General features: G+C 32.9%; 2 long non-coding RNA genes across 2 annotated transcripts; one reads left to right on the top strand and one right to left on the bottom strand.

Moving 5' to 3' along the window:
* Window positions 1-14,049: 14,049 nt before the first annotated feature.
* LOC133194636 (uncharacterized) lies at window positions 14,050-17,475 on the bottom strand. The gene is made up of 3 exons (XR_009722145.1): window positions 17,345-17,475; window positions 14,414-14,500; window positions 14,050-14,089 (listed from the first exon to the last, which is right to left on the bottom strand). It is a non-coding gene; the product is annotated as an uncharacterized LOC133194636 (long non-coding RNA).
* A 26,677-nt stretch (window positions 17,476-44,152) lies between these two features.
* LOC133194635 (uncharacterized) lies at window positions 44,153-46,780 on the top strand. Its single transcript, XR_009722144.1, has 3 exons — window positions 44,153-44,724; window positions 45,937-46,016; window positions 46,755-46,780. It is a non-coding gene; the product is annotated as an uncharacterized LOC133194635 (long non-coding RNA).
* Window positions 46,781-124,074: the final 77,294 nt, after the last annotated feature.

Genomic DNA, 124,074 nt, shown 5'->3' with positions numbered 1-124,074 from the left:
TGTTGCAAAATTAAGGGAAAAGCCAGAGGTCTACGGAAAAGTTCGGGAAAATTTTGATATAGACTGGCTTGCCTGTCTGATATGCGCGATATACTTTCGAACGATAGAGACAGGCAATACCAGTCTATTTTTGATAAAGAAGTCGAAATCGATTCCAGATGAGTTAGGGTAGTCGTCAATATTCTTTTTAAAGGATTTTATCACTCAAACCAAATAGCGTTTTAAAAACGCTTTCTAACTGCACTTAACCAGTTTGTACAATTTTCCTGTTGTTCTTCATACTCACATAACAATTGTTTATAACATGTCCGCAGAATGCATTTATTTGTATTGAGCAAATTACACCAATATTTCCGAATTCGAAGTTTTCTTTGAACATACATTGGGCATCTACCAAATTCGAAATAAACCATTAAGTTATTTGTAGATTTTCGAAGCGACAAAATTTTCGCAGGACTGTTAAGGCGTACTACGAAGAAATCAACGGAATATAAACGTGCAAAAATACTTACCTTTTTTAAACTGAATTTATTTTTGTAAAGCTACTATATTATCATATGACTTTAATTTTAATTGAAATAACATGTTATACCCCTCTCTGTACGGATTTGGTTTGGTCACGTTATTTGACAGTCACGTGATAAATATATGTAATGTGTAATGTATGTAGGTCATAAACAAATTTCAATATCGCAAGGGCATACCCTAGTTAGAATTAAAAATTTCAGTAATAAATCGTATCTATATAACTTGTTGTTTATGAAAAGTGCTGCTGCTTTATATAGAATTCGCATTTTATGAGTTTAAATTTCAAGTTATTTGGCTCTAGTCGAAAAATGTATGACCTTAACAAGTATTTTATTTATTTATTAAGTAATGCTCTCGATGTCAGGAAAGCAGCAGCACTTTTCAAGTTAAGGAATGTTTCCCTTGTACATATTCAAAAAAATGGTCAAGATCTAATAAGTGTATACCCTTGCGAAAACGCGATTTAATGAGGCACCTCGGAATGAAACATGCACGTCACGCACACAAAAAACACGGTAGAATTAATTCAATACATTCTTTCGATAGTTTTCAAATAATGGCACTAAACAAAGGTTTCAGATATGGATTACTGGTCTACCTTACATTTGCAAATAATATTCTGTTTAATGATAAAATGCGTTTTTCACTGTGGAAAAATTACTTGATCCGCCTCTCACTGCACATAAAATGCGTCAGATTTTACCATGATGACGTCATGTCGACAAGTGCATTGTGATCAGTGACTTGTTTGTATCTTGCTGTGTGGGTTTTAACTAGCGACAAAAATGAATGCAGTGGTAAGTTTTGATGTAGTTCATCACTCTTATGCAGTTTTAAACCGCAAATTATTTCATTTTCTTTTACTGTGAGGAATTGTTATATTTGTGTGATGTCACAATAGACATTTCCTGTATATAATTAGGCCCCGCCCTCTTTGTGCAGCCTTAACAGAGCTGCGTTCTTCAAAAAGTTAATATGTATTTGCTCAACATGTGGGGCTTTATGAAATCCCCACATCTCACATCCATAATGAAGAACAGAACCTACATATGTATCAAATAAAGAGAGTGTAGTCTCCGCATTTAGATTATTCTCTTTCACTCTTTTCCACAAAGAAAACGTACATTTTTCCTTAACATTTCACCTGTGGAATGCTGATCATTTTCTCCGTATTCCATCCCTTACTGCTCAAAGACCGTAAGTACCATGTACATCATAAAATGTATAAATATTCAACTATTCACCATTTATATCCTATTAAAAATTTTAATTCCATCTATTTTGTTAACATTAAATTGCTGGAAATATATTCAAAAATTCCGGAATGAAAATAATAAATGTTAAAAGTGAAATTTATTAATTATCGGAAGTGCAATGCGAAATTCCGGAAATCAAATGTTCCGAAAATGGTACCCCCCCCCCCCCCCCCCCAAGAAACTATTAGTACACACTTCGACGCTCAATTGACCACTTCAATGAACAAATTAAATCGTTACATTTTTTTAAGTTTTAGAAATAAAATAAAAGACCTTAAAAAGTTTATAAAGTAGGAAAGCTTAGTCACAGATATTAATCGTTGCAGACCTTGTTTTTCATTCGACGATTCGCGAATAACAAATGTCGCGTATGATTATTGGTTTACATTAAAATAGGTTGTGCATTTCTCTCGGAATTCAACACCAGCCCTCACCTATATGTACACGCACCTGAACAAACCAACCGACTGACATTTTCGGCTCTAAATCTTTAAAGGGGGGGGGGGGGGTGTACGTATCGTGATGAGAGGAAATTTGATCACCTGTCAGTCCATTAAACATGAAAGATTATTTTGGACTATTTGTATACAACTGCTTGGCTTTCTTAGAACCAAATTAGTATTTGTTAGAAAAATTAAATAATTATTTAAATGTTTAAGATTTGTGACATATTTGTAAGAACCACTTTATTTACCAAACAAAGTTTCACCCTTATATGGACGCCGTGATATATTTGATAGGCTGTTTAATCACTATTCGGATATATTGCCATTCAAAGGACCAACACATTTTTTTTTAATTTGGATAAAAAGTCCGACAATTTTCAATCACGTTTGCTATAATTTTACCGAATCGGATCTTTTTTTCCGTATAGTCGAAATGCATGGACGAAGGATACAAAACCGTATGCTGATTAATCAAAACATCATTGCGATTGTGTATTTAATTTATGGAGACATGTTTTTTTCTGTTTTTCCTTATCTGTGAATTACCCGTTTGCTTTGTACACAAGCATGTGTATTCTGAAAGTTCAGGATGTATTTAGTTTGGGCGCTCTTCCATGTAAAACTGCATGTACTTACAAGCATGTAACCGTAAAATCGTGTATTGGGATATTCTGTTTATTCGACGAAATAAAAGAAATGCATAAGTATATCATTCTGCACAATACAATTATAAGTTTGGTAGCAAATAATGCAAACTCAGAAGTGATTAATTTAATTTTCGATTTTCCCGAGAATTGAAAACGTCACCTCCACTTACAATTATTATGCATGTTTACATGCAGTTTAAAACATGAGACAGAAAAATAAATTGTTGCAAACCTAGTGGTTAAGTCGGCAATTAAAATGCATAAAACTTAAAACGAATAAATACACAGGCGGATAAGATAATGATGAAAATAAGCGTGAGATAGAGTGAAATAAAATAATATTTAAGATTTGAAATGATTTCAAACACAATTTTCCATTAATCGCTATGAGTACACATTGCATTTTAACACCGATATGACCGCGGCTCGCTAATCTCTGCGTGAACGACGAGTGGGTTACAAATTTTGAAGTTAAACACAGAGACAGAGCGGAATGTAAACTGTCTGCTGTAAGAAGGCATGAATTATTGTATGTTTTAAAAGTATTGTTTTATGTATATAGTTTATTTAATATTAAATGAAAAATTAAATGAAGAAACAAGAGACTGATAGTAAAAATTACACTTTACACAAGTATTAATACTTAATATTTCCATCACTAATTGCAATTCTTTGCCGTAGCACCTTTTCAATTACAATTGAAATAGAATACAATAACACGGGATAGAGAAATATTTTTTTTTTAAATCGTATTGTTGTGTCGACAGTGACCAGGTCGCAAACTTAATGGTTAAGTCGGCAATTAAAATGCATAAAACTTGAAAATAAATGCACGGGCGGTTAGGATTTATATAAATAAGCTTGAGATAGAGTGAAATAAAATAATATGTAAGATTCGAAATGATTTCAATGTATTGTTGTGTCGACAGTGAACAGGCCGGTGAAAGCGATTAAAATTCGTAATGATTTTATGCACTAGTGTTTGGAATTAAGATTAAATCAAAGATGAGGTTAAGTTATCTTAAAGTTTCGATATAAATAAAAAAAAAAACATAATGTTTCATTAATCGTTGTTTCTACACAATGGATTTGTCTTCTCAGATGTATGTTTTGTTTACATGGCTTATGACCGCAGGTGGCTGGTACACTGGTGACCTCGGCAACGTGGGATCGCGGGTTGTGTTACATAACAAAAAACATCGAGGTGAACATGGAGAACAGTTTGCGTACAGTTAATGATCATTAATTATTCGATGCTTAAAGTTTAATACTACTTATATAGTTATATAGATACATTTAATTCCTTCCTTTTTTTGAAGACGTGTTCCCTTTAAATCTAAATTAAAAAAAAGAAAAGAAAGTTGTAAAAAATAATTTATGAGTGTCCACAGAACACATTTAAAACCTTATTTAGAAGAAAATTAGCATTTAATACAGTAGGGTATATAATTTATTGCAAGTTTGTTAAAGTTATACACATGAAGAGTTTTGATTTACTTGCCGAATGAAAACGCTTACCTGCTTACGGGACCTGCTTTTTACCTACATATTACGACATATTACGCAATACTCGAACAAAACAACATTTGTATGAGATCAATAAGGTGTTAAAGAACAACTTTAATTCGAAAGCCATATCGAAATATATACCGTTTTTGAGTTATAAAGCGAAAACTTTCAAGGGCTCTAGATCCCTTATTTTAGGGGCCAGCCCCTTTTAAATGATATCAAAATGAAAGTTCCTGCTATTATGCACAACTTTTATTCTACATGTTTTAACAAAATATTTTTAGTTTTAAAGATATAAAGGAAAATATGTCAAAATTTTTGCTCTTTTCCGCGATTTAACTTTTGACCACTCTCTAGCGCCATTTTAATGCAAAAATCAAAAAACAAAAACCGATGTGCACAACTTCAATGCCTCTTCTTTTCAATTTCAAAGGGTTTTGTGCTCCAATTATTACAGTCTCAGAGCCTTTGTCTGGAAACCAGAGGCATAAAAATTTCAATCAAAGGGGAATAACTCGTGAACAGAAGGTAATTTCCGAATTGTATTACGGTATTCTGAAAGTGTTTTGTAAAGTCTAAAAGCATCTTGATGTTGTGTATTTCAAAATCTTGTCTGTCGCGATAGAAACATTAAGTTCCTTCTAGTAATATAAATTAATTTGTTCAAAATTTTATTTTATCCGGAATGCTTTCTATTCCGGTCAATTTCCATACAACCAGTTGTGCCCGGATAAGACTGTGCTACGAATTGATATTGTAAAATCTTCTTACCAAGACCAACATTGCCATGATCAGTGATATAAATTTGCATTCATTTTAAGGTACTCAAAGGGTTTGGAGTTAAGAAACAGTGAAAATTGTATGGGTGATCTAAATATCTTCTTTTCAAGAACCACTTATACATGTGTAGTCCGCGTGGCGCAAGATAAGATCAGTTTTACTATACATATTCCCATCTTAAACATTGATTGTCAGAAAGCCTCCACACAAGGTATATTTATTTTGTGACAGTGGTTCTGGAGAAGATTTTATATTATCCTGTGCAATTTTTCACTTTGCTATATTAATCTCGTCCCCTCTATCTGAAAATAATTGCATATACATATCATTAATAATAACTTCGAGAAGATCTTAAAACTTTTTTATTGTGTGTGTATTCTAAAAAAAATGATTCACTATTATTGCCCCAGTCTAAACACGGAAGACATGATTTGAACAAAATTGAATCTGCCTTACAAGAGGATGTCACTAGTCGTAGTCCTGTAATTCTTGAAAAGATAAAAAAAAAGATTATTAGAATATATTTCATATATTTTAGCTTGCTATAAACTAACCAATTATTTGTTGCCGAACGTTCACTCTTCACCCGGCGGCCCTGATTTAAACACGCCTACAATGACATAACCTAGGGTTGATTGCAATTTGATGTCAGTGAACACAGGCCTGCTGTTCTTGAGAAGAATAAATATTTCCTTGTAAAACTTTGACCCATTATTCTTGACGCAAGTTTTCGCTGTGGGCATAGGTTGAACAATTCAATCTGCGCTACCTTATGACGATTGCATCTGCATATTACTAATCATTACATTCCTGTTCTTGAGAAGATTTCAAAACAACTTCCCTATGTATTTCAATCTAAAACTTTGTTCTCGAGTGTTATCCCACCTTACGCCAAAGGCAATACTTCTTGTCGGAGAGTTTTAGCAAAAATCCATCTTTCTGGTCCAGTGGTTCTTGAGAAAGAGATATTTGAATGACACCATGTAATTTTCACTATTTCCAAATGCTCTTCTTTGGGAAAAAAATTTAAATTGCATGAACCAAATCCCGATATGCAGCAATTTTGGATGAAATTGACACTGTTAATTATAATATTAACACGAAGATGAAATTGTGTCAACTTTAAGGAGACGACAATGAAAGAATACAATTTCATCTGAAAAAAAAAAAAAATATTTTGAGATTTCTGATAAGGTGAGCTTAACTTCAAGGGAACGAAATTCCTTGACCGATCTCAGCAGAGTTCTTAAAAGAAGCCCGTGTTCCACAACGCTCACCTGTGTAATTATGGCCCTTCTGTTCTTCATCAGCGGATTATTTTCCCTATATATCCCCTGGTAAAACCTTGATCACATATTATTTTCACACCCTATCCCTTGGGATCATGATTTGAACAAATTTGAATCCACACTAACTGAGGATGCATCTTTATCTATACTACCAATAATGACTTTGCTGTTCTTGAGAAGATTAAAAAAAAATCCTTATTATTCCATTGTCAAACTTTTTGATCTCCTGTTGTGGACCTGCCAGGTGGCTATGATCTGAAGGGACTTGAATCTACAGTTTGTAATGAAGCTTTCACATAAGTTTCATATTTTCTGGCCCATTGGTTCTTGAGCAGAAGTTTTTAAAAAAGATGCCATAAAATCTTTTCGATTATTTAGTTAACTTCCCTTGATCGAAGGTGTGGTTGTTGATGTGAATAAAGCACATTCTATCTTCCAAGGGTGCCATCTGGCAAATTTGGTCGATATTTTTTCAAGTACCATTGTTGTTAGGCGTGTAACTAGGGTTTCTTTGAGGTACTGATGCCTGGATATGGCGATTGTTCCGGGATTCCTTTATCTCCTTAACGCAGTTTTAGAACAAAACCGAAAGGGGAAGGACCGAGGCAACCATTTCAAGAGTTATTATCATTAAATTATCATCTTAAAAGACGTCTTCTTGTATCATATTAATATGGCACTTGATTTTAACATCCTATGTTTCTTTAATTTATTATCTTTATATTATTGCTTATCATTTTGTGATATATGGTATTGTGATCATGGTAATTTTATTTCTGACTGTTCTATAATCTCTCTTCATATTTTCATTTCATCAATTAAATTATCACCCTGTCTTCTTATAATTGACAACTTATTATTGCTACTTTCAGGATTTGGTGGATATCCCTACTTTCCTTTCTGAAGGTAAGGATATCAATTATATACGCCAAGCAAACTGACGCATTCAAACCGCACCGCTACTTACCACAAAAAAAAAAAAAAAATACTACAAAGCATTTACAAGATGCATGTCTCTTTATCATTGCAATTCTGTTTTCCAATCCTTTTCTGCTTTTTCGATAAAAAGGGAAATCGTAGGTTTACTTAACTTGCCATTTGTCATTTGCAAAATTACTTTGTTAAAAAACAATCTGATTGTACACGCAAGTACTCTGAAGTGGACATTAAGATGATGCTCGAGTTTCTGATTGACAGTGTCTGTGTGGATTTTGGGGACCGAGTCTACAGACAGTCTGTTGGAGTTCCAATGGGTGCCGGTTGGGCCCCGTTGTTGGCAGAATTGTTTTTGTATTCACATGGGGCAGAATTTGTCCAAAATCTTATACGTGAAAAGAAGAAAACACTTGCTGTGGTCTTCGGCTCGACATTTAGATATATCGACGACGTATTGTCAATTAACAATGGTGATTTCCATTCTTATGTCGACACGATATATCCCGGTGGGCTTGAGATAAAAGATACCACAGAGTCTGACATATCTGTTTCATATTTGGATGTTTTGTTGGAGAGGGACGTTAATGGTAATCTAACAACAGAGCTTTATGATAAATGTGATGACTTTAAATTTTCAATCGTCGGTTTCTCTTACTTATGCGACAATGTGCCCTTGTCACCTGCATACGGGGGTTTATATCTCTCGGTTGGTTCGATGCGCCAGAGCATGCTCTGCGTTTGAACAATTTCTAAAGCGAGGTAAGTTGTTGACAAACGGGTTGATGAAACGGGGGAGTCGGCAGTCTCCTTTAAAGTCATCATTTCGTAGGGTCTATGGTCGATAGAGTGACCTTGTCAGCAAATGCAATCTTTCATTAAGTCAAATGCTGACTGACTTTTTTTCATATCAATTGTTAGGCCATTATTTATACACTGAATTGTTCCTTTATTTCCCGATTATGACAAGGAGCACACAGCGGGTGTGACCAGTCGGCAGGGGATGCTCTCTCCTCCATGGCACCTTATCCCTATTCTCTGATGTGTTAGAGGTCCGTGTTTGCTCTGCTCTTATTTTGTAATGTTTAATGGACATTTGAGCTCGAATACTGTTCGTTATCTCCACAAATTTCATTTCTTTAGTTGACATTTCCACTATTTCATTCTTTTCATCCATATTTAAGAAGAAACATAATATACTGCTGTTTAGAATACATGTACATGTAAATACCTGTTGTTAGCATCAAGAAAATTACAAAACAGCCATAGCTAGAGTTGTCTTCATTAGTTTTATAGGTAAATGAAATGAAACTTACTGGAGCGAAAAGGAAATACAGATAACAAGTAACAGAACTTAGGGATTTCATTTAAACTTTGAGACGATGCTTAATGTTATATTTTATTACAGTCATTCTTTAACGTTCAGCTTCCTTAAACAGTTTTATTAGGAGTTCCATGATCAGAAATTGTTTGAAGTTTCAGCTAATAAAGGAAAGTAAGCAAGGCTGTTCAAACAATCATAAGTAAAGAGCTCATGATATTTTAATTACATAATTATTTGTATACTCTTCAAATTACAAACGAAATATTGCCAGTGGATTTGTTTAGTACACACCTCCTCGAGTTCTGATTCGTTTGTTTTTCAGGAAAATGAATTTCTCTTTTCATCTTTAATATTTCGTTACAAAGGCGACATTTTGTCATTTTTGTTTGATCGAAATGACTAATTGAATCATTGTGAATTTTATGGAACATAAATAGAAGCAAACGAATATCAGCATTATATATAAAGATAAACAAATATACACACTTTTTAAACTCACTTGGGCTTTCGCACGTAAACCATTGTGAATTTCATGGGACATAAATAGAAGCAAACGGATTTCAGCATTATATATAAAGATATACAGATATACACACTTTTTAAACTCACATGGGTTTTCGCACGTATTAACGTCTCATTTTTACAATGCTATATTGTGTAACGAAGTAAAAAAATATATATTTTAAAATTGGCTGTCTAATTTAATTTTTTTTTCACGTACTAACTAAAACATAATCCACACATAATAATTGGTTGGTCTTTGATATACTCTTGGCAGACAATTCATAACAATTCCAAAACGGAGTTAGTGGTTTCTTGCCTTTCCTGCAATGCTAAATTCTTGAAGATTCTCTCTTGACTATGAATGACTTTTTGCCTTGCCTAGACACAGACACAGTTCAGTTCCCGTAGCATATATTTTTTATACATTCACTTGACTCTATAGCGCAAGATGATAACAGTATTTCACACCTGTTTGACTGCTTTCTATGTTAAAAAGCTGACATTTTTCAGAGTTACTTTCTGAAATCTAGCATCATGAGAGATCAGTCCCACTGCAAAATTTCAAAGTTCCAAACAGAAAATGGAAAAGAATTTTCCCTTCAAAAGTAACAATTTACTATTTCAAAAGATAAAAGATACTTTATAACACTACCTTTTTGCATATTTTTTTTTCTGTAGCGGTGTCCCTTCTCGGTGCTACATTTCGACAAATCCAAGACGACTCTTGTAAATGAGGAAAGTACGTAGATAATTAATTGTCTTTAAGAAGTCAATTTAAAAATATTAACTAAATAGTATCAAAGAAAGCTCGATAAATGCAATTTGTAGATACCTATGGTAGAATCATATAGTTTTATCATCCAACCATTTATTGATAATGTTTCCTATAAAACATCGATTTTGAAAACTCAAGATAATAAATGTACCCTTGACATGACATATGTAATACACCTTAGGGTTATGTTATCGTACTGAAGTTCGATACTGATAATTTTTTTTTAACATATATATATATATATATATATATATATATATATAGAGAGAGAGAGAGAGAGAGAGAGAGAGAGAGAGAGAGAGAAGGGTCCTTATTTTTTGATGTCGCAATTGCGCATTCTCAGAAAAAAGACGTCAAAGTAGTGGTATTGAAAAAAGGGAAGTTTTTCTTCGACTCGTTTTTTGTACCCGTGTAGAGGGAATAAATAAAAATTGAATTTTAAGGTGTAACAAAATATCAAATTATACGAAATCTATAACGAAAAATTGTAATAAATAACATTTTACTATTAATTACATGTATCTATTCATGTTTCTGTGTAAATATTTGATATTACATAATCCAACAATTATTGAATAATTGAACACATCGTCAGGAAGAGTGCTTCATCAATAGCGATGTTCATATGGCATACAAAGCTACATATACATTTGTTTTTTTTTTTTTTTTTTTTTTTTTTTTTTTTAGCAATTAGCAAATTTGCAAATGCTTGTATTTAGCTCATACATGAATTGTACTAATTAGTCCTAATGTCTAATAAATATAGTCTACATACATTATATCAGAGAGAGAGAGAGAGAGCACCCGCGTTTACCAACTTGTGGGGAACTCACACCTGACAAAGGACCTTTCTTATGGGGAAAGTTCAGAATTGTGGGGAAATCTCTCGTTCCCCACAAATATGGTCATGGGGTTTTTTGGATTCTACGTGGTCTACTGATAAAATTTATTCGATTTGTGGTCATTTTGGAAAAATTCCCCATAAGTGGGAAATTTTGACACACAGTCTGTTTTATCACTGCACCGTAAAACTCTTCTTTTAAGATTTTTCTCGGGGACGGGTGAGATTCACTCCGGAAATCGCAAAGCGCATGCGCCGAATTTTCACTCTAAAATAGTATATTCCGGAGTAACTCAACTATTTCCGAAATATAAAACTTTTTTTCGTAACAATTATGCTGAAATAACTCAAAAAAGTATTTTATTATTTAAAATAATGCATACTCCTAACTGAGTCAACTCTACATTCTAAGAGGACGATAGTTTAATTCGGGGGGGGGGGGGGGAGGGGGGTAGCGTAGCGGGGTGTATAGATTATTTATTTATTTTCAAACTAGAAGATTGTTTATTTCCAAGATATTTAGGGACGAATTATTTATGTTTAACAGTTAAAGAAGCAAATAATAATAAGAAGAAAAGGAAAAAAAACAGCCTTACTCCACAACTCTATTTGGGGGAGGGGTACCAACAGGCAATAAAAAAAAAATAATTATATATATGAAAAAAATATTAGATAGATAATTAAAAAAAACAGACTTACTCCACAATTCTCTTTTGTGGGGTGTGTGTAGTTTGGTAGTGGTGGTTGTCGGGGGGGGGGGGGGGGTTACCAACAGGCAATGAAAAAAAATTCTTGCCAGCTGGGGAAAAATTATTTATTTCCAACATTACCATATGTTTCAAAAAACTAGCAGCCCCCCCCCCCCCCCTTCAAATATATGGTCGTCCTCTAAACAATCTGAATTTGCAAATACATTTTATTTAGTACCTCTCAAATAAATATTGTAGGTTGCCATCTTTTCATTTTGAACAAACAAATTTATACTTTGCAAGCATCATGGTAAATGTATTTTATTTTTGCCATGGGTAGGTGTATTTGTTTGCATGTGTTTATGCATGTTTGTTTTGTAAAAATGAAAAGTACTGTAAATAAATGTACAAGAATACAGATAAAAACTGTGTAACACTATTTTTATACTAACTTTTATATTACGTGTACTACAGAATTATAATAAAAACTCATGTTTGAAAAATTTACAAGAAGAAGTCCCAGGCTTTCACATATTTTAATCTTTATGTGAATTGTTCAAATATTAAACAGCAAACATTGAGCCAAACATTTGTATAAGCAGTATATCAATTTACCTTGATAAAAATAACTCAGAATAATCATAATTTAATTTCATAATATTTTTATTATGACAACATACATGTACATGCTGAATAAAAAGACATATGAAATCAAACTTTAAAATGTTTTATTCTTAAAATAAAGGTGACAATTGTACTAGTGATATTCTTTACACTCATACAAATATGCACATGTATTTAGTTTATCCTGCATTTGTTTATAAAAGTGTCTGCCTATTATATCATTTTATTCAATAAGATTTTCAAATTATAGACAATAAATGTTAACTAAACAAAGTTTTTTGAATGATCTATGTACAGGCATGGGCATGTCATAACACATGAGATATAAATATTTGACTTACCCAGATATAATCAGCTTACATTCTTATTTGCTTTAATAGGAAAAATGGGTAAAAAATGTTCTCAGATATTGGATGAGGTAAAAAAAAAAAATGAATCAGAATCTTTTGAAAGATATTGATAATAATTATGTAAATTAATAATTAAATAATTAAATAATTTTGTAAATTTATGTACATATTGATAATAATTATGTAAATTAATAATTAAATAATTTTGTAAATTTATGTATATGTTGTTTTTTAATTTACATTTTATGAAGCAGGTTAAACTACATTATAAGGTAACTTTCAAGAGTACTAGCTGTCTGGGCTTCATCATTTAAAATAGTTAAAAAACATTTTTTCTTTCTTTTTTTTCCAATAAAGAACCTTTATACATGCACCAAAAGTGCTAAAATAACAAACCAAAATAAAAAGGGAAAAAGGGACGCCCATGAGCCATAACTCTCACAAAGTCATATTAGCCCTGTTCTTCTGAAGAACTTTTTTAAAAAAAAAAATTCCTCGTTATTCCCATAAAAAAATTTTGACCCAATATGGTGACCCTACCTTGGCCCCGAGGGATTATAATTAAACTAAATTTAAATTCACTCAAAATGGAAGGACTTCATTATCAAACTACATTGTACATACTGGATATGTACATTATCAATATACATGTAACTAAATTGACCTTATTGTAGAAAAGAATGCTTTAAAAATGTTATTTCATTTCATACACTATTTTAGCCTCAACCTTATCCAAGGATCCATAATTTGACAAAAAACAAAAAGCCAAAGGACCTTAGTGGTCACCCAATTTTTTCATTATCGTTGTTGAATAATCAAAGGGGACTAACTTCTCTCAAAGTTGAGTGAAAATACCCTACATAATCAATTGTGCATTTCCAAGGCAGCAGAAACCCTGACCCTGTGGTTATGAATTTTACATATGTGGTAACAACACCCTTGCTCTTTACAACTTTTCAATTGATTTGCCTGGCAAATGCCTACAGAAGAGAGAATAAGATTTGCAAAAATTTAATGCATTTTCAATATACAATGAGGACAGCCATGCCTGAAGACCACCCCTCTCCCCGAATTTTTGCTTTTTCTTGATTATCACTGCTTCCAAGAAGGTATAGTCCTCTAATTGAAGAAACTGAATTTCCTTTACTCAAGGATGCCTTGTGCCAAGTTTGGTTGAAAATTGATGTTCTGGAAAACAGTTCAAATATGTGAAAAGATATATAGAAATACATTGACAACAAAGGACAGATTTCAATCAGAAAGGCTGACACTTCACCCTTTGGTTCAGGTGAGCTAAAACAAATGAATGCTAAAAATTACTGGTACTTCAAACATGCTTTTAAAATGTAAACATTAACTAATTAAGTTCTCTCTGGATTGTAAATGTCAGGATAAGGAAATCTGATAAAGATTGGCAATATTCTGAGGGTATGAAAGGAACTCCTCATCACCCAACAAAACATATGATCCTGAGATGAATTCCTGCACTGCCAGCTTAACCAAATGAGCGATGGCCTAAGGCAAAAGTCTGTCTACCATTGCCAACCTGCTATTGGACTTAATGCACAAGTTATAGGTCCATTTCTGAGTGCTTCTAGGATTGCACACATGAAAAGAAAAAGAAAAGATATTAACTACAAGAAATGCTAATCACAAATTATGCATTCAATATATTCTAACTTTGTAAGTTGTATATTTTGCTTTCCTAATCAACAAGATGTTCAATAAATTAAGATTTCTTCTGCTTGAAGCCTTTTCTTACTTTATAACCTAATTTAAGATTAAATTCAAAGATTAAAATAATAATTTCACAAAGCACTTCATTTATTCGAATTAGAGTCTCGGTGAAGATTGTTATTTGAATTTATATAAGTGACTCCTTTAGCATGTGTAGTGAATATCAAGACTGAAGTTTTACCATCTTTTGTCTTCAATTTGATCCTCCTCCCAAATCATTGATAGTGGCACTCTCACCCTCTGCTGGAATCCAAGCTGACCATTTACCCTGCAAATTAATTAAAACACACACAATTCTGAGCTTACTTTGACCTCAATATCAAAAAGAATCTTTTGTAAGTCATAGGTAATTATTTAAATTTCACATTAAAGCTGGTTTAAGAAGGCTCTTAGGGATATCATTTAGAAATTCAGGTATTATATATGTATATATAGTTATATACATATATATATTTACAATTGCAAATGTTTTCCTTTATATAATACTATTTGAAGAAGACGTACTGTAAAAGTATTATATTTAGCATGTATGATATTTAGCGGAAATTGATTTTTGAACAATTTAGCACAGATTTGAATTAGCACAGTTTTTATGTTCTTATTTATGTGTAATATGTTTACAGTACTTAATTCTGTATACAAATAGGTTTGTCAATTATGACCATAAATTCATTGTCATAAAGGATTGACATAATTTTACAGTGATGTCATAAGCAGTCAACTTGTTCACACATTCAATTTATACCATTGAAGTTTGAAAAAATAAATCATTTCATGGATTTAAAACTTAAGTGTGCAAACAATTGTTATAAATCGGTCCAGCATGTAAAAATAAGTAATAAGGTATCATTTTAAAATTTATATCATGATGTAAATTTGGGTTGGTATATGATCAAATCTACCATGAGGGATTTGATCCATATTTTACATTATGATAAAAAATTCAAAACAATACCTTATTTCTAAAGTGTAACAGATAGACTGACAGACAGATGGATAAACCCAAATTAATATCCAATGCTTTCAATAAAATCATGGGCCAATTAGCTGATTTTAATGGCCTTTTCAAAGGTATTGCTGGCAAAAAAGAACCATATATTATACCTTATTGAATCTCATTACAAATTATGTTCATAAAAAAGACTTATAATATCATGATGATACTTTTTTTCAAACATGATCATCAAATTACCTCCAAGTGCAATAATTTCATTCAATAGTATACAGTTATGGAATGGGTATGAGGGAAATAGCAAATTTATGGTTCCCCGAGGGAGGAAACTATTTCCCGAGGCGGCGAAGCCTCAAATACTTAATAAATTTATAATCCAGCCTTGTATTTTCCCCAATTTTGAGATAATGGGTTGAAATATTTTTTTCTTTAAATATACTTTCTTTCTTTATTAATAACTTTAAGCCATACGACCCATCTGCATAAGCAAAATAAACATATGTAATTGTGAACGCATGGCGAGTGTCTGCATGGGGTGGAACCCCTAGTGTTCATCTGTCCAATCTAGGATGAACTGAATTAAAATATTAGTTTGCTTTGAATTATGAGAGTAAGCTATACTTTATAAGTTGTGATTTTGATATCTCATATCAAAGGAGAGGTTTTTAGGTTGACATAGTCATTCCCTCCATTATAACTTTTGCAGAGTATGCAAAACTCCAGCTCAGTATGAGGACCTGGAGAAAAATGCATATTTCAATGACAATTTTTAGTGAACTAGTCTTGGAGCAATAGGTCATCATTCACAGAAAACTGCATGGATTGAAGACATTCCTGTGTTTTGATTAAAATGTTTGTCAATTGCTATGATTATTTTACCAAAAAGGGATGAAATAAGTTCATTTTTTTATTAGTGGAAATTTGAAAGGTGAAAAATTTATATTGTACTTTGTACTTGCCTACTTATCTTAACATGAACTTGCCAACATTGAACCTAGTAAAGGGGTCCACATCTATGGTAACATACATGTATGTTACGTTTTCCAAAAAAGAAAAAAGAAATAAAATTAAGAAAAAAATAAAATAAAATTTATCCCTCAGATTGATAACTAATATAACATGTGATATTACTTTAATAGTTCAACAGCTAGTCTCAACATTGAATTATTTTAGGAATGACTCTAATTCTTCAAATCTTGGCCAAATTATTCGAGTATAACCTGGTTTGGGTCAGTTTACGCTTTATAATCCGCAAAGCGGATTATAAAACAGCGTAAACTGACCCAAACCAGGTTATACTCGAATAATTTGGCCAAGAATTAGAGTCATTCCTTATAATTTAATTTTAAAATCATTAAATAACTATGGATGTAAAATTTCGTTGCTTTTTATTAGTTCAAATTTGCCGCTCAAAAATACAACCATAGTAACGGAAGTAACGGAAGTGATGGGAAGCGAGGGGAGGTAAAAACTGATGCATAGGCCTAGCAGCCTTGTTGTTCGTTTACATGTGGTAAGATCGAATTATTGTTTGAAGTTAAAGGTACATTTATTAAATCTGGAATTTTCCATGAATCCCGAGGACTGGAAATGAGAGGATTGTATGGATACAGATGATTCAGCTGGTTGTCAGGGGGGGGTGTCCCCATACCAAACCAGGTTATACAGAAATAATTTGTGTTCCTTTTTGGATATTAACCAATCAGAGGCTAGAATACAAACAAAATTAAATTATTTATAAATAAAATAAAAAAAGGAGAGATAAAAAAAATTATTCATTGCATTATAAATGTAAAATATTCTTTTGCCAGATTTTTCACCAAGGATTCTTTCCTAACCTTTTCTTCTTCCCCTTCACACCATCCTAGCTTTTTACAAGCCCATAGGTTGGGGTTGTGTGTGTGTAGGCCTGGGAGGGGGGGTCATCCTTCACTCTTCTTTCACTCTTTTGGAGAAAGTTATATATATTTTACTATGTAAATTTTCATTAAAGATAATTCCCCCCCCCCCCACGCTATACATATGTAACCCCCCCCCCCCCCCCCCGGCCACACACACACAATAATTTAATACCTATACTGTTTCCAATAACAAATATATATATTATAACGTAAATTAGAAACGCTTTTACTGAATAAGAAGTAGGAATTGTTCACTTACGATCAGTTTAAGAAGAGCGCACATTGATTGATTGAGCTTTCTTCTATTCATGGACGCCGCCATGTTGACTTGGGTAATTATGATCGGGTTTGATGTTTTTGCGCATGCGCACTTTTAGTTCCGGAGTGAATCTCACCCGTCCCTGAGACACAAACGAATGTCTGAGGATGCTGGGAAATGTTCATTCGGAACGCGGCGGGATTTAAACTGGTCCCCCAATGCGGCCTGCCTAATTGAAGACCTACAGGTAATTGAAGACCTACGGAAGACCTAGGGAAGACCTACAAAAATATGGGCTATATACAGCAAAACTGATGTGATATTCTGATTAAACATGTCTTAAATATATAAAATACACAAAAAAGTTTTATAAAAAGAAGTTTTAAAGTGTATTTTTAAAGCTCGGTATGGGGAACTATTTCTTCTCTCAGACGACCTACCGCAAGAACGATAACTCTGGTTGACATATAAACAACATGTTTATATTATGGTGAAGTGAATAAGGAAAATGAGAATACACAAATAAAAAAATCCAAATGATATTTGTTGAGTTTTTCAATCATGTTTATAATAAAGATATAAGCTGGAATATGAATTTTAATGAGATTTATATATATAAAAATTATTTCACATCAGATGTATATACTGTCAATATTATCTCTAGTCAATATTTAATTAATATTGCAATTCTTCAAACAAGTAATACTAGTATGTTTTATGGGATAAATATTGAATATTCTAATCTAAAATACTGATATGTATACTGTGGATTTGTCTTAAACCATGTAAAGTAAGATATCACTCTGAACTAAAGGCTTCACTAATGTGTTATATACACACCCTGAGGATATATCCGTGTTTTGATTGCAATTATCAACATACCCCAATTGCTCTAATGAAGTTAATTTACATTCAACATAGCAAAGATATATTTAAAAAAAAATCTTTGAAATATATCATCTTCTTACAGAGACACTACTTGTTACATGAAAGAATTAGATTTATTATTAATAAACGTTAATCAAAAACATATTTATATTACAGTGGCAAGAACAATAAAAAAAATTAAATGTATTTTAAAATAACCTGTCATGTACACCAAAAATACTAAATAAAACATTAAGAATATTTTTTTAACATGTAAAGCCAAAATATACAGTATATCAATTTGGAACATATTTTTATTAAATAAATTGAAAAGAAATGGAAACAGAAGTTCTTAAACTCATACTGTTTGACCTCCTAAAAATAAGAACAATATATATCATGAAAAATAAATATCAACTGAAAATAAATATCAACTGAAATATGAATATATTAAGATTTTCAAGTGGAATTCTATGAAATAGAAGATTTTTTAAGTGATTGTGGCTCTGATCTTTAAGAAAAAAATACTTCAGATTTTTTAAACTTAAGTTTTAACACTCTGTCAAAAGTATAAACATATTTATTTCAATTGTAATATTTAATTTGTACATTGATTTACCAAAATAATTTTGAAAATAAATTTTAAAAAAGAAATAAAGGAATTTGGTAGTAAAAAAAAGTACACTCATAGGATCTGGAAACTTGTTATAACAATTTAATAATTCATTTAAAAATATACATATATTTTAAGGTTGATCATATTATGGTATTATATAATATGTGCATGTATATGTCTCTGCTTTGGTTAAATTTTTTAGTTTTATTTTATTTTATTTATTTATATTTTTTTTACAAAATAAAATAATATCTAACTGAATATTCCCTTTTATTATTTCATCTTTGATGTATTTATTTTTAAATATCTTCAATGATTCTATTTTTCTTCATTTAACTATTGATTTATTTACGTTTTGGTGAACAGCTGATTTGTTATTTACGCGAGTTATCGTTCTTGCGGTAGGTCGTCTGAGAGAAGAAATAGTTCCCCATACCGAGCTTTAAAAATACACTTTAAAACTTCTTTTTATAAAACTTTTTTGTGTATTTTATATATTTAAGACATGTTTAATCAGAATATCACATCAGTTTTGCTGTATATAGCCCAAATTTTTGTAGGTCTTCCCTAGGTCTTCCGTAGGTCTTCAATTACCTGTAGGTCTTCAATTAGGTATTCCCCCCCCAATGATCGTTTACTTTCAAAGGCCAAAAAGGAGCGGAAAACCAACTTATTGCAGGTAATGGCGGCTCCGAGGTGACAGTCATATGGTAAGTAGATTTTTATTTAAAAAAAAATAGTTTACAAATAACAACCTGCATAGTTTTAGCGATATAAATCATGTATGCAGTTATGTATATAGACTGTAGACTTTCGTAGTAGAAAAGTAAGATTTAATCATGTAGTCTGGTAGGGCCTAGTGTTACGTGAAACTTTGAACGTTAGACCCGACAAAGATTTTATTTTATAATGGCTAAAACTGCAAATTTATATTCAATATTTTACCCCCGGGACCTGGTAGGCGTTGGGAGTTTGTCCCCCTTTTTGCAAAACATATCTAGACTTTACGACCGGTAGTGATCAGCTGATCAGGGCGGAGTCATTGAAAAAGCATCTATACGTTTAATTGTTTGATACTAAACTAAGTATTAACCAATTTGAGAAGAGTATCACTGAGAACTCCCCGGGATCAGTCTTTTTAACACGTACGTCCAGTACAATCAATACATTTAGCTACATATAGCTTAAATTACCTACCTGGGAATTTAAACCTACCGGAATTAGCTTGATTTACCTACCCAGGACTGGTACAATCACTAGGTTTAGCTACGTAGCTTGAATTGCCTATATAGCTTTATTTACCTACCTGAAGTAGCTTTATTTAGCTACCTAATCAAACTTATTTCTTGAATTAGCATTTTCCCCAAGAAAGTGCAGAAAATTGCACTTTGATGCTGTGATAATTTTCAACTTTGAACTCCTCTGAAAACAATTCATGAAAAAATCTTGGAGATGTAGTTTTTCTGTGCAATTTCAAACAAAGTTCTAAAAGTTTTGGGGCTATATACAACTGTTAATTTGTGACCAAACAGTTTACTTCTTGAATGAAATAACTAAATTAAATAATCCCAAGTATAAATATATTATTAGTCATTTATTTGTGATTTTTTGTCTTTTTAAAATAAAAAGCAAAATTGTGAAAAGTTAATTGCCTTGAAATAGTTAAATTAAGCTACCCGAGGTAGGTAAATAAAGCTACGGTAGGTAATTTTGAAAACAATTCATGAAAAAATCTTGGAGATGTAGTTTTTCTGTGCAATTTCAAACAAAGTTCTAAAAGTTTTGGGGCTATATACAACTATTAATTTGTGACCAAACAGTTTACTTCTTGAATGAAATAACTAAATTAAATAATCCCAAGTATAAATATATTATTAGTCATTTATTTGTGATTTTTTGTCTTTTTAAAATAAAAAGCAAAATTGTGAAAAGTTAATTGCCTTGAAATAGTTAAATTAAGCTACCCGAGGTAGGTAAATAAAGCTACGGTAGGTAATTTTAGCTACGTAGCTAAATGTACTGATTGTACTGGACCTGCTACCCATTGTTATTCGCTCATATAAAAATCAGAATAAAAATAATTGCAGTAATTCTCATGTGCACTTAACCAGGCCAGGATTCAACTGACCAGGTCCCAGAGCTCTAAACTGCTTCTTTTCCACTTATGTATCATATCCAACACTGGGAAACTGACCGCCTCACCAAGAACAACACTAGGACTGTGTATCTTTACAAAAAGGTATCACAATGCATCTCGGAACTTCAGAAAAATATATAACAATGTATGATACGAGGGCCATTCAAAAATTATGCGGACTTGTAGCACAGAAAATAAATTTGACGACAAAATCAAGCAAAAAGTCATAAATAATATAAAAGAATCTTTTTATATATGATCATCAGAATTTCATATCAAAATACTGTAAATTGGTATCAATTTCAAGTGATTTAACAGGACATCTTATGAAGTCACGGCGCAGTAAAACCTTCAACGTCACAGGCATTTAAAAAAATGGGAGCTTTCATTTTCTCAATATTTTCCCTTAGTATTTGATACTGTATAGTTTGGGTTACCTTATCCACTCAGAATAAACATCCATATACCATTTCTGATTCAACTTAAAAACTGTAAAACTATTATTGTGTGTTTTAGTTTGTGTTAAACCCCAAAACTGCAGATATTTCTGAAGTAAATTAAGTTTGACGTCGGTCGATCTCAATTACATTCTTAACAGTCCAGAACTCCAGATCAGCGTTTTGTCAATGAACTTCACACCCCGTGCACCAAAGATTTTTGCTCGTACACCAAGACAAAAACAAATGTTTGATTAAATTTAAACCTTGCTTAATCCAGAAAAATTGTTCAAAGTCTTGGGAAAATTGGGAAAAATTGTTTATTTAATGATAAAAATTTTACATATAAACCATGTAAATAAAACCACAAAATAAGGAGTTTGTTTGTCTGTTGTTTAACGTCCCTCTTGAGAATGTTTCACTCATAAGGAGACGTCACCACTTGCCGGTGGAGAGCTGCAAATTTTGACCTATACTGATCGGCACTTAGGGTCATTGAGCAGTGAGGGATCTTTTTCATGCCAGCACCTTCTGTGACACGGTACCTCGATTTATCATCCCAAGGACCGGTCTCCACGTCCCACAGTGGGATTCGAACCTGTGATGTAAGGATCAACTCCTTACTCCGCAACTCTAGAGCAAACGCTCTAACCACTGGCCACTGCGCCAGGGGGGCGACCAAAACAAGGAGTAAAATGCTGTTTCTCTACACCTCCTCACCAATTCTCCATTGGAGTTGGTGCACTCCATCTAGTATTACATAATGGAATCCCAAAATGCAATGCATATTGGCAGGAAATACAAAACTCCCAAGAAATCAATGTCCAAGTAGGATATAAAAATAAGTTATTTAAGATATTTTTAAAAAAACTTTTCGTGTGTGTAAAATACCTAATTTAAGTTATTTTTCTGATAACCTGTTTGCATTATGCCCCTGACTTATAAAAAAAAACTATAATGGCAAAACTCGACAAAAGTTAAATTTCTTTTTCCAGATATTTTGTTGAAAAAGAAGTGATGAAATTGATGAATCCACATTTTTTTCCATTTTGATAAAATGTGAAGTTAGGGAGGAATGACATAAAATAACTAAAAACAAGTTATTTTTTATTGAAACTATTTTGGAAAGATAAGGTGTTTGAGTTACTAATGCTGGGAAAAAGTAGGTCATAGCAAAGAGAGGTAACTCATTGTGACAAAAAAATAACTCATTTGAGTTATTTTTGACAATAACTTGTTTGCATTATGCCCCTGACTGTTTATGCAGATACTATTATCATGATAATTTTAAATTTTATTCTCATACTCAGGTAGGTAAATTACTGAAATTTAGAGCATATGTGATATGTTTCTGCTAGGAATACCGGTATGGGAAACTGCCCAATCACGTATGCTTGTTATGCCCCAACCTCCCCCGATGATATCCACCTTGACATTTGTTTAAAATTTAATTAGTGTTGCAATACATTTTAATTTCTTTACCTTATTTTAAACTTTATTGCCTGACGCCATGTGCCTCAGGCAGTATAAGGATTAATTTTTCCAAGATCCGAAACTAACCGATCATTCTTAATGAACTAGATTTTGTGCAAGCTGATTTACAACGGAATTTGTTACCTGCATTTAAAGAAAAACAGTTTGCAGAAGAAAGAATCATATTACTGATGCAAATTAATGATGTGTTAAATTCCTTCAGTTTTTTGCATGCACATGTTTATTCTTTGCAGTTCTTTGTATGGACATGTCCATGTAACATTTTTTCTGCATTTCTAAACTACTGGATCAGTCCATTTGCCTTTTACGAAAGGAGTGACACAATCATTTCGCGCGAAACGTCACATGTAAATTATCTTCGCGCCTTTTTCTTGGATTGTTCTATTGAATGGGTGTGATAACTTCTATGGAAATAAATAAAGTTTATTCTTTTAACCTGATTCTTAAGCTTCAGATTTTTTATTAACAGTAAATTTTATCTCATTTTTGAAAAGAACACATTGTATATGGGCAGGCAACACTAAAGCAATGGATTTGCTGATTATTCTCACTATTTATCCTATAAGTGGACTAGTCCAATCATAAACAAACTCCCTCCACCCAGTAAATGGGACATCCCTTCTTGATTCAGTCTGTTTTCCACCTTTTCTTTCAATATTACATTTATTAATAATGTACATTACAAGGTTAGGCTTTTAAAAAAGCTTACAAAGTCAGTAGCATATTATTTCATGCTTTAATTGTGATGAACTAGGTTTCCTCTTAATCAGGCCAAATAAAAAAATATGTATGGTTCCGGTTACCCGACCATCCCTATTTTATACCCCCGACCCTAAACTTTTTTTGGGGCAATTTTCATATTTTTTCCGGAATTTTCCCCAATTTCCATCAATGGCTCTGGTTTAAGTTTTAGTTTCAGCAATGATGGCCCTTTTGCACAACAGAGTGCAAGTGTTTATTAGTGTTAAATCCAAAGCAAGCTAGCATGTAGGTGTCCCCTACCAATATTGACTAGTATATTATCACACCACATCTAAATGTCATTTGCAAAGTAGTGGTAAGTATTATTTAGAAAAAATAAGAAAATCATTTTGTTAAAAAAAAAAAAAAAAAAAAAAAATCCCTACCTACCTACCCTAATTTTTTTTGGAGGTGTAACCGGAACCACACATATTTTTTTGTTTGGCCTCATATTAATACAGTGACAACAGTGTAGGTCAGTACCCGTAGAGGAATGGGCTTCACCTCGTAAGGTTCTAAGTAAAGAATCGGCAAATTGAAGAAGACATCATGATCTGTACTGGTTTTCATTTCTTAAAAAAGCATGTTATTATAAATTATGAGAAAGGTCCTGAAATCGATTGAAAAGAAAAACTGAACAATTTTAAAACTATGCATAAAGATGTAATTTAAACTTATTTATAAGGGGGGGGGGGGGGTGCTATTAGTATCTTGTTTTGCTCTAGCTATAAACTGTACAGGGCATTTACTTTGAGTTCTAGAGCAGCATTGAAGCATTTTTGTCTCAAACACTTCAAGACAACTTTCCCAGTTAAAAGTGTTCATAATTTACTTCATCGTCGAGAACGACGGAAAAGAGACCAGTCTATAAATAGAGGCCGTCTCATCAATCTATCACTGACGAGAGTGTGCATGAAGAAGGGTGCCCTCTGGTAAGAGAATACATGTAATATGAATTTCTTTAAAACAAATCATCTAACTATTTTTCCCAGAATTATAATCTATGCTAGTGTTCTTGCAGTTTCATCCCAACGTAACTAGTCAGCCCGTGGGCTAACTAATAAATGACCAAATAGTGACATGTCTTAGATATTTGTTAATCTGTAGTATTTGGTTATGACATTTGAGAAAGTCAATTCAGGCTCGCAGGAAGCAATTTCACTTTGAGGGGGCAAAAACACACATTTTCAGTGGGGGGGGGGGGGGACTATGAACTACCAAAATTCCTTGACAAGCAAAAAAAAAAAAAAAAAAACAAAAAGGCATCAGACAATATTATTGAGGGGGCAAAAGCATACAGCAGCTATGTTTTCTATAGTATTCTATATATCAGCAAAATTATTGGGGGGGGAGGGGGGGGGCACGGCTCCCCTGTGCCCCCTCCCCCAGTTCCTACGGCAATGCAATTGTACATCTTGTGTAATTAAGTATGATCGCAACTATGTCGCTCCTTGATGACGGAAATGTTTAGCACCTCTCTTGCTTATACGTTCCATAGATAATGATTGATTAGTCAGGCAAGCTTTTTGAAAAGCTATTACTTGTATATAGTAATACTGGGTACCCTTGATTACTAGGACTAGATGATTGACAGTTTGTAGATAACGTCCCTCTTAAGAATTTTTTTCTCGTATGGAGACATTGCCATTACTGGTGAAGTTCCTGGTGCGAGGGGATGCTCCGCTTAGTGGTGCTCTTGTTTTATCTAAGTTTGCGCAATCAGAGAAAGAATTTGATTTAAATAAAACTTTCTGTAGCAGAGTGATGACACATAAAATGTATAGGGATTACTTAGTGAAAGTCCAACTAAAGTCATTCAAATAAACAAAGACTATTTCATCATGTTCATTGTCAACATTGCAACACAGAATTTTGAGAAAGATCATGAAAATTGAAAATGAAGTTGTTTATTCTGTAATATAAACATTTGCAATTACTTTTCTTAGATGAACCTATTGAAGAGAAAATATGTTCAATTCTGTATGAACTTATTAGGCCTGAGGGGGTCAGAGGTTATGGCATCACACAGCGAGATGATATCTTGTCTACATATTTCTGTCATGGTGCAACTGGTTTTGTAAAGTTCTTCTAAGTTAATAGCGATGAAAAAGATAAAATAATTGAAACATGGAATTTTTTCCATCAACACGATCAACAGATGTTCAATAGATCTTTTTAAGGTGTGAAGAATGTTTTGTGTATTTTAATTAGCCTAAAATTGCACTTTTTAACCTGAAATTCTTTTGTTATGTAAACTAAAAACAGCGATACCACCTCTTTTGACTTCAAATATATTAAGAACTCATAAAATAGTGAGATTATTCTCAGTAGCGATCATTGTTCTTTCATTATAAACAGAGAATTCGTGAACCTGACTGATGACACATTAACCTTAACAAAATCATTTAATTTAATTGAAATGACAATTAGGGAATCAAAAGTAAACAATGTGCACTGCAAAAGGGGAAAAAAAATGTCAGTGGCACGCCAGATTAAATCTTGTGCATTCTTGTTAATATGTAGACGATGTAAGGTGTGTTTTTACTACCAAAGGCTTAGATGTTTGAGAATTGGAAGCAGATTCGGAACACTAATTTTAATTAGTTTAAACTTTGTAAGACTGGACATTTTTAGACTATACAAAAATTGTTATTTTACCTTCTTAACTTTAGACAGGAAATGTTTTAACAAAAGTATAATAATATACAGTTATGGAATTGGTATGAGGGAAATGGCAAATTTATGGTTCTCCGAGGAGGAAAACTTTTTCCCAAGGGGGTGAAACCGCCGAGGGAAATAGTTTCCTGCCACGACGAGCCATAAATTTGATGTTTCCCTCATACCCATTCCAGAACTGATTTATTATACGGAAATCATAAGAGTTTTATAAACTATAGACTCAGGCATTTTTTAAAACAATATAGATTGAGGCATCTAAATAATCACAAATGCATGTTATTCAAATTTTGTTAAATATCTAATGCATCTGAATACCGAGGAAAATAAAATTATTTTAATTAAAAAAATTATTTCACAGACATTTCAAAGGATTACCGTTGTCTTCATTTTTCTACAATTCTGGTTTAGTATCACTATGATTTTGACCTGGCATATCGAAATGTTTTGACGTCATAGTTTCATTGTTAATAACATTACGTCACAGACTAAAGTTTCCTTGAACGCTCCACCCACTGTTCATTTTAATTGGTTAAAATTACTAATAAATATTCATGAGGGAGTAGTCCCAGGAAGTAGCTCTGATTTTCAGGAATTAGTCCTCAGATGAGGGAAGTAGTATCTTCTCAGTTTTATGGTATTAGTTTTATATAGAGTAATTAAGTAAAGGTATAATAATGATAAATATTCCCCACAAGTCAGTAGTGATAAATATTCCCCACAACTCAACAGTGATCATTACATTTCCCCACAAGTCAGTAGTGATAAATATTCCCCACAAGTCAGTAGTGATAAATATTCCCCACAAGTATGCGGTTGTAGTCTGTCTGTCTCTCTGTCAGTATATAGCTCTACTGGATGAAGACCAGAAGAGCTTATGCGTTAGTTAGGTGTCCATTGTTCGTCCTTCTGTCTGTCCTTTTGTAAATAATTTTTAGCTCGTGAGCTTTACTGATCACATTTTGTCCGGTGTCCGTCTGTCTTTCTAGCTGTCTGTCTGTCTGTAAACTTTTCACATTTTCAACTTCTTCTCAAGAACCACTGAGCTAATTTCAACCAAACTTGCTACAAAGTATTCTTGGGTGAAAGAGATTCAAGTTTGTTCAATGAAGGGCCATGACCTCTTTCAAGGGGAGATAGTTAGGAATTAATGAAATAATAATGGCATCATTTAAAAATCTTCCTCTCAAGAACCACTGAGCCAGGAAAGATGAAACTTAGATGGAAACATCCTCAATTAGTGTAAATTCAAGTTTGTTCAAATCATGACCCCCGAGGGTAGGGTGGGGCCACACAGTGGGGGATCAAGTTTTTACATAGAAATATATAGGAAAATATCTTTTAAAATCTTCTTCTCAAGAACAGCAAAGCCATGATTGGTCATATTTATATGGAAGCATCCTCAGGTAGTGTAGATTCAAATTTGTTTAAATCATGACCCCAGGGAGTAAGGTTGGGCCACAATGGGGGATCAAAATTTCCTAGAAATATATAGGAAAATATCTTTAAAAATATTCTTCCTAAGAACAGAAAAGCCATGATTGGTCATATTTATATGAAAGCATCCTCAGATAGTGTAGATTCAAATAATGACCCCTGAGGGTAGGGTGGAGCAAGAACGGGTGATCAAACTTTAGCATAGGAATACATAGGAAAATTCTTTAAAACTCTTCTTCTCAAGAACAGCAAAGTCAGGATTGGTCATATTTTAATGGAAGCATCCTCAGGTAGTGTAGATTTAAGTTTTTTTCAAGTCATGACCCACAGGTGTAGGGTTGGGCCACAACAGGTGATCAGAGTTTTTCATAGGAGTATATGTATAGGAAAAAACTTCTTCTCAAAACAGTGTATTATTTGAATTTGGAATTATTTTGATTATTGGAATTTGGGGTTTTCAAGAAAAAAGCCCTTAGTCAGACTAACTTAGACAACTAACAAGAATTTCCATTTCTTTTTGTGTTAGTCTTAACTAACTTAGTTAACTAACAATAATTTTTCTAATAAATGTTGGGTTAGTCTTAACTAACTTAGCCAACTAACAAGAAATATTCTAATAAATGTTGGGTTATTATACAGTAATACCACTAATAATATGTTTGAATTCATTCTTTCTCTTTAATTTATAATGATTTTGTGTTTATCAATTTTATTTTTCTTATATAATGTTGTTTGTGCTGGTGTTCTTTTTTATTTGGACTTTATTTTGTGGACTTGGCCTAAAACCAAGGCTTAGTCAGTGTTTGTTCAGTCTCAGCAGGGTTAGTTAGCGCACGCGCACCATAGGGGTTAGTTGTGCCAGGCATGACTAACCCACTCGAGCCTTCAACACTACAACAATAAAAAACGTCCCAAAATCATTTCAACATCCGTGTTCTGAATATTATGCAGTCTTTGCACTCAAGATATTCAAGAATCCTCACCAACATGCGTAATTTTCGTAATTTCTATCGTAAGTCATTTCACTGGGCAGGTCATTTCAACGTTCTCGAATTTTTCACTAACCTTGCAGATTACATTCGAAAAATCCCACCTGTCGCGTCAATATCGCCGAGGAAATGCTGTAGTAAATAAAAAATGTTAACAATACGATTACATGCGTTGAAAATACGGCAAAATACGAAGTAATGTAGCTGCCTTCGTCCTAAACACAGCCACTGCAGACACAACTCGGCGTCACTTCCGCTGTGACGTCATATTCACTCCCTGCACTGAGTGAGAGTATGTAGGTGGATCCAAGTGTAACGGGAATTGCAATTTCATTCGTAACATACTTAAGACGGTGTTAGGCAATAATTTATCCAATGTTAATAAAGGCATACACATAGAGACTTGTAATGAAAAGTTTTCGAAACTCTATCACGCATAATTTAGTTTTAATGCACAATAAATTATCATTCAGTGTTTCAGTTTTTATTGCAGCCAATATCACAGGTATTTCTGTCCTTCTAAGTGTTCACTTTCCATCTTTTGTTCACTCGTTTTCAATGTTGAGTTTTCCTTGGTGAAGGTTGTTTAAATTTAGGTAAAATAAGTCAGTTGAAAAATTTTAAAATATGCTAAATACGGAATTTATGAAGGGGTTAAGCCCCTGTGAAAAATTATGTTTTATGTCAGAAATACAACCACCTACTTTCATGTTTCAAAAATAAATAAATAAATAAAAAATATTCATAAAGTTGATTTGACTTTTGTAGAAATATCACCAAGTACATGTGTAAGATGCAGTGATTGTAACTAAATCTGAAAAATTTGGTATTACATCTATAACTACACGTACTTTGCCAATCTTTCGAAAATAATAGCAAATATCTTGTTTTACTAACCTTGCTCCAGAGATAAAATATTTCAATAAAAGAAAAAAGGCAGAGGAAATATATTAAAAGCATGTTTAATATTGTAGGTATTACGGATTTTTTCCCCTTGCGATAGAATGTGACCGGTGCCATATGCAGAACCAGGAATTTTTGGAGGAAAGGGGTTGGGATGTGTCCATCCTTTAAAAAATCGACCCCCCAAAAAAGAAGGGGGCATCTTTTTATTTACTGGGTATAGTAACTTTATCTGACAATTCGCATTATTTCTTACAAGTGTACACAGTGTCTTGCAAGGGTATACGTATTTATATGCAGTTACAACTTAAAAGGAGGCTGAGTTTCCGGGGGAGGGGGGGTTAACCCTTTCGGCGCCGAATAAAGTTACGTCTATAACGTCATGGATGCCGTACTATGACGTCAATTGAGACGTAAAATAATTGCTTCAGGAAAAATCGTCAAATTGATAATGGAACAAGCACCTGCTTAGTTAAGGTAATAGGATGTTTATAGTTTTCAAGGAAAATGCGTATAATAATATTCATCATCATTATTTTTAATCGCCATCAAGTAAATTTAGCCAATATCTATCCTGTAGCTAACGTACGCAAGGAAAATCTTAAATATAACAAAAGAGAGTTTAATCTTGAGCTTTTTCAAATAATATTTCCAATAAATGTTATAAGTATATGACTGTCGTCATGAGAAAAGGGCCCTTAAATAGCCTGGTCCTTTATGAATGGAAATACATGTATAATTTTTTTTTTTTAAATCTGATTTTTTTCAGTATTTTATGAACATGTTAGCAAGGCACTTCAAAACTACTTTGACGTTACTCACTGAAAACGCAATAAAGTCGCGTGTGTCAAATTCAGTTTCAAAACACTCTAAAAATTATTTAAATAATTTTAATCATTTTGACACATAAAACTTGAGAAAAATTTGATTTTTTTCCTCTAAGCTACTAGTATGTCCTAAGAAAAAGACGCCTTAGTTCATACTACTAGAGGCAGATCAGTTATTTCGTAAGGGAGGAGGAGGGAGTCTAGAAATCTAGGATCTGAAAACGGTTTATATTCAGAAAACGGTTTATATTCAGTCGAATAAATAATAGAATTCCACACAAATTTTTTTTTTATATTTAATACTCTAGTTCAATTGGTAAGTATATAAAGCACTTGTAACATTACAGCCCCCCCCCCCCCCCCCCCCCCGCATTTAAAAAAATACACGGATTCCCCTTAGAGAAATAAGAAATCCAACCCAAACAAGGGCACCGTGCATAAAGCGGATCATCCCCTCGCAAAAAAACAAATCAATTCCGATACAAAACTTTACTAATTTCAGTTATAAGCACGCATTCCCCCCTCTCCCACGCTTGTAAATAATTACCTTTTCCCCTCTAGCTTTGTTAACAGAAGATAATAACACCCAAGTATTTTCTGTATCAAAGATGGATTCTAAGGGAAAATTAATTCAGCTGAATTTATGGTGTGTGGAATTGTTTTTTTTTTTTTTTTTTTTTTTTTTTTTTTTTAATTTATTCTCTTCATAAAAAGTCATAAATAAAAAAAAAATCTTTTTTCAAAGCGGATATTTTTTTTAAATACGTAGATAAAATATTTTAAATAAGTTTCCATTGTTCATACAATTGAGTTTCTTCGTCTGTCTTAGATATGGAATAGAAACGTAAAAAAGAGAAACATAATAATGTTAAAAAATTGTTTTGCCAGTGAAAGGTTATTCCATTCATGAAAATTGAAACTAATGGTCAGTTTCTTAGTTGTTTTTTTTTTCCAAGTAAATCGAACTGTATCAAAAGTGGTCTTCTTTTTCTCACTTGGACACAACAATCGTATATCATTTCTTAAAAGGACCGAAACTGAAATCTCAAAAAGAAAACATATGCAAATTGGTGTTCGTAAAATAGATTCCTAACACCGCGGAACATTAACTGGAAAGATTGGAAATATACAGCTTACGCCATTTCCATCTTATTTGATGATCGATAATGGTATGGGCGGGTACAATTCGACACGGACGTCTGAGAAAACATTGAATTGAAATTCAAGTTTGAGGCTGGTTTTCAATACACTTAAGGTCTAAACACTGCACACTAAAGAGTTCTACTTGTAGCGTAGTTTATGCAATTAGAGTGATCTGCTCTTAGAAGTAAGATAGAAAAAATGGTTGTTTGCAGTTAATTTAACAAACTGTAGTAGATTAAAATATTCTTAGCATTATATTAGACCAAGAATAAGTAAATTAATTCATTATTTCCATTAATTTTCTCTGTGTAATTAAACAACAGTGATTTCTGTTCATGAATAGTCCATTGTCTTTGAACATTTTTCCTGCGGAAATAAGGCAGGTATCCTATGTTGAAAATGAATTAAATACTCTCAATATGCACATCTTTATATTATATATTTTTCTCCAAGAATTTTCAATCCAATACAAACGCAAACGTTATGGATGTATTCTTTCATGGGACTGTCATATGATTGGGGGGGGGGGGGGGGTAAATTAATCTATATCCATGCCTTCACAATACAGAATACATTGTATATTTATTTCAAAGATTCAAGAGATTTTATCTTATTTCAGTCAGTAAGGGGATTCCAAACTCAAAAAAATTTCTGCTTCTAGGGTCTACCCCCCTCCGGGATCAAATGGGCGTCCTCTTATTATTTCTTAAATCAATTTCGGAATAGTTTGATATTTAATATAAATCAGAGCTTTCTGTCCAATGTTTTTGTTTCATGAATGATTGATTATTATCGGCGTTTAACAATAATAATCAATCAATCATAAAACAAAAACATTGGACAAAAACCTCTAGTTGATTTATATAAATGTCAAACCATTCCGAAATTGACATTATATGTCTTCTGGATCTATCACTAACACAGTGCGTACAAGAGTAGCTGAGGTGGATTGAGAATGAATTTCGAATTAGAATTTCAATCCCATGTTTTCTCAGACACATTGTCTATCATCAAATGTTTTGACTCTAATAGGTGGAAATTACGTAAGCAGCATATTACCAGTCTTGCCATTTAATGATGTCGGAATGATTTAACAATTCGCGATCTAACTATCATCTGGTGGACATAGAAATATAGCCGTCAGTCACGTGTCATGTTTAAGCCTATTAAAGCTTAGCATTTCAAATTCCTTGTATCATTGCGCTTGATCTGAAATGACCTTTTTGGATTCCTGGAATTGATAAAATCTCGCGAGAGATTAATTACTAATATGTTTATAGCAATTGTCTGGATTCCAACTCATATTAAAGAAAAGTTCTAAATAAAAAAAAAATTGATCAAAGAGATAGTTGTACTGCTCTTGGCTCTTTTCTATATATGCACATTTAACGGAGCTGGGCTTTTCTGAGCAAATTGAAATACAGTTGCATTAAATCTGAAATTGAAACTTGAATTTACTTTTACGCAAGTAAGGTCATCTATTTAGCTTCCTCCGTGACATCAGCTAATCTGACATCTTAGCTTTTCATACTTCGATGCAATAAAATGTACATATAATTAAATAATACGTTAATAAGTTAATATGTTTTGTATATGGCGATGCAGTTAAGCAATATCCATCCATTTTCCTAGTTATTATTTTAAAAATAACCTTTTCTCGGAATCTTGAAATTACAGAACATATGACTTGTATTTTTGCCTGTTACCACACGATTGGATTAGAAATGTTTTTTTTTCTCTAAAAGCACAAAGGTCGTGTGTAAGGGTGTGCGTGTGTCCTTTTTCCTCAAGGTCATGTACATGTCAACGGAACTTTCGGAAAATGTCGAGATATCCGGGATGTCGAGATACATGCATCAGAGTTGAAAATCGACTTCCAAGCATGGCTAATTTATTTCAATAATCAGTTTAAAAAAAAAAATAAAAAACCGCTTTCTTGCATATTTCACGGTCATCAAAGTTTTGCACGAATCTCCGTTTTGTTTCTATTTTTTATTTTTTTTTTTTTTCGTTTGGTTTGGTTTTGTTTTGTTTTGTTTTTTGCTCAAAACATCACCGTTGCTTCAATTTTTATCTTTCCCATAATGTATTCCTTGACTGTCTTTGTGCCTTCCGATTGCAATTGGTGTGAAGTGGTTGTTGATTTTGAACATTTGAATGACACCCATAACCACTTGTTACATGTAAAAGTATTTTTTCCTTCTAGATCAGTGATTTATTCTCAAAAGATGTCGCCATATGAACATTTATCTGAAGTTCTATCATACTTTCTTTACATCTAATCTATTGTTTAATATACTGTTTGTTAATTCTTTTTCATACTTATTTTCAAGCATAAAATCACTGACGATGTAATTGTTAATTTCTTCAGCACTGAGTATAATGTTCTTGAAGATCCATTATTTCAAAAAAAATTTTTATCAAAATTTATTTTTTTTGCAAAAATTTGTGCCCCCATTCTCCGATTGTGTGTTAATTTAGTATAGAATTATTTATTTAGGGACAGTTTGCCTCCTCCCCTCCTCATTTGTTGCTGTAATTCCATGTTACCAGTATTAATATTCGAACAAAGATGGGATCTCTTTTTCAGGTTGAACTTTTCACGGTTGCCTATTTATTCGGAATTTTTTTTTTTTTGGCTTGTCAATTATCTCTGCTCCCAACCCCCCTAAACCCACCACCACCCAACACTCATTTGGAAATCGACGCTACACACTGAGTCTGTCTAATCGTGTATATCAATATGATTAACTAGGGAATAAAATGGCTAAATACATTTAATAATTTGTAATTCAGAATAAAGAACCACTTATACTATATAAAGAACTCTCTCTCTCTCTCTTTCTCTGAAAAAAAAAAAATACATGCATGTAGGCTATGTATCACCGGAGAAAATAAGTGTAAAACTTTCTGGCAGCAATGAAACATTTTAAAATTTGCTAACGGAAAGTGCGCCATACTTTATTTACAATGCTAGCGTACTCCAATGCTGACGTCATTATTTAACGTCAATGTAAGAAATATGACGTCATATTTAGACCAGTACCTATGTAAATATAAAGACCTATACTTGTGTCAAAATAAAAGATATTATTGTGTTTCATGACACATACGGTATATGGTTAATTGAAAAAGTAAAACATTTATTAAAAAAACGACATTTTTGTCGGTTTGGCGTTGATACAGTAAACGACATTTATGTCGCTTTGGCGTCGAAAGGGTTAAGATCATCTGAGTGTGTGGGGTGGGGGCCACCTTCCCAAAATAAACTGACAAAGCAAAAAAAAATAAACAAAATATTAAAACAACCCCCCCCCCCCTCAATTTACTGCCCAAATCCTGGAATTTGCCGGTGCTCAACCTTACATGCAGCAACAAAAAGTGGGGGGGGGGGGAGGCAAACAGCATCTAAAGGTAAACTTTCTATAGCTAAATACTATACTCAGAAAAAAAATGGGGAGGGGGGCGCCCCACCCCCGCGTTTACGGGCCTGATAACTGAAAATTCAAAATGGGGTCCGGATCTACTACCCTCTTGATCCGCACATGGGTGCAATTGATCTACCATTTTGAATTCTTCACAAACCAATGTGACTAACAATGTTTATGTATGATTCTGACTATAAATGAGAATATACTGAGTGAGGAAGTACGCTTCCTCGTTGGTTATTACTAAAACGCAGAACGGAAAGTGGAACGGAACGGAAAACAGAATATATGATACCTTGATAATATATACAGTGATCCCTTGATAATATATAAAATATACCAAAACGATATACATTATATATGTTGTTAATATTTAACCTTGATTATCAAGAACGAGTTGATTTATTCATGTTTATTCTCATATGAAGATTCCTGTACAAAAACGGAAAGCGGAACGGAACGGAAAACAGAAAATATGATACCAGTTTTAATCCCTTGAAAATATATAAAATATACCAAACCGATATACATTATATACATGTATGTTGTTCATATTTAACGTTGATTATCAAGAACGAATTGATTTATTCATGTTTATTCTCTTATGAAGATTCCTGTACAAAAAGCAAAGCATAGGGTATACTGAAAACACAAAATATAATGCGGTACACAGGGTACATATACATGTATATCATAAATTATTATATGATTGAATAATTCCCATCTCTGATTGGCTGAGATCCAACAATGTTAGAAAAATACTACGTTAAATTGACCTGCACGTGATCTTCCAGGTCAATATAAAGAATTATTTATTCTACATTGGACCAGAAATAGATAGGGAAATTCCAAATCGATGAAAATAGTTTTGGAAAATTATTTCACTTGCACCTGACATCTACTCATATGACCATAACATTAAGGCACATTGATTCTTGGGTAAGAGGTCGGGGGTGGGGGGTTGCAGGAGGCCTGCCCCTCTCCCCACCTTTTCAGAATGTTAAGTTTTTATTTAAATTCTAAGGATAAAAAAAATTCAATGAAAGCCCCCCCCCCATCCCCTCGAAAAAGTTTATGGACCTTTACATCCCACCAAACAAAATTTTGATTTGAGATAATTCTTTTCCTTTTTCCTTTTTTATGGGGGGGGGGGGGGCTAGTCAAAGATTTGTTTTCAGGTTAGTCGTCATTTTCCCCCCTTTAAATGCCCCCTTTTTCAATATCAATCGTATACATGTGCCTGACATTTATTTTTTCTACATAGCACCTAAACTAGAACAAAAAGTTCCAAAGTAATACAATACAACTGCTTTTTTTAAGCCCGTTTCTTTCATTATGTTCGGCTAGTACTTCAGTAGATGTGAACAAGTAAGACTGCTTAATAGTGTGTGTCATTTAATCATTGAATCATATAATAAAACAATTATTGCTTTTTTCAGTCAATACGATGATTTAGCCACCTTCGAAGTACAATACTCACCTCGCCCTTCGGACTCGGTGAATATTGTACTCCTCAGGTGTCTAAATCGTCGTATTGACCTCAAAAACCAGCAATGTGGTAAAATATGAGTGAAGTAACTTTTTAAAAGACCACTCTGATCAAAATGAATGGCCAGTATTCGATATTTATACGGGCGAACACAGCCTAATTTTCGATACACAGGTTCCAAAAGCGTGGATAACCATGATATCGTACAGCTCTGCATCCCCATCCCCCATATTTGGCCAAATTGTGAAACTAGAAAAACAACACAGTATAACATTGAAATTGTTATGATGGAGGATTCACACATTTTCCAGAAAATGCACTCTTGTAATTTATATAATATTATTATTTGGTAGGGAGGGGAATGAAGCATAAATGTAGTCTACGTTGTCCCCGCTCCAAGTGCCTGACGGTGGATAGCGCGGATCCAGGATATTTTTCGGGGGGAGGGGGGGTCAAAAAAAGCGTTTAATGTATACTTTTCCCATTAACTTCACGGGGGGGGGGGGGGGGGCAAGGTCATTTTTCTTTTATTTACTTTACTATGCAACATAACTCCGCTAATTTCAGGAGGTCCTAGCCCCCTTTAAATCCGCACATGCCTGTAGTTGTAATAAGCGTGTCCTTTATTCTTTCCTTAATGCCAGTGATCGTTGTATAGAATACAAATGTGTACATAATTATTCTCTTATCTCTGCCCCCTCCCTCCATCTGTTTTAAAACACCATTGCCTGTTTCATAATTAAAAAAAGAGTTTTGTCTTTGGTGAATTATTAAGCTTTAAAAATTAGATTTGGACGAGTGATGAATAAGGCGTTCAGATAGATACATGTACTTGGGCTGTGTGTCTAATTAGTATGTATTTCATTGACCAGCGCATGTGGTTCTTGGGGGGGGGGGGGGTCAAGAATAAATTACATTGTTATGTTATTTTTTTATGAGATATAAACTGTATGATAAAGAATACTGGTTCCTGTATGATTTATTTATGCATGAGGTAAATAATTTGATACAAGATTTTCCGTTCCGTTCCGCGTTTTAGCAACACCCTTCTTCGGTATAGAGGTTTGGTTCTAGGTAAGACTATGGCTGGGAGTAGTACATGAACAGTTGTTCATGAGTGATACACTAAAAGTATACTTCAACTGATACATAGCCTGAGGTAAAATCGTCTTCCCCTCAAAACGTATAATCACTAAGTCAATTCTGCCTGTTCTTTATTTCCATAAAGGGCAAAGGTTGGCGAGTAGATATTTAGAACAAGATGAAGAGGAGGAAAAGTTAAAGATTTAAAAATCGTTTTTAGGACATTAAATTAATATTTAATTATATAGGTACTCCCCGCATCATTTTCCAACAGAACATGCAGTGGTGTCTACAGCCCCCCATCCCACCCCCATCTGCTACAAGTTGTCATATGGTTGACGATCCCCCCCCCCTTTCCTCTCTTTTCCGGCCTTTCTCGGACAAATGCATAAACACATCCTTAAAAATGTATATACTTTTTTCGTTCAACATTTTTTTTGTTATATAATAAGCCCTTCAATCACCATAAGCATTCTCATTTAATAGTAAGATACGATGATTAACTTTACGACAATCTAGAAAAAAATACATAATCCATGTAATCATTTTTTTCTGCAATAACTGCAACCCTTAATCGCCATAAAAGTCATTTCATTTTGTATATGTATATATAAATTATTCAAAGGGTGAAATATGTAAAGTATTGTATTATCGATCTGTATATGTTACATTGAAGACTGAAACAGTTGACCTTTGACACATATAAGAAATCTTTCATAGCAGTGACCTTATAAAAATCGATTCTAACTACTGGTATTTAAAAGTAAAAGAAAACTTCGAAGTGCTCTATTGGACAACCAGTCAATAGTTTGCGACTTTCGGACCAATGATCTATTGACCGCCAGTCAATAATTTGCAAATTTCGGACCGGCGATCTATTGGATTACATGTAGATGGCATGGAATGCTTAATCATTGAATCATGCATATAATAAAACAATTTTTGCTGTTTTCTCGGTCAATACGATGATTCAGCCACCTTCGAAATGCAATATTCTGGCTCGGTGAATATTGTATTCCTCAGGTGGCTAAATCATCGTATGGACCGAGAAACAGCAATAAAACGATATATAATGTACTTCTCATATTATATACAGTATATTCATCGTAATATGTAGTATTTCTTTTATGATTGTGATGATGATATTTAAATATTATGCCCAATCCTTTCAGCATTACGTCCGTACGGTATATTTTGCATTTTGTTATGATGTAGACACAGTATTATATACAGTGCTTTCTTTTCTATTTCTTTTTTTCTATTTTCAGTGTCTATGATCTTTCGGAGCTCTCTGTTAATGTTCGGTTCCTCTTTTTATCGACCTCGAGAATTTTGGCCCTATTCCTGTTAAGTAAAATAAATTCACGCATATTTTCATCTGAAGTTTGACAAAAGAGCACCTAGATTCTTCAGTTTGCTCTACAATGTTGAGGAGGTCAAACGGTCCAAGATAAAGATGCTTTTTAAGATGAATATCCAACTAGGGTCACAATACTTGCAAATTTTGAGTTCGTAAGAAATACACATGTGAGCATCTTACAGAGGACAAATGTTGACATCATGACCCAAAGATCATACATTAAAATCTCACACAATCCTCACTGTGGTGATGACCTAGGATTCCGAAAAATATCTGTACGAGGAAACTTAAAAATGACTGTTGATGATATATTGTCATATTGATGTTTGGGAGCGGATCCAAAAAAGGTGTTACTGAAGCTCCATGCACGAGTCCTATGTGGATTTAAAGGCGCTTGGACACAGATTTGAAGTTAATATTTTCTCAAGTTTTTGGTATAATATCATGACTTATATGTTGCAATAGCATTTCGAACGGAAATAAATAAAAAAAAAACTTATTTTATCTGGAAATTATTGAAACTACAAATTTCGGGACGCGTTTGATTGATACATCCTAGCACTTTCATAAAACAAACTTTATTCTTAATGCTTAAGAAAAGTAAAAATTTTTTTTGTATATTAATGAAATATATTCAAACTATAATCCAGAAAATTCAGAGTGGAAATGTAAGAAAGCAAAACCAACTCACCAGTACTGTCAGTCCGTTCTCAGTGATGTGTGCAGAGTTTAAAATTGAACACACCCGGTGAAACGTTAAACATTAACAATAACAGAGCTCTTGCCCTGATTACAAAAACAGTTTACGTTTCACGGGTTTTGCTTTCTCACATTTCTACTCTTTATTTTCTGGATTATAGTTTAATATTTTTCATAAAATATATTTGTTATATAATACAGGATTTTTGCATCCCTAACATGAGCACAGGCACGCGCCCTGTATTACACACCCTGTATCAGGACCCTATATTTCACCCTTTATCAGACCCTTTATTACACCTTTCCGGAACACCTCTGTATTTTTCATTCGGAGTACCTCGGATCTTTTCCTATTTCTTTCCAAAGTTTATTCAAATTGTAATTTTATTTCATCAGACATATTATGTTATTCAAAATAATCATTTGTTTGATTTATAATAATTTCATTTCGTATCGCTGAATGCATTTATATGCCTTTAAAAAAGATTGAGAAACGGAAATTCAACAAAAACAGAACACATTCAATTATTAAAAATTCAGTAATTAATTTACAAGTTTATATATGATTTTTAGGACACTATTTTCAAATATATAATAAAAACAACAATACAAGACAAAGTCTGTATCACACCCCATATCAACCCTTGACCAATATCAGCCCTCTGGCCTTCGGCCCTCGGGCTGATATTGGAGTCTCGGGTTGATATGGGGTGTGATACAGATTTTGTCATGTATTATTCTCTATTTAATGCACAACAAAATTTCTACTTTTCTTAAGTATTGAGGATAAAGTTTACTTTGTGAAAGTGCATAGATGTGTCAATCAAACGCGTCCCGAAATTTGTAGTTTCAATAATTTCCAGACAAAATAAGTTGTTTTTTTTTTTACTTTATTTCCATGTGAAATGCTATAAAAACATATAAGTCATGATATTATACCGAAAATTTCAATCACCTTTAATAGCAACCAAAATAATAGGGTGCCCCCATATCGAGAATGAAGATCATGTGTTCAACATAAGACCGGGAATTCTATAGGGCTGACAAAAGTTGTCGTCTTAAGTTTGTGATGTAACTGATGTTATGTACTTTTTTAATTACTTAGTATCATCCCTAAATTTGTTATTACAGTATCCGCAAAATATATTCACATATAAATTGTTCTTGAAATCAAACAAAGGTATACGTACTATAATACTGTGTCATTCATGACCATTGACACTAGAAATACATACATTCAGTTGTTGCATTACCTTTTTATTGTCCTTTACATGTAGTTTTCATATTGTACAACGTGCGAAGGGGGGTGGGGGGGGGGGGTTCCACATCCATACAGTGTCAATTCTCCGGGACTACTTTTCCCTTACGAATAATTATATGGAGTTGTAGCGTAACGTAATACTAAGCTGTCTGGAGCTTATACATGTGTCAAAAAATTGTTACGAGTTTCCGGATAATAAATAGTGAAATAAAAAAATGTTGGAAGTAAATTTTGTTTGAGTATGCCTCAGCTGCAATTAACACAATTTTTTTTTCAAAGCTTCTCACTTATTGTGATGTCCATTATTTACCGCGACAGTCCATGTGCTGATCCAGGAATCTTTTCAAGGGGTGAGGTCCACAGCAACCAAAACAAATGCCGGACTAAGAAATTTGTTGACAAGCATAAAAGAGAGACAAGAAAAGACTTGTCAAAACATGAAAAACCTTTTTTCGTGAAAGAAAGGAGGAGGGGGGTTATTACCGTAACTAAGGATAAATTACTTTCATCATGTACATGTATGCATGGCTCTCCTTACTATATTACCAGGGGTCCTTGTTTCCTAGGGGTGTCGGGTGTCTCCAAGGTTTTCAATCTCTTTCGTTTTACAGAAATTTGAAAACTCTTCATATCCCGAGAATCTGCGGAATCATCACACGACATTATATCAAATAAATGTAAAAACAGGCCATTGCAATTTTTGAGGTTCTTATTCATTGTTTAAAAAAAAAAAACTTTTGGAACTAAGGTATTTACTTGTAGGAAAGTTTTCTTTGGCCGAAGTATAGTACTACAGTATAGATATAGTATATAAATGTCTCCCTTTTCCTCGATACAGCTAATTCATCGGTATAATATGACATATCAAAACAAAATGAACACATATCGGCGTTTTTTTTCTTCATTATTTGTATTACTTACCACTGGCGGATTTAAGGGGAGGGGGGGGGGGGGCTGGGGCGCACGCCCCCCTTCTAAAATTTTCAAAGTATGACATGACTAATATTAATAATGCCATACTTGGTTTTATAATTAATGGTCAATTTAAAAAATGGTAATTTTATTTAATGACCAAGTATCGGTTTTCTTAAAAATCAAGTCTGAAAACCTTGCATTCCTTAGGCTATAAATATTATCTCATAATTATTCAAACTGGAAAACGTCCCCCCCCCCCCCCAATCACAAATCCTGTATTCCCCCATGCTTACAATTATAAGATATATGAATTATCCTAGACCTAGCTATAAGTCTGCGATTTCTTTGCTTCAATATTCTACAGCCTTTTCCACTTGTAGCTACTTTATGACGTAACAATAAAGTAATACGTCACTTTTGATACCAAAGTTCAAGATTTGCATCCTAAATTGCGTCTCTTAACTGACAGTGAAATGAATAGGTGGATCACAGATCTTCAATTTTTTCGTTGCTTTTTTTAGCACTAAAACATAGTAGTATCATTTCCTCCTGTGATATGTTGCCACTATCTTTAAGGAGTATCTCTCTACACTATCAGATTTTATTCTTGCATCAAAATAAATATTCTTGAACTGACATATTTTTCATCTTTATGAAAACAACATTCACCAAGGAAAAAACAAACTCGACAATAAATACGAGTGAACAAAAGATGAAAAGTGAACAATTGGAAGAACAGAAATACCTGTAATATTAGCTGCAATAGAAAGATAAATTTATTGTGCATTAAAACTAAATTATGCGTGATAGAGTTTCAAAAACTTTTCATTACAAGTCTCTATGTGTATGCCTTTATTAACATTGGATAAATTATTGCCTAACACCGTCTTAAGTATGTTACGAATGAAATTGCAATTCCCGTTACACTTGGATCCACCTACATACTCTCACTCAGTGCAGGGAGTGAATATGACGTCACAGCGGAAGTGACGCCGAGTTGTGTCTGCAGTGGCTGTGTTTAGGACGAAGGCAGCTACATTACTTCGTATTTTGCCGTATTTTCAACGCATGTAATTGTATTGTTAACATTTTTTATTTACTACAGCATTTCCTCGGCGATATTGACGCGACAGGTGGGATTTTTCGAATGTAATCTGCAAGGTTAGTGAAAAATTCGAGAACGTTGAAATGACCTGCCCAGTGAAATGACTTACGATAGAAATTACGAAAATTACGCATGTTGGTGAGGATTCTTGAATATCTTGAGTGCAAAGACTGCATAATATTCAGAACACGGATGTTGAAATGATTTTGGGACGTTTTTTATTGTTGTAGTGTTGAAGGCTCGAGTGGGTTAGTCATGCCTGGCACAACTAACCCCTATGGTGCGCGTGCGCTAACTAACCCTGCTGAGACTGAACAAACACTGACTAAGCCTTGGTTTTAGGCCAAGTCCACAAAATAAAGTCCAAATAAAAAAGAACACCAGCACAAACAACATTATATAAGAAAAATAAAATTGATAAACACAAAATCATTATAAATTAAAGAGAAAGAATGAATTCAAACATATTATTAGTGGTATTACTGTATAATAACCCAACATTTATTAGAATATTTCTTGTTAGTTGGCTAAGTTAGTTAAGACTAACCCAACATTTATTAGAAAAATTATTGTTAGTTAACTAAGTTAGTTAAGACTAACACAAAAAGAAATGGAAATTCTTGTTAGTTGTCTAAGTTAGTCTGACTAAGGGCTTTTTTCTTGAAAACCCCAAATTCCAATAACCAAAATAATTCCAAATTCAAATAATACACTGTTTCAAGAACAGCAAACCCATGATTGGTCATATTTATACAGAAGCATCATCAGATCGTTTAGATTTAATTTTGTACAAACCATGACCCCCAGGGGTAGGGTGGGGCCACAATGGGGGATCAGTGTTTTACATAGGAATATATAGGAAAAAATCTTTTTCGCAAGAACAGAAAAACCATGATTAGTCATATTGATAATTTGTTCAAATGAGGGCCCCCGGGGGTAGGGTGGGGCTACAATGGGGAATGAAATTTTTACAAATGAATATATAGGAAAAAATCTGCGCAAGAACATCAAAGCCTTTTGTTATATTGATATTGAAGCATCATCAGGTAGTTAAAATTCAAGCCCCCCCCCCCCCCCCCTTTTGAAAAGAACTGATTTTTGCTTTTTTCTTAGCCAATGTGCTCAGGTGAGAGATGTGGCCCATGGGCCTCTTGTTTTTAAAATGCTACTCCTCCTACAGTTTTGGTCTGATAACAATATAACTTGGCACACAAGTAGACAACACTAAGCTACATAATTCTGTATATCTGTTTTGGATTTTGATCAACAGTGTTGCCATGGTTACAAAAAACAAAAAATAGAAATTTCTGTAAAATACTTTCAAAATGCTACTTCTCCTACAGTATTGGTTTAAATACAGTATAACTTGGCACACAAGTAGACAACACTATGATACTTAATTCTATTTATTGCTGTTACAAAGTTTCAATCCAAGTATTACTTTTCTCTTCCTTTGTTATAAGTACAACCCAGTAGAGCGACTGTGAGTCTCATCAGAGACTTCTGGTTTTTGAGCATCTTTTTTCTAGGAAGACTAAGTTTCTAGGAAGATATTGACCTTAAGTTGAGTTGACGCTTTTTCTCTTTGAAGATTAAAGATTTGGGGACAATCAAGAATTAAAGTGGCTGAAGTCATGGAGACCCAATCTCAGTTCACAGGGAATACCACGGACTGCAAGGAAGGACATTGGAACTGGCTTATGTATTCCAATTTTGATTGCAGTTGATGAAAGATGTCGTACTTAGGGAAACATTAGATGAAATTACTTTGAAGTAAGACTTTATTATACCCTGCAAAGTTCAGTATATATACATAATATGCTGTAAACCAACTTTAACTTGCCTACAAGAAAGATCTGCAAGATTCGCAACCTTCACTACTTGCAAATATTTCTCATCAGGTGCCATGCATAAGTTGTGACATTGTATTAGAATGTTTCCTTAGAGCTCTGTGAAAATTAATGGTCACTGTTGCAGATGGATTTCAATAAAGTAAGGAATCCTGAATAAAAATTGTCAGGAATAATAGTTGGTTTATAGAATACATACTACAGTAATAAGAGTACAGTTGAACTTCGGTATCTCGAACACTGATATCTCGAATACCATGTAAAATATGGTATTCTAGTCCCAATCACTTATTATTAAGAATTTTTCCCTCAGTATCCCAAATCTTCCAGATATCTCAAAGTTTTTTCACAGTCCCGTCTAGGTCAAGATAACAGGGTTTGACTGTCAGGGTTTGACATTAACGAGTACTAGTCTTGTCGAACTGTCTTTCAGAAGATTCTAAAAATGTATTTTTGTTGCATTTAAAATGAGTGATAGGTTAGATAAGGATTAGTTTTCATTAGGAAAAATATCTACCTAAGTGAAAAAAGGAATACCTTAACATGCTTAATGCAATTCAGATTAAACAATTAAGAGTGTCAGAATTACATAGGAAGTGTTATTTTAATTGTCCATGTACTTCTAATAATTCTATATTGTAAATTTAAAAGCAAGATATTCTTTTGTTTACTACAAATTTATAATATTTACTTGCAAGAACTTTAATAGAGAAATAAGATTTTTTTTCTTAAGGTTTGGTTAAATGTTAGAGCTCTTACTGAAAAATTCTAATTGTACACAACAATAAGTAGATTTTATCCAGCATTTATTACACTAAGACCTACTTTTAAAATGTTGTCAACATGGTCAGTAGTACTTGATATTATGGAAAATTGGTGATTTGCAGTACTCTATACAGGACTTTTTTCACCCCATGTTATTTTTGCCCTTTCACACTTGCAAACAATTTTGCCCCGTTTTAAAATTGGTCAGTCACAGTTCTGTTTAAGAAATTATACATACTGTGTTCTTTGAATTTACCCCGTTTTAAAATTGCACACCTGTGAGTAGGCCCAAAGGGGCGAAAATAAAATGGGGGGGGGGGGAATTTCCATGTATACAGTTTATTCCTACTAATCTGTCTTTAACTTACAGATACCCCTAGTTTGTCAACTTCTAGCCAAGATCCTACAGGTTAGTTGAATTGGAGAACAGATGTACACACAGTAGAAAGGGTAAGTAGACCTTATAAAAAAGATCACTTGCTTCAAAATAATAAATTAATTTAATTGAAAGTAATTTCCTAACTTCTCAAAAAACACAGTTTCCCCCAAAACTTGGATAAATCCCTGTGGAATGAAATTGAAACTTGATCTGTACCGTATATACTCGCCTATAAGTCGGTCCGCCTATAAGTCGGTTGTATTTATTAAGCTTAAATTAGAGGGATTGACCCACTAAATTACCAATCTTGTTAAAATTTGCGTATAAGTTGGTAAAGAGTTTTGGACCAAAGTTTAACTCCCAAAAAACCAACTTATAGGCAAGTATGTAAGGTAATTCATCAAGATACACACACTTACCAAAAAAAGCTCATTTTCTGCAAGCATTTAGGAAAAAAGTGCAGAAAGCCAAGTGGGAGAGACTGACAGACAGACAAAGCGACTAATGCTCTAACCACTGCATCACTTGAGCTTATTGACAGAGTAAAACCTTACTGTAGAAAGAACAAATGATATTATTTTCCCTTACCCAGTATTTTTTTTTCTTTTTGTAAAACCTTGAACCTCAGCCCAATTTGGTTCAACTAGAATAAATACAGTCACAACATTGAAATGAATTCAGAGTTATAACTTACTACAGAATGCAGAATTTCTAAACCCCTCATAATTTTTATGGAAATTGTAGGTTGTAATTTTTGTTGATATTTCTTACATTGCTTTAAATGCTCATGAATGATGCTTTCTTTTCAGATATTACCTGAAAACATCAAATGACGGTGAAAAAAGAAGACTGCCTATTTCAGAGATATATATTTTCACAGTATCATCACCCATAGCACTACGATCAAAAATTAAAAATGACATTAAGGAAGAAAAAAAATGAAGACACTGATCAAAAAGAAAAGAAGTTGGAAGAGTTTCGAATATTATGTCTGAATATTCTGTCAACAACACCATAGATCTGGAGAGGGATTTTTTTGCCTAATAATTTATATTAATGCATGTACATTTATTTTTTAATTCTTTTTTATATATAGTGTTGCCTTTTTTTCATCAAGTGTACATGTTACTTTTTTAGCTCACCCAAACTTAAAGCTCAAGTGAGCTTTTCTGATTGAAAAATGTCTGGTTTCTGTCTGTCCATCTGATGTGTGTTGTCTGTTAACTTTTTACATTTTTGAATTCTTCTCTAGAATCACTTGGACTATTTCAACCAAACTTGCCTCAAAGCATCCTTTAATAAAAGGGGAAAAAGTTTGTTCAAACGAAGAGCCATGCCCTCTTTTAAGGGGAGATAATTAAGAGTTCATGAAAATTTGATGGATTTTTTAAAGTCTTCTTTTCAAGAACAACTTGGCTGGAAAATGTTAATGTTATGTGAAAGCTTCCTGATTTAAGGGTGTTCAAATCGTGTGTGGCCACAACAGGAGATCACAGTTTTACACATGGGAATATATAGGAAAAATATTTATTTTCTTCTTGTAAAGAATAACAAGGTCATGATTAGTCATATTAATATGTTGTAAATCATCCTCAGAGCAGATTTAATTTTTCCAAATAATGGTCCCTGGGGGTAAAATGGGACTACAACTTGTTGACCCTCAGGAGTAGAATAAGGCAACAAAGGGGATCAATATTTCAAAGTGAAATGTATGACGATGATATTTTTGGAAAAACAATGTAGAAAACACCATGCCAACACTTCTTTTGAAACATTCCCAAGTTATGTGGATTCAAATTTTCTTTAAATTATTGTTCCCAGTATTAGAGTAAGCTAGAATCTGGAAGCAATTTTTTATTATTCAATGAATGTTTTCCCCTTCTGCAGAACAACATGACCTTCTTAATCAATATTGAAGCATCCCCAGGATATGTGGATTAAAGTTAAAGTTACGGTATTATGGCTCATAATTCAGTGTGAAAATAATTGCGTAACATTTAGTATGAAAAAGGTCAATCAACATTTGACTTAAAAAGATTGTATTGCTAATAAGGTCATTGCATCCATCATAGAATTTGCAAATTGCTGACTTTAAACAGGGCTGTTGATATCCTTGTATCATCAACTTATATGTCAATAGCTTGCCCCATTTTAAAGATTGTTTATTGTCTGTAGAGCATGCTCTTGTATATCAAATCAACTTGAAGACATAAACTCCATACATGTATGACAGAAGTTATAAGAAGGAAATTTGTGTATTGCCAATTCACTAATTGTAGTTTAATGCAAATTTGATACAGATTTAATCAATTATTAATCCACAAGTTCTCAAAACTTTGATTTAACTGTGTGTTTACTGTACATGTACCACAATACTTCCATCATGTTTACAACTTTACATGCAGATCAGAGGGAGGGGTGTTCATATTATAATACAAAGCTGAAGCAGGTTATGCATTTTTTCAGCAATGTGGCAACCATCACATCTTGTGTAACACAACAAAAAGCTTATTGTTTGGATATTAATAATTTTTATACTTAAAATTTCAAGAAAAAGGACTGTAAATGTTTAGAGGTTTATGTGCAGCAATATATACAAAAAAATTGTCTAACAATGTTTACTCTTTGTTGTTTGTGCTGTACTGGTATGTTCTATTGTATTGAAGCATGAGAAATAAAAAAAAATTGTTGATTTAAAGACAAGAAGGTTTTGGAAAGTCATGGAATTAGTGTTTGAAAGGTCCGTATGAACTATGTTAAGTGTATATATATTTGTATTTTTGTCAAATCAGAGTACATATTTCTTCAGAAAACTCGTCGAAGTTAATATTATTTGATGCAATTTAACAAATCATTATATAATTTACTTTCAAAAGTAATGCATTATTTTCATAAGTTCAGTAATGTTTAGCAAACAACTGTAGAAGAAGATTTATCATATTATATTTGGAATTTTAAAGAATTTTTAAATCTGCGAAAATAATTCCTTGTCTTAATACATACATGTATGTACAAATCCTTTCATGTTGAAATGACAATGCAAAGAAGGGAATAAAACATATGTATGTACACTTATGCTTTCTTATCAAACTTGGTTTTTGTGGAAGGAGAAAGGTTGATGAAATAATATCTTAAAGATGCATATCAGTCCTTTAAAATTTTCAGTGAAATATTTTGACTTGCATGTTACCAGACATGATATATTAATAATGAATGCGAGGTTACAAACCTTATAATTCTTTATTTGAAGATAAAACTAATGACTTCCACTGTAATTGTCATACATCCTAGCACTTTCTTGTGCTAAAATATATAGAGGAAAGGGGGAAATCTGTCTTTAAAAAGGAACATATTGGACATTTTCGGTTTGGTGAACATGTACATATCTTGAGTATGGAGCGTATTATGCACCAAAAATATTGCGTAGTATTTAAAGCTGAACACGCTTCGTAAAAAGAATCTGTCCGCCATATTCGATTGGACTCTCGCTATATCTGAGGGCCCCTATATATAGAGCCGCTCACTGGTCACTGTTCAGTGTATTCAATTGTCACTGGTGTAGACGGACGTATGCTATACAGCACTTGGTGGCGACAAAAATAACTGCTTCTTCTAATGCAAGAGAGTAAGATACCAAGGAGATTTACAACAATTGCACAGGTCAGTGCAGTATACAAACAAACACAAATATACGTAATTGCAATAAAATGTAAACAAAAGTAATGCAAGGTAACCAGCACGAACACCTGTCGCCATTTCACGCCGATACCTGTGACAATAAAGCAGTCAGGTGTAACAAATGCGAAGGGTATATCCCGGTGCTGATATCTTAGATACATGCCTATTTACGAGTCGTGTTCAGCTTTAAACTGCTTTTTATACCTGGGCTGGGATGTCCTCAAGCATCGCTAAGGGCTTTTTAACTTTTGAAACATTTTATAATCAAAGTTACCAAAGCTCTGACATGCGTATCTTATAATACAATCAAGGGTGGGTAGAGGATTTAAAGTGGGGTGAGGCGAGCTGATAAGGCAGGGGGCTTGGGGCGCCTTGAGATTCCCCTAAGGGCAAAGTCTCTGAAAGCTTTTGAATGCCAAAGTTTCAGTAGGCCAAAAATGAATGTCTTCTGAGAAGACTCTTTTTACTATTTCTTGTCATCATTATTGATGAATTATTATAAATTGAATTAAAGTTCCATGATCAATCGAAACACTGATATTTTGAACTGCTGAGCAGACAGCTGCGTTGGTTTGAGTGTAGTTGGAGACCTAAAATGATGCAGTTTGATGCAATTTTTCTTAGAGACACACGTACAGGACATTCGCTAAAAAATTCAAGCAAAAAATGACATTCATCTTCAATCATTACAAAAATCAAAATATTCTACAGGTTCTTTCATTTTCTGGTAAATGTCAGTTTCTACATTCAATATCCGTGAAGGGTCCTCCGTCTAGAAATATTCGTTTTTAATTTAAAGTGGATAGGTTTAGTCTAATATATGGATTTGACAAAATTACTTTACAATATGAACTACATATCATACAAGATCATGCTATTTAGAAGTACATTTCATGCAATATTGCCTTCTTTAAAGATATAACATTTATTGAGTAGGGGTATTACTAATAAAATCTTAATTGGTCCAAGAATTCCAGACCCTTAAGAACCATTTCAGTTTGGGGACACAACCAAGCATTTTTGGTGGACACTACCAAGCAAAATTTACTCATGGGCATAGCATCGTTTTTTAAAGAGAGGGGTCAGTCTGAAAAAAAAAATCAACTAAACTTAAAAAATTGACAAGCAAAATAGGTTCCAATTTCTTTCATTGCTAAATTTTATTAATTAACTACTACATTACCCGTATTTGACTATACTGCAACAAATACGGGGGAGGGGGTGGGGAGGTGCAACCGGGCAATGTTCAATGAACATTTCATTTTCAAGGGTAAAAAGTTCTGATTGGAAAAAGTTGGGGAAGCAGGCCCCCTAATGCTACCTGCCTGTTCCTTTGAAAGCCAATAAAGGTCATCAGACGTATTTAGGGGGGGGGGGGGGGACACATCCATAAACTAGCTTTATTTTCTGTAGTTTATTATATCATGCAAAATTATTTAAGGAGGGGTGCTCCACTGGCCCCTTTTAGGTTCATACAACCATCATTTTCATTGCCTCATTCCTAATATCCCTTACCCGACATTGGCTCTATCTCGAAAATTTTGCGGAATGCGTTCCCAGTTTTTCATTTGTTGGAATAAAGCTTACTTTTTACAAAGCTTACTCCAGCTTTCAGCATCACATGTATTTATTACCATCAAGTTTTATAGCCTACATTTCGAGCACGTGCTCGTCTTCAAACTTCTGAGTCGGAATTTGAAGCCAAGTTTTATGACCAAATTGTTCGGAGCATACTCCAAATTTCTCTTTCGAGCTAGAGTTTTAGCTGGTGCCCGAGCCAGTGTTTATAATCTACTTGCCAGATTATCTATATTATTTTCAAAGGGCTAGTAATACTGTGGTTCATATATACAGAACACATACAAGTACATTGGTATCATTTCGAAGTATTACGGTTTTGGCGTTTGGTATTTTGCGCAAATGTAACATGTCACTTTTTGGAATACTTTGAACGACTAAAAAAAAATGCAGAATCGAATGCATCCAATGACCATTTTGGATAATTAAATTATATCATATTTTTGTATATATCATTTTATTTTTGCGCAACATGGTTTCCACATTTCTTTATCCATATATAGTCTCTGATAGCTGTAGAAGTTCACCCAACCGAAAATGTCCATCAGAAGGATTATCAAGAAAAAATAAACCGAAAGAAAGCAATATTTAACATATTTAATTTAACTTTCAATATTTTTTTAAACAGATATAAGTATAAACAATAAAATGTCTTTCTTTGTTTGTTAGTACGGGTATTAACGTCGCAGCTATTGCAGAAAAAAATTACATAACTCGCTTACGTGGGTAATGTATTTTTTCTGCGACAGCTGCGACATTAATTTTCATACTAACAACCAAAGAAACCATTTTATTGTTTAACTTAAGTCATACAGACGTAAATATACATGTATTAATTTTAAGTGTACCGGTGTCTTCGTGAGACTTCTCCCATAATGAGACTTCCCCCGGCAGACTGGCTATGAAGTGAGTTTTCCCCCCAGGGAGGGTGGGGGGTGGTGTTGTTATATAACCAGTCCTCCCTGCCCTCTTAAAACCATAGTGATGATTCCCCCTAAGTATTTGGTTTGTATTTTTAATTATTTATATTGTCGATATATTTTTTGCATCAGAAACTGTTTTATTAAGTAGTAAATCTCAGGCGCATTTGCTTTGGATCTGGACGCACTTGAAAAGAGAAAATTTCGTTCTTCCTTCACATGATATTTAAGCATGCTATTGATATAGTGTTCATGTATTATATAGTAAAAGGAAATATTTTCCAGATTTCTTAAAGTTGTTTCGAAAAATACGGCTTGATGAGTCAAGTGGTACAAAATGACTGTGGCTTATGACGATGACCTCAACCAAACGATCAAATATTTTAAGAATGGTTAGAAGACCCAGAGATCATTTTAAAAAAAAAAAACGAAACTAAACAAATAAGAAAGGAAATGTTCTACTTTATTGTCGTTGTTTTATAGTGAAAATTCCAGAGATGGGGTAATCGTAATCGAGTAATCGTAATCGATTGTAATGATTACTTTTTTTCAAGTAATCGACAGTAATCTGTAATCGAAGAGATTTTCGATTACTTGTAATCGTAATTTAATCGATTGCAGCTAAAATTTTCAATGTAATTATAATTACTTTTTCGATTACTTTCGATTATTTTATACATAAATGGATGTTATTTTGGAGAATTATTTCCAGTCAGTCACACATAAATATCAAATATAAACCACCTAGTGTAATGTTTGGATTTCCCAACTTTTATTATCATAAGTTTGATAATGTTCTCAATAAAATTTGCATTATAGACCTACTGGTCTAGTATTAAATAATTCAGAAGTGTATTTCAACCATTTATTAATAAAATATACAGATTTTTCGAGTGCATTTTACATTTAACCCACTGTCCTTTTGCTGCATGTCCTTTTTCATATTTCAGATGTTGAAAAACTTTGTCTTGTAATAGAAAATTACAAATAGCAAAAACAGATTTAAATGCTGTATTAAATATAAATATTTTGGTAAATAATTATAAACTACATTGTACTCGGAAAAAAAGAGGATGGAAATACTTATTCATATCTGAAAATGTTTAAACAACTTCAAACTTGTGTTTTAGTAACTTTGAAATTTGCAAATTCATTCTCATGTTTTCATTCGAAATTGTAAGGTTGTTTTTATATCCATGAGAGGCTTTAAGTGTCTGAAAGAGAGGGAGTATGTGTCACTGTGTTTGCTTATCTTAATTGGCTAATTATTTGACTGAGACATCCCTAATTTGCAGATAATGAGGTGTAAACTGTGAACTACCCAGTGTTTAACTTTCATTCCATTTAAGACAAACAATATTATTAAAACAAATAATAAGCTCTCAGAACACTTATGAAATTGTGCTATTAGTTTAATTACTTAAAGACACATTTAATTTATATGTTTATTACTAAGAGTTCTAATTTACTTTTTTTTTTTTGAAAAAGACAAGTACAGGAATGTTGAATGTGTACTGACAACATACAGGCAGCCCATATACTTCTAATGAAGTTATTAATTCACAATAAAATTTTAACTAATTTTTGCAACAAGTCAATAAATATGGAGGTTCAGATCCAAGGTTGAAATGAATAATTAATTCCCTGGCATATTTTATTGTAGGAATCATGTCTCCACTTTCCATGGTAGAGAATCCCTCATTTGGGCATTTAGTGAGAATGTTAGCCAGAATAAAACCTTAAAAGAATCTGCACTGAAACTGCAGGAACACATTCAAACTTCAGTGGATAACATCAACATTTACCATTTAAATATTGCTTTGATATATGAAGGGATAAAAACTTGGAAGTAATCGATTATTAATCGATTACATCTTCCAAAGTAATCGATTACAATCGATTACAGGACAAAAATGAGTGTAATCGATTAATAATCGATTACACAAAATTCCTCTAAGTAATCGATTATTAATCGATTACATTTTTCAGTAATCGTGCCCATCCCTGGAAAATTCCCTAATAGTGAGTCATCCCCTGGATGCCTGGTTATATATAGTGAAGCACCCCTAACCCCCACCCAAAAGACGGCTATATAGTGAGACAAGACTGAAAAGAACTATTCGGGAACTAAATTTCAGGGGGAATCCTAGCTATGAAGGAGGGAAGCATGCCTGGCTTTATACTGAGACTATCCGTTTTATAGCGACTTTCTCGGGGGAGGTCTTACTACTGTGTACATGTACAGGCTTCCAGGGGGAATAGCCAGTTTTCCAGGGAGAATTCTCACTATTGGGGAAGTCTCACTATACAACACCGGAAACAATATTACATTAGTACTTTACTGCATCATAGTTTATGCATTCGTTTTTTGTTTAATTTACTGTTTTGATACCTTTAAGTTCTCACGAAAAACTAAACGTGATGTGCAGTCATTAAGATTATACAGACCTAATCGGGGTCTACCCACTAGTCCGAAGGTTCATTAGTACGACGGTCCACTAATCCGAAGGTTCATAAGTCAATCAATCAATCATTTATTTGAATCTCTTCGCCATTTTACAATAGTATATAGAGACTTACAACATATGGATAATTTAATACATAGCAATAGCATGCGTGAATAATAAAGAACAAAAAATAGTACCTTGCTATAGATGTGAAGCATGGGAATTCTAGGCCTTCTAAGTCAGACGACCCAGTAGTCCGAAAGTTCACTAGTCCGATTAAAAAAAAAGTTAAGAACTTTTTGTTTACATATCATGTGATATCAAGGAGCGATATATATTGCATTAAAAAATATGTTTTATGGAACATATATATATACCTTTGTTGATTATCACTATGGAATATGATTATTTGTTGAGATTTTCAAATGTCGTTACCTCCGATTTGAATATACAATAATAATTTTTACACATGTATCATTAAACTTTAAGCGTATGCTTTAGCGGAAAAAGACTAAAGCTTTATTGAATTGACCTAGAGTTACATTATCTTGTGCCTTTTTCACTCGAGGGCTAGACATTTACACATATTCAAATAATAACACATACACACCCATCCAACACAGGCAAATGCACAAGAATTGTGTCGGAAAAAAATCTTTTACATATAGGAAATCATGGATTTCTGAAGTATACACAAAATCAAGAGTGCATACAGATTATCATAAGTTTAAATAAGATAAAAATATATTCTATTCTATTTCATTCTATGAAAACATATTTCGTCATTTTCCCGCAGCATTAAATTTCCCGAATGATTTCTTTTTTTTTTTAAATTCTCCTTTCACTCATACAAAGTTTTGCTTTAATGATAAATTTCCAAACTTAAGAACTCTAAATAGAATTGCAAACAAGTTCAGTACTTGTTTTTTAGTCCCCTATAGGTGAAAGCGGAGGGGACTATAGGTTTCCTCTGCGTCTGTTCGTCCGTCTGTCTAGCTGTCCGTCTGTCTAGCTGTCCCCCTGTCTGTCTGTCCCAGTTGGTTTTCCGCACTTGTTTCCTAAACGGTTGCAGATATTGAGCTGATTTTTGGTATGTGAGTGTAACTTGATGGCTTACAGATCGAGTTTGCATCTCGTTCCGCTTCATTGATTTTTGACGGAATTACGACCTTTTCAATTTTTAAGACTTTTCTGCAATTTTTTTCTAAATGCTTGAAGATATTGAGCTGCTTTTTGGTATGTGACTTTGACTTGATTAGTTAAGTATTAAGTTTGCGTTTCGTTCGGCTTCAATGAATTTTGAAGGAAATATTGCATTTTTAATTTTTAACGGGAACCAGATTATACTTGCCGGTAGGGGACTAGTATAGCTAATGCACTTTCAGAATGCAAGTATTTTTAAAATTTTGACACAAATAAACTTTTACGTACTTGACAATTTTTCGAGGGAATAATAGTTATTCATTCCAGTGAGAGCACATGTATCTCTTTTATTAAAAAGCCACTGAGCTTAATCGTGCACAATTATATTTGAATAGGTAACCTGAATTATGTTTTCCAGGTAAAATGGAAGAATTATATGTAAGATTCTGTGACAATGTTAAAAATGTCATTGTGTACACAATTTTGTATAGAATTTCATTGAAAAGGACAAAAGCTGATATTTAAGCACCAAAAAACTCTTACGATTTCTTTACATTTTAGGGATTTATTATTTATGTCATTTCTATTCAAATCATTCGAAAAGTATATAATTTATATCAGTACGTGCATCAAATTTTTGTTTGTGGCACATGTATCACATGTAACTAAAAATGTTTTAACTGTAATATATATACATGCATCAGTGCTGTTCATGCAGCATATTTAGAATAAACAAGAAGTCTGTGAGCCAATCCTCACTAATAATACCCCCGCTCTAATGTGAATACAAAAGTTCATTTATGGACGGACACAGGGATAAACAAGAAGTTGACATCGGGTTCGTACAAAAATTAGGGATGTCAACGAATATTCGAGTACTCGACTATCGTTCGATCATACCGACTATCGACTAAAATTTCTTTAGTCGGTTATTCGTTAAAAATGTGTTACCTAATAGTAATTTTAAATTCAAGGTAATAAACTTGGATTCGCCCATTTCATTTATTTAAGGAATAACTGTCTTATTTTTTTGGATTCATGGTGTGATCAATCGAGTGGCTTGCGTGATAATTTGCATAAACGCCGAAGGCGTTTATGCATAAAATTATCACGCAAGCCAATCGATTGATCATCGTCATGAATCCAAAAAATCTGACAGTTATTCCTTATATTTACATGCTCCTGATTCTGCAAATTCCCGTGCTAATAGCCCCGCTTCTGTCTCTATTTGTCCCGCCCCGCACGTGATTTTTTTTAACCGCGCCTATCGATGAACCAGTAGATTTATGTAGAAATAAAGTATTTTTACAATTTGTAATTTTATCTCGGACAAAGACATTGGAAATGTAAATATATACAGATCAATGTTCTCGTAAGTAAAACTCAGGGTATGGTTTAACTGCTCAAAGGAAATTATCTGTATGTCGATTTATGTTCGGCAAATATGCCTCCAAAATATACAGTTTTTGGTATACTTTAAAAGATGTCATGATGGAAAAAAAAGTTAAAATTACGTTATCAAGGTTATGTGAAACTGAACTTGTATTCTCCAGTGGAACATCAAATATGATGTATCATATGCCGAATCCGTCAAACATACATGTAGTTAACACAGTTTTTAAGTGAGACTTTTCTTAAGTAAGTGCTCCGCAAACATGCCAAAAAAGCAGAGCCGGAAAGAAAAATGTTGCTATCACAAACATGGTTATCAAGGATTGTCTACCACTTATTGTTGCAAATGGAGAGGATGTTTAAGAATGGTTTGGTTTTGTAGATTCAAATTATAAAGTTTCAACCTGCAATTCCATAAGATCTGACTTAATGCAACTATTCATAAAAAATAATTAAACAGCTGTTACAAAATTGTAAATACATGTAAATTCGGGGACAGTTATGAGCGTAATTATTAATTAATTTAATGGTGTTTCTTTCTGATATTAATATCATGCAATCATTTCAAGATTGTATTGATTATTTGTACAAAATCTCATAATTAAAATTTATCGCAAGCTCTCTCTGTTTTTATAAGAGGCACACTTTAATTGTTTACCAGTCAAAGGTCACTGACACGATACGTAGAAATGGCTTCAATTAAGGGGTATACATGTACTATCGTTATGAAAAGAAAGGACAAATGCGAGCATTTGATATCCTACATTTGATAAAATGTGCAGTAAATATTACATTAATTTTAAAATGAAATACATTGGATAAATGTAGAGGTATAGTATTTATTGTACTACGTAAATGTTTACGATTTAGAAAATCGTTATAATGGTGATAGCGTACAATGTAGGTTAAATATTGTACAACTAGTCTATAAAAGATAGTGAAAATGACATGAAATTTAAATTTCAACGAATATTCGACTATCGTTCGACTAAAGCCTCCGACTATTCGACTAAGCTGTCCGAATAAAATTGACATCCCTAACAAAAATGAATCCCAGTATATGGCATGCCTAAACAAAGAGTGTGCTAAACTTTCAAGCATCTTCAATGAGTAATTGCTGAGAGAACTGCGAACAAATTTTATTACGGACAAATACACATACAGACACACAAGGGTAAAACAGTATACCCCTTTCCTCCGGAACGGGGGTATAATTATAGAAGCACACGCAGTCAGAACAAGGAATTTCATTTATTTTGGATACTGCAATTTTGCTTTTTTCTCCTGTCACACGGGACTTCGGTTTTCAAGGTCTCATTCGAAAGACCCATGACTTCACTCTTAATACCGGTCGCTTTGCTTAGGAAAAAGTCAGTACCTATGTTAAAGATTTCCCCTACGTTAACGACTTCGAATTGACGCATCGCGAGAATCAAACCCGGCCCTCCCATCACAAAGCGAAGGCCCTACCACAAGGCCAACTTGACCGGTCAATAGTTGGAGAAGGAAAGGGTTGAGTTGAGGGAATATGAATATAAGAAGGAAGTTTCAAATTTCTATTAATAATTTTTAGTTCGAATTTCAACCCCAAACTTCAGGGTCTTCTTAAGGTACAATATAGAACAATTGCACAGAGCCGGACACTTTGAACTACGAACTACATTGGGTTTTCTGACTAATGAACCTTCGGACTAGTGGGCCTTCGGATTAGTGAATTTTGGACTAGTGAACCTTCGGACTAGTGGGACTTCGGACTAGTGAACCTTCGGACTAGTGAACTTTTGGATTAGTGGGCCCTTCGGACTAGTGAACCTTCGGACTAGTGGACCGTGACATACATGTACATGCGATTTGTTCGACCTATGACAAGACTTAAACTGCATGGTTGCATGAGGCCGTTAGGCTGATGGCAGCCCGAGAATCTTTTACTTTATTTTATGATGTATTTTCCTCTCTCTTCAACGTTTGCGATAAAGATGACAGAATTCTGGTATAAATTTCGTTTACTTGCACTGCGGATTTCACTCGGTCAAGACCGAAACTATCGGACATCTATACTTGTATATATAGTTGACCCGCTTACGCTGAGGAATATCAGCTGTTTCAGAAAGTATGATGCGACGTTAAAAAACTTCAAAGCGGTCCATAATCTAATCTACTGGTCCAACATCTCATTAAGCGGTGCAACATCGAAATTTTTGGACAACTCGGTGACCCATTAGAAATATTTAGGACTTTTATGGTATAGCTAGATTTATAAAGGGAACAATTTTAATGACTTAACAATAATTTGTATGTTATCCATGCCAGTTCTTTGTGTGATTACCTACAGAAAATAAATCAGTAAAATATCTACACTGTGAAGAATACTGATGATTAAACAAATATCGATAATTTCTCGTTTGTTATAGTTAAACGAATATGTAAATGTTTTACATGTACTTAATAATTAAATCTACCCATTACTCTTACAAAAGTAATTTCTTTCTACCCTCAAAATTAATCAAATATAACCCGAGCCCCCCCCCCCCCCCCCCAAAAAAAAAAAATAACGAAGCCCATCGTAACTTGGTAAGATGCATGTAATATATAGGAAAGCGAGTTGTCCATGAGAAGAGATCCTCCTTTGCCCACGGAATACTTTCTTTTGTTAGTGCATTATCTTATGTATAAAAACTTTAGTTGGATTCTTTTCCTTATAAATGAGAATATTCATCCCCCCCCCCCAAAAAAAAAAAGAAATCCTGGATCTCCCAATGTTGCTATTGACTCAATTTCATATTTATACAAATCTAATGAACCAGTGAAGAATAATTAGTAGTAAACATGTAAAGATATCAACAATCGCACATCTAGGCATTACACCTGCCGCTGAATGAATCTAATCTAAAAATTATTTAATTTTCTTTCATTCTTTGTGTAAAAAATCTTTAACTATTACCCCGCTATTTTTGCGGTTGCGAAGGAGTAAGTGCTTACTAGTAATTGGAAAATAAAAACAACAAAAAAAAAAAAAAAAACAAGAGGCCCATGGGCCACATCGCTCACCTGAGTAACTTTGGCCATGCTGTTCTTTACCAGATTTCCCCCTTGTAATACCTACTGTGGCCCCGCCCTACCCCAGGGATCATGATTTGAACAATTTAAATTCTACACTACCTCAGGATGCTTCCAAATAAGTTTCAGCTTTATTGGTCCAGTGGTTCTTGAAAAGAAGATTTTTAAAGATTTTTCTTATAAAATTCAATGTAAAACTTGGATTCCCTATTGTGTCCCGCCCTACCCCCGGGGGTCATGATTTGAACAATGGATGCTTCCACTTAAGTTTCAGCTTTTCTGGCCCAGTGGTTCTTGAGAAGAAGATTTTTAAAGATTTTTCCTATATATTTCAATGTAAAACTTGGATTCCCTATTGTGGCCCCTCCCTACCCCCGGGGTCATGATTTAAACAATTTAGATTCTACACTACCCCAGGATGCTTCCACTTAAGTTTCAGCTTTTCTGGCCCAGTGGTTCTTGAGAAGAAGATTTTTAAAGATTTTTCTTATATATTTCAATGTAAAACTTGGATTCCCTATTGTGGCCCCGCCCTACCCCTGGGGGTCATGATTTAAACAATTAAGATTCTACACTACTCCAGGATGCTTCCACTTAAGTTTCAGCTTTTCTGGCCCAGTGGTTCTTGAGAAGAAGATTTTTAAAGATTTTTCTTATATATTTCAATGTAAAACTTGGATTCCCTATTGTGGCCCCGCCCTACCCCTGGGGGTCATGATTTGAACAATTTAGATTCTACACTACCCCAGGATGCTTTCACTTAAGTTTCAGCTTTTCTGGCTCAGTGGTTCTTGAGAAGAAGATTTTTAAAGATTTTTCTTATATATTTCAATGTAAAATTTGGATTCCCTATTGTGGCCCCGCCCTACCCCCGGGGGTCATGATTTGAACAATTTAGATTCTACACTACCCCAGGATGCTTCCAAATAAGATTCAGCTTTTCTGGACCAGTGGTTCTTGAGAAGAAGATTTTTCAAGATTTTTCCTATATATTTCAATGTAAAACTTGGATTCCCTATTGTGGCCCCGCCCTACCCCCGGGGGTCATGATTTGAACAATTTAGATTCTACACTACCCCAGGATGCTTCCACTTAAGTTTCAGCTTTTCTGGCCCAGTGGTTCTTGAGAAGAAGATTTTTTAATGACCCCACCCTATTTTTGTCTTTTCCTGATTATCTCCCCTTGTGAGGGGACTTGACCCTTTATTTTAACAATTTACACTCCCCTTCACCCAAGGATACTTTGTACAAAGTTTGGTTAAAATTGGCCCAGTGGTTCTTGAGAAGAAGTTGAAAATGTGAAAAGTTTACAGACGGACGGACAGACGGACGGACGACGGACAACGGGTGATCAGAAAAGCTCACTTGAGCTTTCAGCTCAGGTGAGCTAACAACAACAAAAACCGAGTCCATATTTATAGATGAATGTTTTTTGATTGACTGAGATCGAACATTGTATATAGAAACCATACAACAATGTCCACTTGCAGGAGTCCTTCCATGAAAACATAACATTACGATTGGTAATGAAAAGTTATGTCCATTTGCACATGACATTCCAGGTGAACATAATAAGACAAAATATAGATTGAAAAAAAAAATCTGCATTGATACAATTGGTTGTGAAAAGTGAGTTCTTGACCCAACTTCCAGGATAACATTACATTTATTTTCTATACATTGCACCAAAAAATAGATATCAAGAATTTACATATAAATACTACTGACTACATGTATATTTATTTTAACCCAGCTTCTCTCACTATGTTGGGATAGGAGTCAACAAATATATGTACAATCAAGAAAAATGATAAAGTTTACTAAACGAGCTTGTTTCATTTACTAAGTCATTGAATGAGATATTTTAAAAAAAAGAAGATTTTTTTCAGTCAATACAGAAATTAAGTTCCTTTGAAGTACAATATCGACCTCGCCCTAAGGCCTTGGTGAATTTTGTACTCCTCGTGTGGCTGAATCGGGAAGGTGAAAGTAAGACTTTGAGTAGGATGTTTTTTCCCCAATTTTTTATTCAAAATCTATTTTATTTAAATTAAAGCGAGAAAGCTTTAAAACCGAGCGTTGTTCAACAGTTCAAGGATAAAACACACAGTCTTTACATAACTGGTAGAGGTTTGAAGGCCATTTGCTTGACGTACTGCTGTCTGGAAATCTCTTATAATGAATCATAATGAGTATAACTTATATGCATTGGCATTGCTAGATGATTTGATATGTAGCTATATTGACTTGTAATCGGCAATGGTCTTATCGAAAAAAAAAGAAAAAAAAAACAGTGGTAAAGATCACCCGAAATTTCGAAGAAATGTAGCGGCAATGAGTTGAAATTTTTCGCAATGTAGCGGCAGTGTTGACCTCCCGAGATAATGTCGTGCAAACAAGGTATTACTTCGTTCGAACGACATAATTAACCATGCATGTCAGGATATATTTATCAAACGCTATTTTTTTATATTATATATATAATTATATTATTATATATACGGTTCATATTATTCAGTAGCAGATCCAGAAATTTTAGAAATTGAGCCACATGCAGTTCAAGAGGGATGGAGCTTATCCATTTTTTAAAATGTTTGGGAACAAGCAGAATGAAAAAACAACAACACCTAATTCATTAAGGGGGGGGGGTTGCTTGGGGAAGGGGGGAAGTCACGTCTCATGGACAGGCTAAGAGGTTTTTTTTTTCTTTTTTAACTAGGGAATCCATCAAAGCCCGTGAATCCTAAGAATCTATTCTTCGTCCCCATATTAAAAAAAAAAATGATGTTGTCTGTGGAATTAACTGTGTAATTAAACTGTTTGTACATTTGTATTATCCGGCCAATTTCTTTGGAACCAGTGGATTTCGGATTAGACAAGTTTTACTGTATATAGTTGTTGATTATACTTGTACAATCAGATACTGAACACTGGAAAGCATTGATAAGACGATTTTAACCCCTCAAAAACCGATTGTTTTCTCTTAAAAATAAATGGATCTATATCAATCGCACTCCATTTTATCAGGACAGTCAATATATCGGAAATGCTCTCAAGGTCAATATATCAGAAATGCTCTCACGTTGAAATTGCAGAAAGAGGGATTAAATAAGCCTGGAACTGGAAATAAACGGATTCGAGTTAATAAAATGTGCGTGTAATATGCATAATCAAGAGGTAATGGAATGGAAGCATACTAGGCCATTGTTTTGTGCATATGATTAGTGTTCTTTTCTTGGACTTAAAGAAAAGAACACTAATCATATGCACAAAACAATGGCCTAGTATGCTTCCATTCCATTACCTCTTGATTATGCATATTATACGCACATTTTATTAACTCGAATCCGTTTATTTCCAGTTCTGTTATTCTTAACTAAGAGATATCAATTCTGAAGATAAATTATTTTCTTGTAATAGCGAGATAAATAACTCGTTTAAAAGAGGTAATTATCATACAGTTAAAGTATATCATTGGGGGAGTTAGCAAGATTCCAGTTCCCAAAGGTCAAGACGTCAAGACTATTTCCCGAGGCGAAGCCTCGGGAAATAGTCCTCACCTCTGGGTTTGGAATCTTGCTAACTCCTCTTTACTGTTTCATTATACCGATACAAAAATGAAAAAAGAGGATTATGGATAACTGGGAATAAGCTTTCGGAGCGGGGATTAGCTCACTTGACTTACGGACGGTGATAAGTCCAATAGCATTATATACCGATACAAAAGTAAAATCAAGAGGATAACAGATACCAGGGAATTAGCTTGCGAAGCAGGGATTAGCTCATTTGAGTAACGCACGGGGATTAGTCCATTCACAGCGATTTCACATACCAAAAAATCGCTGTATATTTCCAATCGTCTAGAAAAACATGGCGGAAAACCCTTAAAAATTGAAAAGGTCGTAATTCCGTAAAAAATATTGAAGCGGAACGAAATACAAACTTGTCCTTTAACTCACCATGATACATTCCCAAAAGTCAGCTCAATATCTTTAAGCATTTAGAAAAAAGTGCAGAAAACCTTTTGGGACAGAGAGACAGACAGACACACAGAGGAAACCTATAGCACCCCCCCCCCCCTCGGGTTTCCCCGATTGATTTGATTTTAAAAAAAATGTTTGAAAATTTTCATTTTCATTCTTCGTATACGTATGTTCAATAATCTGTTCACTATTTTGAAGAAGGGACACTTGTAGCAATGCACCACCCCTTCCCCCTCAAAATATAAGCACAGCAATTATATTTCATTGGGGTATTGGCTTTGAGGGAAATCGCACTCTATAACGACTGCATGGAGTAGGATTTCCCCCGGAAAATTGACTCTGGTTTGAGATTTCCGTAGGGGAAATCCTACTCTAGAGCCAGTTTTCCAGGGGGAAATCCTACTCTAAAGAGCCAGTTTTCCGGGGGGAAAGATTTTAGGGGGGAAAGCCTACTCTACAAGACCGGTAATGTTGTTGCATGTTCTGAGTATCCCGACAAGGAACTTTTTGTATGTCTACAAATACACTTTCTGAAACAATATCACATTTTTTTTCCTCGAGCGACGCCATAAACCACTCTGAGAAAATTTTATTCTATTTGTGTAATTCGCAGATTGTGCGCTCATTGACATACCGGTATACATGTATGAATATAAAGATACAAGTTTATAAGATTGTCTTTGCTCTTGAAGATCGATTCCTGTTTATCTATTTGTCGTTGGAAATTTCGTGTTATTAAATTGTAAATTGAAACAAGGTTTCGGGAAAGGGAGCAAAAAACTATTCCCTGTCCCATTACGATATGCTTGTGTACACAATGTATAACTCGTACAAATAAGAACGAAATGGGATTATCGAGTTCAATAAAATATATACATATCATTCAAATTACTTTTTGACACGTTCCCTTGGGTAAAATCCGCAGTTGTTTCAATGTTCGTTATGACATGGGAGTTAAAGTAAAAGATGTTTTTATTTATTTTGCGAACATGATTTAATGCAGTTATTTATCAGTAATTGTCTAGCGTAATGGTTAACGTGTTAGTCTCAAAGGAAAATGATACTCAATATTATTATTACTAGGGTTCGAACCCCAAGAATACGATATATTTTTTTATATAAGATAATAATTTTTGCCGAGAAAATTTTGTTTGTCATTTTTCACAAATTTCAATAATAAAAACTTCACTCTAAATACTACATTCACAAATTGAATATGATTTATATATATATATATATATATATATATATATATATATATATATATATATATATATATATATATATATATATATATATATATATATATATATATATATATATATATATAGACCCTAAAACGTGCTACTACACCACTTGCACGGTTCGGTTCGTTTCGTTTTGTGTACGGTACGGTACGCTTCTTGCACGGAACGGTACGCTTTGTGAACGGTTCGGTTCGCTTTGTGCACGGTACGGTACGCTTCTTGCACGGTACGGTTCGTTTTGTGTACGGTACGGTTCGCTTTGTGCACGGTACGGTACGCTTCTTTGGTGAACGGTATGTAAATTAAGTGGGCGGAGCCTGTACGCTTTAGTTTATGATTGGCTACATTATAAAGTCATTTATTTCTTTATTATAATTTCTTTATTTTATATAAATGGAAGGACGGTGACGCAAGCATTTTTTGATAAGTTGTTTTTAAGTTAAAACTGTTATAAATATTTCCTTTTTAGAGCTGTATTTTTGTTATTACATGTAACTAGTCGTCTTAATAACTGTATCTTTTTTTTTTAAATTTACTTTCTGTATGAACTACTTTCAATTTTTAAAATAAAATAATTTTAGTTGTCTATATTTATTGATTATCTTATTTTGTACACCACCGCCTTATGGTTCAATAACTTGGAAATAAATCGAACATATCAACAAACACTGTATAACAAGGACGAAAAAAATATTTTGGTTGCGTCGCTGTATTCTTTTTTTTAAAGAATAAGCGTACATATGTTTTTTTTTCCTTTAAATTTTCCTAATTGAATACAATTATTATTTTAAATATTCATTTATCACACTTTTAAACAAATGAGATTGATTTTATAAATCCATGCTTTCATTTCTCTACCATTCTTTTTACGCTCTTGTCACTGTTGCTTCATTAAAAAAACAAACAAACAAAAAATCTTCTCTTGATCAAATGATCAAACAAACAATAAAAAATGAGTTATTATTTTTATTTGCGAGGAATTATATTTTTTTTACATTGATTTCTTAGGTGTTTGGCTCACTAGGAAAAATATATTGAAACGTAATCGGTAGAAGTGCACACAATTAGTGCAAAATATTACTTTATTTTTGGCGCGCAATTGTTTTCCTTTATACACAAATTTTCCATCAATGTGTAAAAACGTTTTTGAAGGGAAGTTACAATCAAGATAACGGTTAAGACAGGTACAATTCCATCTACAATGTATAAATGTATATAACATATATTGACTGCAAAGACAGATTTCGAAATAAATAATGTCAAAATGTTAGAAATAAATAGTCCGTTTTCAATTACCTTGAAAATAAATAATATTCAGCCATGCATGTCCTAAAAAACTTTGAAAATGAATAATGTGCCCATGCCAGGTGCTACCCCCCCCCCCCCTTTTTTGTTGTTTCCATGTCAAACTCAAACTTTTTTTTTATTGAAGATCTTGAAGAATAGCTGACTGCACATGAAATTTTGTTTAAATCTGCTGATTAAAACCGGTTCATTGTTGTAGACTTACTGTTTAAGACAGCAAACTGTTGATACATGTGTGAATGTAGGAATATCTGGAATAACGGGATTAGATACGGTTCAATATACACAGCTTAAGTTTTTACCTGTGCACGTGTAATGACAATACTTGATCGAAATTTTCAAATGTTTTAGAGTAAATAACGAAAGTATTGAAAGACGTCAGTCTAGATAACGAGACCATGGCAAGAAAATTAATGTACAGTGTTTCTTAAAAAAAAAACTTGGATGAACACGCATGCACGGACTAATATAAGCATTTTTTTTTAAAGATTAAACTGGGCTTTATGTGTAAATTCCAGGTAACATATTTAAACTGCAGATTTCAGTGATTAAAGCAAATGAAATGGGAAAATGCTTTAAATAAAAATTATGTGTAAATTCCAGGTAACATATTTAAACTGCAGATTTCAGTGATTAAAGCAAATGAAATGGGAAAATGCTTTAAATAAAAATTAATTCTGACATATATCCAGAATTTATTTATTTATTTATTTATTTTTTTTTTTTTTTTGGTTACGTGTATTAATCGGAAAATTCCATGCGAAAATATAGCGATCGAACTTGTTGACAGTATGTTATATTGGCGATGACATCGTGAGTTGGTCAGAAGAGTGTAAACCAACACATATAATTTATATATACATCGCTTTTATTTTTTTCTAGTGATTGAGAGGCGTTTACATTTTAACATGTCCGCTTTCAACATGATAATTTAGTTTTTTTTTTTTGTTGTTGTTGAAATTTTGTTGTTGTTGTTGCTATTTTTTGTAATCGCCTCACACTCTGTCGAGTTGTTTTGAAGTCGTAACTAGTTTTGAGTAGTTTCCTTATATTAACAAATGTAAATCCAGATGCATGGTACTTAATAATAATATTTTAAATCTCTAGGGTTATTTTCCGTCCTTCTTTAACGGGCGATGCGTCGAAAGAAATAAAAGAAAATTACTGTATTTGGTCATGGCAAGATTCGGAATGCTTTCTGGGCGTGGCTTGCATAATTATTTCAAAAATTATTCATGAACGGTCCGGTTGGCTTTGTGCACGGTACGGTACGCTTCTTGCACGGTACGGTTCGTTTTGTGTACGGTACGGTTGGCTTTGTGCACGGTACGGTACGCTGCTTGCACGGTACGGTTCGTTTTGTGTACGGTACGGTTCGCTTTGTGACGGTACGGTACGCTTCTTGCACGGAACGGTACGGTTCGTTTCTGAGGTGTAGTAGCACGTTTTAGGGTCTGTATATATATATGTATCTATATAGCTATAAACGTTCTGCATGCACGCCTAGTTCGCCTATATTGTATCTCCTTTGATAATTTTGGTTACAAAAGATAAAGAACTTTAGAAGCTGAACTAGACGCTATCATTTAGGTCTATGATGTTATATACAACAAAAACATCTAAATTTAAAAATTTTTAAAATTCTAAAATTCTTACTTCTGTTTATAGATCTTTACGATGAAAATTTGATTTTTCAAATTGTAAGTTTGTGAAGATACGCTACAGAAATTATTTTATCTTCTTCAAGGATATGTGAATGTTTTAGATCAAAGATCAGCTTTTTCTATGAAAGTTTTGTAAATAAAAAAAAATTGTAAACCGTATTATCAATCAGTTTTAAAGAAAGAGTTAATGTTGAACATACAGAATGGAAAAATATATAACAATGTTGATTATATGACATGCCCGATAGCTATCTTAGGGAATCAATTAACGTTTAAACAATATACATTTATTGCATGATAGTGAGGGAAATATGAAGATTTCTTCACCCATGAAAAATCATATTCCCTCGTTCCCCGAGGGAATAATAATATTTTTTGTAATATAATGTCAATCTAGGTAAACACATGGTCATTGCAAACTATGCCACATTAACAAAACTTCCCAACATCTTATTTTTAAATGTGATAATGATACCTTAACATAGAAATTAAATGAAAACCTGTAATGACTGGATTCAGCTCTGAGCGTAATAGAAAAAATTGTATCACTCAATACACTCAGCTTTTATGTTGCATGTAAAATTCATGATGCACTGTCGACTATATTCATTGGATGAAACCGACTAGAACATTCTTAATCATATGCAATCTTCAATTTTTTTGTTTACGCTTCAATTCTGAATTCCCTTGCAGACTATAGCCTTTTCAAAAAAGATTGTTCAAAAGAGTTTGTAGAAGTTTGTAAATTACAATATACATGTATGCTGTGCGGCTCAAAGCACGTTGAAAAGAAGGAAGTGTATGAAAATGCTCATAGTTGCAGCATTTATAATTAACCTTTTTTAAAATATATATATATATATATATATATATATATATATATATATATATATTTATATTCTGTATTTCAATATACTTCAGAAAAGAAAACTAAATTAAATTATATACTATACGACTAAAATTCCTCATTTATGGATGATCCCAGTAAATCTCTTAATTTTCACTAAAAAGGTATGATACCTGCAAAGTTTACTAATAATTGAATTACAGTGTATTAGAAATTCCGCAGCTTCACTTTTTCGCGATTCGACTCAGCTTTTCCGCAAAAGAAATCAGGCTTTTCCGCGACAAGTTTTACTGCTATATGTATTCTGTAATTATACAATGTATATCTTTTGCTTTTCCACGATTTGTTTTAGCATACACCTCCTCCGTTAGCCAGGTAAAACCTGTTTCTCCCTGCTTACTAGCGTTTTCAGTCATTTTCTCATTACTGAGATGGCCATTTTTTTATTTTATTTTTTTTTGTTTCTACCTCGGCGATTCCTATTGCATCGGTTGTAATATAATCGGTAAGACACATCGCTATTCTTTCTAAGCATAAATTCCTCGTTTATAATACATTTGTTACCACGTTTTGTTTCTTTATGAACAATTTCCATAATATCTAGAGCATAATCGACCAGTGTAAAATGTGATTCATTCAATTTTTATTACACTGTGAGTACTACAGAGTAGAACTCTAGGTGGAAAATACATGTAAATGCAGGTGTATATCGGCAACTGTTTGAAGTTAAAAATGATTTATCGGTAATTATGTTCCCCAAACGAAGTTGGGGAACATATTGTTTTTACTCTGTTTCTTATTATTATTATTATTTTTCTTCTTCTTCTTCTTCTTCCTGGGTACTTTTTTGTCCGTGAATGATCTCGTCAACTACTCATCCGATTGAGGTGAAACCTTTTTAGGGTTAATAGGCATGTTATGTAGATATGCGGAATCAAGGTCATTTTGCGCGCACGTGCATGCACGTGCGTGCACGTGCAATGCGTAAAATGACCAATATACTTGATATAGCTGTAACTTATATATTTTTTGATGAAATGCTTTGATACTCAGAATATAAGGATGTATTAAAAGTGTAAACAAGATGACATGGTCAACATGCACATGCATGCACGTGTGCGCACGCGCAAAGCGTAAAATGACAAATATACTTGATATACTCGTAACTTTTATACTTTTTAATGAAATGCTTTGATACTCAAAATATTTATATATATTAAAAGTGTAGACAAGATGACATGGTCATCATGCACATGCATGCATATGCATGCACGTGCGCGCGCGTGCAATGTGTTAAATGACCAATATACTTAATATAGCCGTATTTTTTATATTTTTTTATGAAAAGCTTTGATATTAAGAATGTACAGATATATTAAAAGTGTAGACAAGATGATGTGGACATCATGCTCATGAATGCACATGCGCTCGCGTGCAATGTGTTAAATGACCAATATACTTAATATAGCCATAACTTTTATATTTTTTTTATGAAAAGCTTTGATACTAAGAATAAACAGACATATTATAAGTATAGACAAAATGGCATGGTCATTATGAACATGCATGCAGGTGCGCATGCTTGCAATGCTAAGATGACCAATATGCTTGATATAGCCGGACTTATTTATTTTTTGATGAAACGTTTTGATACTGAGAATATAAAGATGCATTTATAGTATAGATGAGATGACATGGTCATCCTGCACATGCAAGCACGTGCGCACGCGTGAAATGCAAAAAACGATCAATATACTTCATTGCCTTATTTAATGAAGCTTACAGGAAATAAGACACCAAAAGGGTGTTGAGGAGCGTTTGGGGAACATCTGTAACGGTCCCCGTTACAATTACAACTAGTTAACTTCAAAATTTCTAATATTCCCTTTAAATATTAATAAAAAAAAGTCTGATTTGTAATTTAAACGAGCAAAATTTACCTGTCCTCTATTCCAACAGTTCATTAATCGCTGTTTATACAGTAGTTACATGTATATGTTTATATAGTTAATTATTTGTTTACATAAAAATTCCACCTATTCTCACCTAAAATCTTACCTTTCCCTACCTGATTTTCAAAAATTGGGAATAGGTAGAATAAACCAAACCTGCATATCCAACATAGAGGTAGTCCCTCCCCCATACGTTTGAAAAGTGGAAGTACCCATCCACTTTTTGATTTGAATAGTACATGGAATATAATAGTAATTAATCTATGTAAAAGGTATAGTGACATAGCAAATTGGAAATGCTCGAAGCCGGTACCTTTTTTTGTGAGTCAATATTTATCTAAATTGAGCATCCCCCAAACTTTCCACTTTGTTACTACGCCTTTATCAAAACGGTGCTAGTTAAACAACAATTAAACCAACATGGAGCACCTTAGCCGATCAGGAGCCATATTTGATGCAGTATGAGCTTAATTTTTTTTCCGCTGTAAAATTGTAATTTACTATTTCAATGACAGAGAAAAAAGTTCATATCAACTTTATGATGGGAAAAAAAATGAATGAAGCCAAATTACATCGTACAAATTTGAAATCATACAGAAATCTTTCTTCTGGTAAATTTTAGTCTTATTAATCACAGGGACCTATATACTGTATAGGTCCCTGTTAATCATAAAGGAAATTACGTTCTTAAAACTGAAAGCAGCCTCGCGTAACTTATATATTGTAAAGGTGCAAGATATGCAGACATGTTTTAAATGAATAACATTTTAAAATATAAATATCAATGAACGAAATCAGTTTCCAAGAAGTTATTTAATATAGAAAGCGTGGCATATTATCGATCGGGCTCAATGATTTTTGTATGCTGTGACGTCATATCGAAGGTCGAGATCTTCTCGAATGGGGTTGACATGCACTATATAGATTCATTTAGGCTATTAAATAAAGATACATCAAAATGCTTTATGTCTATATTAAAACTGTAACCATGAATAAGTGGAGATTTAAAAAAATACTCATAAACATCAAGAGTGATATTAATTTAACAGTCAATCCAGAGGAGTTCTGATGACGTTCCCCATAAAGATGAGTGATAAAAAACATTCCCCATAATTTTTAATTACATACTGAAACGACAGATAGGTAATTTTTAGGATAAGAAAGGAGAGACTACATCAAAACAGATATTTTCTATAAAAATTGCCCTTTATTTAAATAAAAACATAATAGGAAAGCACTTTCCCCATAACATATTCCATCCGTCCAATTCCTCACAAGTCGGTTATGATGGGTAAGAGAGAGAGAGAGAGAGAGAGAGAGAGAGAGAGAGAGAGAGAGAGAGAGAGAGCTCAATGCACATATACGCATTGTGTAATTACATATTTTAATTTTATTCAATAGTTTCACATATCGATAGGTACAGTTAAAGGTGCTCGGACACAGATTTGAAGTTAATATTCGGTATAATATCATGACTTATATGTTTTTATAGCATTTCACATGGAAATAAAATAAAAAAAAAACTTATTTTACCTGGAAATTATTGAAACTACAAATTTCGGGACGCGTTCGATTGACACATCTATGCACTTTCACAAAGTAAACTTTATCCTTGATACTTATGAAAAGCAGAAATTTTGTTGTGTATTAATGAAAAATATTAAACTATAATCCAGAAAATAAAGAGTAGAAATGTGAGAAAGCAAAACTAACTCACCAGTATTGTCAGTCCTTGCTCAGTGATGTGTGCAGAGTTTAACAAATTGAACACACCAGTGAAACGTAAACTGTCTTTTTAAACAGGGCACGAGCTCTGTTAATGTTAATGTTTACGTTTCACCGGGGGTGTTCAATTTGTTAAGCTCTGCAAACATTACTGAGCACAGATTGACAATTCTGGTGAGTTGATTTTGCTTTCTTACATCTCTACTCTGAATTTTCTTGATTACTGTTTGAAAATATTTCATTAATATACAACACATTTTTTTTTTAACTTTTCTTAAGTATTAAGGATAAAAATTGCTTTATGAAACTGCTAGGAGGTATCAATCAAACGCGTCCGGAAATTTGTAGTTTCAATAATTTCCAGATAAAATACGTTTTTTTTTTTAATTTTAGTTCCGTTTGAAATGCTAATGCAACATATAAGTCATGATATTATACCGAAAACTTGAGAAAATAATAATTTCAAATCTGTGTCCAAGCACCTTTAAAGACCAGTTCAGGCGTGTGGCTTCGTTTTCCATATGGTGTTTGAGTGGAAGGCGCAAAATAATGTCTCCAAAAACTATACACGTTCAAATTTAAAGTTCAAACTAATAATTGAAAAGAAAACCCTGCATGTTAAATGTTACAATCATGTAAAATAACCTCCTGTATAATTATAAGAGTTTTATTAAGTGTCCATTAATGTAAACTCCTAATATTCACACCGTGAGAAATTTGGACATTTACCTAACATGAAACAGTAAACAATGTTCTTGTATACATTAGGTCAATGTTTACACACAATATAGTATTGATGTAAGGGAATGAATCAACCCGTGTGTTTCTGATCATAATGAATACAGAGTATTTTAATACAGAAATTTTAAAAGGGGATGAGGGTCAAAACACAAATACAATACAGATTTTTTTTTTTACTTTATATTGGTATTTAAGAAGAGATAAATACTGACCAATCCTTTTTATGTTCATAGAAATAAATCAGATGTAAATGTCATATTTTAACAGTGACAATGAAAATATATCATATATATCACTGCGACTAGAAAGCTGTAAGAGACAGTAAATTAAAAAAAAAATCTGAACGGAATTATAATATGCATGATAAAATTAATGATTGTACGTTAAGTTGTCAATGATTTAAAACAAATGATGAGTACATTTAACACTTTAAATTAGAAAAAAAATCTTAATGATATACAACATGCAAATATATCATGATCAGTAATAATTGAAATAATGGGAGCAAAAACGTCTTTACAATTTGCAGAGTCGTGAAATACTAATATATTGACATGTTTCACAAGATCCAAAAATTCAAATATTCACTGTCAAATAATTGTCAAATAATCTACTACTTTAATAACCTAATACCATAATATTGTACACTAATTCTTATTAGTGTATAGGTTCCATTAGCATCGCAAACGCCGAAATATAATATATAGTTATTTTAGTAATTGTTATGACTTTCATTAGAGTTTCATTGGCATCGTAAACGTCGGAATATCATATATTGTTATTTTACAAAGCATATCAATTGCAAATGTCACCCTTTCGGGTATACTACATGTATACCTGAATGTAATACATATCCAGCGTTCACAAACATTCTTTTTCCTGTTTAAGGAATAAACAATGTCGCAAATAGAGTTGGCTTCAGTGTTAATCCAAAACTTTGAAACTGAAGATTGTATTTTAAACAGCTTTGTTTCATTTCGTTTCTTATTTTTATTTGAATGAAGCATAATTATGTTTATCCGGTTCATTGGAGCTGGCCTGTAATGTTTCGTAATATATTTTCATCTCTGATTCGTCCTGTTCTTGACCAGATCTCTGATTTTGTGTCTCTTCAGGTTCATTTGCATATATTGGTGCAGGTGTGGTCTGAAGTGAGGTCCTCTTTCTTCTTTTTAACACGAATCTGTCAATAAAATTATTGATTTAAAAAATCAAAATTTCCATTATGTACTATCTTTCACACATCGCAAATTATATGACTCTTAAAATCATGTTCCCACCTTTTACAATAAACAATTAGGAACACACAGTTCACCAAAATGGAAACTATAAATGCTGCCAACAGGCCATAAACTTCTGGTTGGGTTTCCTCAACGTGTGGTGCACCTTTTTACATAAACAATCAACAAAAAAACTAGAATTCACATTTTGTGCTTAAGGATAAATACATATATGTTCAATATATTTTTTTTATATTTAAAACATAACCTATTATTATCAATTGTAAATTTTAAAAATGAGGTTGAATATTTACATATATATGTCTGTGTATGTAAAAACATTTTTTTCGTAAAAGAAGGTTACATGTACAAGATGAGTCTCCTTGAAATTTCTAAATATGATCTGTGTTTACCATGCACGGAAAGGAGATGTTTGATAAAGTATAGAGAGATACGTACTTGAGTCACACTTCCCACTTTTGTTTCCAGCGATGCAACCTTTATCACTGACAGCAGTCACGTTATTAAATTTTCCAGCACTATCTCTACAGATATCGTATTTTTTGGTAAAGTTTGGAAAAAATGCTTTATCGCTATACTCTGTTCAAACAAACAAAAATAAAAAAAAAGAAGATAATTAGGCCTAAAACTTATTTATCAGAAATAAAACCTTAGGCATTATAGCCTACTTTATATTAATTCATCTTTTTCATAAACATTGCAAAGGCAGTTTTTGTATTGTTAAAGATTTTTAAAGATAATTGTGCAATCACTGGTAAACAAAGAATGAATTCTATTAATGATATAATTCCATTATAATTTTGGAATTAGACCTAATGTTGACGTCTATGAAAATTTTATGATAATTACGTCATCAAGTCAGATGTTAGAAAAGTACATGTTTCAACATTATTGAAAAATCTACATGCTTCAACTTTATATTTATCCATTTGTTGGTCTGATTTTTTTGAATTTAAAGGCATTGTCAATGTGATATTAAAGAAAAGTTAAAATTATGTAAACTTTTAAAATCTAAAAGACATTTTTTGTGGGCTCATTTAGTAAGGTATACATACTTAGATAACAGTTATTTCCTTGCCAACCATCAGCACATCTCCCACTCAGACATCTTCCGTCTATGATGTCACATGATTTTCCAATGCAGTTCTTTGAACAATTGACATTACAGTTTGTTCCAAACACACCCATGTCACATCCTGCAATAAATCAGGAATATAATTATAGAATTAAAAAAAATCGCAAAATAATATAGTTAAAATAAATGTAGTATTGAAATCAGATCACATTGAAAATACACTCTGTTATTGTCGGAAGAAAAGGAAAATCAAATATGTTTTTCCAGAATTATACAAAGTTCAATTAAGATAGCATTTTTTAAAGCAATGCATGAAATAAAACCCAATCAGATGTCCATTTGTATTTGTTTCATTCAGATCGTTTATTTTCAGACTGAACTGTCAAGCGCGATGAAGTCGATATAATGTTGGACAGAAATTTGAATTTTATATACTTTCTTTTCATTCAGTTGTACATTTTTTAAATCAATAATTGACTAAAATTGGTAATCAATGATACATGTTATAAAACTGATTATTTAATATTAGAGCTAACTTTGGTAACTTGAAGTAAACAATGTGAAAGCAATTGAAGAAAATTTCATTTTATTGAGAAATTTCTACAAACATTTTGACTATCCCTCGAATTTGATGTGCCGAATCCCAATATTTATGTCCTTTTTAAAAAAAAATGTTATATTTTTTTTTAAATTGTTCTTAATTAAAAAAATACTTAAGCATTGCTTATTTAAAAAATGCATCAGGAAGAAGCACCAGCTTTCTATTGGACTAAAATTCTGTATCCTTAGCAAACCATTCCTTACATGTACATGTAATTGACATGCTCTCCTTTTCGACTTTTAATTATTAGTGTCGCTTAGCAAATAGTAAAAAATGCTAAATCGTAATTTGCCGAAGCAGATAAACATGATAATTGCTAATGGTATCATAATTTTGATGCTAAAGATATTTGATTTTTTTTTTCATAAATACAGAGTTATTAAAAATAATTTATGATCCTCACCAAATACTTTGAAAGTACAAAATGAAACACTTTGATTTTGAGTTTTAGGTACGTATTTAAACACCATATATCGGCCATGTTTTTGTTTGGTTGCAAACACTGATGTTTACATGTTATCTAAAGTTCCTGAAGCATACAAGGACCCGGAGTCAGTGGAACTTGAATTAGAAATGAATATTGACCATCCTCCGCGGATCACTTTTGCTAAAGAGAAAAAATACTTTTATAGTAAAACTTGAAATTGAGAAAAATCTTTTAAAGTATATATATATATATATATATTTGTGTCATCAAATTTAATTATGTATAACAAATAAAAGAGTTTGTTTTAGCGAATTTAACTCGATTTAACAAATCAAAGAATTAGTTTTCACGAATTCAAGGAATGTGTAAAAAAAAAAAAAAAAAAAAAAAAAAAAAAAAAAAAAAAAAAAAAAAGATTTAATTCGTTTCAACGAATACAACAATGTCATGTAAGAATTCAAAAATATTTTTTTTTATAAACCCTAAATGGGTTTGTAAACAATAAGAGTATTTGAATAAACATGAAAATTTTTATATGCAAATAAGTGTTTTTCCTACCTTTCCAGATATAACTGCGGGATCTTGATTGTGGACCTGTAAAGACAATAATTTCATCTTAATTAAGAATTTTGAATTTCAAACAATGAATATATGGCTGAAAATCTTGTATGAACACATCAGAGGGATTAAATTCATTTTATCTAAATTGTTTCTTTATCATTTTTTTTTCAGGTACACAAATCAACATTTTTTAATGTCTTTTTTTTTTGTTTTGTTTATCAAATTTTAATTTTCATCCTAATAGATAAATTGGAATCTTTGAAAAGTGTTTTCTTTAAAATTAGTTTCTCATCATTTAAGGAAAAAAATATTGATACCCATTGTAAATTCAATCTGGTACACACTTCGAACATCTAAAAGATCGACAATCAATGTCAAAGTTTCGAAGTATTTAAAGGGGAAACATGAAGACGCTTTATATATCCTGACTCCATTCGATAATTTCGTTGTATTATAAACGACGATGGAACGGCCTTCTGATAAATTATCTACAATAACAAGATATTTCTGTTATTCAAAGCTATTCTTTAAAGAGAATCAATCTTTAGAAACTTTAAAGATCTTCATTTCACTATCAGAGTTATTTGTGTTGTTTCAGCTTTCTTAGTATTTAATCTGCACAAACTGTTCTTCGTAGCCATCGTCCTTATCATTCATATTAAACACAGAACACATACACTTCTGTAACCACTGTGCGGGAATTTGTTCCGGTACAATATAAAACTCTAGAAAGTCTTTTCGATCGATTCCTATTTTAGGGAATCGGGACAGCTACATTAACAAACATTCTTGTTACGTGTACGTGATATAAGCCGTAAGTCGTGATTTCGATTAATATGCTTCGATACATATACTAGAAACTAGAAACTTTATGTAGGATTTATATCAGTTTTTATATCAATTTTTATATCAATTCTTTAAATGAACAGACCGTAAGCTCAGTCGGTAGAGCGCTCGCTTCGTGATCGGAAGGTCGTGAGTTCGCACCTCGGAAGCGACTGACCTAAGTCGATAGAAAATTAGGTAGCAACTGCTCCTTCGCCAAGCGCTCGGCAGTGAAAGTGAAGTGAAAGTTGCGGGTCCTTCGGATGAGACCTTAAAAACAGAGGTCCCGTGTCACGACAGGCGTTGGCACGATAAAGATCCCTCACTGCTCAATGACCCTGAGTGCCGCGTAAAGGTCTAAATTTGAAGCCCTTCAGCGGTATTTGGTGACGTGTCTATATTTGTGAAAAATTCTCGAATGGGACGTTAAACAACATACAATCAATCAATCAATTAAATGAACAGATGACATGAATTAGGATTGCCAGTAAACCTATTTACGAAACATTTGGGTTTTTTTATGTGCAAGTGTCATTTTGAAGCTAAATAGTAACATATACTTTAAAGACGGTAGTCCATATTTATAAGGATAGCTAAGATTTTTTTAACTCAGAAATAATAGACTTTATTTAAATTTTATATCCATTTTATACTCTTTGACAATGTTTATGGAGCTATAAAAATGAATACAACTTTGGTACAGCCTTAGGGAAATCAACATAACAAATTTGATGAATATACACATTGTTCAGATTTGTTCACAAATCATTTCCCGTCATCTTAGAGCTATAAAGCACATTTTATTTTTTATTGAGAATATATGATTTTTTATACTGTTTTACTGAATTTTAAATATGAAATAGTTACATCGTTCAACTTACCGTATGGATAAGCATTTAATATTAGTAAGAAAACTATCAATGTCCTAGTGAGAATAGATGATATGATATACTAGTAGTACATGTATGTCTGTCTTCAATTTAAGTTTTAAATCATATGATTTTGAACAACTCTAGAAAAGAAGTTTTGTTTTCCGCTTGTCGTATCATTTATCTGTCAAATACGGAAGATGGTGTTATTAGCTTTTAAATTCAAAGGATGTTTTCCGTTATTTATGCTTTGTTACTTTATTTTTGTTGGCCGGGTGTGTGAAAAATTATTTTAGTTTCATGCACTATCCTGTTGACACTTGCTTTGGCAAGAGTGATACGATCATATCGATTTTTTAATGCATTTACTTTTTTGCAATCAAAACGATGACAACGAAGTATTAGAGAGTACAATTGAACATTTTTCAGGACCGGGAAGTGTTAAGTTTGAGTTGTATATTTTCTGCTACGAATTCAAAATTTGAACAATTGAATTAAAAGATCTGCGTAAAAGAATAAAACACACACACTTTGAAATCTTTGAAATTTATAAAAATATGCTTACCTATATGTGTTGATGATAAAAACAAATCGATTTAATAATTAGAGAAAATGATATATAACGTTTAAAATTCAAGGTACGTTTTAAAAGTAAAAAAAAATATTCTTATAAACAAAAGTTAACTATAATATAATATAGTTTATTGTTTTGAGATACCAAAGTAGTGAAATCGATAAACGAAATGAAAAAGATGAAGATAACGAACAGTGATAGGTCTATGAAACCAATAGATAGCACATTGACATAATGTGTTCCTCAGCCAGGAAAGATAACTGAGAATTATTATTTAATTTTTTTTTTAATCTTTAAAAGAAGGTTCATCGAATTTCTAGAAACAGTATTATAAAAACATTGACAATTATGCCCCATAAAAACACAGAGAAATTGAACTTCCTGTAATCTACCTTAGCTTCGCTTCCAACGCTAATAACATGAGATGAAATTACAAGTGATCTGTGATGCCTTGCAACCATTTTGATAGACCAAGCTTTTTACAGTGTGTGTTATACAAAATTGAAGTAAATGGAAGAACTACAACACCGTTTAAGTATAAGAAAAAAAAAAAACACTTTTTCTCCAAATACCTGGATAACTGTGCTATTTTATCTTAAAATTTATTTGTTGATTAGTTTTCAATTAAAAAATGTATAGCTGGCGTTTTTATCCGCATTTTCATTTGATAATTTTTCCCTTTATAATACGATTAACTTTGATGATGAACCTTGAAAAAATATCACGCATTGGTAAATACACATTATTACATTTTCAACAGTGATATACTGTGATGTATTTGTTGAATAAAAGTGATATTCTCTCACAGTGTGAAAGAATACTAAAGTGATATTTTCCTCACAGTGTGGAAGGATTCCCTCACAGTGTCAAAGTAAGTAAAAATTAATTTCTGGCCTGTCATAAGATAAAGATAGAAACTAAACTAATTGATAGAGACTGAAACTGCCAATTTCTTCACAAATATGTTGCTAAATTCATATTTCAATGTTTTCAATCTCACAATTACTAAACTATGACATCTCAACCGCTCAACAATGAAGTCACAGCCTGTGACACTGTGTGTAGAAAAGACAGAGGCAAAAGGAAAAATGTCGTATTTTTCGTATTTTTTGTAAGTATTGTAAACGACCCGTTTTGAATTTCTAGCGGAAAATCACCTCTCCGCCTTTCTCCATTAGTCACGTTTCTAAAGCGTCTTTCAGACTTGGGACAATAAAATGCTATGAATCTATATACACACATTAAAAATTCCAACTTGAAAAATATCTTTTGCTTTAAAAATGACACATTTTATTTTATCAGAGTTATTAAATGCAAGGCGCATTTATATGTAGATTTATAGGCAATTTTTTTACTAGGCCCCCCCCCCAACCCCTTTCCCTTTACTTTTCTTTTCCTCTTTTTTGCGACACAGACTATTCGAGCTCGATGAAAGTCATCATAAAATATCGGATACAAGTATGCATGCTTCCGTTGCTTCTATGGATAAAATGGAAATTTCGTATTCGACGATATTAAGTGCATTTTTTTCTTATACTTAAATGTATCAAACTTAAAAATCTTTATCTATTTAAAATGATTCATGTGTACAGTGATATAAAACGTTTGGTTTGATTCGAGGGAATGCGAACCGGAACTGTTCACAGTGACAGAGGGTCGGACAGTTTGCTGCAATGAGATATTCATGAATTTGAATATATTCTGTAAACAAATCGTTTTCACTTTCGATACTTACTTTGTATATATTATTGTATTCAGTTCTCGAGTTCGTCAGAACTGTAAATGTATCTGTGTATTCGTGAAAAAACATAATTATTGTTCGGAAAACTGGAGGAATAACTCAACTAAAGGGAGGGAAAACAAACATATTATCCCAAATTTTTAGAGTTGTCCCTCTTAGACCAGTGAGATTCTGAGAACGGTATCGATAATTACATTGTAAAAACTGGTTTTTCTTCCTATTTGTTTGTTTGTTTGTTATATATATATATATATATATATATATATATATATATATATATATATATATATATATATATATATATATATATATATATATATATGAAGAACAAAACAATATTTATTTGGTGAATGCATAATTATAAGATCTGTAATCGGAACTTTATGTATCCACCTGTAACGGGGAAAAAAACAATGTTACATAAAATTACAAAAAATGCCGTGCTTTGATCACGGATATGATTTACATAATATGAAATTAAAGAAATTGAAGGGGTAATCTTTGGTTTCTTCTTTTTCATAGAGGGCAGGGGTTTAATTAAAAAAAAGTAATCAATGATAGAATTTGGTACTCATAAAGAAATCACAATCAAGCCCCTTATCCCATTTTTTTTTTTGTTTCTACTTTTAATACATCGGGATCGTATCGTTCGTCATTTGACGCTTGATTATTAATGTCAAATTTGACGTCACGTTAAACGTTTAATTGAAATCGCATGAGTTATCTCCCCACTATGTTGTACGTCTTTAACCGTTGATTTTCAGAACCTGTGGATCAGACTACCGTAATGAATTAATTTAAATTATAAGTTACTGAACTCATTTGAATGCATGATGTTCTTTAAAAGTAAACTGATGATCAAGAAGTTGTGAAGCTCAATAAATGAGTATATATACTGTAAATTGATCTTCAAATAATGAAGAAAGAATGAGATTTATTTACTATATACAATTAATAATCAATAGTTATTCTTATTGCCAATAAACATCTGTTTAATATCGAAATTGTTTGTTATAACTGGCCCTAAAATGCTTTAGACAAAATATCCCGTCATGTTTTAGATGCAGGATCATACATATACTCTCATAATCAGAAAAACAGCTTTCAAAAACATGGTACCATAAGAATTAAATAGTTTACATGTATTTACAAATGAATACTTTCTTCTGTATGAATTGAATTTTATGAATAATGTATACTTACATGTGACTGTGGCACATTGCATAGATTTAAGATTACCTCTAGGAATAATGATAAACGTGATGACATTAACTTTACAATCGTCACCTTTCCTTACTTATGCAACAATATACCCTTATCACCTGCATATGGGGTATATATCTCTCAGTTGATTCGATACGCAAGAGAAAGCTCTACGTAAAAACAATCTCTAAAACGAGGTAAGTTATTATCAAACAAGATGATGAAACAGTGACATTGTCAGCAAATGCAATCTATCATTAAGTCAAATGCTGACTGATGTTTTCTATACTAATTGTTAGGCCATCATTTACACACTGAATTGTCGACGGATTTTTCCGTTATTTCCCGATCATGAAAAGGAGCACACGGCGGGTGTGACCGGTCGGCAGGGGATACGCACTCCTCCATGGCACCTGATCCTACCTTTGATGTTTTCAGAGGTCCGTGTTTGCTCTGCTCCCAATTTGTGTTGTTTTAATGGACTTTGAGCTTGAACACTGTTCGTTATCTCCATTTTTCATTCTAGAATTGAACAGGTTTAATCAATTAATTCAAAATTAACATTTATTTCAAAATATGCATCTATATTTACTAGTAGTCTGCTTAACTTAGAAGAAAATTGATATTTGATTGGATTTCACTGATATTATACTCTTTTCCGCAGCCTGTGAGTGTCAGATAAAGCTCTCTCATCAAACCTGCGACAGAAACTAATCCCTGAGGGATTGCCCTTGCAAAGGTTTGATAAAAGAATTATCCAATTCACAGTGAATGGATTTGAATTGATGCATCATCAAATAAATTGATCATCTCTTTCAAATAATAAATGATATTTTCAACTGAGTTTGTCTAAAATTGGCACTTCATAAAATGTACAGAGCGTTACAAAATTTTACTTTTACTTAAGCTTACAAGTGCGCAAATCCTGCTGACGAAATCCATTCTAGATCTATTTATATATAAGACAAAACTACGATGTTAACTAACTACAAGGTGCCTAAGTCGCATGTTCGGATGCTGTATATTAATTTACAAACACATTTATAGCTCAATAATTAACTGACATGAGCATTCCATGTATCAAGGATATAAATGTGGCAAAAGGATTTGGTTTTAGTATTTATACAGTAGTTTGTTTTGCATATTGTATATATTTTGAACGCTTTCATTTCATTCAAATTTTAACTCTTTAAAGAGGCATAACTGTGTTTCTCGGCTTCATTTGAGCTGACATCTATTGTTTCATAACATATCTTCTTCTTTCTTGAATCTTGTTCTTGACCAAATCGTTTGTTTCTTGTTTCGGCAACTGGTATCGCATTAGCATACATCGGTGTGTCCTGAACTGTATCCTTCTTCCCTCTTTTGAACAAGAATCTGCTAATTTTTCCAAATAAAAACAACTCAATTTATAGCATTTATATACTGTTTTCAAACACACTGTTATTAATGTAACAATCAATGATATAATCTCAAAGATGTATTCCAACCTTTTACACAATAACGTAATGAACCCACAGTTCATCAAAATAAAACTTAAGTGCTGCCACCAAGCCATAAACATCTGATCTAGGGTCAACGCATCTTTCACTTTTCAAAAACACCATAGCAAACAAAAAGATTACTTTTGCAATTGCAAAAAAAAAAATATCCAAAAGCGAAATGTACTGCATGTATGTGTACTTTTTTTAGCGGACTTTTTTTTTCCAATTAACCATTTTTCTACTGTTAACTATCATGAACCAAAATAATTTTCTTAATCTGTACTATCTTTCTGTAACATTTGAAGGTCCACTTCCTTGAAATCTCTGAATACTTTCTGGTATCTTAAATTAATAAAACACCTTGTGTCAAGAAATACCTACCGTCTTTCTTCTCTCTAAGGTAACCATCGATAAATCTTTTATCACACATATTAGTCACGTCTAAACATTTTCTAGCGCTATTTTTCCATTTTTCGCACTCCTTTGTCATGTTTGTACCAAATGCACCATTGCCACACTCTACGTCTAAAAGAATTTAAAAAACGTGCATGAAATGAAACCTTAAGAAAAGATTTTATTGCTTTACCTTACATTATACATGTATGTTTTTACTTTATGTACGAAAATTAAAAGAACAGTATTCTAATAAAAAAAAGAATCTAAAATTTGGTTGTGCAAACAGAGGACACATACACACAAAATCGATAAGTGAAATTAATCCAATTTAATACCGGAATGTGTCTTAATATCGACTTCAATGCTAAGTTTTTTTTATTTCTGTCTTAATATTTTAATGATGGAATGGGTGAAGATAATAACGAAGAGTAAACAATCTAAAAAATTTTTTTAACAGTACTAAACACGGACCCCTGGAAATTTCAGAGGTTAGATCAGGTGCCTAATTCAAAATCCAAAACGAATTTAATTGTTCCAAGACCTGTATCGGGAAATCATGTGACATTTTGGACGGAAGATGTCTGACTGAGAAATGTAATAAAGACTGGCAAGGAAATAACTATAATCTGAGTAAATATCTTTTGAATTGATCACTTTTTCAAAGAAATATCTTTTCGCTTTTAAAACTTTATCAGGATTTTATCTTTTCTGAGTACGAATGTACTGTCTTTTCAAAATTATAACTTCGTGGATTAAGACCATATGATGAAAAAAAAATGATGTTGAATCAATTAGGAATTTCAAAAGCGTATTATCTCATATCTTGAAGCAGATTTTATATAAAAACCTCGCTTTGCAAGTAGTATTAAAATTAAACTGTAATCTGTTATAACAGTGTAAATCCTTTGAAGAAGTCAGGAAGGAAAATGAAAGTCAAATAAACAGAACAATAGTTGCCATATTAGAATCATATATTTTCACATATAAATCTAATCTACAAATGTATTCTCATCAAAAGTTTTTGCTTCATTTTCCTACACCAGAGTAAATCAAATAAATTACTTAATACATGTAACTTTACAGAAGTAGATGACGACATGCAAACTATCGTGTCTGTTTACACTTAGAAATATTTATATCTGCATGCTAACACTTTGAATTTAATTGAAAAAAAAAAAAAAAAAAAAAACACAACACAATCGATAAATGGGAAATAGTTTAGACTAGTTTTGAAATTTATTTAATTAAGATACATTTATCAGAGTAATCGAAATGTTCCTAGACAGTAGGGATAAAATATTATAAGCATTAGAAATTTTTGGCAACTTTCTTATCAGGTCATATTACAATTTTTTATCATATATGAAGTAAAATTGGTGAAAATAATATGCTGCTAAATTTTTTAGAAAAAAAAAATAGCTATGAATTCACAGACCACACATTTTACGTCATTTTGTGCATTTCTATTTATATCTATATTAAGGTAAATTGTCATGGAAGTGTTCGATATTATTTTTAAGAAAATAAAAAAAAAAATAACACTTGCATAGTGTTTGCCTATGATAGTTTAGAATAAAACTCAAGAACGCCATCTGAACTGTTAAGAATGTTAAAACAAGAGGAAGAAAACTGTGCCCAGACTCTAGGGCCGACACGATTAACGAGGCACAATCTACTTGATTTTTGGTGTGTTTTCACGAAGACTTGTTTCAGACACGTCATAGTATCCTTGCTTGTCGTCAAAACTTCATAGTTTAAAATGACGTCAATTTGCGATAAATATTTTAGCTGATAATTTAAATTTAAGTAGATTTATTTTTTTTAAATAAAAATTCTGTAAGTCATTGACATGTAAACAGAAAGAAATTTTGCAGTTTTCTTCACCTTACTAAGTAGTAATTTTATCGACTTCTCATTCCCTCTTTTCCACATAAAACAATGAAGATCAAACGAAAATTCTTTCAGAATGTAAAAAATAAAATCATTTAATTTTGAAAAACACATACAGTTCAACAATTATTTGCTGAAATTATATAAACCGAATGCGACTTAAGAAGCATCTTAGATGAATTTTTTATTTGATTTGATTTATTTAATTATTTATTTATTCATTTTTTGGATATGTTCTTTATCAATACAACAAATCTTACCGCCAGTTTTCTTTTCATTTTTAAATGAGGTAAAGAAGTTGCATAATGTTTGTTTTAGTTTAGCATACAATTGTGTGTACAATTTTGTGTAAAACGTCAAAAAAGTTCTTCATTTTTAGATTTCGCCCATTCAATCCCTATTCAAAGCAACAAAAGAATATTTTATCCATTTGTTTTTCTTTGTATGGTACAAAGATATATATATATATATATATATATATATATATATATATATATATATATATATATATATATATATATATATATATATATATATATATATGTAGGATTCCAAAGTGCGATGGGACTCCAAAGTGCGATGGGACTCCAAAGTCCGATGGTCACGCCAAAGAACGATGGTTTGACACGCCAAAGTCAGATGGTGCAGAACAAAATAACGTTCATGACGTCATTGTACTGCTGTGCCAAACTGCAATGCCGCGCCATGCCTAGGTCTTTTAATAAATATCATTATGCGAAAACGAACCCTAAACTCTCGGATAAGTGCGAAACTAACCCTAATCGCTTGAAAAGTGTGTAACAACTATAACCTTTATATCTTTAGTGGGTGCGAGACTAACCCTATCACTCGACTAGTGTGCGAGGACTAACCCTAAATCTCTCGGGTAAGTTCGAAACAAGGACTAATCCTAATCAGTGGAGTGGTGTGCGAGGACTAATCTTAATATCTCTGAAAGGAGCAAGCAATAAGCAAAATCAATAAAATTGTATGCGAGGACAAATTTAGAAGAAATGGCTTTTGAATGCTGGACAACGGCGTCAAGGATTGACGTCGGAATATTGTGACGTCATAAACGTTGATTGTTTTCTCTGCACCAGCGGACTTTGGCCTACCGGACCATCGCACTTTAGCGCAGTGCGTCTCATAGGAAACGAGCCATCGGACTTTAGCGTGACCATCGGACTTTGGCGTCCGTACCGACATCAAATCATCAGGATTTGGCGCAGACCATCGGCCTTTGGCGAGACCATCGGACTTATATATATATAGTAATTTCGAACTATAAAATGGGGTTCATTAAATAAGGCATCTTTTGATCTGTCTCCCGATTCCACTATTAATTCCTTTTGTCAAATTAAGGTGGCCAAAATTTTCCTTGCGCAGTTCTTTGAGCAATAGAAAAATAAAGCATGTTTACTTTGTTTAAGACAATGAGATAGCAACATTTCTAAAATTTACTTAAAAAAATTACAAAATTAAGATATCACAGATGAAAAATAGAATTCATTTTTAAAAATTTTAAACTGATAGTTTGATGGACGTACTAGAGGTTGCTTATGATGTTATATTAAACTAAAAGGTCTCTGTAAGAGGTCGGGGTAATGGTAAATGTTTTAAAACATTTTTCTATATAGGAAAAGAAGTAAATATAAAAGCTGAAGATAAGGAACATTGATCGATCTCGTAAATTCTATAAACAATACAAATCTGTAAACAGGCATAAAAACTGACCGCCTGAAATATCAGAGATGGAATTAGGTGCTTAAGAGGAGTCAGTAACCCCTATTGGCCGGTGAAACCCAACATGATTAAGCAGTTGGAATATTACGTAGTCAAATTAAAAGCAAAGGCCTAACAATTGGTATAAAATAAGCCAGCCGAACTACGACCCAGTAATAGATTATATTTGCTAACAAGGTCTTTATAACGACCATAGGATTTTCGACATGCTTACTTTAATTGAGATTGTTGAAATGTCTGTAATATCAGCTTATATGTAATTAGCTTGACTAGGTTTAAAAATTGATTGTTCTCGAAGCATGTTTTAAACTATCGAACAAGTTTGGGGACATAAACACCATATGCAGTTGACAGAGGTGTATTACTATATAAATAACAAATGTTGATGACGGAAATGTTAAAGACATCTCGATCGTGATACAGTTTAGTTATTAGTTGCCCATTATCGCCATAGACAGTAACAATCCAAATATCAAGTTGTTTTCAAATACATGTAAATGATCATTTGAATAGTTTGTGTTCCTTACTGGTTCATGATCCCCCCCCCCTCCCCCCGCCCCACTACATACATGTACATACTGGAGCGGCAAGTTAACAAACAAAATTCTAAATGTTTAAAAATAAATAAAAACAAAAAGAAAACAAACAAAATAAGAATTCAATAACTGTAAACTCGCATGATTAAGTAGATGAAATTAAGATAATAACACCCGATTTTTTTTTTTACTATTGTTTTATTTCGATGAGCCCCCCCCCCCCCCCCCTCCGTACTCGAATTGTTTTCTATAGGCCGGTTGTAGCGATTTTAATTTCAAATAATATACAGTGCTCTCTCTCTCTCTCTCTCTCTCTCTCTCTTCTCTCTCTCTCTCTCTCTCTCTCTCTCTCTCTCTCTCTCTCTCTCTCGTAAACCTATTTTACTGATTTTCAGCATTAAGGTGGCAGCAAATTACATGCAACGTACTAAAGAACTATGACGTTTCCAAATTAAAAAAAATAAGAATAATAATGGAATTTCTCATTGATAACGTGCCCAGACGAGGTACATGTAACTTAAGGGGTATCGAATGTAGGGGGAGAATATACTCAGGTATACCGTGACCATGGAGACAGTATACATCCAGCTAGCAAGTGTCAATTAAAAAAACCCCACCGCAATTGCTCTTAGCACCCGCAATATATTCGAAACAGGTGGATGATTACCGACACTTGATGACCTTGGCTTCACTTTGAAACTATAATTATTAAAGTGTTACATGTAAAATTAAATAATTATGACAATTACAAAGTTAAAATACAGATACCTATGTAATGAAAAAAAATATATGTACGTTTCGTATTAAGTTATCATTGCAAGTTCAATTTACAAATGTTGGAATTACGTGTACTTTTCATGCACAAGTACAAAACGTACACGTCAAGTATTTTATTTTATATCCATATAAAGTCTTTCGAAAATTACATGTTGTACTTGTAAGAGGTTCGTGAACATGTAAACCTGTATATATATACAGTACCGACCAGACACAACCTAACAGAAAGCGAACCCAGAGCACACCCCGGGTTCGCTCTCTGGGTTCGCTTCAGGTTCGCTTGGGGTCCGCAAGTGCTGACCCCGAGCGAACCCGGAGCGCACCGGTAGCGAACCCGCAGCGAACCCAGAGCGGACCCAGAGCGAACGCAGAAAGCGAACCCCAAATTCAGTAGCGGTCCTAGAAAGCGAACGCGCGTTCGGTATTGCGTAACAGAGCTGTCAATCAGGATTATCGATTAAATCATCAGCGCTTCGACCAAACAACATGCCGAACAGGTCTGTCAATCAGGATAAGTGATAAAATGCGTTGACCATAAGCGCATCGACCAGTTAACCTGCCAGTTTATAATCTAAACATTGTACAAGCAAAGCGTGTGAATGTACAGCGTAAAAATATTATTAATATGATTTTTAAACATGATTTTACATTTATATACTTTAATTCTCCAGACAACTTGCAATATTTACACATCTATTTTCATTATTTTTTATCTTTAAAATCTATTGATACATTATATATTTTTATTATCCAGGTAGCATGTTACATGTATAGTTAAATATTTATTTTCTTTATATACAAAAAGAAAACAAACAAAATAAGAATTCAATAACTGTAAACTCGCATGATTAAGTAGATGAAATTAAGATAATAACACCCGATTTTTTTTTTTACTATTGTTTTATTTCGATGAGCCCCCCCCCCCCCCCCCCCCCTCCGTACTCGAATTGTTTTCTATAGGCCGGTTGTAGCGATTTTAATTTCAAATAATATACATTATCTTCTGTCAATTATTTTATTCCATTTTGTGTTGATTCATTTTATTGGGGGGGGGGGGGGGTCGCTATATTGTTACCGATGACGGCGAATTCAGTTTCTGTGGACCCAAGCGACAAATCAAGCGGGGCACATAAAAGAGGTTGTCGCAGGGTCAGGTAATTTGCTATCAAAACATCCAATCTCAGAACATCAGGTTGCACCGGTAGCTGGCCTGTCAATCAGATCAGTAGCAATTTTTTTTAATTATGATTGACAGGCGGTATATTATTGATCTTGAACCAGGTAGATTTTTGGGGCGTTAACGTAAAATTGGGTGTTTAACTACTATGATATTTTTTTAAATTAATCTTTTACCAAAATTTAATAAATAGCTTGATTTAAATACATATATACAGGGAAAGATTATTTTGTAAATTTTAATTATCCTACATGTAGATCTTACATTGTATGTTTTTGAATTTTTGTAACTACTTGCAAGTCAGTCAAAAAAAAAAAAAAAAAAAAAAAAAAAAAAAAAAAAAAAAAAAACAAACAAACAAACAAACAAACAAACGCAAAAATGCTTATCACTTTCCTTTGCGTCGATATATATAATTATACAGGTTTACATATTCACGAACCTCTTACATGTAATTTTCGAAATACTTTATATGAACATAAAAAATATACTAGACGGGTACGTTTTGTACTTGTGCATGAAAAGTACACGTAATTCCAACATTAATAAATTGAACTTGCAAAGATACCTTAATACGAAAACTTACATATATTTTTTCATTACATAGGTACCTGTATTTGAACTTTGTCATTGTCATAATTATTTAATTTCAACACTTTAATAATTGTAGTTTCAAAGTGAAGCCAAGGTCATCACGTATCGCTAATCATCCACCTGTTTCGAAAATATTGCGGGTATTAAGAGCAATTGCTGTGGGGTGGGGGGGGGGGGGTCACCGAAATAAAACAATAAAAAAAAAAAGAGAAAAAAACAAAAAAAACAAAAACAAACATCGGGCGTTATTATCTTAATTTCATCTACTTAATCATGCGAGTTTACAGTTATTGAATTCTTGTTTTGTTTGTTTTCTTTCTTGTATTTATTTATTTTTAAACATTTAGAATTTTGTTTGTTAACATGCCGCTCCAGTATGTACATGTACAATGTATGTAGTGGGGCGGGGGGGGGGGGGACAGTCATGAACCAGTAAGGAACACAAACTATTCAAGTGATCATTTACATGTATTTGAAAACAACTTAAAAAAATAATATATTCTTATCAGTGGACCAGTTATTAGTTTTCGTTTGTTTGTTTTGGTTTTTTGATTGTTGTTGTTGTTTTTGATAAGTCTTCCGTTAAATTCGCCTAATAAAACAATGATTTATAGCATAGAAATAAATTATAAATGATCTGTAAAACGAAACTCAAGTTACACTGTATGAGAATTTTTATTGATAATCACGATCTACATATACATGTAATGGACGACAACCTAGCTTAAATATAAACTGCTAAATATGAAAACTTAGCATTTTACGTGTACAGTATGTCACAGCTATTTTATAGATAAGATCGTAATTCAGTTATTTGTCTTTCAAACATTTAAATTACGATTTAGCAATTGCAAGTTCCAACTTATTTTAAAACGCATGAATTATATAAACAAATGAATTTGAAAGCTTTTTTTTTTTATTAAGATACTCTTATCAATTTCACTCCATCCGATACATCGAAAATAAATCTAACACCTTTTTTTTTCTTTCGAGATATACTTAGCTTGTAAGTTAAGAAAAATAAAAGTGATAATTCTACGTCGAATGTACGGCGAAATTCTTGAAAAATTATCAACGTTCTCCATATTGTCACTTACATGTACATGTTTCGATCGCATAAAAACAGTAATGATCGATTTCACTGCTATATTTGGAATATACAAGGGGCGGAGCTTACTGGCGGCAAGATTAAAGCGGGGTCCGCTTCACGCATGAGTGCGTAAAGCGAACCCGGAAAGCGAACGCCGGGTTCGCTCTAGCGGACCCAGAGCTGACCCCGAGCGAACGCAGAGCGAACCCGAAGCGCACCCAGAGCGGTCCCAAATTTTCTGAAAGCGAACCCGCAGCGGACCCCGAGCGAACCCAGGAGGCGAACCCGGGGTGCGCTTTGGATTCGCTCTGGTGTTAGGTTGTGTCCGGTCGGTACTGTATATGGACGCGAAGGAAAATGATAAGCATTTTTGCGTTTTTGTTTGTTTGTTTGGTTTTTTTTTTTTTTTTGTTTTTTTGACTTGCAAGTAGTTACAAAAATTCAAAAACATACAATGTCAGGTCTACATGTAGGATAATTAGAATTGACAAAATAATCTTTCCCTATATACATATACATGTATTTAAACCAAGCTATTTATTAAATTTTGGTGAAAGATTAATTAAAAAAACATCACAGTAGTTAAAAAAATGAGATTTTTTTCTCCATTTTACGTATTGACATAATGCACATTTATACTGTACAATGTACATTTATTTTTTTTTTTTATGATCAATTATTAAGATCGATAATTTCGATGTTGATCTGGATAAATTAAAACGTGCATGTAAATTGAAATAATAAATAAAAAAATAATTAAATTAAAGCACGTACATGTTTTTTAGTAACAATTAATATAACCATTATTATCTTCTGTTTTCTATTATGAATTAAAGTACTTATTGTCTGATAAATTTACGCAATGTATATTTATACATGTATATTAATGGAAATATAAAGAAAATAAATATGTAACGATACATGTAACATGCTACCTGGATAATAAAATATATAAGGTATTAATAGATTTTAAAGATAAAAAATAATGAAAATAGATGTGTAAATATTGCATTTTGTCTGGAGAACTAAAATATATAAATGTAAAATCATGTTTAAAAATCATATTAATAATATTTTTACATTGTACATTCACACGCTTTGCTTGTACAGTGTTTAGATTACAAACTGGCATGTTGACTGTTCGATGCGCTGATGGTCAACGCATTTTATCACTTATCCTGATTGACAGACCTGTTCGGCATGTTGATTGGTGGACGCGCTGATGATTTAATCGCTAATCCTGATTGACAGCTCTGTTACGCAACACCGAACGCGCGTTCGGTTTCTGGGACCGCTACTGAATTTGGGGTTCGCTTTCAGCGTTCGCTCTGGGTCCGCTCTGGGTTCGCTGCGGGTTCGCTACCGGTGCGCTCCGGGTTCGCTCGGGGTCAGCACTAGCGGACCCCAAGCGAATCCGAAGCGAACCCAGAGAGCGAACCCGGGGTGCGCTCTGGGTTCGCTTTCTGTTAGGTTGTGTCTGGTCAGTGCTGTACTCCTACATTGTACCTGATCCCACCTTTGGTGTTTTAGAGGTCTGTTTGCTCTGCGCCCGATTAGTATTGCTTCAATTTTGTTTTAGTTTGATTATGGTCCGTTTATTCCATATCTTAACTAAAATTTTCATAATTTTTTCGATATTATTGTTAATGTGTGTTTGAATTTTTATCTGTCCTGTATTCATGTAGGAAAGGTTAGGATTTGCAACTAAAAAATCTTAATCGTTGCTTTGTAATGACATTATCTGTATCTTAACGTTTTACAGTGATCCCTAAACAAAATGACTCAAAAGTGAATTGGTGCCTTTTGTAGGTAAAGATCGTTTCTGACTTATTTAAATGAGTTGCATAATTTTGTGTGTTGTTTGTGGAGCAGAAATTATCATGTGACGTTAATATGAAAAAGTTAAACCTTCGACATTAAAAAAAAAGGTCCCTCCGTGAAAACTTCATGTATCTCTTCAATATGCACCTCCTACAGTGTTTTATTGACGGGGAAGTCACGTAGTTTGTGGTATATAAATGATCTAAATCTGATATAAGTAAAAACAGATAGACATTGTTATTACTACTACGAACCAGGATTTTCATCATTAAAGACGGGGTATTTGAGATTATAAATCTGTATTATTTTTAAATCTTACCTAATATTTTGACACCACAGAATGAAATACTTTGATTTTGATTTTCAGCTTCGTAATTAAAAACCAGAAAACGGCCATGATTATGTTTGGTTGCAAAAACCGTTGTGTGTTTACTGTCTAAAGCTCCTGAAGCATACAAGATCCCGTTGTCAGTTGAACTCGAATTAGAAATGAATATTGACCATCGTTCCGTAACTTCTGATAGAGAGAAAAAAACACTCTTTAAGTATAATAAGAGATATATCTCAAAGTAAATAAAACTCCAACAACAACACATTTTTATAAATATTTTAAGTTTCTGTTCGTAATTAATCAAATCTATACAAAAGAAGTATTTTTAAACACTTGCATTATGAGCAAAAAGAAAATCAGAAAGGTCTATTGTGTATAGAAAGTTAAGCTTATTCCTTGAATGATTTATTTCTCTTTTACCTCTTTCTTTCTCTCAGATTTTTCTATTTCTTAAGTAACCAAATAAGCTTTACTACAATTTATCACATTTTCAACAGTAAAATACTGTATAGTAATTGTATAAATAAAAGTTATATTTTGCCATGGTGTAAAAGAATGTAAAACATACGGCAAAATTCTTGATTTATTGCTCCCACTTAAGGTATGGAAGTTCTGGTGACAAGATTTGTGGACAAATTTGAATCTTAAATGTCCCAAGTAGCTACATTTGACATCCCAAAACTGTATAGAAAGTAAAAAGATAAGCGTGACAATTCATTTATGAATAGAAGTAATTTTTTTTTTTGATTACCTTTCAAGAAACAACGGAGAAATCTTGTCTTTGGATCTGTAAAGAAAAATAATTACCTGACTTTCTAACTCTGTTTTTCAAAGAGCAAGGCATATCTTAAGAACACTTTCCTACAGTTCACTACAGTATATAATTTGATAATATGATTTACTTTGAAACTTAACTCTATTTATCCATAATTGATAATGTTCGAATTCCCCAGACTCTCAGTAAAGCAGAATTCGATGTATATTCGAATAGTATGATTTTCCTCCACTCGTGTAACTTAATGTTCTTAAACCACCTGAGCCCTCAGTCTTATACAAATTAATACATAGCACAGAAAGAAAAGGTTATGTTGCACTTTGCCACCACTGTGACTTTATTAATTATCCCAAATTTAGATTACATATAATTACGTAGATCACATTAAATGGTTATGTAATAATAACCTTATTAAAAATTGATATACAATTATAAATATTTGATTATCTACCCAATTAATATTTTAAAACAATATTAATCAATAATTCCCATTAATTATCTAATTAATGATGTGATTACATAATTTCCAAAACATCGATTCTTTGTGGTCTGAAACCGCCATGTACTTGATTAAATCCAATTAATCAAGTTCAGACCCCAAGGAGAGAAGAAAAAACAGCACCATAAAAAAGAAATGAAAGTGGCAAAGTGCAGATACACCCAATAAGACCAACCTTTGCAGAGAAAGACATATGCTCTGCAAACCTCAGCCTTATCTCAAAAAATGCAACTACTATTCATGGCAGGTGAGGATACACATATGCCCCACCCAAAACATACATGCTATATATACTTCACGAGTTTAAAATAAAATGTCATCTTAACTTTATAGGTGGAACATGTATGGTAGGAATAAACATATGTCCCACCTTAATGCAATGTTATCAGAAAATATAATATGTTCCTAATGAATTCGATTTTGTATTAATTACACAAATGAAATCAAAATATAGTAACCCTAACTATAGGTAAAATAAGTAGGAATAAACAAATAGCCTATGGACATTGTTCTTAGGAAGGGTTAATTGGCCTAATATAACTTTTGAATGCATCTGATTTCCATCGATCTAAGAGTCTTATTTTGCTGTCGCTCATGCCAATATCCGCGCAATGAGATGCCATGCCTATCAGGAAAGAATGACTTGTTATTCTACTCATGTTCATGTTTGCAAATGAGAGACAGTTTTAAGTATTGTGGAAAATTTACACCTAGTAACTGGAATATTTGGCACATAGCAAAAGATTGGCCAATTTTGTATCCCTCTTAAACTTAAGTAACTTTTGAGGCATTGATATAGGAATATATATTTACATAGGAAATCTTTAAAAATTTTCTCAAACACCAAAGACCCAGACAGATGTAGCACCCCCCCCCCCCCTTGTTTGGTGGTTTGATTTTTTTTTTTGTGCTTTGGTAAATTCTGTTTGTTTAACTTGTTTATACTTAGTCCACAGGTAAAATTTCATAATTAAATAATTAGCTTAACATATACAATAACACTGATGGACGACAATATGCGCAGTGAGGGAAGGTACACATTGTCGCCGGCGACAATATGAACAGGACGACAAAGTGTACCGTCACAATCACGCTGCAAGAAATAGCATGCAAGACACATCAGTGTGATTCTCACACCAATTACATTCACAAAACCACCAAAAAACAGCAAAAACACCTTTAAACAACAATATCTGTGGGGCGACAATATGTACAGTGAGGGTGAGGCACATAATGTCGCCAGCGACAATGTACATATGTAACTTTTCAGTCGACGACAATATGTACAGATGGGCGACAATATGTGCAGTGAGGGTAGGTACATATTGTCGCCGACGACAATATGTACAAAACAACAAATTGTACCGTCACAAGGTTTCAGTTTGCGGGTTGATAACAGTAATTTTTGTATTAAAAAGGATGAGCATGGATCCCCAAAATTGTTAAGCTTATGAATGTACGAGGGTTGTTCTAAAAGTTCGTGGACTGATGCGATAAAATTAATACTATGTAGTCTATGCTTACAAAATTTTTGATGAACATAAAACAACAAAAGTTAAAGAAATGCTGAAAATTTTAGCTTGTTACCTTGGAAATTTACCAAATTATCATAAAATAAAAAAGACATTACATGATCACCCGGCGCTGTCGCCATTTAGTTTCATGACGTCATTGTTTTTCAATGTCCGCATTTTCTACCACATACACTTATCTTGACGAGTTTCCTTGGAGCTAAGTAAAGATTTAAACCCGTTTTGTTTATATGATTTTACAATGTCATAAACAGCTGATTTCAATGCATATAATATTGTAAATAGATCTGAAAGATCCCCACTTGCTTATAACAGCATATTTGCTTGTCGGAGTTCAACATCTATCACATGATCAACGTCACTTTTCGACGTGACAAACTTTGAACACCTTTACTACAAATCGACATTAACTTTTACATCTCTCGCCGCTCTAATCTTTTTTCGGCGTTTAAAAACAAGTAATCTGAATGTATTTTATTTTTCAGTAGCCCATTTAAATATTTCCTAGGTCTATGCCAGTTTTTCTAGAGGGTGAAACTTTATAGAATGTTGGAAAAAGAAACCCACCCCTCTCTGACGTCATTACAACCCCATAATTGTTTGGACATTTCATATAAATTTTACGAAAAAATGTCATAGAACTTACAGAATGGGGTAAAAATTGCAAATTTTACGGTACAAGTGTGTCATACCACATGAGTGAATTAACAGGATTTTTGAATGACAAATGCTCATATTAAAAAAAAAAGAGTTTTTTCTCAGTTACACTTAGGTAGAAAAAACGTAATCTTCAAGGTTGCGCCGCCTGGACATACCATTGCTTTCAAAAACATCTGCAAATGATTAAAAAATAAAACTAATGATGTATAGTTTATTATATAAATAAAAAAAGATGATGCTAATTAAACGTTAAAAAATTCATTGGTGTATCTCAAGAGGTTTTAATTTTATGACACTAGTCCACGAACTTTCTGAACAACCCTCGTAACTAATAGCTGAGAGGTAAGATGTAATGGTCGATGCAGCGTAGTCCCTCGAAAAGAGGTATGCAACATAATATACTAATATATGTTGTTTAACTGGAAGTTCAACCAAAAACCCATATTTCTTTGCAAAGTTTTGAAAAACTGTCCATGCATGGGAGTACGAAGCTGTTGAGGAACTTGTGAGACTGGAATCCAGGAGTCTCTGGATGTCACTTGTTAATTCGGAAATTTTGGAAGTGGAGGCACGTTGACTGGGTTTCTGTCGGCCCATGGCGCCAGTTGTAAGAACTGATTTACCTTAGAACGAGAAAGACAATCACATAGTAAATTTTCTTTTGAAGTCAAATGCTTTACTCTGAAATAAATGTTATTTTGTAAGCATGTCAATACTAGTTTTCGCGAAAGAAACATGATATGTTTATCTTTAGACGTTTGCTTATTAATGACATGAACCAATGCTTGATTGTCAGTGTTAAGCAAAATGCACTTATTTGTCATAAATTTAGACCAGACTTGTACGGCCAGGACAATGGGATACAATTCTAAGACTGCTATGTTTTGGTACTGCCAACTAGTATTCCATTCTCCTTTAAACCACTGACTACCAAAAACTGCAGCATATCCAATGACACCTGCTCATGAGGCATCAGTATATAACTTTAATTCACTTGAACTTATCCATTTATCAGGGAGAAACATTGAAGAACCATTGAAATGGCAAAGAAAATTCAACCAAACATTCAAATCCTCCTTAACTTCTTTTGTCATCCTAATTCTGTAAAAGTGCTTTTTGATTCCAATGGTCAAATCGATTAGTCTTCTTAAAAAGGCTCTGCCTGGCAATACTACATTACAAGCAAAATTCAGTAAACCTATAATTGACTGCAGTTCTTTTAATGTTAACTTAGTTTGTTCCGAAGCAAATTGAATTTTCTTGACACACTTGAAAATTTTGTCTTTTGGAAGTCTACATTCCATTTTAATTGAATCCAATTCATAACCCAGATAGGTTATCACCTGTTTGGGACCACATGTTTTTTCAAGTGAAATAGGCACCCCAATATCTGTACACATAGCCAAAAAAGTTTTGAGCTTGTAAACACATTGTGTCGGTGATTTGTCTACAATAAGAAAGTCATCCGACACATGTGAAATGCAAGATATACCCAATTTATTTTGTGCAATCCATTGCAAAGCTGTTGAGAATCGTTAGAATATTTTACAAGATGAACTTAGATCAAACTGCAGACAGGTATCAAAATAGTATTTGCTTTTCCATTTAAACCCCACAAACTTAAACTGTGTGTGGTGTAGATTAATTATTCTAAATGCCGACTTAATGTCTATTTTACAACAGAACGCACCTTCCCCACATTGTTTTATAAAATTGATGACTATTGAACAAATGACTCATCCGGTGGTATGCCATCATTGACAGATTGGTTTTCTAGGTATGATAAATGATGAATCATTCTATATTCACCCGGCTCTTTCTTTTCAACTAAACCTAATGGTGAACATTGTGAATTAGGAATTGGCTTACTTTCAAAAGGGTCCTGGATTCTACCAGCCAAAATTTCTTTTTGTACTTTTTGATCAATAATTTCAGGTTTTGCAAGAGCAGAATTCAAATTCTTAGACTCTATTCCCGGACATTCTCCTTCGAATCCTAAACAGAACCCATTTGAAAAACCATCAATTAAATATTTAGTTTCATCTTTATCATAACCAGATAACCAGTGAGCAAGTCTATTTACTTTGATTGGAGTTGGACCCTTGCTTGGCAGTAGAATTTGTTTTTGTTTGGGTAAACTGTTTATTTGTGTTGCCTGTTTGGCTTTGATATTTTTGCATGACACGAAAGGGGTGCTTAGTTGTTATTGTACAGTGAATAAATGGGTGAACCCCTGCACAGTTATAGCATCTATGCTGAAAACGACAGGACATTCCTGCCTGACAGTGTTTACCTGAATGATATTGGAAGCAGGCACCCTTGGGAAGTGATCTATACTGTAGGTCTTTGCTACCTTTGCTTGGTATCATTGTCTGGGTTGTTGTCAGTCTGGCATTGACATACAACTCCATGTGGACATCCCCCCAGGCAACTTGTCCCTGAGCCACGAGCGTTCTAAAGTCTATATCATACCCTTTCTAATTGCCCTTTGCATCTGCTATATCCCTGACTGCTTCTAAATGCTTTGCTAGTTTTGCCTGTTGATCAGTATATTTCATGCAATAAATTGCAGAAAATCTGCTCCATGCAGTAAGCCAGTCATGCATGGAGGAGACAGATGTGTCATTCGATGAATCATTCTCCACCTGGTGGATTGTCAACTTACCAGGACTGTCTCCATCCTCAACTTGTAAAAGAAAACTTACCTTTCTTCTGCTTATCTTTTGAAAGAAGTTTTATGAAGTCAACATACTGGTTTGACCATATATTGGACTCGAGTTGGTCCAACACCCTAGCATCTATTGGGACTGCTGTACTAACAAAACCACTGGGACTCTTACCTGCTATTTTTTCAGTATGGTTGATTACCAAGGCTTCAACAGACAGATTGTTGAATAGTTTGGTCATTGGGTGTACTTGGGGCAGTCGATTCTGACCCACAAATAACAGAATTAGTTAAGCTTGGATCATATCTACTTAGAGTACTTGTGTGTACAACATGTATAATCCAAATGTTTGTAACGAAATAGTTTCGATAAGACCAGTGACAAGGTAAGTCAATCTACAGTTCCATTTGTATTGAAAAAAAAAACAAAAAAAAAAAAAAAAAAAAAAAAAAAAAAGCTGTCTATGATGTCATTAGGTCTGAACTTTAATTTATCGAAATAGAATGATCATGGAATTACTCTTGTACTCCATCACAATCAAAACAGCAGATTTATTTTCTTTCTGGTCAATATATTCCTATTTGTCATTTATCACGATTTAGGTTAAAGCAAACCAAAAGTGCTTCAGCACATATAGTTAACCTATTTCATTTCTATCCTCACTGGCCTCAATTGGTCTTTGAAGAACCTTACTTGTACTTAAAAAGTTATATATATATATATATATATACAGTCTCTGAAACGTTCTACTTTCCCATTTTTCCGTTGGTTCACCGTGCATTCACTGTTCGCTCTCCGTTCACAGTTTTGCGTTCTGCGTTCACCGTGTGCTCGCGTTCACCGTTCACAAAGCGTTCATTGTTCGCTCTCCGTTCGTTTACTTTGCGTTCATCTTGCGTTCAGCGTTCACGTATCATTCAGTCTTCACTCTCATTCGAAACTCCCAAGTGAAAGGACTCAACTTTTTTCTGTAAGTAAGGATTTACAGGATTTGAAATTTAATAATTAAAATATCGTGTTTAAAGGATCATTATTTCATGGGAAAAATTATCTACAATATGTTTTATAATTATTCTAGCTTAGCTGTTTGGCTGGTTATTAAATTAATCAGGAAAACAAATGTTGCTTTAAGTATGTAGCTATATAGAACGATGCTTATGAATTTGATTTAAATACGGGCAATATACGGGTACTTCAAGCACTGAAACATTTTGTTGTTAAGTTAAACGACAAATCGTTAATGGAGAGATAATAATCCATGTCAATTTATTTACCAACTGCAGCAAAATTACGAAAGTATTTATTACTAACACGTTTTTTTTTTCAATTACTATAGAAATACATTATTAAAACTAGTTCTGAGAATTATAAATAGTACTGTGGATAGCAAGTTAATTAAATATCTTTAGAGCGAATTAAATTGATAGTGTGGTTAAAATATTTATTTAAATGTAATACACTACAATTCATAAATAAAGTCAAATGTGAGAGAGAAAAAATCCTTTATTCACAATAATTTTATATTCATTCGATATGATTAAGACCCCTCCCCCTTTCTCCACCTACATGTAAAACGGTTACTTAGTCAGCATTTCCAGTATATTTTAATTGACATTTAAAAAGAAGTTAATGCGTTTTGTAGCACACACATTTCAGTCTAAAAACAAACATGCATCTAAAAAAGTTATTAATTACGTAATTAAGTCACGGAGAATTGTCTACAGATACGTGTAGAAGTCTGCTTAATAAATCGTCATAAAAATGATAAGACACATTAATGAATTATTGTATTAAATTTCTAAAATACAAGTGTATACATGCAATATGCCTAAAGACTGTAGCAAAAAATTTTAATTCTTTTCTCATTTTTTTACACGGAATTGCCTTGACACGGAAATACATGTATGTTTGTTACATGTACAACTGTTGTAATTCATTCTATAAGTCAGTAATGTCCTCTTCGAAAACCATTATTTGTAATAGTTTTATATATCAAATAAGAATAAACATATTTATTTTACAACTAGAATGATTTTTTTAAGTACAGCGGTCGGTAACAATGACAATGTTTTACAGCGATAAAAATCGTGTGATTATAAAGCTGACTTTAAACATCATACACATGTGCAGAAAATATTGTAAGAAACTTAATTAATAGTTTTACTTAATGTGAATGTTTCATCTCTTAGAATAATTTTTGAATATTAATTTATTTATTTTGCGCCTGACATTAGAAAACAATTGATTAGATACAATGCATTGAAAACATCAGATGCATTCCGAATAGATTGTTTATCTTACGTTCACCTTTCGTTCACCGTTCACTTTGCGGTCGGGTTTGCATTCTGCGTTAGCTCACCTTTCTGCGTTCACCTACCGTTCACCAAGTTCCTTTTAGCGTTCACACATCGTTCAATCACCGTTCGCTCTGCGTCCGCTCACCGTTCGCTCTGCGTTCGTTCACCGTTCAAGTGGGAAAGTAGAACGTTTCAGGGACTATATATATATATATATATATATATATATATATATATATATATATATATATATATATATATATATATATATATATATATATATATATATATATATATATATATATATACGCGGGTATGTTAAGGAAGCATATAAGTCAATTCTCTGGAAATTTAGACTTTTTAAAGAAAATTAAGTTTGATAATTTACCAAAACCGCTGATAAATGTAAACTATTATTATCTATTGCATAAAGATAAAAGAGTGTCTAACGCAAAGACGTGCACCACCACCACGACATCACGTGACTTCTATTAATAGCAAAATTTTCCTTAGTAAAAATGCTAACAGAACAACAATACCCCGAAGTGTAATAACTTCTTTGAGTAAATAATATAGTTGGAAAACATCTGTTTTGCCTAAAAAGTGCTGCTAGAATCCCACTGTCCCGTCAGTCAAATAATAATTCCACACATTCGCACGAAACCTTACCCGATGTTTTGAATTTTATACATATAAACCGAGATTTTTCGTAAAACCATGCTTAACTCGGGATTCTAGCAGCACTTTCCAAGTATTTTAGGAGGGAAACTTTCCATCTGTACAAATCTTATGTTTTGAAATATACAGCTTATTGTTGTTCTGCTGCATTATTTTTGTCACAAATGAAAGAGGAAAGGCCGACCGGGATACGTATATAGCTGACTGTCTTCGAAGAGAATACAATCGATGAAAATAAATTAGCATACCTGTTTTAGTAACTGAACTCCATATGAATTTCACAAAATATTCAGAATATTTGCTTTTAAACTCCATTTTACGTATCTTTGTACATGCCGTCTTAGCCAAATTCTCTTTACACGACATGATGAATTCCCAAGTTACTTGAAGTACACATATGACGTCATCGGTGGTAGATTTTAATCAAAATGACAGATACAGCATAACATAACATAACAGCATTTATTTTTGTTAATGTTTACACGTTTCTATTCATTTTCTAGAGTTAAATTACATCTCTAAATACGATTATTAAGAAAACTTGTATTCTAAAATTGACGTCATCTCGCCTACTATGACGTCATAATGTAGCACTGATTAAGTCAAGGTAGAATATTTTGTATGCTTCCTTATTAATCCTGCGTATATATATATATATATATATATATATATATATATATATATATATATATATATATATATATATATATATATATATATATATATATATATATATATATACATGTATATATATATATATATATATATATATATATATATATATATATATATATATATATATATATATATATATATATATATATATATATATATATATATATATATATATATATATATATCCAAAAAGAATAAGAAAATGCACAATTTCCAAATTTCATAATGAATTCACTAGCGCTGTATGGAGCTGTCTGGATGTTTAAACATCTATCTTCAGGTTATATGCATTTGATTTACTTGATGTATAAAAATCCTGTATTCCTGCGTAGAACTGAATTTAAAATTAAATAATGTTGAAGAAATGATAAATGATATCTGGATCTTACCTGCATGAAACAATGTAGAAGGGATGGGGGCACAACTAAACAAAAATGCCTTGAAAGAATAACTGGGAGTTTTATGAAACAGCTATTGTGCAATTTTACGATAACTTTACGGTCCTAAGACAGATCTTGATCATGCATTTAAGATGGTTTTGTGAAACGCTTCTCAAATGTCCTTCCTTGCGTCACCCGTTTGTCACACTTCTTCCTCTAGTCGTCTTCGTGGCTCAGTGTTTAGAGCGTCTGCTCTAGAGTCGCGAAGTAAGGAGTTGATCCTTACGTCACGGGTTCGATTCCCACTGTGGGACGTGGAGGCTGGTCTTTCGGATGAGATAGTATAAACTGAGGTCTCGTGTCGCAGTAGGAACTGGCATGAAAAAGATTTTTCACTGCTAACTGGCCCTGAGTGCTAAGTATAGGTCAACATTTGTAGCTCTCCACAGGCAAGTGATGGCGTCTCCATTTGAGTGAAAAATTCTCGAGAGGGATGTTAAACAACAAACAAACAAACAAAAACAAAACTTCTTTTTCTAATTCCATTTACAATTTAAGTAGTATCAAATTCCTTTTTAGAAATTCGCAACTTCTTATGCAAGTCCAATAAGGTTGATTTTATTTAAAAAAAAATTAAAAAAAAAAAGATAAATAAATAAATAAATAAATAAATAAATAAACCCACGTTTATTTGCAACATGGAAGTCATATGGGTGTTTATAAAAAAGTTTTATTTATTTATTTATTTTTGTTTCATTTTTTTTTCTTTTTGGAAAAAGGGGGGGGGGCGTAATTACAAAAAAAAAAAAAAAATAAATAAATAAATAAATAAATAAATAAATAAATAAAAATTAAATATATAAAATAAAAAGAAAAAATTAAGAAAAAATTAAAAAAAAAAAAAAAAAAAGCCTCCAGAACTCTCCCTAAAATTTATACAGTAACGAAGTTATATTTTAAAATATAATTGGTGATGTCCTATAGATTGTTGTTTTTATCCCGGGAGCCAATTTGCTGTCGGAAAACGACACTTTTAGAAAAATAAAATAGGTTCTTAGAACTATTCTGACACTTTACACAGTAGCCATGTCATATTCTGAAAATATTTGGTGGTGTCCCGCACGTGCTGAACAGGGCATCGGAATTTTCATCCAAGATGCAAATTATGTGTAGATTTGCAATCTTTGAGCCAAATGGGGGAAAGAAAACATGTAAATTATGCGAATTATGTCAATCAAATATTAACATGGAAGCTTGAGCAAACATTTCAGAATTTATTTATGTAGATATCAATTATTAATCTTCTGGTTTGTTTTTTAAGTCTGAAATATTGTATGTTGATGCTTGTATAAACTAAATGTTGCTGAAGTTATTCTACTTGGCCTACTATACATGTACCAGTTGTTTTGGAAGTCCAGTGTTGGTAACAAGCCTCTATAAAACTAATGTTCAAATAGCTGAATCTCACTGCCATGTATTTTAGAAATAAAACAAAACAAAACTGGAGCAAAGACGTAATACTTTTAAATGCAAAAGGTTACGAATGTATCACGAAAAAATATTTAAAAAGGTATTTAAAGGCTATATTAAGATATCAGATTAAAATGTCAATGCACGTTATGCCTTGCGTGGTTTAATGAAGGACATAGTTTTTTGTGCTAAATGTTGTCAACGAGATTTTATATAGTATTATGTTAAAATTGAATTCAGCAGTAATTAGAATATTGATTTTATTTTTTTTTTAAATAGAAGCAATTGGCATATCATGCACTTCTTTAATGTGCAAGCTTAAGCAATCTAATGTAGTACAAATATTTAGTTAACCATGCCAAATTAACCCTTAAGGAGTGAATGTAAATCATTAGGGTTCCATTAGAAAGAAATATCATGTTTCCTTAAAGAGAAATTAGGAAATGCTTTAAACACAAGTGTCATTATTAAGATTACATAAAATATCCCTGATTTTTTTTTTTTTTTTTAATTTTTTTTTTTTATTTTTTAGAACTGTCCTAATTTGATAGCTTTTTGTCATATATGATATTTTTTTTTCAATAACTGTACACCCGTAGCTTAGCCCTTGAAATTGTTGATAAATAAAGGTAAGACTTACTCTTTTTAAAATGCGTTCTTTTGAATATGTCCTTGCAAGGTTTCTGAAGGACAACTATAGATACGTCATTGTAATTTAAAAAAAAATACTTCCGGAACTCCCAAGTTGTAATAATAACTCGATTATGGAATTCTAATGTATGCATATTTACGCAGTATATAAATGTCTGCTATACCATTTTAATAAATCATTAAAAAATATGCATTTATGATAGTTTTGAGAAAATACTTGTGTATGTTGTGAATTCAGAAGATTTCTGAGATCGAATGATTTGTTGCTTAAGCTTAATAGGTTATACCCGCGCTACGCATGATTTAGTCACGTATAATAAAACAAAATGTGATGCCATTCCTTTGTTTCGTGCAATCTTAAAGTTAACATTTGGCAGTACGATATATTAAGTGTAATATCAGACTGTCTCAGTACTGATATTCTTCAAAATTGGAACGGAACTGAACAAAAGAATTTAAAATTTGATTATTTAGGAAACAGCAATGTTTAATCTTATTGTGAACATAAGTATTTTAAAGAAGAAAATATCGGACTGTCTCGGGTAAATCAAAAAGCAATGTTTTAAGTACGATATATGTCCCATACAATTCTGTATGAAAAAAATATCAGTTTTCGGCCCTAACATGCCTCAAACTGTCTGATATTTTTTTTCATACAGAACTGTATTACATATGACATTGGACTTATCTGGTTTGTTAGTAAAAGGTCTAGAGAAATATATATATATATATATATATATATATATATATATATATATATATATATATATATATATATATATATATATATATATATATATATATATATATATATATATATATATATATATATATATATATATATATATATATATATATATATATATATATATATATATATATAAGCGTGATTATGTGATTTACATGTACCGGATTTCCTCTATCCTTCAATGAACAATATAGGTGCATAATTTACCTTTTGTAAACAAAACTATGGTAAGTTCTAAAAAGCATGTTAGTACTGGTACTATTGTTATCAGATTCTATATGGAAACATTTGTTTATTCAGAAGTACGTATATGTTGGGGGTCATTTTTACGGTATACAAATATTGTTTACACTATACTTAACCGGTATCGATTAATTTTTTTTAGCATTACATTTATTAATCAATTTGGAAACTAATTAATGTCATTTGTGTGTAACAATTGATTCATAGGGGTTGTGTAATTTCAATTTATTTTATTGTTCCTTCGCGAATTCGGTCGCGAAATGACAGCGCGAAAAAGTCAAAGAATCTAAAATACAGGTCGGTGTTCGTGTAATGATTAGAAATGTGGGTTAAAAGACAAAGAATAAGATAGGTGATATATGGCTCGGGGGACCCCTATACATTGTTATTAAGCGGCCTAGTCCTGGTATTCATGTGTTTCTTATGAAAAAAAAAAGAATGGTAAAGATAAATCTGAGACCCTACACAGGAACATGCTGTAAACAATCTCATATTTATCCAGGTTATCAGAGAAGTTCAGAGACACTCATTATCAAAACTACTGATCAGACACCCACCCAAGTCAGAATTACTACCCGTACTATTGCACTTGATAGTGAGTGTAAGGTAAGTGATGCTACTATGTCAAGCTCTGAAACTTCCGATTCAGACGCTGATTCTGGCGGTAGACAGGTTTATTTAATTCCAGATCGTAGAATAAGTAGAGTTCCTAGTTAAATTTCTCAGCATTGTCCAAATATACATCAGGATTCTACTATTAGTGCGTGCATGTATTATGATACCACTGATTCTACGTTCAATCGCAATCTATTATCTGTAGCTGGTACACCAACACCCCTCCCCCCCCCCCCCAAACGTTCCACAAGACAGGGGAGACCACCTTAAAAATATAATGAATGGGTGCAACAAACTCCAGCTTATTATGTATAGTATACAGGGGAGAATGTCTCATGGTTGATGTTCATTTAGTTTGTAAATATGCTTGTGTTTTAATACCTTGTCTGTACAATACTACATTATATGGACATTGTAATGTAATTTTTTTTAATTGATTTATTGTACGTGTGTTATTTTACGTCCCATTAGAGAATTTTTCACACATATATGGACGTCACCATATACCGATGAAGGGCTTTAAATTTAGACCTTTATTCGGTCATTGAGCAGAGAGGGTCCTTTACTGTGCCAATGCCCATCGCGACACGGGGCCTTGGTTTTTAAGGTCTCATCCGAAGGACCCGCAAATTTCACTTCAAAGTGCCGAGCGCTTGGCGGAGGAGCAGTTGCTACCTGTTTTTTTTTTTTTTTTTTTTTATCGACTTAGGTCAATTGCGGCCGTGATTCAAACATATGACTTTCCGATCACGGAGCGAGCGCTCTACCGAATTTTTGTGATTTCAAATTGCTAGGAGCCATTTTCATTAGCGGGGGAGAATTTCGCAGTTGTAATTTAATTATTATTGTTATTAAAAATATGTTTTTCGCAATATTAAGTACTGTATTCCGATTGGCGCGCATAGCCAACAGAATACAACTGGTTATATATATATATATATATATATATATATATATATATATATATATATATATATATATATATATATATATATATATATATATATATATATATATATATATATATATGACTGACTAGGGACCTACCATGGACAAATGGATTTCACTTTATACTAATTATTATGCAGGAATTTACTAACTCGTGCACTATATAAAGTATGAAACCGCAAAATTCCCCACCCTAGGCTTTTGTGCCCTTACGGTAGCAGATCGCATAAAATTTTGTTCCACCGATGTCTATAATTTATTTTTCCTAACTTTAATACTGGATGCCTTGTAAGATGTACATTAATTTTGTAATTCATTTTCATTGTAAAATATATGTAACGATCTACTGGCATTCGTATTAAAATGACCTTAACTACCCTTACTTTCGTTAATGATCATATGTCTTTATGATTCGTGTTCTCTGTGTCTATTGTTTTGTGAGAGTGTTTTTCTATTTTCTATGTTTTTTCTTTATCAATTGACTTTAAAATTTTACCGACACAGAACCAGTTTTGATTTAATTTAAAAACAAGACCGTCACCCTGTGACATTGTTATATACATGAACACAGATTCAAAAGTTTTGGGCATTCTTAAATTCAATCGATCATTTGATATGATCTGCACGTTCGAAATGAAAAAGAACATTATGAATGGTTCTGCTTTTTCATTGTATGACAAGGCAGGCAGCGCATTTAAATATGAATCAAACTGGCTATTATTTTTAATTTGATATTTCTTTTTAAAAAAATTGATCAAAAAAAAGGGTTAAGGTTTCCTGCAGAACACATTCCAAGTAAACAAAATCAGACGCACCAGAATACAGGTAAAAATTAATTCAATCTGTATCATGTAAATTTTTATACTACTTTGATGATTTATATAATATATGTTTATTGTATAACTTGGAGATAGAGAAAGAGAGAAACAGAGACACAAAGAGAGAGAGAGAGAGAGAGAGAGAGAGAGAGAGAGAGGCTGGGGTTGAAGTTGGAAGTTGTTTTTACTATAAACATGTATAAAAATAACAGAAATTTTTGAACTTCAATTTACTCAAATGTTAAGACAAAGATATTTTAATGATATATTTTTCCATGTTTGGATATATGAAGATTTTTTTATAAATCTAACATTTGTAAAAATGTATAATTAAACAATAATTATTAAACAAATGATGAATTTGCTACCCAATATATTGATTATCCTTTTCTTTCTTAAGAATTGAATTATGATTTCGGTGAATAGTGTAGAATTTCACATTCATACACATACAAACGATTAGCTCAATTTAAAGCTTTAGAAATGGTAAATTCAGTATTCTAAATAGGGAATGTTAACTACTGAGGCATGCATAAAAAAACACAATAACGACTGTGATTTATTCTATCTGTATTGTATTTGATACGATCTATATATTTGTTCATTATTCAAGATTCATGTTTACCGAATGTGAACTCCATGCATAGATTCCTCAATAAACATGATAGAAATATACACACGAATACTAGATCATTGTTATTGTTTTGCATATATTTTTAAAGGAAATTTATGAAAATAGAAAATCTGTGATTTTGTAAGAAGAAAACTCGTGCGTCATACGATTCCTGTAGCTGATATTTGGAACACATTTTTTGCATAAACTATATGTTAAAGTTTTGTTGTTTATTGGAGGTGTGAGTGGGGGATGTAAAAATATATTTTAAAAATATATGGAAGTTCATTAAAACATTATAGTACAAACATAAGCTAAAGAGATCATGTATTTATTACAGAAAAAACTGTTTACTTTAAAATCAACCCTAAAGGAGAACAGAATCAATTAAATCCGAAAGAGTGTAACGGGAAAGGTGATATAAAGCTTCATGTTTGTGGTGCAAATAATTGATAGCGTTAGAATTTGAGGGAAATTGACACTTTTTATCGAGGGATGCCAGCAAAGTGTACTACCACCAAACAAACTTTCTTTATCATGCAAAAAATAATCAGATTTGTCATACATTTTGCCAGATCATTTTGAAATGCTCTCTAGATTTGGATGATGTGGATGGAAGAATAACTGTTCTGTTTGACGCAAAGAGTGGATCAAAATTCCAAATTTTAAACCTTCTTTCACATAACAGAATGCAAACAGATCAAAATACCAGTCCTGAAATGAATAAACTTTTTGAAGCATGCTTGGATGCATCATACGAGAGGTGTCAGTGTATTCTTTCTACGTTTCCAGACTTGCTGCATTCAGTTGATGAGAATGGATGGAATGCATTGCATTATGCTGCAAAGGGTGGTGATGTCAATATTCTAGACCTTCTTTTAGAAAGGGGAATACCAGAAAATAGTACAACAATTTCTAAACGCACTGTTCTTCACATTGCTTGTCTCTATAATCAAGAAGAATTGTGTCAATACATTTTATCCAAATTTCCACATATGCTTCACGTGGTTGATGCGAATGGGTGGAATTTGATACATTTTGCTGCTGCAGCAGGAAACATTTATACCCTAGAATTTCTAAAAGAAAAGGGATTGCAAGTAGATCTTACCACCGATGAAAATGAGAGTATTCTCCACTTAGCATGTTCAAATGGGCAGTTTGAAATGTGTCAGTATATTTTATCTAAATACCCAGACGTGCTGCATTTGATCGATAAAAGAGGACATAATGCTTTGCACAGCGCTGCAATGGGGGGAAATATAAAAATTTTGCAATTCCTTTCAGAGCAAGGGTTACAGGTATTTAAAACCAATGGCACAAAAATGAATATTCTTCATATATCATGTGCCTGTGCTCATTATGAAATGAGTCGGCATATTTTAACAGAATATCCAGATATGCTGTTTTCGGTGGACGAGCTCGGAAAAAATGCTCTACATTTTTCAGCCCAAGGAGGAAATAAAAATATTCTGCAATTTCTTATGAAAAACGGATTGTCAGCAAATCACACCAATGATAATGGGTTTGCAATACTCCATTTAGCATGCTCCAGTGCAAAATTTGATATGTGTCAATATATTTTAACAAAATGTCCATACTTGCTGCATTGGAAGACAAAGGGTGGATGGAATGCTGCTCATTGTGCTGCTTATGGTGGAAATGTGAACATTTTAAAGCTACTCCTGAAGAAAGGAATTCAAGCATATGAAAGAACCAGTAAACAAGAGAATATTCTCCATATTGCCTGTACCAGAGCCCAACTTGAGATTTGTAGATACATTTTATCGGAATATCCAGGCATGCTTCTATCAGTTGACGAGTGCCAACATAGCGCAGCACACAGTTCTGCGATCGGAGGAAATGTCCAAATTTTACATTTACTTATAGAAAAAGGATTGCCTGCTAATATAACTGCTAAAACCAAATTAACTATATTACATGTAGCATGTGGCAAAGGGCGATATGAGATGTGTCAATACATTATAGAAAACATTCCAGATATTTTGCATTCGGTGACTGAAGACAAATGGAATGCTACACATTTTGCTGCAGGTGGAGGAAATGTAAAAATTCTGAAAATGCTGATTGCAAAAGGAGTACCACCAAAGCATGTCACTCGTCATGGATTAAATATACTGCATATTGCATGTATTTCAGCAGAATTTGAAATGTGTAAATTTATCCTATCGAAATATCCTTTTATGTTATTTAAGCGATGCAATACCGGCTATGATGTTTCTTCATATGCGGAACAAGGAGGAGATGTCCGTATTATGCAACTACTGAAATCAAGGACTTAGATATGTTTGGTCACAGAAAAATCAAAAAGTTATTTTCAGATACCGTATAAGCAGAATTTTTAGCAGGATTCAATTTTGGCATTATTAACGAGGGTATTGAGGTGCAAAAATTGAATATCGCTAACAATTAATTGCGTATTGATTGTAATGGTTTGTTTTGTGGCTTTATAAGAATCTCTTTAATTACTTCTGCTAAAAGATGTACCAATTTTTAAGGATGAATCTCTAAATTTGTATCTTACTAAAAATGCCACTTTTACGGCGTATCATTCGTATAGAAACAAGAAAGGAAATGCCGATTAACATTTTTGAATGTCTTTATCATTAATTTTATAGTCAGCTGAAAGCTTGATACTAAATAAACCATTCTAAGCAAAAAGAAAGTACCTCTAAATACATGTATCAGTAAAAATGTTTTCCCTCACACTTTTCTTCTTAAAATACCATTCTACAATCAAGAATTATTGAATTTCCTGAGAACATGCAATTTTCGTTGATCGGGAAATTAAATATCTTTCTGAACAGCACTTACTATGGTATCGAAGCGCTTTTTTCGGTCTATCCTGCAACTAATCACTGAATTGATCTAATAAAATTGATCTATTTAATGAAGTCAAATCTTCATCGATGACCATTGATTATTTCTAGACGTAGTAACGCATTACTATTTTCTACTCACTTAAAAAAAATGTCGACGCTACAGGACGTTGATCAAGATTTCAAGTAAACAAAGATATGTCCTGGAGGATCCATCTGAGAATTGGTCAAGCGATGAATCATCCCCATCATTTTTCCTACTCAATATCTTGCTGAAAGAGATAAAGAACTGGATAACAGCATTTTAAATCAAGCCAAACTACCTTCATCAAATAACCAAATGACTAACTATTCTGATAATTATCTGCAGTATTTTGTTGAAACAGACAAAGCCTAGTGAATGGTTCATGCCAATTTAAGACAATTCAAATACTGTGAAAAATCTCCATGGGATTTAAGGAGAAAATATTCATAAGGTGATTTAAATTTGAAAATTGTGAGATCCATGGTAATTCAGTTTTAATTTTTATGTGTTTCCTTAGTGAGAAAGGTCCATGGCAATTTGCAAGATCCTACTTCTCGGTCGATCATTAATACGTAGAAGGAAAAGTTGGGCAATGAGCATGGTACAAAATTATGAACAATCATGAAGATATGTTTTCTAAATCACACGCGATATTATAAATACGAAAATGTTTCCAAAACATGGAAAAGGAGGAGATAAAATTTGGATAATCGACTCCCAAATATATAATAAGCACCGTCTGGCTTCTTCATTCGGGTAAAGAGGCATGATATTTGTCAGGTAAAAACCATATTATTATTAATTTTTTGGGGGCAGCAAAGAGGTCCCATAGAAAACTGATAAATATATGCTTTCAAACCCCACTTGGATACCAGGTACTTAAATGAGGAACACTATATAGCGGAATAACAGAAGAAACTTTACCCCTAGATAATATCGCAGCTAATTGTGATATTTGTAACAAGTTGGCGAGAAAAATCTAACTTTTTATGAAACAAATGGCATTGAAAGCGAACTTTAACGGTGAGCAGTTGACAACTTACCGTAGAAATGTTATAGGCAAAACTGCCCTTGGGTAATTTCCTTACTTAAGGTCAATTTTATCCACTGTTCATGATAATTTAAATCTTGTATTTTTTGTTATTTATAAATTTATCCAAACACCTTAGCATGATGTGATGTATTAATTTACATTTTTCGGCACATTATTGATTTATGTAAATGCTTTAGAATAATGAGAGGTATAAAAATCAAATGTACTCGTTTTATAGTTTTGTGTTTCAAAAATGGATACAAATAACTGAATGTCATGTTATTTTATTATTTATTTATTTACCTAAAATTGGACTGTACATATAAAAATTGTTTGGTTTATGTAATATTTAGGAAGTCAACTAGACATTTAGATACTAGTATATCAACGACATACTATCAATTAACAATAGTTATATCCATTTATATGTCGACGCGATATATCCAGTGAGTTTGAAATAAAAGATACCACAAAGTCTGACACATCTGTTCCGTTTCATATTTGGATGTTTTACTGAAAAAAAAACCCGTTAATGGTAATCTAACAACAAAGTTTTATGTTAAACGTGATGATTTTAACTTTTCAGTCGTCAACTTCCCTTCCCTAATAAAAAATACTTTAATTAACTATAGTTTATTAATGTTAACTTTAGAAATAACTTTGACACAATGAAAACTATAGTTAACTAGAGTTATAACTTTGACACTTTGATTTACTATAGTGATAAGTTTGAAAACTTTGATTTACAATAGTGATCACTATGACACTATAGTAATAACTATGAAAACTTTGATCTACTATAGTGATCACGATGAAAACTTTGATTTACTAAGGTGAACACTTTGATTTACTACAGTGATAATTTGACACTACAGTGATCACTTTGATAACTTTGATTTACTATAATAGTGATCACTATGACACTATCGTGATCACTTTGAAAACTTTGATTTACTATAGTGAAAACTTTGACACTTTGATTTCCTATAGTTAACTATAGTTAATTATAGTAACTTATAGTATTTTTTGTTATGGTTACATAAGCGGCAAGATATACCTTATCACCTGCATATGGGGTGTATATCCCTTAGTGGATTCGATATGCAATAGCATGCTCTACGTATGAACAATTTCCAAAACGAGGTAAGTTATTGACAAACGAGTTGAAGAAACTAGAATATTAACAGTCTCGTTTAATGTCATCATTTCATAAGTTCTGTGGTCGATACAATGGCATTGTCAGCAAATATAATATATCATTAAGTCATATGGTGACTTACGTTTTTCATACTAAATATTAGGCCATTTTTACACACTGAATTGTCGACAGATTTTCCCCGTTATTTCCTGATCATGACAAGGAGTACACGGCGGGTGTGACGGGTCGGCAGGTAATGGTCACTCCTCCATGGCACCTGATCCCACTTCTGATGTTTCTAAAGGTCTATGTTTGCCCTGCTCCCGATTTGTGTTGTTTTAAATGACTTTGACCTTGAATACTGTTCGTTATCTCCATACGCCGGTATGTTAAGGAAGCATTCAAATTATTTCTAGGGAAAATTATACTTTTTAGAGAAATTTAAGTTTGATAATTTATCAAAGCCGCCGATCAAATGTAAACTATTCTTATCCATAGCATAAATACAACAGAGTGTCTGGGACAAGAAGTGCACCAATACAACGTAAACTACGTGACCGCTATTATCATAAAAATATTCCTTAATAAAAAGTTAACGGAACAACACTACCCCGGGGTTTAATAATCATCATATTCGCACGAAACCATACCCGATGTTTTGCATTGGATGCATACATGTATAACCCGAGATATTTCTTCAAGCCATGTTTACGCATCTATGTTAAGGCTGTCCGAAGGCTTCATATGCATTAAAATTCCTAAATGTTGCACAAAAATCGCATCGGCACAAGTGCAAAACAACATTATTGAGAAAAATTTCTCACGTAAGTAAATTCATCGTGATCCTTGCAATATAAAAAATGCTGGAGGCTAGTCTGAATTTTATTTCTTGAGAAAATATTCCATGAGAAAAATTCAACTCCCCGTATACAAGGGGGCATTTTCCACTCTTTATCGCAATTTATACAAAATAAGATAAAGTACATACAATCCCCCAGCAAAATTCAGTTAGAGGACATACTTGTCTAGTAGATTCACACAGAATATCTTCAATCTATCCTTATTAATCACTTGTGCTAGTAAAATATATACACGATTTATAAATTCTAACTCGGTCCACGGACGAGTAAGGGGGAGGGTTTCAAAATAATTTTTTTTTGTTATTGTTTGAACATATGTATATCGGAAAAGGTAAAGGAATAACGATATTAAATTGCAAATGTTCAACATCATAACGGCATACTTAAGCTTAAAGAACAATCTAGATCAAACAACAACGCTAAAAAATCTTTACATGTTATGTGAAAGGAATGTAAAAGTTATGACACTTTCCTCGTCATGTCAGCTCAAGTATGCAGTGACTTGACATCATATGCTATTATGACGTCATATCTAGGTAGTTCAGAGAAGTTACTACAATTGGAACGGTTTGATATTTTACGGACAGCCTTATCCTAGCCGCACACTTTACGATTCTAGCAGCACTTTCCATGTTTTATAAAACGCAAGCTTACAATTTGCACAAATATTATTTTTGAAGTATCCAGCTACGTGTTGTTTTTTACATTATTGTTGTCAAAAAAGACAGAGGAAAGGCCGATAAATAGCTGACTGTCTTCAATAGAGATATGATTGAAGAAAATATATCAGCAAACCTCTTTAACAAACTTTAAACTCCATGAGTTAAACAATATTTACGGTATTTGTTTCTAACCCCCCCCCCCCCCTTTATGTATCTTTTTACATGCCGTCTTAGCCAATTACATCCTGCAATAAGTGAATACAATGAGTAAATTATTAACTGTGTAGCAAAGCAGAAATAAAGAGTCTCTTTTCATAATGTAATGAAAATAATATCTTCATCAAAATAATAAAGACGTCCAATAAAAAAGAAAACGCATTCTTCTTGGGGAAAATACACGGACAAGTGTTAACATGGAGTATCGGCTGGTTTTTTTTTTTTAATCTCTGTTAGATTTATCAGGTAAATTACCTTTAACACACTCGCAGCAAGTGGAGACTATTCCTGTAATCATTAATAATAAATGGCACTTACAAATATGATAATGATCAATTACTAAGAACTAAAATATGGGTAACACGCCACTCCTATGCACCGTATTCATTTAACCTCAGAAATATTGAACTGATTATTCATGATGCTAAAACAACTTTTGGGACAGATTGTGTAGAAGTTTTTTGTCTTTAAAATAAATCATCGGAAGACTTTGTTTCGTACTGATAAGTCATTTCTCGAGAAAAGTGTTCATTCGTAGAAAAAGATTCTTTTGCCTGTGAAACTTCGGATGACTGAATTTCTTTATCATTGTCTGAAATTTACCCTGTATAACTATATATGTATAATGTATCTCATTATAAAGAATGTACGGAAAACTAGCATCAAATACAGGGTTTTGTTATCAGCAACAGTGTAGAAATTATTGCTGAGATTACCATACATTAAATGGATTGTTCCCGGAATTATCACGAAAAAATGTTTAAAGAGGTTGTTGTAAGTCTACGTGAAAGCAATTTGGACTTAAAACGTACTCAAAATTCGGGGCAAGCTTTTCAGTTTTGCTTGCAGATTTTCGGTACATATAGTATATCAAAACTGGCAGGCAACGCAAATGGTTAGAGAAAATGTTTTATCATATCAATGCAAAAGAATCAATCAGATATATTAATATGATCATAGTTAACAACGTTTTTCAGACATTTTTTTTTCCAGTTTAATGCATTATGTATTTTAGATTTTTCCATGTATTCTTATTAAACTCATCAAATATTTTAACCTTACAAATCGCGATTCTTGGATCTTGTTTGTCAGCCTCATATTCTATAAACACAAACTGACCATAATAACTCTGTTTTAACAACATTCTCTGCCTTTCAAAGATTTTGACGTGCAAAACCATTGTGTTCCCAGAACTTGAATTAGTTAAATAAATTTATACCTTGCCATTTACATTATTCTTCATAGTAAGCCTACCTGTTAAAAAGAGAGTAAATTTTTCAAAATAAAATATGTAAGTTCATATCTTTACGAGGTAATAATTGATGTAACAGATAATGTTCTATGTTATCAAGTAATGATTTGCATGAAGGGCTCCAATTCTTCTGAAAAATCCTTTTCTTGTACGAGGGCTGTTCGGAAAGTTCAGAGACTTCTGTCATAACATGTTTAACTAGACACCGAAATTTGATAGGTATACGTATGCTTAAACAATGAATTTTATGATAAGGTGAAGATAACGAACAGTGATCGATCTCATAAAAATCTGTAATCAATACAATTTTTGAGCAGAGCATAACATACGAACCCCTGGAAATTCCAGAGGTGGGATCTGGTGCCTAGGAGGATTAAGCATCCCCTGTTGACCGGTTTCACCTGCCGTGAGTCCTATGTATAGATCAGGTAAACGGAACATTCCGTGGTCAAATGCAGTATAAAAGCAAAGGTCTTACAATTGGTACGGAACACGTCATCCAACATACGGCCCAATGACAGGTTATTTTTGCAAACAAGGTCATTATAACGACCATAGAATTTACGAAATGCTGACTTGAAACGCGGTTATTGAAATCCCTGTGACATCAACTTATCTGTCAGTAGTCTGCATCGCTTTAAAAATGATCATACTCGGAGCATGATCGTGAGTATCGAATAAGCTAGGAGATGTAAACACCATAGGCAGGTGATAGTGGGATATTACTACATAACTAAGGAAAGCTGACGATGGAAAAGCTGAAGTCATGTCGTTTGTCATACAATGTAGTTGTTAGTTTTCCTATATCGTCTATAATCAGTAAAACATCCAAATATGAAACAGATGTTGTAGGTTTAATGATTTAAATTTATTGTAATTTACAGAAGTGAAAATAGTAGTGACTACCAACCATCGGTGTTAGAAAGACAGATATAAATGTAATGATTTTTTTTTTCTTTGTAAGTGTTTGACTTACAACATTGAAATGAGTACTGTATAGGGGATTAATTTCACGGGTTGTAATTTTCACGTTTTTCTCTCATCTGACACGATCGCGGTTTGTTGAATTCGCGGAATTATATATTTTATATAATAAAAGTTATCTCGCTTGCCTATATCCGTTGATCAGTGTTATGTATTCACTTCACGAACAACAGAGGTAGGTTTATGTAAAATAGTTAAGATCTAATAATTAATTGACGATTAATTAAAACAAGTGCGGTGATTAAAAGTACTTGACTATAAACGTCGAATGACTTCCCTATATGCTCTTACGATGGGTGCATATACACGCAAAGATCTTCTTTCCGTAGGGATAAAACATCGCGGCGAAAAAAAAAAAAAAAACACTGGACGGTAATAAATATGTTAATGTAGGTCGACGAAATAGTATCCTTCCACATCTTCAGCAATTCGATAGTTATTTGAATGATTTTTTAAAGCAAAAATGTCGATAAAAACTAATACGCATGATATTGCAGATAACAAATACACGTGGTAACATTAGTTACGCACGGGTAATCAAACCCATGGCCCACGTGTTTTGATTGATAAAACATGTAGCGTTGGCTATTAAAACATCTTTTTAACAAATACATGTTATTATCTGCTGTTTTGAATTAAAGTTAAGAGTGATAATTAAAATAATTGAATGACAAGTACTACTCGTAATTACTGAAGGCCCATGCACTGCACGTATATATACCTATCGTAGTATATTCTCAAATTTCCAAATAAAAATTGGAAGTTATTGAAAACTTATTCACTGTTTCTTGATTTCACGGATTTATCAACACCGTGAATATAGCGGTTATTAACACCGCGAGTTATTTTCCCCCTATACAGTACCTTCTGGCAAGGCATTTAAAGTGAAAATGCAACCAATGCGAATTTCCTAGGGCGCATAGCAGACGACGTTTACATGTTGATAACAGGTAAAAGTGTTCGATCATTTATTATTAAGTGTTCTATCATTTATTATTTAAGAAATAAATAACAAGTTTAAAAACTTCTCTGGGAAATGAAGTGGGTCGGTCACGTGATCAAATCCTGTGAAGGCCGAAGGCCTTCTCAGAAGATTTGATCACGTACCGACCCACTTCATTTCCCAGTGAAGTTTTTAGACTTGTTATTTATTACTTATATATACATTTGAGACGGACAATTGAATATAATCGAATATAAATATTGCACTAACAGTTCGTCGTAGATTTTGACAAATTACGCAAGGTGTAAATCGGCTTGAAAAACGGTTATGCTTCAAATTCATCTGGCAAAGGATTCTGTTTTGAAGGGAATATTCTGTAAAAGGTTACTTGTGATCAATTATTAAGTGAGCATATTGGTGTCTGGGAATTTTTGTATTCGTGAGGATCCATATTCGATGTTAAAAAAAACACAAGAAACACGTCCGATGTTTGATAATAAAAAGTTGGAGGAATTTCGGTCGGAAAGGGATGGATGGAGACACTTGTCCGGACCAGTTGAACTTGGAATCAAGTTTAAAATTTGATCAGAAACATAAAATCTACGATTTCAATAGGACATATTTATTATGATGTTGACACGAAGACACAGGCGACACTTACATTGTTAAGACAACGATCTCGATGATCGAGGTGTGCCTACCGAACTTCCGAAGTGCAGTGTTCGTCAGCTGTTTGTGGCGTGATTGCATTACATTGATATTTTCCAACAGATTTTCAAATTTATTGTGAGTTAAGTTTAATGAAAAAAAAAATAAAGCATTCAGAGGTCTACAAGAAAAATAAGGGTAAACGTTGAGACTATGCAGCTCAGACATGAAATTTATAACACGTAGTTTTCTATTCTCTATGTAAAGTCGATCAAGATTTGTAGTAATTACTTGTTTACATTGTAAATAAAATGATTATTATTTTACTTGGGTATTTTGTACATTTTTATGCATGAAAAACATGCTATATTGCTAAGTAGAGTAAGTCTTTTTATGTAGATATTACTGCGCGGTGTGATTAGGTCACGTAATGACCTATGACCGTCGAAAAACTTCATACAGGTATGAAGATATTTGCTCTCTGTATGTTTATGTAATAGAGAGATACCACAAATGTTTATATTTAAGTATGAGGCGATGCAAATTGATGTACTTACCTTGTAAGCATAGCCAAGTATTGAATAGGAATAATTCAGAAGAGACTAATGGCGAGTCAATATGCATTTTCTTTGACAATAGATTTAATGAGGGCTATGATGCCCATTCTCAGTCTTTACACGGCCTACTATCCACTTTGGCCGTGGTGCTAATTTTCCTATTAATACCACTCTATGTTCTTCTTGATCCTCCACTTGAATTTACAACAATGTTTAATTTTAGCCAACCTGTGTTTTCATGACTTTTTGTGTCTTAAACCGTTTATGTAGTGTTGATAACTGTTATATCTATGGGTGTTTCTCCACTTTTTCAATGCAGTTGCAGCATTATAACTTCTCACTTTTTACCCATATTCTATTTACCATTGTAGCCATTGTTTGGCGGTTGACAAGTGGAAAAATTTAATTCATTGTGGAATAGTAACCACCGGTTAAATCATTTAACCTACGGCTTGCTAACCAGGGGCTAATTTTATTTTTGAGCAACAGATATTCAACTAGTGGTAATTTGGCAATTAGATATAGAATTTAACCACTGGCAAACTATACCAGTGGTTAAAATTAACCAATGTTTTGAGCAACCCAGTCTTGATTATCACTTCATTTAAGCAAGACAGAATCCATTTTATTTGATCCACCAAGAAACTTAAAAAATATTACTGGTTTTACAATTGTGTGTAATGGTCATGTAATCAAAGGTTCTGAAAGTGTTAAATATTCAGGATTCTGTATTGACAAGTTTCTTTCATATTAAAATGTATTATTAAACATCATTCAAAAAGTAAAGGCTGAACTTAAATTTTGATGTTGAAATGCATCTTGTCTAAGTACACAATCTAGAAAGATCCTATGTCCTGCTTTGATACAATGTTACCTTGAATTTGCCTGTTCCTTTGGTATTGTGGACTATACAAACAATTTAAAAATAGATTACAAGTTATCCGTATCAAAAAAGCTAGGTTCATTTTTAACCATGCTCCCAGAGAAAGTATCTCTTGTAGCGTTCGAAACTCTCTGAATATGTTGAGAGGTGAAGATAGAGTTGCACAATTAAGATTAATCCATTTCTTGAAAATATATCATGGAAATACACTGTTTTTCTCCATAACTATTGTGAATTAAACAATAATATTACAAGATGTGCAACCAATAAGAATTTTCATATACCTAAGATAATATGTAAAGAGTCTTCATGTTATTTCTATGCCCATGAAATGCTTAATCCTTTCGGCTAAGGTGCAACAACTGACACAATACTCTCAAAGCTCAAAGATTTTTTCGGTAATGTGAACATCAGAGAACATCATGCATAACTTTTACAGCGACCACCAGAAAGAAAAGACGATTGTTTCATATGGCTCTAGATTAGAGCAATGTATTACAAAAGCTGTTTAGTTAGGTCATGTTGAAGTCTAATGCAAAAGATGCCAAATTGAGAGGTCAAAGCCCTGGCCAGGCCAAAGAAGCACACAATTAAGAAATGTAATAAGGCACAAGTACGAAACTGTTAAAAAGTTTCACTTCCTTCTTAGGGAAATTAGACAAATTGAACAAGAGGAAACTAGTTTGAAATCTGTAAATACAGTTGCAAAATCTAGTGTGGCTAGTGAATAAATGTAGATTCATTGACTATACAAAATTCTGAACTACAAATAATGCAAAAACAACTCACAGAATTACTTTCTCAGATGAGGAAACTTGACAGCAGAATGGGTAAAATTGAGCAAAGCTCAATTACAAATCATCAAACCCAAACATTTGGGTCTAATAATACATAAACTTGTCAGACGGCAATTAAAACTACAGAGAAAATTTCCAAAGGGGGGGGGGGGAGAAAGAGATTGTCAACAGGGGCAGAGGTATGTATTTCCAATCTCAGAATCTGCTTCAGCAACATCCAAACCAGCAGTACCAGCAACAGAAGGGGCAGCAGGGTCAGCATTGCTACCTACAGCAGCACCATATTCAACTAGTATCATCTCCTGTTGCGGGACAGACTGCAAAATGCATTTCAAGCCCTAAATCACGGCAGGCGTTGGCACGATAAAGATCCCTCACTGCTCAATGGCCC

The sequence above is a fragment of the Saccostrea echinata genome, unplaced genomic scaffold (genome assembly GCF_033153115.1).
Source record: "Saccostrea echinata isolate AGI-Se365-2 ecotype Australia unplaced genomic scaffold, CSIRO_AGI_Sech_v1 ptg000029l, whole genome shotgun sequence".
Taxonomy (NCBI): Eukaryota; Metazoa; Mollusca; class Bivalvia; order Ostreida; family Ostreidae; genus Saccostrea; species Saccostrea echinata.
Note: the sequence above shows the minus strand (reverse complement) of the source record. Positions and strands in the feature narration are given on the sequence as shown.